Source organism: Schistocerca serialis, chromosome 1 (assembly GCF_023864345.2).
Source record: "Schistocerca serialis cubense isolate TAMUIC-IGC-003099 chromosome 1, iqSchSeri2.2, whole genome shotgun sequence".
Classification (NCBI taxonomy): Eukaryota; Metazoa; Arthropoda; class Insecta; order Orthoptera; family Acrididae; genus Schistocerca; species Schistocerca serialis.
In genome coordinates, this window is record NC_064638.1 from 716,388,810 (window position 1) to 716,532,988 (window position 144,179).

The 144,179-nt window shown below is 43.3% G+C and overlaps 1 protein-coding gene across 2 annotated transcripts; it reads right to left on the bottom strand.

Annotated features, from left to right (window-relative positions):
* Positions 1-452: 452 nt before the first annotated feature.
* LOC126481165 (flightin) lies at positions 453-64,828 on the bottom strand. 2 transcript variants are annotated; one of them, XM_050104735.1, is made up of 4 exons: positions 64,679-64,784; positions 40,597-40,769; positions 26,542-26,809; positions 453-1,779 (listed from the first exon to the last, which is right to left on the bottom strand). In XM_050104735.1, exons 2-4 carry the CDS (start codon positions 40,643-40,645, stop codon positions 1,572-1,574), a joined length of 525 nt encoding a protein of 174 aa, XP_049960692.1. In that variant the 5' UTR covers positions 40,646-40,769; positions 64,679-64,784; the 3' UTR covers positions 453-1,571. The 2 variants fall into 2 exon arrangements, with proteins under 2 accessions (XP_049960692.1, XP_049960699.1); XM_050104742.1 differs by lacking the exon at positions 40,597-40,769 and having other exon boundaries at positions 64,679-64,828.
* Positions 64,829-144,179: the final 79,351 nt, after the last annotated feature.

A 144,179-nucleotide genomic window follows, 5' to 3' on the forward strand; every position in this document is an offset into this window, starting at 1 on the left:
GAATTTCACGATGTTATTATACTATCCTTTAGTACTTGGTTGACATACCTTATAGTGTTTCATGGACTTTGGAAAGCTCTTAAATTATGAACATGAATATATGTGTCGGCAAGCTGTTCTGGAATTTAAATGGTGTTTGGTGGAAACACTGAACTTGCTACTTATTTACTAGTGCCATTTACGAAATTACTATCATAAAATGAAGCGATGATACACTTCGTAGGACGTTGACACAAGCCCTATGGCAACAACTGACATCTCTGTTGTTGTGTATGGCTATACAATTGTATGATACATACAGTTGCTTCAAAAAACCTTTTTATACCCTCCATTATATTACATTCTTTTAACTTTAAGTTTTACTGGGACAGCCTACATGTTGATGTAACATAAAATTAGGCTGTCTTTATGTTACATTGCTTTGTGTTGATAATGGCTCAAAAACAGAAAGGTTTTGATGGAAATGATTGTAGTTTTATTTGAATTTCATGAGAACTGTAAACAATACAGCTATATTGATGTTATGACATGTTCATGTAGTTTGAAAAGCACTGAGAAAATACAGGCCTACATAAAATTTTTACAGCAATATAAATATGAAAATTTTTCAGTAAGATAATAAGACAGAAAATATGAACAATTTATCCAACCACATGAAACACAGTGTGCAAGAGAAACAGTATATTAACCATGTGTGTAAACAGTTTTTGTCATGAAAATCAGGTTAATTTTCAGTTTGTTGCATTAATTTGATTACGGAGATTACCAAGGTTAAACAGATTATTTGATCTCAGTGTAGAGTCAAACTTAATAATTAATGTCTTTTATTGAGTGTCTAATAACAATAATACTAAATGCATCAAATCAGAAAACATTGCCAAAGTGCAGTATTTTAATATGAGATAGCAATATTTTTAATTGGTGTACACACTAAAATTAAGACCCTGCTTCCCCAGAGGAAACAGGTCATTGAGTATTTAATTTTCAAAAATATGTCTTTCCTTATGACATCTACACTTATCTGTCAAAAATTAGCTGTGTCTAAAAAGCAGTACTTAGATTATTTTAAGAACATGCTGCACAAGGAAAAAAAATGTGATTCTTTGCTTCTTACAAAGATATCTTTATTTGTGCTCTTCTTTCTCCCACTTTATATGAGAAAATAGATTCAATATGATTTCTTTGTCTTTCCCTTTTGAAAAGCTTGCTTTATTAGAATACCAAGCATGAAGAAAACAAAGAACTCAGAATACTTATGTGTATTTGGCAGTGTTAAATAGCTATTAGGAATACATATAATACACTTTTTGTAAAGCTTATTGAGCAAAGTATCGCTCCATAATGTCTCTGCAATGGCATTCTTGTGAATATGAAAACAAAAGAAATCTCTTATTTTCTTTTTCAGAATTTACTGTTTTTGTTCTGTGATTTTCTATTTAGTGGTACAAACTCTTTATGTGCTTGTAAAATAATGAGCTGCTATGCATATTTACAATTTTATTTCTAAATCTCCAATTTTTTATTGTATAGTACTGCATCCTTTAAATGAAAAACCTACATGTTGTTTGCATTCAGAGTGTTAGTGCTGGATATTTTCTGTACAGATAGTCCTTGGTGTGATACTGATACAGGAAGTTGCTTGCACGGATGTTATTGAGGAGTTCAACATCCTTCTGGCGCTTAGCTAGAGCTTCACTCTTCTTTGGGTTAGTATAAGTACGCAGAGCACGTTCGGCCCACGTCTGTGGTCTTGGAATATCAGATTTGATACCACGTGACCTGAAATGTAAAAGATTACATTAATATTGACGTATACTTTATGCTGTATAGAGGTATGTTATATATTGCCTTCCTGCAGTGCTATGGAGTTATACAGATATGAAAAATATTTTTAAAAAGCAAATTGAAATAAGTATGTACACATGGCTAAAAAAATTGTATCTGATACCAAAATCATACTGAATTTTTTTTTAAGAATTTGTTTTCCTGAATAATATTGGTTTCATAAGTTGTGTTGTCATTTCTACATTTCATAGGAAGAAGAAGGTACAAGGCCTATAAAATCTGAGAAGGTGAAGAGCCCGCAAAACGTTTGTGATCTTACACTTATAAAGGAACAAAGACTAAAGGAACAACAGGATGTGTCATGGCATTTGTGAAGCCAGAGCAGTGGTGGCTGCTGAGTAAGAGGATGTGAACACCCTAACTTTCGACAACTTGCAGATTTATTTGTAATTACCTTACGTGCCAAATACATACTGAGTTGATAAACAAATTGCTTGGGTTATGCTATGTACATCTAGCTCTTGCCACTCATCTGGAAGTTTATGTCAGTGTCACCAGGAAGTTCCACACTGCAACAGATTTCTGTCCCCATTCACTCTGCATAAATCCTGCTAGATTGTAGCACACTCCTCAGATATGTTACTTCACTCACTATATAGTAACACTATATCAGACTTCAGTACACATTAAATTTGTACTGACAGTCCGCCTGCTTAGTTGGGTGGTAACGTGCTTGCCTGCCATGCAAGTGGTCCTGCGTTCAATTTCCGGCCGGGTTGGAGATTTTTCTCCGCTCGGGGACTGGGCGTTCTGTTGTCCTCATCATTTCATCCTCATCACCAGCATGCAAGTCGCCCAATGTGGTGTCGACTGAAATAAGACTTGCACTTGATGCCGAACTTCCCCGAAGGGGCCTCCCGGCCAACAGTGCCATACGCTCATTTCTTTTTTTTTCCTTTTCCTTTTTTTGTGTGTACTGACAGTAAATCTATTTTGTGGGTTTCTGCATGAGTTATAGTATATTAAGTTATGAATTTTGTCATACAGTAATCTATTTCAGACGTTGTGAATCATAAGGGCCTAAAGCACATCACTATCGATTATGAGATTGTAGCATTTATTCATGCTTCTGAACTCTGTTGATCTTATGGTGAGTCAGGTTTATCTGTGCTGTAGACCCACACTGTGTATATGAAAATTCATGGAAAGCTGTATCATTAGTTTCTCTGATATTCACTTAAAGGTGGGACCTACAGCAGTATGCTTTAGGCTCTTACGGATCTCAGTGCCTCATTTGTATTCTAGTCAAGTGACGATGTTGGTCACTGCTTGAGTTTAATCATTTCCACAAATGGTAGTTTGTGTTTGGAATTTTGTGTGCAGTGTAAACGTGAACTGTGTTGAATCTATTTTAAATGCTAACAGAAAAGTAAAGCAGTGAGGATGGGTCATGAGTTGTGCTTGGGTAGTTCAGTTGGAAGAGCAATTGCCCCTGAAAGGTCCCAAGTCTGAGTCTCATTCCGGCACACAGCTTTAATCTGTCAGGAAGTTTCATATCAGCACACACTCCGCTGCACAGCGAAAGTCTCATTCTGAGAACAAAAAAGTAAATTACCAGGAAAAGTTTGCTGCAAAGAATTAGGGTCTCCAAGAAAGGATCCTTTGATTGAGAGAGTGATGAAATCAAATAAGCATGACTATAAGCTAACATTTGACAAAGAAGTGTACAGTTAGAACAAGTTGTTCTGTGGGTGCAGAACAAGAATATCTGATTTTCAGCCCAGAAGTAAATTTGTGAACTAATTCATCTGTTAGGGGGTCTTGTACATGTATCTGAAAGAGTGGAAAAGCATGAAAACTCTCGTTTATACAAAAATGTGAAACAGAGTTAGGAAATCTTACACATTAATTATGCATAAAACAACGAAAATCCACAAGCAATAATTTCTTTTGTCAGATAAGTTGCACATCTTATTATTATTATTACTGGCAGTGCCTGTAGTTGTATAAACTTGTTGATAAGCATAACTGTTATACAGCAGGTGATATTAATTTCACATTCTCAAATTTATCTGAATCTAAAAATTTGTGGACACCCAGAATGTATAATTGTGAGCCACCACTGAGCCAGAGACAATATTCTTTACTGTAAACTAAAGTAAAATTTATGAAAATCTGAGGAAAGTAAAAATAAGGCACAAAGGTAACAAGAATAAAAATTCAAGGGAGACAAATACTGATATTCAGGTTCACAGACGACATTGTACATCCTGGCTGAAAGCCAGAAAAAATTTTGCATGCACTAAATTCAATGGATATACTCATTGGCATAAAATTCAATTAACGTTAAAGAATAGTGATGTAAAAGTAATGAAAGGTAGAAGAAAAGACAATACTACCTACCTAACTTTAACATTGGGGAAAAATATGCAATAGAAATGAGTGGATTCTATTACTTAGAAAAAATGTTTATACTAAGTGGCAAAAGCTAGGAATATGCAAGAAGTAGTCTTATAAAGGAGAAAAGAGTGCTTGTTAACAAAAGTAGTTTGTTAGTGTCAAATATAATCTAGAGATTGAGGACCAATTAGCAGAACAGGTAGGTATAAGTCTCCTAAGGGATAGAGAATTAGTTTATCTGGTAATGATGTGTGAGGAGAAGTTCATAGGAAGACTTAATTTGATACCTGGCACATTACTTGCAGAACGACTACTTCCATAGACTGTCAGTGGCTGTGTATAGGGCAAGCAAGAAGAAGAATCTACAGTTTGTCTACAACAGTTCAAGAGGAATGGCAGGAAATGGGTATGCTCAAGAAGTACATTTCTGGCTTTAGTCCCTATGTTTTAAGTTGCTACACATGATCACACATGAAGCCTGTAACCATTATATACTAGTCAACTGAGCATACCTTTAACTTTGCTTCAGGTCACTAAATAACAAGAACCCACATGTTACAAAAAGCTTTATTGATGTCTTTCGGATATAGTTCATCATCAGAATATCAGAAACAAACTTGACATGATGCTTTATATCAAATTTATTTCTGACATTCTGATGATTCGCCATGCCTGAAATACACCGATAAAATGTTTATAACAAGTGGAATTTTTTTTATTTAACAACCTGAAGCAGTGTTAAGGAAGTTCTCAGTCGATTTCTACATTCACAGCACCCATATAAAAAGTCTGCTGGGATGTGTTTGAGGGGGCTTTGCCTTCAGTTGATGAAACAGAATGCATATTTGTGTCACTAAGTTATTCCTATTGAAATTCTCAAATGTTGGCTAGAATGTAAAGTGTTTCCACCGGATTCAAAGAGATTAGGAATGATGTTATCATTCGAGATGCAGTTTACGCATTTATTTTGCATAGAAAGATTAGAGCCTTCAGATATGCTGTTACTCTCTACACGGATAACAGTAAGCTCTATATAAAAATGACTTACATTATAATTATATTTATGACAAAAATAGTACAACAGTGAACATAATTATTATAGTAATGCCAGCTGTATTAACATTGCCTGAAGTAGGCTTTGTTTTCCAAAGTTTAACATTCATTACAAATGTTAGTAACACCATACAACCAGGATGACATGATAGCAGTATGGAAAGAATTAACTGTGGGGGATCCACAAGGATGATATCAGGAGAAGAATCAGTCTTCTCTTGAATGCAGCATGGTTTTGGAGCATACACAGCTAACTGAGTAGTTTGTTCCACAAAAGTGTGGCTAAAACGTGGAAAAGATTTACAGTTATGTACACACAGACCTAAGACAGTATCTGTGGTAGATCTCATACTGTATTTGTTGAATGATTGTGGGAATTTTAGATGTGTGGAGTTATTAGGGAATAAATTGGTAATGTAAGCCTAACAGGCCATTTACGTCCTCAGCCACCTGTTCTCACGTTGGTAACAACTAACATGCTGCCTCTTCAAGGACTTACCTCTGTTATTGATGATATACTTCAGTCAGTTACAGTGGTGTCTGGAGATGGATTAGAGGCAGGTTATATGTGTAGACATGTTATGGGTCTTATGCTGTCAGGGATCCCACACCCATGGTGCCCGGTTTTGAAGGGGGAAGTTAACTGTTAGCAGTTTTGAACTGAAAAGAATAACATTGTTTAGAATTACAAGTGTACAATATTTTTAAAGCATCGGGAATACCAGATACCTGCAATAAAACTATGAGTATATTCGAAGATCGGGAGAATATATTCGACATATTTGGCTTTTTTGCATCCGCTTTTTATGTCTTACAAATTGGCAAAAGAGTTTTATTTACATGTTCTGTGGATTACTACAAACACTCGTCGCTGTTTTACTGATAGATTATTTGTTTTACGTGATAAACAAAGCTCACCTAAAAGTTATTGTTTAATGTTCCCTGGTACCAAACGACATGGATCGCACAACAGTGAAACAGACTGACACACAGAATATGTAGTGCCAAAGTCTGATAGCCATTCATCTGAATTAAGGTCAGTGACAATCTAGCTCATTTAGTGCCGCTATTGTGATTTTGTTTTGTGGAACTGTAATATTAAGGGGCAATCAAAAAGTTTCCGTTTGAAGACCGTACTGTCCAGAATCGGTATACCAACCGGGCAAAATAGGCGTGGCAATGGAGCCAGTGGTCCCACTGACGCACCAGTTTGAAGATCCCCATTTGGCAAAACACCGTGTGCTGCTATGTCAAGAAGTCTGTAACTGCTTGCTGCCAGTCCTCATCCGGCAGCCATCGTCAATCCTTCAAGGTACTGAAGGCTTGATAATCACATAGGGAGAGAGCAAGACGGTGGATTTCGGCAGACATGCTGCCCCGTACACATTCTTCATTCTGCAGTCGATGTTATCAGGTGTTTGTCCTTCGGTAGCCAAGAAAAGAGTAAAAGCACGTCGGTCCTGTTTGTAGCATTTGGTAATAACGTCGCCGTAGTTCACGTTTCCACATTTACCGCACGCACGTCGGACAGAGACAAATGCCGCACTAATCCCTTGCCTACATGTCTGTGCTTATAAATCCGCCGTACGTCGCACTTATGCAGCAGCATCGCCTTCAAACGGAAACTTTTTGATCGTCTCTTGTAATTAATGAGTTTTGAGACTAGTCAGCACCTACAACTTCGGGCAACTGTCAGTTGTATTTGCCGTATTGTATTTGTATTGAAAAATCTGCAGCTGTAATCTCTTCACATTCAGTGAAAACAAGAGTAGGAAGGAGCACACTGGTCACTTGGTGAGCTTCAACGTACACAGGACTTGAGTAGATAGTGTTCCAAAAATTTTATTCCACTTTTATAATGAAGAGAGTTATTATTATTATTATTCGTAAATGTTGGCTTTTCCTTTCTACTATATGGATAAAGCGAAGAGGGTCAACGGTGAGGGGTAGTAACTCGAGTAATGTTGATTGTGTTGCTCGGATAATGGCTCAAAAATCGAGGTGCTTAGTATCAGAAAAATAAAATTTTATTAGCGTTACCTCTGGCATGTTATACGGAACTAAAACATTTAAACACGTGTAATAACGTGTACTTATTAGTGAATAAGGGCCCCGTAGTTAATCAGTATTACGTCAGCCACGCGATCTTAAATCAGCTCATATTTTACCATAAACGAAATGCCACGCACTTGGGCTGAGTAGGAACAGATAAGCTATGTGCAGTCCTGTGACAACTGATGGCAGAGTTCTAGCTCACGTCATGTACCCGGAAGTAGAACACCACAGCCTAATTTAAGATATATCTGTGGTTAAGATCGATCTGTTTCGTGTAAAATGTCCAGTGTAAATGAAGGGTGAAGGTTACTGTTTAACGCCACTAACAGTTGGTGTAGTGTGGGCTTGGTCGTTTAGACAACGAACAGTGAACAACAACCCCCGATTCTGTAAAGAATCGAACCCCCATGCATAAAACAACTTCAAACGTCTGATTACAAGTGAGGGTGTTTTGTGATGTTTAGCATGTAAGCAAGAAATAGTTTCAAAAAGGTTTGAAATTGTGTTTGACTTTTTTTTTGAAGTAGCTAAGCACTCTCGTCATAAAATGCTGTATGAGTATTATCTATATAATTTGCACTCTGTTTTAAAGATCATCATCTCATTGTCTATGACGTCATATCTCCTTAACTGTGTGTCGTACAATAAGATAACTTTCCAGGTACATTCAGTGGTATATGTGGGTATTGTCTGCAAAATATTTTGCGAATAGAGCTGTCAGTCAAGAAATAATAAATTAAAACGTCATGTTTGATGCTGAAGTTTTACTGTATGAAAAGCGAAACTGTAGTAGGCGGCTAAGTGATAAACTTTTTCCCTCTCATTATTTCCTGTAGGGGGTGAGCGAGAAAAAGTTTCTGAAAGGTTTGAAATTATGTGTAAAGCTTTTTGGAAGTCTCTCGTGCTCTCGTTTTCAAACAGTGGATGGATATAGTCTGGATAATCTGGACACCGTGAGTTGCGCTGTCTCAAGACCTTCGCACAGTTTCTAACTGTAATACTGTGTTCAACCCTTTAACATAAGATTACACCTCTTAATGACTAGATTGTGACACTGTTTTAAGTTTTTGAATTCAGTCAGTAACTGTATGAAATGCTGAAAGTCAAATTTTTGTTGCTCCTCAAACTTGCAACTTCACCGCGCACTGGGTTAGCCGTTTAGTAAAATAGGTTTCAGCACTCGTCTGTTGTGACACTAGTGATAGGGGAACCACAGAAAACGTAGTTCAGGGTGGCTGGTCGGGGATTTGAGCCACAGGCGTCCCGAAGGAAAGTTGCAACACCTACCGCGACACATCGCCCTGCCCTGCCCTGTCTTTGTACCGCCGAAGAGCACGTATCGTGTAACATGTCAGTTGACTTTTACTGGCTTTAACTGGTGACGTACCGGTAGCACAGTGATTTAGGCATGCTGACTGAGGTTCCAGTCCCTGTCTGCCCATGCAGATTCACAGTTACCTCGGCTTTCCTAAATCAGTGTGGGAGGTTTCTTCGAATATGTTGCAGCTGATGTTATTTGTCGTTGACCTATTGAGTTGTGTAAGTAGCTAAACGTATAGCATAATATGCATTACGAATTTCACTGTACAAATGCGATGCATCGCTGTAAGGCGTTAGCCAAATGGCAATAAAAATAATATTGTAAACGCCACTGCTCCAGTTCTTACACTCCGTTGCGAACAACACGTTTATTGCAGCAGCACAACTTAAACTCTGAGTGCTTGTGCACCCGATCCAGACGTGTAAACATTCAGGAAATGTAGGGCAGTGTAAGCGAAAAAAACTGAAAAGCTATAAAGCACTGAAAATACAGGGATATAAACATATAGCTAATTTCAAAGTTTCCAAAATCCATTTTTTGTATATCTCACAACGTTTGTTGTCTTGGCCACCCGATTGCTCACAGCATGGACATGAGAAGAATTGTCACCACTAAAGTGGACAGAAATAATTGTCGTCGCTGTTTCCCAGAAAAGGTGTGGTGTGACATAATTGATTAACAACTCATTGTCCCAGTTATTATTGACGATTGTTTTAGTGGTGCATGGTATCTGTATTCCCTGAAGAACCCATCGATCGAGTACTGGTTACCCTAACCACGTTCCCCACGATAGATGGCAGCATATCTCAGAAAAACTTATCTTGGTCATTGGGCTGGTCACAGCAACGTTGTTGCATGTCCCCAAAGACAACTCACGAGGTACTTCTTTGCACGTCTGAAGGCCGAAGTCTGTAGGTAAAAGAAATAATCGAGAGAGAAAATGCTTGCTCGTGATTCTAACGCTAGTGCTCAGTTACAAGAGATTGTAGTCACCATCTCTGATTAGGAACTCTATGTCTGACTGACGAGACACAAAATACTATGAAGTCCCTCACGACATTTTCGAATATAGGTTACCAAACTGAGGAACCTTTCCCGGTGTTCTTACAACAAATCAGTGCAAGGAACGGTCTTTTAATTGATCCTCACTGCATTGTTCGCAAACAACGCAGTTACACAGAAGGCAACGTCAGGCCAAATTTATCCAGACACCCCACACAAACGCGCTCTGTGTGGTGTCTAGCTAAGAAGTTTTGTTGTCGCATTGTGGATTTATGGTTTCAAAAGAGGTTTGTTTGTGAATGTTCCACCAGAGAGATTGCACGTGAGATGCGGAGCTGTTGACAATTGGAAACGTCTCGGAAACACTAAATCCCATCATGTTTCTCACGGGTTGAAGAAATTAACCGATGACGACCGTTGAACTCAAGCGTACAGTAAGCCTTCTGGTCGGACATCGGTGCCAGCACAGCTACGGTCGTCAGCGTCAGAACTTTTCGTCCATGATTGGTGGCCCTACGTTTTCATGGCCGTGCTACTGTTGAGGACCAGCTTGTCATTAAATGAATGACGTCATTGATATGCAGAGTAATGGAAGAGGGGTTTGCACAGTGATGTATTATGGTATATTATGCGACACTGGAATGTATAGGTCTGGACAGTGTCCACGGAACGATTATTGACTCAAGTGACTTGTAGCGACCGTGAAATTCTGTATTATTTGGGTCAGACAGCTACTTCAGAAAGGTGTCAAAGTGAAGACAAGTGCTTGTACTCCCCGCATTGTGCGACATGACGACAGACCGGCTGCAGAGCAGGAGGCGGTGGCGAGTGTTGTGACAGTCTGCAGCGAGCGGCCGGCCGTCGGTCGAGTAATGCCAGGAGTGCACGTGGCTGCCCACCGGGACCGGGTTTTGCCGAGACCGGAGCGTGCGCTCTTGGTTGAAGGACGGAGAAAAGACTGTAGCAGCTAAGATGGACGAAATGAAAGACGAATATAATATTTTTCAATGAATAAACGTGAGCCTACACCACAAAAATCGCGAGCACTGCAACTTCAAGCCTGATTCTGGGATTAATATTACGAAAGTTGAAATTGTTTCTAATTATGATAGATCATAAAATTAATAACAACTAAACCAATGAAACTATTTCATAACATGAGATGCCGTACAAAGGCTGAAGACGTCAGTAAACACAAGAGCTGCTTTTGAATATTGCAGCCGGTCGTTGTGGCCGACCGGTTCTAGGCGCTTCAGTCTGGAACCGCGCGACCGCTGGGGTCGCAGGTTCGAATCCTGCCTCGGGCATGGATGTGTGTGATGTCCTTAGGTTAGTTAGGTTTAAGTAGTTCTAAGTTCTAGGGGACTGATGGCCTCAGATGTTAAGTCACATAGTGCTCAGAGCCATTTGAACCCTGTCCATGTTCTCCTTGCTTGCTAAGCTGAGACTCCCAGAGGACGTCTGATGTGCTAGCGCATCCGCACTGAAGAAGGTAGATCCATTGCCCACCTAGGCAAATAAGTTATATGAATGCTTGGTTTCTATTCTTTGGGACATGTCTGAAAGAACAGACACCTTGCATTCATATAATAAACCGATTGTAATAATACCTTGAAAGTATATTTTTTTGTGCAAACATACACTTTTTTGAATGGAACAATGCGTACTGACAGTAAGAAACTAAAATCACGGTACATTAGAATGTCAGCAGTGTTTGTAGTACAGGATGCTGCAAGAATACCATTACTTGTTTTCGGCCGGCAGGCGCAGATGTAAAGGGATTATGATGTACTTGGTGAACAGTACAGTGGTCCTACCTTGTGGTGGTCACACATAGTTGACCGTAATCTCCACGAAGAGTATGCGTGCATTCACGATCCCAAGCGGTTCAAGATCTAGCCGCTGTCACATGCACAAGCCCCACAAATGTCTACTAGGCTTGTTACCACTAGGTTCGAAGAGCACACAAGTATTAAGGAGATTCTTCAGGAACTGAAATGGGAATCCCTAGAGGGAAGGCGGCATTCTTTTCGAGAAACACTGCTGAGATAATTTAGAGAACTGGCATGCGAAGCTGACTGGAGAACGATTGCACTGCCGACAGATGTAGAAATCTGGGTACTGGGGGACTTGACAAGCCAGGCACGTGGAGACCCTCAATGAGGTCCATTTGAAACACTATCAGGTGCTGAGAATGCTGTCTCACACGAGTACGCAGCATCTCTGTGTCCTCCACAGTTATCAGTCAACGTCTGACGCTGTTCAATCACTTTATATACCCCATCAAGCTTAGTAAGAATACTAAACACGTACAACACTAATGCACTCAGGTGGTCGTTCTATCTGTCACGAAGAACTGCAAATTTACAATCAGCGACGGTGTGCTCGAAATTGCTGCAACCGTCTGGGCATATGTGGCATTTACACACAATTCTTTTCCAGTCTAAAAAGAAAAGTGATCGAGATATGAACTAAATTTACTGGACTGCTCTGCTCAAAACCTGACTTGAACAGACTGAACATCTTTAAGATGATCTAGTGTACTAATTGCATGATGGACTGATTATAACAAAATTCCGGCAATTTCTGTTGATCACACTTCGGGAAGAAAGGAGACAAATTCTGCCATCAATGTGTAAGAGCTTAGTGGAAAGACCAGACGTTAAATAAATACTTTGAAAGTCGCAACACGAGGTCCTGGCGTCACTAGTAGCCACACGGCTTTCGATTGGGAAGGGATCACGTAGATCAGTCCCATCTACGTGGTATGGTTCGACTATGGTATCAGGTGGATCACAACTGGAGTAAATAAACTCGTACAAATACATGGATGTAACAATTAGAGGGGATATGAAACTGAGTTTTTAAAAGTGTTATTATACACTCCTGGAAATGGAAAAAAGAACACATTGACACCGGTGTGTCAGACCCACCATACTTGCTCCGGACACTGCGAGAGGGCTGTACAAGCAATGATCACACGCACGGCAGAGCGGACACACCAGGAATCGCGGTGTTGGCCGTCGAATGGCGCTAGCTGCGCAGCATTTGTGCACCGCTGCCGTCAGTGTCAGCCAGTTTGCCGTGGCATACGGAGCTCCATCGCAGTCTTTAACACTGGTAGCATGCCGCGACAGCGTGGACGTGAACCGTATGTGCAGTTGACGGACTTTGAGCGAGGGCGTATAGTGGGCATTCGGGAGGCCGGGTGGACGTACCGCTGAATTGCTCAACACGTGGGGCGTGAGGTCTCCACAGTACATCGATGTTGTCGCCAGTGGTCGGCGGAAGGTGCACGTGCCCGTCGACCTGGGACCGGACCGCAGCGACGCACGGATGCACGCCAAGACCGTAGGATCCTACGCAGTGCCGTAGGGGACCGCACCGCCACTTCCCAGCAAATTAGGGACACTGTTGCTCCTGGGGTATCGGCGAGGACCATTCGCAACCGTCTCCATGAAGCTGGGCTACGGTCCCGCACACCGTTAGGCCGTCTTCCGCTCACGCCCCAACATCGTGCAGCCCGCCTCCAGTGGTGTCGCGACAGGCGTGAATGGAGGGACGAATGGAGACGTGTCGTCTTCAGCGATGAGAGTCGCTTCTGCCTTGGTGCCAATGATGGTCGTATGCGTGTTTGGCGCCGTGCAGGTGAGCGCCACAATCAGGACTGCATACGACCGAGGCACACAGGGCCAACACCCGGCATCATGGTGTGGGGAGCGATCTCCTACACTGGCCGTACACCACTGGTGATCGTCGAGGGGACACTGAATAGTGCACGGTACATCCAAACCGACATCGAACCCATCGTTCTACCATTCCTAGACCGGCAAGGGAACTTGCTGTTCCAACAGGACAATGCACGTCCGCATGTATCCCGTGCCACCCAACGTGCTCTAGAAGCTGTAAGTCAACTACCCTGGCCAGCAAGATCTCCGGATCTGTCCCCCATTGAGCATGTTTGGGACTGGATGAAGCGTCGTCTCACGCGGTCTGCACGTCCAGCACGAACGCTGGTCCAACTGAGGCGCCAGGTGGAAATGGCATGGCAAGCCGTTCCACAGGACTACATCCAGCATCTCTACGATCGTCTCCATGGGAGAATAGCAGCCTGCATTGCTGCGAAAGGTGGATATACACTGTACTAGTGCCGACATTGTGCATGCTCTGTTGCCTGTGTCTATGTGCCTGTGGTTCTGTCAGTGTGATCATGTGATGTATCTGACCCCAGGAATGTGTCAATAAAGTTTCCCCTTCCTGGGACAATGAATTCACGGTGTTCTTATTTCAATTTCCAGGAGTGTACTTACTTTTCTTATTAGTTTTCATTCCATCCTCATATGGTGAAGGTCAGACTGTCTGAAGGTTTATAGAATGATCACATACGTTCAGTCCTAGGTAAAGCAAGTGTCAGACTTCAGTTTATAGGTAGGATACTCGCAAAACGCAGTCCGTGAGATTGCTTACAAAACACCTCTGCGACACATCTTAGAATATTGCTCAGTAATGTGGGATACATATGAAATAGGACAAAAGGACATATGTCAATATGTTCAATTGCTAGAGATAGATACCACCTACCCCTGAAAGATTGCTTCCAAAGTTTCAAGAAGGAGTATTAAGTGAAGAATCTAGGAAAATTAAGTGAAGTATCTGTCAACCCTCTCTCTCCTTTGTATAAATCCCGTAGGGACGGTGAAACCAAGAACAGACCAATTACAGTAAGCAGAGAGGCTTTTAAACAGGCATTGCTCGCGCGCTCCATACGTGATTGGAAAGAAAGCAAACCAAAATACCGGCTAGTTGTAATTAAACTTTCCCTATTTAACACGTTGTAACACAGAATGTAATTACCGTATGAGTACCAAACTTGATATCATTAATGTCCAGAGTATGGGGTGCATGATTCACATGCGTCTCTGCGCCACAGTCCAGTTCCAACTATGGTCACCAGGTGTCGTGATCAGCCACCACTATTCATAGTCTCACACACCCCACCATTCCCAGTGCACGTGTTGACCATTCAATATGAACTTGGACAAAAGGTCCAGGACATTATTGGTGAACTTCTATTATCAAAAAAACAGTAATGCTGGAGCTGCACGTCGATAATATCACCGGCTGAAAGGATTACGAGAGGGTCCTCTTTCTCCACCAGTTGTGCGGAGCATGGTGAAGTTTGAATCAACTGGAGAACTGGGTGTTGCTCCGGCAAGAGGCCGACGACCAGTTTCACCACATGAAGTTGATGAAATCGCTGTTCCTATGGCAGACAATTCCCGATCGTCAGGCAGTGCGCATGCTGTGTCACGACAGTTGAACATCCCATGGTCCACTGTAAGAAAGGTGCTTTGAACCATTCTCAGATGTATCCGTACAAGATCCGTATCGTACAGCAGCTTGCACCACAGGGGCACAACGATGCTCTCCACCTTCTCGCAAGGATTGAAGATGGACCATCCTATGGACAGACGAAGCTCATTTTTCTCCGACGAGTGAGGTGTACATACAGAATTGCCGAGTGTGGGGATCTTCACCTCCAGTCACTGTGCATGAAGTTCCTCTATATGGTGAACATGTCACTGTATGGTGTGCCTTCAGGGCGACGTTCACCACTAGCCCATTATTTTTTGAACAGGTTGGCGCTGAAGGACCAAAAGACGTGCAGTGTGACTGGCCAGCTTTACTGCGATATGCATCGCCAGCATGTCATACACGCCCCACGGGAGAGAGACTCATTGAACTCAACAGTTTTCATGCAAGATGGGACCCCATCGCCCATCGTTCGTGCAATTCACCTGCTTCTCCGCAACACATTTGGAGAAGATCGAATTATCAGCTTGGCTGGCACGATCACCTGATTTCACTCCTTGTGACTTCTGGTTGTGGGGTTACCTGAAGGACATGGTTTACAAGGGGAACATTCACACATACACTGATCTGAAGCGCAGCATATCAAGAGAAGTAGCCAACATTCCTAAGGACGTGCTTGATTCTGCTGTGCAGAATGCAATCCTGTGTTTTCAGAGTCTTCTGGATACTGATGGGCGCCAATTGAGCCCCTTTTGTAGCAGTAATAGTACCGGTATGTAATGGTATGGTGTACCATAGCAGCATATTAAAAGTGTTTGAATTCAATTGATTCTGTACTTTTTTCTCTTCCACATGACCTCGACATTAATGCTACCAAGTTTTGTTCTTTTACAGTAATTAAATTCAGTATTATAACCCTTTAAATAGGGAAAGTTTAATTATAATCACCGGGTGTATGGTACAATGGGAAGTACCCCATTGTATGCACTTCACAGTGGTCTACACGGGAGTATGGATGTATATCTCGATCTGAAAACCCAAAGAGAACAGAAGAAGAAGAGAGAGAAAGCAAAATTAGGGTTTAGCACGTCAATGACAAGGGGAGATTATTACAAACAGAACTCAAGCTCAGGCTGAGCAACCATGATATAGTAATTCGGTAGTGTAAGTTTGACAACGACCATCACAGCATTCGCCTCAATGTATTTATGGGAAACGCATAAGTCTGTATTTGGATGGCCAGATGGGGTTTTGAGTGTGAGCCCAGTGTCTTAACCACTGTGTCATCTTGCAAGATTTTAAGAAATTCCCTTAAGCTTACCAGATGTTCACTCTTAAAATAACCCATATTATTAACATCCTCTGAATGTCAGAGCGGGATTTACAGATGGTGATGCCCTATACCAGAGACTTTGCGTGGTCCTCTCTCGCAACTTGTTTGTTTTCGACTGTCGATGTCTTATTTTTCATAATTGTTTTGTTAGAAACGGAATGTAACTTTACTGGTTGAATGGTTATGTGATTTTAATTTAGTTATTACAGAAATGACTCAGATTCATGATGCCTTTGGAGTATGATCCTACGTGTCAGTATGACGTTGCATCCCTCTGGCCTGGATGGATGCACTTATTCTCTTGGGAAGGATGTCATATAGCCGTTGTATTTCCTCCTGAGACAAGCTGCCCCACAACTGTTGTAACCGTTCCTTTATACCCTGGATATTGGCACTGGGGCGCAGTTAACATCTGGCCTGGTCCTACACATGTTCTACTGGATACTAATCTGGGGACATTGCTGGCCATGGGAGTATCTCAACATCACACAGACACATCAAAAAACGTTTTGCATCACCTCGGTTCCGAGAGTTCCGGTACCTGTACAGAAAATTGGAGTAGAGATCAACATAAACATCATTTCCGCCATTTTTATAGCTCATGGCACCTTCCATGACCACCAGCAGCGTAAGTCAGCCCCACACAATGCTGCACCAAAACAACTCCACCTTGCTGCACTCGCTGGACAGTGTGTCTAAGGCGTTCAGCCTGACTGGGTTGCCTCCAAACATATCTCTGACGATTGTCTGGCTGAAGGCATATGCGACACTCATCCGTGAAGAGAACGTGATGCCAATCCTGAGCAGTCCATTTGGCATGTAGATGGCCCCATCTTGCAGTCATGGACTGTGCGGCTGGTCCCGGCGGAGGTTCGAGTCCTCCCTCGGGCATGGGTGTATGTGTTTGTCCTTAGGATAATTTAGGTTAAGTAGTGTGTAAGCTTAGGGGCTGATGACTTTAGCAGTTAAGTACCATAAGATTTCACATACATTTGCACATTTGACCCCATCTGTACTGTGCTGCATGGTGTCGTGGTTGCAAAGATGGACCTCGCTATGGACGTTGGGAGTGAAGTGCAGCCTACTGCGCACAGTTTGACTCTTAACACGACGTTCTGTGACTGCACGAAAAGCATTATTCAAAATAGTGGCGCTGCTGTCAGGGTTCCTCCGAGCCGTAATCCATAGGCAGCGGTCATCCACTGGATTAGTAGCCCTTGGGCGTCCTGAGCGAGGCATGTCATCGACAGTACCTGTCTCTCTGTATCTCCTCCGTCTCCGAACAACATCGCTTTGGTTCACTCCGAGATCCTGGACACTTCCTTTGTTGAGAGCCCTTCCTGGCAAAAATCATCAATGCGAACCGCGGTCTTGACCGTCTAGGCATGGTTGAACTACAGACCACACGAGCCGTGTACCTCCTTCCTGCTGGAATGACTGGAACTGATCGGCTGTCGGAACCCCTCCGCCTAATAGGCGCTGCTCATGCATGGTTGTTTATATTTTTGGGCATGTTTAGTGACATCTCTGAACAGTCAAAGGGACTGTGTCTGTGACACAATATTCACAGTCAACGTCTGTCTTCAGAAGTTCTGGGAACCGGGGTGATGCAAAACTTTTTTTGATGTGTGTATAATGGAAGATACTTAAAAGTTACCACGTCGTTCATGGCCTTGCATAGAATACCTTTTAAAAAAGAATAACAGCTAAAATGCGCAGTGATGATAAGTGACGATCAAAGCAATGCCAACTTGCACACAGGTATATGAGAACCGCAATCAGGACGAGGAAATCTTATCTGGCGGTCGGTTCAAATGTTCAAATGTGTATGAATTCCTATGGGACCAAACTGCTGAGGTCATCGGTCCCTAAACTTACACAATACTCAAACTAACTTACGCTAAGAACGACACACACATCCATGCCCGAGGGAGGACTCGAGCCTTCGGCGGGAGGGACCGCGCAATCAGAGACATGGTGCCTCTAATGCCTTCTTTGCATTGCTCAAGTGGAACCACCGTTTTATCATTGTTAGTAGATTCTAGCGAATGTGAAAAGACAGCGCACGGTATTGCAGCAGTAATTTCACTTAGTTTGTGAGTAAATTTATGCTTTATGTTTTTTCTTAAGTATATATTGATGTAAAGAGAATCGGTCAAGTATATTTCATTCTCAAAATGTTACTGAAACTTGTGCGAAGTGTATTTTTCTGCTTGCTTTATTGTTACTCTTCGTATTGGATGAGGATTTTTGTAAAAAAAATAAGGTGTCTCGAACACGTTTAATAAGTGACCGTACACGCATAAAGGCAAAAAATTATAATGTATATTGAAATTGTTACCTATAATTACCAAAGCTTTTACCTGTTGGTGTATGCATAGAACTAAGCTTTGTTAGTAAAAATATTTTCATTCAGGCTATCAGAAAATGAGGTAGTACTACCAACTTAGGTATGAGTGATTTTGCTTTAAGGTGGAAACAATGAACAGTAATCGTACAAATACGCTATCGTCTCTACAGCTATTGTGGAATGCTAAAGGCAGCAAGAATGGTTTAGCAAAATCTTATTAGCATTTACAACGGTGCAAAAAAGAATGGAGTCCATGGAGCTCTTTAAAAAGGTTCCGGATAGAAAATCAAGATGCTGGTGGGCCTACCGGTCTGAAGAAACGGGGTCGCCCATTCACCTTAGAGTCAGAATTAGAACAGAAATTACTGAAGAACATAATTACAATTCAAGAGATGGGATTTGAACATACTGACAAATAAGTGAGGGTGGTTGTATATGAACCGGCAGGTGCAACTCATTGTGAGAAGTTTTTTAACTACGAAAAGCAAATTGCAAGCAAGAGGTAATGGTTCAGTTATAAATATCGATATGGTCACTTTGTGCGTGCCGGATAATTTGTTTGCATACTGGGCTTCCATGTCTAATACTGTTATGATAGACAATATTTTGACAAACTTTCAGATGCCTTTAAGTAACTAGGCTTGTCTCTTCTAAGCAAGATGGAAGATCATTTGTGGAATACAATTGAAACTGGGTTGATGTTTGTCGTCAAGTCCAATAAGGTTGTAACTGCGGTTGGAAAGAAGTTCGTATACAGACTATACAGACATACCTACGCAGAACAGGTAGAAGTTATGACTTCGGTAAGCTGTGTTTCTGCTAATGGGAGTTGCATGTCACTATTTATAATTTTCAAAGGTTCTCCGTGGAATAAAGGTTACATGAAGGACTGTCTACCGATCACGCAGGTTGGTCCATCTGAAAACTCGCGGACTACTAAAGAATTGTTTTTAGACTGGTTTCAACACGACATATGCTATTGCTGATGTATTCGCATGGAGCACATATTTCTCCATAACTGCTTGAGCTTGTTACTCAGAATGAAATCTATTTACTTACATTCCATTCTCACACTACGCACATGCTCCAACCTCTGGACGTCGGCATTTACAAGGCCCTTAAGAGTACTTGGAAAGATGAACTGGACCATTATATGGGGGGAAAAACCAGCAGAGAAACCAAATAAAAGAAACTCCCACACCATCTTCAAGATGCCTTTTCTCAAAGCTTTGTCTGGAGAAAACAAAAAATACTTTCATGTCCTGTGGGATAATACCCTTGGATCGAAATGCCATTCCCCGAGAAAAGCTGGCTTTATCTAAGCCACTGAACGTCCTGATACACAGGTAGGTGTAGTAATTCTTGATGCAAATCATCAAGTGGGAGTTCGCAGGCAGATGTTACTGAAAGGGCACTAACTCCAGCAACCTCATTATCTCCAGTGGATAGTATACTAAGAACACGAGCAGAAGACGTACGAAGGAAGATCACAAGAGCAAGGATTGTTGACCCAATTGCTAGGCTCATAAGTGGATATGAACCGAGAGCTCTGGCACTGAGTAGTCCATGAACTAACAAATGGAAAGGAAGCACTTTTTCGGATTCAGCTAGATCTTCCGGAATGAGGCAAACAAAAGGTAGAATTGTTAAAAAAATTTCAATGATTATGACTGTACTTACGGCACATGTGGACGCCAGTATTCAAAATACAGTCGAAAGAAAAAAAATGGTAAGAAATGGGTGCAATGCTCATTCTGCCTCTCTCCTTACCAAGAACTTTACCAAAGCGAATCTGCAATGGGGCAAATTTACATGTGTGATCTCTGAGGTTTCACCAATGAGTGAGGTGACATTGCTTGGACAGGAATAAGTACTCTTTCAATATATGGTGTTAAATTAACGGTGCTCAACTTTGAACCTGAACAATTTACTTGCTATTTGAATTAAAGTTACACTCCTGGAAATGGAAAAAAGAACATATTGACACCGGTGTGTCAGACCCACCATACTTGCTCCGGACACTGCGAGAGGGCTGTACAAGCAATGATCACACGCACGGCACAGCGGACACACCAGGAACCGCGGTGTTGGCCGTCGAATGGCGCTAGCTGCGCAGCATTTGTGCACCGCCGCCGTCAGTGTCAGCCAGTTTGCCGTGGCATACGGAGCTCCATCGCAGTCTTTAACACTGGTAGCATGCCGCGACAGCGTGGACGTGAACCGTATGTGCAGTTGACGGACTTTGAGCGAGGGCGTATAGTGGGCATGCGGGAGGCCGGGTGGACGTACCGCCGAATTGCTCAACACGTGGGGCGTGAGGTCTCCACAGTACATCGATGTTGTCGCCAGTGGTCGGCGGAAGGTGCACGTGCCCGTCGACCTGGGACCGGACCGCAGCGACGCACGGATGCACGCCAAGACCGTAGGATCCTACGCAGTGCCGTAGGGGACCGCACCGCCACTTCCCAGCAAATTAGGGACACTGTTGCTCCTGGGGTATCGGCGAGGACCATTCGCAACCGTCTCCATGAAGCTGGCCTATGGTCCCGCACACCGTTAGGCCGTCTTCCGCTCACGCCCCAACATCGTGCAGCCCGCCTCCAGTGGTGTCGCGACAGGCGTGAATGGAGGGACGAATGGAGACGTGTCGTCTTCAGCGATGAGAGTCGCTTCTGCCTTGGTGCCAATGATGGTCGTATGCGTGTTTGGCGCCGTGCAGGTGAGCGCCACAATCAGGACTGCATACGACCGAGGCACACAGGGCCAACACCCGGCATCATGGTGTGGGGAGCGATCTCCTACACTGGCCGTACACCACTGGTGATCGTCGAGGGGACACTGAATAGTGCACGGTACATCCAAACCGTCATCGAACCCATCGTTCTACCATTCCTAGACCGGCAAGGGAACTTGCTGTTCCAACAGGACAATGCACGTCCGCATGTATCCCGTGCCACCCAATGTGCTCTAGAAGCTGTAAGTCAACTACCCTGGCCAGCAAGATCTCCGGATCTGTCCCCCATTGAGCATGTTTGGGACTGGATGAAGCGTCGTCTCACGCGGTCTGCACGTCCAGCTCGAACGCTGGTCCAACTGAGGCGCCAGGTGGAAATGGCATGGCAAGCCGTTCCACAGGACTACATCCAGCATCTCTACGATCGTCTCCATGGGAGAATAGCAGCCTGCATTGCTGCGAAAGGTGGATATACACTGTACTAGTGCCGACATTGTGCATGCTCTGTTGCCTGTGTCTATGTGCCTGTGGTTCTGTCAGTGTGATCATGTGATGTATCTGACCCCAGGAATGTGTCAATAAAGTTTCCCCTTCCTGGGACAATGAATTCACGGTGTTCTTATTTCAATTTCCAGGAGTGTATTTTTATTATAAATATGTAATTTTTGATAATTTTCTTGATCCTTATGTCCCGTGTGTAATATAAATGTTCAAAGATACATAAATAATTTCGTCGTAGGCGTATTTATAACTTACGTTAATGTATCACCAAATTAAGAATCCGTATCACAAAATTAGCTACCCTTGTCAACAACACGAGACGTTAATTCCCTCGTCTAGCTGGTGCTAGTCTCTGAACAAGGGTGCGTGATGGCACAGAATGTTGCAGGGAGTCGAATCCTTGTTCTCATACAGCAGGAGCAGGCGTGAAGGCGTCAAAGCATGCTTTGTGCACAGTGCGAAGGTCTTCCCTTGTGGTGGTCGGACGTGGTGGACTGGAACGACGGCGCTCCCGTGCAGCTCAGCACTGGGCCAGTGTTGTATCCGAATGTCCCACAAACCTGGATACTTCACGATTTGATCAGTCTGCCAAACGGAGACCAGGTGCTGATACCGTTGTCTCACAAGGGCACGCAGTGTAGCTAGTCCTTCATAGCGATCACTCAACATCCGACACTATTCACGCCCCTGCCAAGCCTGGGAACAAAGTTAAATACAAGGAATACTATTGCACTCTGGTGGCCTTTCTACTCCTCACAGAGAACTGCCACTCCCTAATCATTTACATACCCACTGATGGTGTTTATGTGTACGAAGTTACATTGACGTCCGAACATGTCTTCTGGGTACTTCGCTTCTTCCGTCAGGCAGTGCATATTTATTTATTTACTTGCTGTCGTTTCTCTAGTTTCATACCTAGAAACAAAAAGCAACTGTACAGGTTTTTTTTGTGAATCATCAGTCTTCTGACTGGTTTGATACGCCCCGCCACGAATTCCTCTCCTGTGATAACCTCTTCATCTCAGAGTAGCACTTGCAACCTACGTCCTCAATTATTTGCTGGATGTATTCCAATCTCAGTCTTCCTCTACAGTTTTTCCCCTCTACAGCTCCCTCTACTACCATGGAAGTCATTCCCTCAAGCCGGCCGCTCTGGCCGAGCGGTTCTAGCGCTTCAGTCCGGAAGCGCGCTGCTGCTACAGTCGCAAGTTCGAATCCTGCTTAGAGCCATCTGAACCATTTTCATTCCCTCGTGTCTTAACAGATGGCCTATCATCCTGTGCCTTTCCTTATCAGTGTTTTTCGCATATTCCTTTCCTCTCCTATTCTGCGCAGACCCTCCTCATCACTTAACTTATCAGTCCACCTAATCAACATTCGTGTGTAGCACCACATCTCAAATGCTTCGACTCTCTTCTGTTCCGGTTTTCCCACAGTCCATGTTTCACTACCATACAATACTGTACTCCAGACGTACGTTCTCAGAAATTTCTTACTCGAATTAATGCAAGTATTTGATATTAGTAGACTTCTCTTGGCCAGAAATGTCCTTTTTGCCATCACTAGTCTGCTTTTGATGTCCTCCTTGCTCCGTCCGTCATTGGTTATTTTACTGTCTTGGTAGCAGAATTCCTTAACTTCATCTACTTCGTGACCATCAATGCTGATGTTAAGTTTCTCGCTCTTCTCATTTCCACTACTTTTCATTACCTTCGTCTTACTTCGATTTATTCTCAATCCATACTCTATACTCATTAGACTGTTCATTCCGTTCAGCAGATCATGTAATTCTTCTTCACTTTCACTCAGGATAGCAATGTCATCAGCGAATCCTGTCATTGATATCCATTCACCTTGAATTTTAATTCCACTCCTGAACCTTTCTTTTATTTCCATCATTGCTTCCTCGATGTACAGATTGCACAGTAGGGGCGAGAGGCTACATCCTTGTCTTACGCCAATACAAGCACTTCGTTCTTGGTCGTCCATCTTATTAATCCCTCTTGGCTGTTGTACATATTGTATATGACCCGTCTCTCCCTGTAGCTTACCCCTAGCTTTTTTCAGAATTTCGAATATGTTGCACCACTTTCGATTGTCGAACGCTTTTTCCAGGTAGACAAATTCTATGAACGCGTCTTCATTTTTCTTTAATCTTGCTTCCATTATAAAGCCAACGTCTCGTGCCTTTACCTTTCCTAAAGCTAAACTGATCGTCATCTAGCGCATCCTCAGTTTTCTTGTCCCTTCTTCTGTATATTATTCTTATAAGCAGCTTCGATGCATGAGCTGTTAAGCTGATTGTGTGGTAATTCTTGCACTTGCCAGCTCTTGCCGTCTTCGAAATTGTGTGGATGATGCTTTTCCGAAAGTCAGATGGTATTCTACACACCAACTTGAATAGTCGTTTTGTTGCCACTTCGCCCAATGATTTTAGAAATTCCAATAGAGTGTTATCTGTCCCTTCTGCCTTATTTGATCTTGATATAAATGAGAATAACAAAAAAATATAAATGAGAACAGAAAATATAAATGAGAATAACAGAAGAAAAAATTACATAACGGAATGAATTGTATCAGTAGAAACTGATTATCTACAACAGTCTCAAATTAGTCTACTTCTAAATGAAAACTATCCTTTGATCTGGATATCAACCAGCAGAATGTTCGTTTTATCAAAGCATAGTGTGATTCTCTGTTTCTACATGAGGCATGCTACTAGTTTCCAGATACGCTATCTGTCATTATGTGACACATAATATACTCTTGCTCTACAATACTCACTTCCTTGCATTTAGTTACATTGGTACGTAACGTATCACAGTGATTGTTTTACACATTATGTGGACTATCACAGCTTGGTACCAGCTCGCATGCTGCGTCGACCAAACGGCACCTCGCGTGGATGTCCGTTTCCCGCAACTCCTGTAGGCTGTTTCCAGAACGAGGCGTTGCTCTCATGCTTCCCACTTGTACCCGAAACGCGCAAGTTAGCAGCGACTTGGAGTGGGCGGTGATGGGTTCTTCGTTGATTCGCACCCGTATGCGTTCCCAATATTATGCCACCTGTTGCACGTTAATGCTTATGTACTACTTTGAATTAATGATAGAGATATTTGAATGTGCCGTGTGCCGTTTATTACCAACAGCTGATATATTACATTGAACTGAGAATTACACATACAATATCATATTTAACTTCTTATGATGTGTTATTTAGTATGTTTCTCGTGCCACCGCGTGTAACTTACAGGCAACGTCTGTGGTTTTAGATATTTATTTCTTGCTACTTCTCTTGGATGGTACTGAGGTCGTTCCTAAGTACCGCTGATGCTCTTCCTCCTAGCTTAGGGTCGATGCCAGTCTCATTTGTGCTGCCTACAATGTCTAGTATCTTCTTGTGACTGGATCTTATCTTCCCACATACTATTCCAGTTCACGTTGCGATGTGTTTTAGGATAAACTGTGTCATACCTCATATAATCTCCAGTCCATAATTGTATTATAAACACTATTATTTCTCAACAGTTCTCTCTTTCGCTGCAGTATATATCTTGACATCACCTGCACGACCTGCTTGTGCAGGATATTTTCGGAGGAAACGGATTTTCGTGAAATAAGACGTTCTTGGTAGCGAGTGAGGCAGAATGGGCATTGCACCCATTTATTACAACTGTCACGTAGTGTCTCATTCATTATTGAGTTCAGTTGGAGGTTTTCTCTGCCTCGTGATGACTGGGTGTTGTGTGCTGTCCTTAGGTTAGTTAGGTTTAAGTAGTTCTAAGTTCTAGGGGACTGATGACCATAGATGTTAAGTCCCATAGTGCTCAGAGCCATTTTTCAGTTGGAGGACGATTGTTAATGTCGCTGGCGACAGATGCTATATAGGGTAAAGTAATCTAATTTGGGGATAAACCCTGTAATTCTATAAATAATTAGGTGATTGGCCATATACTACCGCGGAAAATGATTATGCGACTTAGGTTTGTATGTGCACGAAGTAATAACAGCAGTATCATAGTATTAAGTTTTGTTTTAGTGGAGTTGCATTTTTAGTGGTACCGTGAATGGGAAACATGGACTGCTGATCAATGGCGTTATATCGTATTTAGCGACTAATAGCGATTTTGCAGTACGCCGGATGACCATCGTGAGTGGATATGGCTACGATCTGTTGTCTAGCGTCATGGTATAGTCGGCCATCGAGTATGAACTCAGTTCACGGCTGGTAGTAACTGGGAGAACCCTGATGGAACGACGGTAAATCACAGAGGTCCCACGTCCTCATGTGTTACACTATCGTGGTACCATTTTTCAATAGGAAAATACTCTGCCACACGTGGCACCTGTCTTTAGGTACTCCTGAGGAGAGCAATATCCTGGGATCTGCCCCCTATAGAACACGTATTGGAACGATTCGGACGTCAAATCTGTTCTGTGGCAGTATCCGAGATATCGAGGAGCAGTTAGGACAGTCGTGTGCCAGCTTTATGACACTCTTCCCAAATGGATGTGTGCACGCATCCAGGCCAGAGGGCCGCGGGGAAGAGGCTCAGTGTGATAAGGGAGCTCATACTGCCATGTTCTTTGTACATTGGCGCTTTACTTTGTTTGCCTTTCCTTTCTGGATGCTTTACTTTTTTTGTCAGGCAGTGATGTATTGTAATAGTGTTGTGTGCAAGGAGGCAGCGCACCTGTTGTCTAGATAGTCGATGACGTCGGAGTAGTAGTTGTGACGGTAGTCGTAGAGATACTTGTACTGGAGGTTGGTGGGGCGGCTCCAGTAGCGGAACTTGAGCGGGCGGTCGGGATCCCTGCTGGGCCGGTACTTGGGCTTGGATTCCTCCGTGTCTTCCGGCGCAGGCGGCTGCTCCCCACCCTCCATCGGCGGCGGCTCAGACGCCGGCTCAGACCCCGGCTCCGCGGCCGCAGCCGGAACTTCTTCTTCCGACATCTCCCTGGCTGCGGAAAGAGCGCCAATCAGCTACACATCCAAATGTCAAGTGCAAGGTGCATATTAGACTTCGTTAATTGGTATCGTAAAACAAGGAATACAAAAATTTAAAAAAGTAAGCCCTGAACCCCCTCAAACTGATCACGATACAGTTTACCCAGTATTAAGAGAGCCACTGGATGCATTAGCTAAATCATTTCATTTGATTTTACACGTCTTTTAATGCTCGATATGTGTGCAACCTGACGTGTCGTTCAAGGACGACGAGAGGGTGGAGCCTCGACATCAGAGGTCGTCAAAATGCGGTCCGCGGTCCGCAGTTCTTACCTGCATTATTCAGGACGGTTCAAAGATTACTGCACGCACTTCATAGGTGTAATGTATGGATGAAAATAAGAGTAAAACGTTTAATAAAGTTTTCTCTGAAATTGCTTTATTTCAAAGTTATGCGGTAGGATAGGGGTCACAAGTGCAACATAAACAACACGAAATTAATTCTTCTCAGAAAAAAGAGACGAAGGGACCCGAAATTCAACTCAGCTGCGTACTGCACTTTTAACCAAGTTCATGTTCAATATGATGTCCGTGTCGACGAAGACAGCGACGTGATCGACTTCTTACCGCTCTCGGAAAGTTAGACTCCATTCATCTCATCTGCACAGCCACTTTCAGTTCGCTGCTGTAGTTGTGCTACGTTCTCAATTGAAACACCATAAACTGGTTCTCTGAGACGGCCCCAAAACACTCCGGTGTTTATGGTTCGGAAGATCTGGCCCGCCAAGCAACTGGTCCTGCACGACCTGTCCACTTACCGGGGTCAGTGCTGGACCATCAGCAAGTGTCAGCGTCCGAAACATTCAACAAAACATCATCGATTTGGGCTTTCAGAGCCGAAAGCCCACTCATGTACCCTTGATGACTGCACGACACAAAGCCTTACACCTTGTCTGGTCCCGTCAGCACTGACATTGGACTGTAGATGACTGGAAACATGTTACCTGGTCGGACAAGTCTCGTTTCAAATTGTATCGAGCGGATGGACGTATACGGGTATGGAGACAACTTCATGAATCCATGGACCCTGCATGTCAGCAGGGGACTTTCAAGTTGTGGAGTCTCCTTAATGGTGTGGGACGTGTGCAGTTGGAGTGATATAGGACCTCTGATACGTCTAGATATGACTCTGACGTAAACATCCTGTCTGATCACCTCCATCCATTCACATCCATTAAGCATTCCGACGAACTTGGGCGATTCCAGCAGGACCGTGTGACACCCCACATGTGCAGAACTGAACTGCTACAGAGTGGCGTGGCTCCAGAAACATTCTTCTGAGATTAAACACTTCCGCTGGCCACCAAACTTCCCAGACATGAACATTACTGAGCATATCTGGGATGCCTTACAACGTGCTTTTCTCCAGCCCCCCCCCCTCCCCATATTCTTACGGATTTATGAACAGTCCTGCAGGATTCTTGGTGTCAGTTCCCTCCAGCACTACTTCATACATTAGTCAAGTCCAAGCCACGTCGTGTTGCGGCACTTCTGAGTGCTCGCGGGGGCCCTTCACGATATTAGGCAGATGTACGAGTTACTCTGCCTCTTCAGTGTAATTTATGTACGTAAACAGTTAATAATAAGATCGGTACACATGCGGCCCAAGGTGCCACCCCCGCAACGTCAGTATTGACTCCTGAATAAAAACGTTTGACGGTCACTGCCTAGACACAGAGATTACGGTGGGTGTTCGACTACAGTACCCGACGTTTACAAAAGTAAACCACACCACTCGAAAGATTAGTTCTCCCCCCCCCCCCCCCCCCAGGAGACTTCACGTTGATACCATGTAACATCGACCCTAACCACGATAACGCCCTCAGTTCGGCGAGGAAGAGAATTCACAAGTTTCTTCAGGTCCATCTGAAGCCATTAACTGAGAATTACTCGTACATACCGTAGAGCTACCAGACTGCGGGGATATGGAGGCTGCGTTTCACCGCTGTTCCAAATATGACTACAGAGCTTTATAATCAGATGCTCACACAAATATTGTTTCATGGAGACGGTAAGCAACTACGGAGTGTTGGTAAACATATAAAATATTGGGAATATTGTTTATTGGCTAAACTCGTTCCGGCAGTTTAGTCAGTCTCAGTAGCCGTTCGAAACAACAAACAATAAACAAAAACACATTTGTTTACATTACATCGATAAATTCAACGAACATCTGACTACATTACATAAATTAAAAATGATATATTTCGAAGGTACAAGTATATCGAATAGGTTCACAGATATGCGAATGGCTCAAAGACTTATTAAGTGCCGGCCGGGATGGCCGAGCGGTTATAGGCGCTACAGTCTGGAACCGCACGATCGCTACGGTCGCAGGTTCGAATCCTGCCTCGGGCATGGATGTGTGTGATGTCCTTAGGTTAGTTAGGTTTAAGTAGTTCTAAGTTCTAGGGGACTCGTGACCTCAGAAGTTAAGTCCCATAGTGCTCAGAGCCATTTGAACCATTTGAACTTATTAAGTAATAGACCCCATTAGGGAGTCCTCGACGGCGAGAGTACGTTAGAGACAAGGGTTTCGTCAGGAGTGCCTAAGGGGAGTGTGAAAGAACCGCTATATTTTCTACATACATAAATGATCTGGCGGACAGGGTGAACAGCAATCTGCGTTCGGGAAGGTGTCGAAGTTGAATGGCTATACGAGGATACAAGATGACTTAGACGAACTTTCTGGCTCTAAATGTAGAAAAACAAATCTGTAATGTCCCGATACAGCATTAGTGGTGTCCTGCTTGACGAAGTCAGATTGTTTAAAAATCTGGGCGTAATGGTGGGAAGCAATATGAAATGGAATGAGCATGTGAGGATTGTGGTAGGAAAGGCGAATAGTCGACTTCGATTTACTGGTAGAATTTTGGGGAAGTGTGGATTATTTGTAACGAAGAACGCATATAGGACACTAGTGCGATCTGTTCTTGAGTAATGCTAGAGCGTTTGTGATCAGCGCAGGTCTGATTGAAGGAAGACATCGAAGCAATTCAAAGGTAGGCTGCTAGATTTGTTACTGGTAGATTGGAACAAGACCCTAGTATTACGGAGATGCTTTGGGAACTCGAATGTGAATACCTGGAGGGAACACGACGTCCTTTTCGAGGAACACTATTTAGAGAACCAGCATCTGAAGCTGACTACAGAAAGAGTCGACTCTCAGCAACATACAGTTCGTGTAACGACCGCGAAGACGAGATACGAGAAATTGTAACTCATATGAAGGTATATAGAAAGTCGTTTTCGTTCGCTCTGTTTGGGAGTAGGAAAGGAAAGCAAATCACTATTAGTGGTACTGGGACCTTCCGCCACACACAGTATGGTGGCTCGAGGAGTATATACGTAGATATAGATGGCTGTGTCAGAACGTAACAGGTATCAGCATCTCCTCAAAACTCCTACTAGATGAGCTACAGGCATTTTCTGCGAGATTAAGATCGGGTGACTTGCGGGCCAGTCGAGTTACGGTAGGGTGCCTGAGTATCGGCCAAATGTGTAAGGTATGTGTGCCCTGCGAATGTGGCTGTTGTCATCTTAGAAAATGGGAGTGTCCACAGAACGAAGACATAGAAGACAGGGCACTATTTGTTCACCGAAAGTGTGGAAATAATCATCCTGGTTCACTTTCACTGTAATCTGAGTAAGTGGACCCAAGTCGTAGTACGAAAAATGCCACCAAAACAAAAGAAAATCACTTCCGACCTGAAGTTCACTTTCCAGGCACTGATGAGTAAATGCTTCATAGCACCGTCGGTGCCCACGGCGCCTTGTGCCATCGAAAAGACACGAAGCTGTGATTCGTCGGCCCACACTACAAGCCACCTGTTAGCTGCCACGCAGTTTCTGTGTTGTTTGGCCGCTTGAACATATGCGGCTTTCTGTGCCGCTGCGAGCAATGGTTTTATTCATGATACTCGATTCCATACGTGCGTTCTATCCGCAACGTTCGCTCGGCAACTGGTTGAAATGGACCTGCATTAAGTGACAGCAGCAATTTTCACTGAATTTGAAAGCGATTGTTACTGACAAGCCGGCCGCGGTGGCCGTGCGGTTCTAGGCGCTGCAGTCCGGAACCGCGGGACTGCTACGGTCGCAGGTTCGAATCCTGCCTCGGGCATGGATGTGTGTGATGTCCTTAGGTTAGTTAGGTTTAAGTAGTTCTAAGTTCTAGGGGACTGGTGACCTAAGATGTTAAGTCCCATAGTGCTCAGAGCCATTTGAACCATTTTGTTATTGACAAGGTGTGACACAAGTCTCGGATCCCTTTCGGTTGGGATCTGCTTGCAAGCACCGCTCTGACGCCGAGTTACGTGTCTGTGAGTGTACACCATTTCTTGTAGACACGTTGGACAGTCCGCCTTGATACACCAGCAAATCGGGCAACTTCATTCTCGGTGTGGTCTTGGACACAACCAAACATGACAGCTCCTTTCTGCCATTCTGTCACATCTCTACATAGATTCATCTTACTGCATTAATTACAAACAATTGACTGGCTCGTACACACCACACCACATTGTGTATTGCGTATGGAGCCGGGGACCTAGAAACGACGGAGAGGCTTCGACCCGCCATAGCGTCAGTGGTCCACACCCCCACAATAGGCCACAGCAGTCCACTCACCTCGCCGCCGCCGCACACCGAACACTGGGTTATTGTACGATTCGGCCCCCAGTGGACCCCATCCAGGAACGTCCTATACCAGACAAATGTAACCCCAAATGTTTGCTTGATAGAGTAATTAAGGTGTACGCGTAAGTGGAGACAGTGTTTGTGCAGCAGTCCCTGACATACTGTAACTGAGGCGTGATAAGGGTAAATCCCTGACATACTGTAACTGAGGCGGAATAAGGGTAACCAGCCCGCATTCGCCGAGGCAGATGGGAAACCGCCTTAAAAACCATTCACAGGCTGGCCGGCACACTGGACCTCGACACAAATCGTGCCCGGGACTGGCACGCCTTCCCGCTCGGGAAGCAGCGCGTTAGACCGCGCGGCTAGTTGGGCGGGCCCACACCACATTACTGACATAACTTACGTAAGCGGTAAAAGGTCGAATGACCCACTGCTACATTATCTACAGTGGTCCAAAGTCACTCGTGTTTTGTTGTAAGAGGGTGAGTACTGTTTTGACTGCTGAGCTTACTTGTGAATGTGGATCATAGTGGGTGAGCTGGTGGCTTGTATCGTGAGATAGACGCCACTTTCCAGTCCTATAGTCCTATTTCACTCTGACGTAACCCGCAAGGTGTCTGACAGAGGCTGTTTCTAACCCATCTCATAATACTTAACTTTGATAGTTTGATATTCAAGAATAATAACCAAAAATTTTCTTTTGATCAACCAGTTGCTGTCGAAAACATCGCTCAACGATGCCATTATCTTGCACTGTCAGCGGTGATTGTACATTCAAAGCTGGAAAAACAACAACAACGACGCACAGCTCCTAGTTGTCAAGCCTTATGGTGGGTGACAATCAGGTTGGTATCCTGCCGCTGTCCAGGGCGTCTCCAGACACGTCTTTTCTGGTCATCAGGGCTCAGTTCCAATCGGGACTCATCACCGAAGACAACTCTACTCCAGTCAATGAGATTCCAGGCCGAAGACATGTCTGGAGACGCCCTGGACAGCGGTGGGACACCAACCTGATTGTCACCCACCATAAAGCTCGACAACTAGGAGTAATGGTCTGGGGTGCCATTTCTTATCATAGTAGAAACCTTTGGTTGTCATTCACTGTACCCCTACAGCACAGCGGTACGTCGACGATATTCTACTCCCTGTTTTGTAGCCCTTCATGGCAAGTCGTCCTTGACTTACATTTCAGGAAGATAATGCTCGCCCGACAATGACGAGAGTGTCTACTGCTTGTCTTCTTGCTTGCCGAACCCTGCCAGCAAGGTCGCCAGATCTCTCCCAGATTGAGAATGCTAGGAGCATTATGGGCAGGGCCTTCCAACCATCTCGGGATTTTGACTATCCTACTCGCCAATTGGGCAGAATTTGGCGCAATGTTTCTCAGGCGGACATCCAACAAATCTATCAGTCAATGCCAAGCCGAATAACTGCTTGCATAAGAGCCAGAGGTTGACCAACGCCTCCTTCACTTGCTCAATTTGTGAAGCTCTTTCTCTGGAATAAATCATCCAATTTTTCTGAAATTACTCATTTGTTTGTCTGTACATGTACTTCACATCTATCGATTTCAGTCCCATTCAGATAATTCTGCGTCTGTCCCTCGTCGTTTTTTTTTCTTGCCTTAGAGTATATTAAGGTCTTAGGAGTTTCAATAAATACCATTCCATTAATGGTGGTGTGAACTCTGTATCACACCCGTACCATCCATCCACACCCCCTGAGGTGATGGTTTGCATAAAGGACGGATTTCGGTAGGTGACCTCGATCAGTCAAATCTCCAGCAGTTTCCATCTATCTTGTCATTTGCTCGTCAGTCATCTTGGGCAGCACAGTTAATCCATTGGCTTGCAAACGGGAGTAGTAAGGTTAAAATTCTAGTCCAGTGACTCAAATTTAAATTTTCTTTTTTCCCCTACATCGATTAATATGACATCTGGGATGGTTCCATTGAAAGGTCACAGCAGATTTCCTTCCTTGTCCTTACCCAATCCGAACGTGAAGTCTGTCTCATATGACCTTATCGCCACGAGACGCTAAACTGTAATATTCCCTCCCTCCCTTCTTCCTTCATTCCTTCCTTAGGTGGCAAAAGTCGGAGGAGATCTTCTACTTGCCAAAGCCTTTGTCTGTGAGGAAGTTAATATTGTCATTGCTAATTTCTAGTTGCTAATATCAGTCTAAGTGACAGTCGCCCTGTTTGTGCCAGTATCTATCGCTCTTGGTTGAAGTTTTTGATATTTGTGATTTGAGAGTGCGTGAACAGCGAATCTGCGTCATTACTTTGGTGGTTACATTTACTGCCAGTACTTTAGAGTAAAAGATTTGAATTCACTTAGGCGATTTCAAGACATTTGGTCGCAATGATATCACTAGCACTCTATGCATGGGATCTTTATGTCCTAAGGGGGGCAGACTCTATGCTTTTGACGTGGCGACAACTGATGAACGTATTGCGAATACCTCGAGTCGGAAAAACTTTTGCTGCCACGGTCAAGTGGCTTTGAAATGTGTCCTGACGGGGGAAATCGTCGACTATCGCGGGTTTCAACTGCAGGTAAAACGGATGCAGTGCAGCAAGTTGTGTGTCAGTTCAATACTGGAATACAACAATCAGTGGGCAGCCATTCCAACCAGAATTGCTCCTTACTATGCGGTGCAGAAGCTACAGCCCATATGTGTTTGACGAAACCGATCTCTCAGTGGTCACAGACGACTTCCTGAAACCCACGGGTCCATGTAATCAGGTAGATACAGTATTTCTTGACTTCCGAAAAACATTTGATACAGTATCACATCAACGCTTAGAAAGGAAAGTACGATCATATGGGGTATCAAGCGGAATTTGCGACTGGATACAGGACTTCTTGGTAGGGAGGAGACAGCTTATTATCTTGCACGGGGAGTCATTGAGAGATGCAGAAACGTATTCACGTGTACATCAGGAAGTGGGTTGGGACCCTTGCCATTCATGCTGTACATTAATGACCTTGCAGACAATGTTAATAGTAATCTCAAACTTTCCGTTGATGATGCATTTATACTATTCATGCTGTACATTAATGACCTTCCAGACAATGTTAATAGCAATCTCAAACTTTCCGTTGACGACGCATTTATCATAATGTAGTACTGTCTGAAAAAAAAGCAACACAGATATTCAAAGTGGTGTAAAGATTTTATCACCGAGTCATAACTGGAATCGGTCAACTCATACAAATATCTGAGTGTTAGAATTTCAAAGAATGGGTAACACACTAGTAGCGTAGGGCCAGTCGTACGTAAACCAGGTGGAAGGCTTTGTTTCATTGGTAGGATACTGGCAAAACGTAATCACTCAGCAAAGCCATCCTAGGATATTGAAGAAGAGTGTGGGACTCATTCAAAATAAAATTAACCGGGGATAATGAACATATCCAAAGAAAGGAAGATTGGTACGGGTTTGTTGCTGGCGAAATTCTGAAGAGCCTGAAATGATAAAAGGTTAAAACAGTCGTCAACTAAGCCTCCTTACAGTGTTTGAAGAAACTCAGTGTAGTGAGAGATCTAGGAATGTACTATAGTCCTCTATGTACCAGGTGATCAAAAAGTCAGTATAAATTTGAAAACTGAATAAATCACGGAGTAATGTAGATAGAGAGGTACAAATTGAAACACATGCTTGGAATGACATGGGGGTTTATTAGAAAAAAAAAAAATACAAAAGTTCAAAAAATGTCCGACAGATAGCGCTTCATCTGATCAGAATAGCAATATTTAGCATAACAAAGTAAGACAAGCAAAGATGATGTTCTTTACAGGAAATGCTCAATATGTCCACCATCATTCCTCAACAATAGCTGTAGTCGAGGAATAAAGTTGTGAACAGCACTGTAAAGCATGTCCGGAGTTATGGTGAGGCATTTGCGTCGGATGTTGTCTTTCAGCATCCCTAGAGATGTCTGTCGATCACGATACACTTGCGACTCTAGGTACCCCCAAAGCCAATAATCACACGGAGTGAGGTATGGGGACCTGGGAGGCCAAGAATGACGAAAGTGGCGGCTGAGCACACGATCATCACCAAACGACGCGCGCAAGAGATCTTTCACGCGTCTAGCAATATGATGTGGTTCTAATAAAACCCCATGTCATTCCAAGCATGTGTGTCAATTTTTACCTCTCTATCTACATTATTCCGTGGTTTATTAAGTTTTCAAATTTATACTGACTTTTTCACCTGGTATTTTCCCGTAGGAACCGAGAAGACATAACGGTAATTATATTGCTCACAGAGGTCTTTAAGCATTCATATTGCGCTTCGTGCGTGAATGGATTGGAAACATATCCTAGCACTTATATGGACTCAGTAAATGTGTTATACATCCATTTTTATCTCTGTAAGAAGTTATCATTTCCTAACTGTCGGAGTTGGCGGTCGTGTGTGTGTGTGTGTGTGTGTGTGTGCGTGTGTGCGATGTGCTTTCTTGTGTGAGTGAAAGTGTGTGTGTTTTCTTTTCTGACGAAGGTTGTGTCCGAAAGCTAATGTGGAAGTGTCTTTTAGTTGTGCCTGTCTCAGTCTGTCTTTTCCTTATATAATTGATGTTCGAACCTGGATTTTCTAATGTTTGATTATATATGCGTAGCTTATACATTGGTGGCCTAAAGACAACCTTGGGTGACATCATTTTGGTTTCGTTTATGCTCATTGATTACAAACCCGGACTAAATCTGAAAGTACTGCCGTCTACCTGCCCATGTCAGAGCTGCATATCTGCATTACGCTCGTGGCTCCTGTTAGCTGTATTGTTAACAAGCGCCACAGCGTGGCGACCCACAACTAAGCAAGTAGAGTGGGCTAACATTAATGGTAGTTGTCTGCCCCGATAAGAGGTAGCGGTACTGTTTCACAACTTTTCCGTCATCGAAAATTTGTGTACCAGCAGTGCCCACGTGTGTCTCAGTTCCTTTCCTTGAACGAGGATCACTAAGTGACTGGATTACCGCAATGAACGAATTTTGTGTCTATGGCGATCATTTTGTGATGACCCATACAGATCGGAAAGTGTGCCCATACCCTGGGGCAAGGGGGGAAGAGGGCGCCCCCCTCCCCATCTCTAGCTCTCAGGGAAATGAAAAAATAAAATATAGGCATTTGCTTTTCTTACAAAAACGGTTTAAAAGTCGGTATTATGTAGGTTTTTAACAGGGTTGGAGCTGGATGTTTATTATGGCTACGTACCAGTCGCCTTCCGGCTTCAAAATAATTAAAAATACTTCATAACCCCCCCACAGGTTTGCCGCCCCTATATCCCTCTACAAACTGTCGTTTGGGGGTTCTTGCAGATCGTATACTTTCCGTGAGTCTAAATGAATGGATTACCAAGTATCAAAAATTTGTTACACTTTGCCAAAGATGAGGTAATTAACTGTATTGCAGGAGGGAGTTGAGACCATGTTACGAAAAACATGACTGGATTAGAAACCATAGTTCTTATTACAAGGAATTTAGCATACCTAATTCCATTATTCAGGTAGGAGGATTGGTATTGATTGCTAACGATATTAGGAGATATGCAACAGCTGAATGTCCTACAGACCAAATAGTACCAGAATGGTGAACATTCTTACCTTGCAAATGGCCTGCATTAAACATTCAACAATAAATATCTCGAATTATAGGTAGCTAACTGAGCGCAGTTCTAGGGCTTTAAGGCATTTTCTAAAATAATGCTGTTTTCAACATAACCGGCTCCCAATTAAACTTTTAGGATGTTGAAGATAGAAATCATACTTCTATCGAAGTTTTTTGTCACGCTGAACCAAAATCTTACTTTAGTCCAACCCTGGCCAAAGACGAGAAATGTTAGTAATAGAAGTAAAGTGAGATTATTTACAAAGCAACAATTTCAGTCTATTACCACAGTCTTTTCTGAGAGAGAAGAGAACCGAGTCGTTACAGGTGGGAATAGGCGTTTTTCTTTTGGAACTGCTGTGAACTAGCTTCATGGTTGGCTGGGTTACAGTGCTTCTTTTTCAAGGCAGTTGATGTGTGACTTCGGAATGCAAAGACGTAACCGAGGAAATACGTGTAGTATTAGTAACCATCTTTGCAAAAAAGTGGTGGGCACGTTAACTGAAACGGAAAGACATCTAACTGTGAAAATGTTCAAATATCAGCAGGTTGACCATTGCTAACTACGATAGTCCTTTGTAACTACAATATGCTGTTGATAACATTTTTCAGATTACGTGAGGTGGTGATGATCTCTGATACGAATTCGTAGCATGATGAAAAAGTATACTCTGCAGCGATTTTTCAAGTGCATTTCCTCCAGAACGCAGCTAGAGACAGAGCAGTTAAAACTGGCGTCACACAAAAGATCTATGTGAAGTATTTGACTCATTAGGTGATGAATTCTAATTTTGAAAAAAAAAGAAGGAAACCGGAAGCTTTGTACTGGAATGCGGTGGAATTGAAACGCCCGTCCGGTTACCCTGATTTCATTTTACTGAAATCACTGCAGGCAAATCCAACTTCGATTCTCCCACTCAACTATTACTCCGATGTAATGACCTTAAAATATAATCTATCTCCATTTGTTTTTTTAACAGTATTATTAATAAAGACAGGGATATCTTTTAGGATATCTGCTTTTTCCAATGGGAATCTGTTCATCACCTGCCTTTGTTGAGATACTTCTTGTTGTTTTACTGTCGTGGAATTTTAATTTGATTCTGAAGTGTAGCACTCAACATTTCTATATAATATAAATTGTTGTGCTTTTATGTTTTGTTCTTGCACATTGCTTTTCAATTGTTGTTGCTGTGGTCTTCAGTCCGAAGACTGGTTTGATGCAGCTCTCTATGTTACTCTATCGTGAGCAAGCCTCTTCATCTCCAAACAACTACTGCAATCTACATCCTTCTGAACCTGCTTTCTGTAGTCATCTCTTGGTCTCCCTCTACTATTTTTACTCCCCAAACTTCCCTTCAGTACTAAATTTTTCATTCTGTTCAGTAACTCCTCATTACTTAACGTTATCTACTCATCTAATCTCCGACATTCTTCTGTAGCACCAAATTTATAAACTTCTATTGTCTTCTTGTCTAAACTATTCATCGTTCATGTTTCACTTCCACACATGGCTACACTCCATACAAATACTTTCAGAAAAGACTTCCTGACTCTTAAATCTATACTCGATGTTAACAAATTGCTCTTCTTCAGAAATGCTTACGTTTCCATTGACAGTCTACATTTTACATCCTCTCTACTTTGACCATCATAAGTTATTTTGCTCCCCAAATAGCAAAACTCATCCACTGCTTTAAGTGTCTCATTTCCTAACCTAATTCCCTCAGTGTCACCTGATTTAATTCGACTACATTCCATTATTCTCGTTTTGCTTTTGTTGATGTTCACCTTATATCCTCGTTTCAAGATAGTGTCCATTCCATTGAACTGTTCTTTTAAGTCCTTTACTGTCTCTGACAGAATTATAATGACGTCAGAAAACCTCGATTTTTTTTTTACTTTTCTCTGAACTTTAATGCCTGTTCCAAATTTGTCTTTTGGTTATTTCAATGCTTGCTCAATATGCAGATTAAATAACATCGGGGATAGGTTACAACCCTGTCTCACTCCCTTCTCAACCACGACTTACCTTCCGTGCACTTCGACTCTTATAATTGCCGTTCGCTTTCTGTACAAGTTGTAAATAGCCTTTCGCTCTCTGTATTTAACCCCTGCCACCTTCAGAATTTCAAAGAGAATATTCCAGTCAACACTGTCAAAATCTTTCGTCTGTAAATGCTATGACGTAGGTTTGCCTTTCCTTAACTTATCTTCTAAGATAACACGTAGGGTCAGTATTGCCTCGTGTGTTCCTGCATTTCTCCGAAATTCGATTACAAATCAAATGATATCTATTATAATGCAAGATACGTATAAAAACGTCAGATTGAGCTCCTTAATGACTGGTTGCGGCTAATAGTGTATCTGCTCCAATAAAAGATGGAAAATGCTTTAACTATATTTTAGAACTACTCAAAATCATATCATAATTCTAAATTCTTTTCGAGTGTTCGTTACATCACTCGCATGTCTGTAACGAATAGGCGGCAAAGAGATTTTACGGTACGTATGTGTAAGGTACGCATGTATCAGACATGTTAGCTACTTATACAGATGAAAATGGATGTATAACACACTTTATGAGCCCATAGTAATATTCCCTCGTTTCATGTTTGAGATTTCTTACTTCACGTTCCGGAAAAAAATGAGCTGTTTTTTGTTGTACCTCAGAACGATTGTAGGACATAGTTCTAAGAGGCCGCATTACCTGTGGATTCTTTACTCAAAACATTTCAAAACCACAATTGACTTGACAATGCAATAACCAACCGATTAACAAAATATACAAACAAGACGAAAAGCATTTGATATTTTGTCGTTCTTTACTGTGCGCCTTCTTCGTTGATTAACGCTGTACCATGAAATCTCTGACGCTTCTCCGCCACGAGTCCTGTCTTAAATTTTATAATCCATGTTAGAATATTCTCTCTGCAAGTGTTTTTTTACCCTTGTGTTTGAGAATTCAACTATAAAAGCGTTTTGCTCCTACTGTGACTGCATTATTTGAATCAAAATAAAGACAGCTCTGGAGTTTTATGTTCCAAACGGCTCTTCATTTCTTTATCTACGGTCTAACAAGGGTGATCTTCCTTTCCTATTTTATCTTTTCGAATAATCAGCGATTACAGTTGCTGATGTTATGACTTTCGCAACGTCTACATCACATGAAAAATTTAAATTAAATTATGAATAGGAGAATAATTAGTTAAATGTATGACAATAAATTTGCAATAAAAATAAATTAGTACAAAAAATATTAATTACAGTTACAATATCTACCTTTATATTACAAAATGAAATAAACCAGTAAAAGGAAACTGTTCGCTTGCACACAAAAGCAAGAGGGTTAGACACAGAGTCCTGTACACCGTTAAGTGAGTGAAAAAAAAAAGGACATTCGGTAAATTCATTAAGAACACATTGTGTTGATGTTAAGTTTTTATATTAACATGCCAATCATACACTTACGCATTCTCAACTCACCGTTGTAAATATTTGTACTGTAACCGCTGCAAACGCATGCGTATTCCATGGCAAATTTTGTTAATCCAAGGTAGTGCTATAAAATTGTATCTTGCTGTGTCCATTCATGAAGTGCACAGGTTACACATGGGAGTGGGATCCATGCTATGTAAGGTATAATTTTAACTACTCATCTGTAACATGGCAGGTTTAAATAAAATAAAATATTAGACACTGTCATAAAATGAAAACAAGTAAAGAGCACTTTCTACTCTAATTTTTGATAGAAGGTATCAGGTATCGGATTACTATCTACGCTAATAAAAAGTTAATGATTGAAAGGTTAATATCAGTACTCAGGTATAACACAAGATAATATTTTGTCCATTAAAATCAAAATGTAGTGAGATTGGGTTTATTTGAAGTAAATTGGCAAGAGGATGTAAATTAAAAAGTTCAACTGTTACAGGTAGCGATTAAGAGAACAGTGAATAGCTTTTTAGTTCGACTTGATATGGTTCTGAGCGCAAAGTGGTCCCGTATGGGCACTGTTCACTTCTCTCATTAACATTCTTTCAACCTCATCGATATAGAAACTGCGGAAGTTTATATATACAGGTATGCTCTGCATCCCAATTAGCGATGTGTGGTGGAACGTACATCCTTTATCTGTTGTGGTGTACCACTGCCATTCCCCCTGTGAGATATATGTAGGAAGAAGTAAGATTTTGACGGACTCTTCTGGGAAGGCACACTCTCGAAAATTTAGCAGTCAGCTTCTCCGCAATATACGAAAACCGTAGTAATTCCTACAAAGGAGTGTATTGATGTCCACCAGTCATTACACGCGTGCAGGCATGTGATTTATTATTCTACAACATGTTAACATTAGCGACCTAGAACTACAGTTACGTAGCTGTCGAAGACAGTAACGATCTGTGCCTTATTCCACCGTTTCAAACTCTTTGTTGCTCTAGTAACAGGCGATAAATCGCTGCTAGAAGGGAAAAAAGTTCTTTCCTTTAATTAATATAGCATCGAAGAGATATTCCTTGGGGTCCAGTGATTTTTTTCTCTTTCATACTATTTTAATATTTATTTTTCCTGCAAGTGCGAGATATCTTATTTTCTTGTTATTGTGCGTCAGTTGAAGGGAAGAACGTTTCCCTCCGTACTTGATATTCTAGAACGGCTGCGACTGCATCGTTCTGTGTTCAAAGCAAGAGAAATTGCCACAGAAATTACGGTTCTCAACAAAGATGACGCGTTTTAGCAACTTTGACATCTACATTTACAGCAATGTAATTTTGGATACCTGATCTACATTTTAGTGGTAGTGTCATTCGTAATATTAATTATGTATATTATCTAGCACAAAAGAAATTTATTTGTGACTTACCGCCTATATGACTGAGTTCCCGAACAGGAATAAATCGTAAAAGCATGCGCATAACGTTCTAGGTTGCTGAAATGCTGAAGATCAAGTGTGCAGACATCATATTCACTACGATGAGCATGCCACAGCAGTTGAAATTGTAAAAAATGGGCATCTCTTCTGTGATGTATTTATTGTTTTTATTATTTGCTTGGGAGTGTCAGTGCACGCGCAGTGTGTGCACAGAACGGATAAAGTTTTTGAGAGCAGAGTTGAGGATATTCGTGTTTCCCGCCGCTCTGAGCGAGCCCTGTGTTTATGTGCATGTAGCCGGTTGAAATTAACCGCTTGTCATGATTTTTCGGTAACATCCTTTCGTGTCACGTTTTGGATTAGTCGTAGGCTATTACTCTACTGCAAATGTTAGCCTTTAGTACTCACAGTTATCGAGAATGCGTATGCGACCACATACATTATGATCACAGATTCTAATAGAGTTTGTTAAAGATGTTGGATGTTGGACATTTTATAACGATGGCTGTCGTGTCTTTTATTCGAATATTCATTATGTTTGATGCAGAATTGTTGATGGAAGCAGCTAGTCTTCGTTTTTCACTCCCGAAACAAGACGTTGCAACATAGTTGCAACTGCAGTAACAAGCGAAGATCTTATGTTCACAAGAAATAAACTATTTCGTTCAGAGGTGTTCAGAGACCATCAGTCGATACCTTACATTAAATATCTTTGGCATTCAAAACTAACACTTATGGGTTTCAATATCTGTGACCTTACATGCTTTCTTGTTAACTAAGAAATTCAAAGGGGAGCATACAGCGACTGTCTTTTCTGCATTTAGTTCATCACAAAATTTTTTCTGCATTTAGTTACGTATCTGAAATGTAATTATATAAGAGAATGAGCTCTTTGTACTTACTCCTGTATATGGGAAATGTATTTATTGGTAAAAACAGGAAGAACTGAAGTTCTGTCATATCCTAGTTACGAATCGTGAGATGTAAATTATGTGTGTTTCGTTTGTGCATTCGGTATTCTATAAAGTAACGTTATTCTAGATATACTGGCACAGCATATTTAATGAGGGAATTCACATTCACAATAATTAGCGACGAAAAGATATCGCTAATGTGCTATGCTGAAGTCTTTGTCCGAGAATTTATAAACAAACACCATCGAAATTATCACGAGTTGAATCAGTTTAATTCGAGCTGGGAATGATTTAAATCTATGAAATCTGAAAACACAGATTAAATGCGAGACCTAAGCGCTTTCAACCAACTGTCACACAGGTTTATTTGTTGACGAGTAAAAGATATGGTATTGATACTTCATCCACGTTGTCATTTAAATATAAACACAGACAACTTTTATGGAAGAGATTATGAGAGGAAATACATGATATAAACATTTCGTACGTTGTGTTGATTGCGTAAGTAAAAATCTGTACTGATCACGCTTTCCTGTTTTTATGTCTTGTGCCACGTGCCGTTGTCTCAGTTCTACAAGATTTTTTAAAGGATTCAAGTACATCCATCGAGTAGCAGAAAACGGCTCGAATAGTATTGTAAATATAGATGTATGGGCAAATTTTCCCGATATAGCTTTTATAAATGATGTCACAACGCTTTAGGGTCAAAATTACGCATACAGTAAGAGAATGCTGAACTGAATATTTTAATGTAAGGGCTCAACGTTTGGAAATGAATATTCAGGCCATACGAGACATGTGTTTACAAACTGCTTGTATTTCATAACCAAAACCTGTTTGCCATGTTAATGTTGGTGTGCCTCTTTGAAAAACGATGCACAGTCCTCTGAGATGTGACCATGGCGGAGTTTACCACTGTTCACAGTTTATGACTCGTTGTCACAGATAGAGGGTTATTTGTTACAAGCACCTGCAAATGTGCCTTTAAGGTATGGAGAAGGAGGATGTAGTACTCTAGAAGCTCATCGAACGCAGAGGAAAATTTCACAGCAGCCGTCGTGGAACTCGCAAGGAATTCATCGCCGTGGATGGAGACTTACGAGAAACTAGTTCAAGTCATAGATGGGTTTCCGAAGTTCTCGATAAAGAATTGTTCGCGCAATAGAATATGATGAGATGGTCCTAAACCCTATGGCGTTGTAGATAACATAAATGGAATAGTAATCTCACACCTATAATAAAGAAAGTGTCCAAGCTATGGGTCCAGATCATTTTGATCCCAGTATTCAATTCTGTCAGCAAATTACCCGGTGAAATATTGCGTTGGCAGACTTCCTGCAGAACGAGCGAGGTGGCGCAGTTATTAGCACACTGGACTCGCGTTTGGTAGGACTACGGCTCAAACCCGTCTCCAGCCATCCTGATTTAGGTTTTCCGTTCAAAAAATGGCTCTGAGCACTATGGGACTCAACTGCTGAGGTCATTAGTCCCCTAGAACTTAGAACTAGTTAAACCTAACTAACCTAAGGACATCACAAACATCCATGCCCGAGGCAGGATTCGAACCTGCGACCGTAGCGGTCTTGCGGTTCCAGGCTGCAGCGCCTTTAACCGCACGGCCACTTCGGCCGGCTAGGTTTTCCGTGATTTCCCTAAATCGCATCAGGCAAATGCCGGGATGGTTCCTTTGAAAGTGCACGGCTGAATCCCTTCCCTTTCCTTCTTCCTACGCCCGGGTTCCCGGGTTCGATTCCCGGCGGGGTCACGGATTTTCTCTGCCTCGTGATGGCTGGGTGTTGTGTGATGTCCTTAGGTTAGTTAGGTTTAAGTAGTTCTAAGTTCTAGGGGACTGATGACCGTAGATGTTAAGTCCCATAGTGCTCAGAGCCATTTGAACCATTTGAACCCTTTCCTTCCCTAATCCGATGGGACCGATGCCTCGCTGTTTGGTCCTTTCTTCCCCAAATTAACTAGCCAACCCTTGCAGTTCGCATCCTTCACAGTGAGACCTCTTTCAACCATGATAGTACACAGTGATTATAATTGAGCTTTCGCTGCTTTAGCCAGTTTAGACGGCAAACTACCGTATGGTTCCCCCGCTTTATAAGCATGGTGTTCAGACTGCGCTGCACGATTTGCGTTGTCGGTAGTGTTAGTGTCATGACTTGCTGTTAGGCGCAGGTACCGATAGGCCGACGTAGGGTTGAAAAACAAGCACCAATGCATTACAGCTGCAGACAGTCAACATGCGTCTGGACAAGATGAGTAGGGCATTACTCGTAAAGCTGTTCTATAAAAACAACAGCAATAGCGTTTCTGCTCTTTGCGAATATTGACACACTAAAGGAACACGGAGAAAATGGTTCAAATGGTTCTGAGCACTATGGGACTCAACTGCTGAGGTCATTAGTCCCCTAGAACTTAGAATTAGTTAAACCTAACTAACCTAAGGACATCACAAACATCCATGCCCGAGGCAGGATTCGAACCTGCGACCGTAGCGGTCTTGCGGTTCCAGACTGCAGCGCCTTTAACCGCACGGCCACTTCGGCCGGCGAACACGGAGAGGTCCTCTTTCTCCACCGGAGTTGAAGAAAATGATTCAGAAGTTCGAATTAAATGGTGACTTGAGAATTGCTCCTGCTGGGAGAGGCCGACGACCATTTGCGCTACAAATTGTTGAAAAAGTTACTGTTGCCATGGACGCAATCTGCCATCTTCAAGCAGTGCTCGAGCTGTGTCACTGCAGCTGAACATTCGACGGTCCACTGTTGGAAAAGTGCTGCGAACGATTGTGAAACTGCTTCTAGTGCGCCGGCCGGTGTGGCCGTGCGGTTCTAGGCGCTTCAGTCTGGAACCGCGTGACCGCTACAGTCGCAGGTTCGAATTCTGCCTCGGGCATGGATGTGTGTGATGTCCTTAGGTTAGTTAGGTTTAAGTAGTTCTAAGTGCTAGGGGACTGATGACCTCAGATGTTAAGTCACATAGTGCTCAGAGCCATTTGAACCATTTTTTTTTTTTTTTTGGTCTCTAGTGCGGTTCCAGGCTGTCGTGTATGCAGATGGTCGTCATACTGAACAACGTTTGTAACGTGGAACGTAAACAAGATACGCAATTAAAAAATGTTACCCTTTTATATGGAAATTAAAATCTGTCTCTTTCAGTCTTTGATTCGTTATTTCTCTTCCGAATGCCCTTATAAATCTTTTCGCAAAGTTTCATTATCCTACGATCACTCGTTTTTAATGGAGCCCTCTCAAGTAAAGAAAGTTTAGTTATAACCACACTGTATTCCATCCAACGTAAAAGCCTTGTCGGGAATAATGAGACTTGCCTTAAACCACTGAATGTGATTCTGTATCGACATGTGGGCTGAAATTCCAAGAGATCAAGTATTTGTTGCTGCCCTGTTTGAAAGGTGCAAGTTACCCAGTAAATGGAAATGCCGTGTGGCTAGGGCCTCCCGTCGGGTAGACCGTTCGCCTGGTGCAAGTCTTTCGAGTTGACGCCACTTCGGCGACTTGCGTGTCGATGAGGATGAAATGATGATGATAAGGACAACACAACACCCAGTCGCTGAGCGGAGAAAATCTCCGACCCAGCCGGGAATCGAACAAGGGCCCTTTGGCATGACATTTCGTCACGCTAACCACTCAGCTACCAGGGGCGGACAGTTACCCGGTGTTCAGTCGAGATGCTCTGTTACAGTAGATAGTGATTGTACCGCTGGTTATATGCGAGAGCTCGTGGTTTCGACACATCGGTGTACCATTATACCACAAATTATTGTACATGAGTACCTGAACAGCAGATAAGGAAAATCCTATCCCGTAGTAAGTGCGATCGACGGGACTCACACCTATAGATTTATTTCCTGTGGGATTTCACGAAATCTTTGCCACGCAAAACTGCAGTAGAAACTGAAGGTGAGCTGGTTAACAGAATCCTACCTGCTTCTCTCACTGTACAACAGATAACAAGCATATTTGAGAGAGTGAAAGGTACATAGTCTGAGAATGCCCGTCATCATTCTCAAGAGTTCCTATAAAATGTACATTGGTAAGTCAACAAAAATTAAATATTTATTTCTGACCACCACTCCCTTACCTTAAGGTTGACAGTTTAGGACCTGCTGCCCTAAGAATTTGGGGCAGGTTACATAGGACGCCAGATCTCTGCGAGTAACTCTCTCTCTCTCTCTTTTTACACACTCTCTCTCTCTCTCGTCTACTTACTCGCTCATTTATTTTTTAATGAAGGAGCTCATGTCTTACAGTGAATCATACACTCCTGGAAATTGAAATAAGAACACCGTGAATTCATTGTCCCAGGAAGGGGAAACTTTATTTACACATTCCTGGGGTCAGATACATCACATGATCACACTGACAGAACCACAGGCACATAGACACAGGCAACAGAGCATGCACAATGTCGGCACTAGTACAGTGTATATCCACCTTTCGCAGCAATGCAGGCTGCTATTCTCCCATGGAGACGATCGTAGAGATGCTGGATGTAGTCCTGTGGAACGGCTTGCCGTGCCATTTCCACCTGGCGCCTCAGTTGGACCAGCGTTCGTGCTGGACGTGCAGACCGCGTGAGACGACGCTTCATCCAGTCCCAAACATGCTCAATGGGGGACAGATCCGGAGATCTTGCTGGCCAGGGTAGTTGACTTACACCTTCTAGAGCACGTTGGGTGGCACGGGATACATGCGGACGTGCATTGTCCTGTTGGAACAGCAAGTTCCCTTGCCGGTCTAGGAATGGTAGAACGATGGGTTCGATGACGGTTTGGATGTACCGTGCACTATTCAGTGTCCCCTCGACGATCACCAGTGGTGTACGGCCAGTGTAGGAGATCGCTCCCCACACCGTGATGCCGGGTGTTGGCCCTGTGTGCCTCGGTCGTATGCAGTCCTGATTGTGGCGCTCACCTGCACGGCGCCAAACACGCATACGACCATCATTGGCACCAAGGCAGAAGCGACTCTCATCGCTGAAGACGACACGTCTCCATTCGTCCCTCCATTCACGCCTGTCGCGACACCACTGGAGGCGGGCTGCACGATGTTGGGGCGTGAGCGGACGACGGCCTAACGGTGTGCAGGACCGTAGCCCAGCTTCATGGAGACGGTTGCGAATGGTCCTCGCCGATACCCCAGGAGCAACAGTGTCCCTAATTTGCTGGGAAGTGGCGGTGCGGTCCCCTACGGCACTGCGTAGGATCCTACGGTCTTGGCGTGCATCCGTGCGTCGCTGCGGTCCGGTCCCAGGTCGACGGGCACGTGCACCTTCCGCCGACCACTGGCGACAACATCGATGTACTGTGGAGACCTCACGCCCCACGTGTTGAGCAATTCGGCGGTACGTCCACCCGGCCTCCCGCATGCCCACTATACGCCCTCGCTCAAAGTCCGTCAACTGCACATACGGTTCACGTCCACGCTGTCGCGGCATGCTACCAGTGTTAAAGACTGCGATGGAGCTCCGTATGCCACGGCAAACTGGCTGACACTGACGGCGGCGGTGCACAAATGCTGCGCAGCTAGCGCCATTCGACGGCCAACACCGCGGTTCCTGGTGTGTCCGCTGTGCCGTGCGTGTGATCATTGCTTGTACAGCCCTCTCGCAGTATCCGGAGCAAGTATGGTGGGTCTGACACACCGGTGTCCATGTGTTCTTTTTTCCATTTCCAGGAGTGTATTTCAAAGTGGGTAGATTAAATTCTACTGGGTTCATATAAAGATAGCTAGAATCAGTACACCGGTAATATGTTCATTGGATTTTATGGTTTCGTTGATAACGTTACGAGAATAAGGTTATCGGTAGGCGAGTCTACTGTGTCAACAGAATATCGCTTTCCTTCGTCGGGTCTTTTTGGCACGGTTCGCAGAGGGTGCCTGTGCTGTCAGTCCTAGACTTGATTTCACTTTTGTGGTAGTGATTATCGCACTCTTTCTAATGTTCAAGTGTTGTGTATTTCTTGAAGATAAGCAAATATCCAAACAGTAAGTTTCTGTTTGGCGTCAAGTGGAGTCTTAGACACGACATTCTTTAGATATTCTTACGCGAAAGAATGTGAGAAGTTAAGTAGGATCATAAAACTCTTACACAGTGGCCATTTTTTTTAACTTTGTATCCGTAAACGTACATTTGAAGTTTAATGGCTGCCATCTCATACGATTACACCTCCGTTGCCTTGCACATTTCAGACGTGCAAAACTCCAGAACAAAGTACGTAGCATATGAATTGGTTACTTATTCTTTGCCTATGGTAAGTCCTTTTAATTTTATTGTGGAGGTTTTGAACATCCTGCAGGCACGTGAATGTGCTGTTTGAAACAGAGCGTGGTCAGTAGGCCACCATTTACCAAGTGGGCATGGAAACTTTTCATAACACAGGTCTCGGCTCCAACCGGCCTTCGTGGTCTATCGTTACGCCGCTGCCTCATTTCTCGACGGTCGCGCATTCGATTTCCATTCCTGGGAATATAATGGTTTTTTAAGTATGCCATTATTGTTTGAATCGTACAGAAGTGAAGAATTAGAGGATACAAAAACGAACGTTTGTATGCTAGGTGCGTAATAATGAAAACTGTTCCTAAAACATACGTTCTGGCGTTCATGTAGAATCATAAGATGTTAGCCGCGCGGGGTAGCCGCGGGGTCTGCGCGGCTCCCCCCGTCGGAGGTTCGAGTCCTCCCTCGGGCATGGGTGTGTGTGTCGTCCTTAGCGTAAGTTAGCTTAAATACTATGTTAGCTTAGGGACCGATGACCTCAGCAGTTTGGTCCCATAAGACCTTTCCACAAATTTTTCCGTAAGATGTTGCACTACAGATTTTATTTATACATGACAGGCTTAATATTTCGGTCATTTCATCTTTCACACTCTCTCCCCTATTACGTGATAATACAAAACGAGCTGCCCTCTTTTGCACCCTTTCAATGTCCTCCGTCAATCCCACCTGGTAAGGATCCCACATCGCGCAGCAATATTCTAACAGAGGACGAACGAGTGTAGTGTAAGCTGTCTCTTTAGTAGACTTGTTGCATCTTATAAGTGTCCTGCCAATGAAACGCATCCTTTGGCTCGCCTTCCCCACAATATTATCTATGTGGTCTTTCCAGCTGAAGTTGTTCGTAATTTTAACACCTAGGTACTTAGTTGAATTGACAGCCCTGAGAATTGTACTATTTATAGAGTAATCGAATTCCAACGGATTTCTTTTGGAACTCATGTGGATCACCTCACACTTTTCGTTATTTAGCGTCAACTGCCACCTGCCATACCATACAGCAATCTTTTCTAAATCGCTTTGCAACTGATACTGGTCTTCGGATGACCTTACTAGACGGTAAATTACAGCATCATCTGCGAACAACCTAAGAGAACTGCTCAGATTGTCACCCAGGTCATTTATATAGATCAGGAACAGCAGAGGTCCCAGGACGCTTCCCTGGGGAACACCTGATATCACTTCAATTTTACTCGATGATTTGCCGTCTATTACTACGAACTGAGACCTTCCTGACAGGAAATCATGAATCCAGTCGCACAACTGAGACTATACCCCATAACCCTGTGTCAAAAGCTTTCCGGAAATCTAGAAATACAGAATCAACTTGAGATCCCCTGTCGATAGTGGCCATTATTTCGTGCGAATAAAGAGCTAGCTGCGTTGCACAAGAACGGTGTTTTCTGAAACCATGCTGATTACGTATCAATAGATCGTTCCCTTCGAGGTGATTCATAATGTCTGAATACAATATATGCTCCAAAGCCCTACTGCAAACCGACGTCAATGATATAGGTCTGTAGTTCGATGGATTACTCCTACTATCCTTCTTAAACACTGGTGCGACCTGCGCATGATGCGCAACTTCACTCCCAACGTCCATAGCGAGGTCCATCTTTGCAACAACGACACCATGCAGCACAGTACAGTTGGGGCCAAATGTTCAAATGTGTGTGAAATCTTATGGGACTTAACTGCTAAGGTCATCAGTCCCTAAGCTTACACACTACTTAACCTAAATTATCCTAAGGACAATCACACACACCCATGCCCGAGGGAGGACTCGAACCTCCGCCGGGACCAGCCGCACAGTCCGTGACTGCAGCGCCTCAGACCGCTCGGCTAACCCGCGCGGCGCAATTTTCCAATCTGTAGGTACAGATCTATCAGTGAGCGAGCGGTTGTATATGATTGCTAAGTAGGGAGCTATTGTATCAGCGTAATCTGAAAGGAACCTAATCGGTATACAATCTGTACCTGAAGACTTGCCCGTATCAAGCGATTTGAGTTGCTTCACAAACCCTAACGTATCTACTTCTAAGAAACTCATGCTAGCAGCTGTTCGTTTCAAATTCTGGAATATTCCATTCGTCTTCCCTGGTGAAGGAATTTCGGAAAACTGCGTTCAATAACTCCGCTTTAGCGGCACAGTCTTCGGTAACAGTACCATCGGCACTGCGCAGCGAAGGTATTGACTGCGTCTTGCCGCTTGTGTACTTTACATACGACCAGAATTTCGAGACAATGTTTCGTTGTGGAACCTATTAAAGGCATCTCGCATTGAAGTCCGTGCCACATTTCGCGCGTCTGTAAATTTTAGCCGATCTTCGGGATTTCGCGTTCTTCTGAACTTCGCTTGCTTTTTCCGTTGCCTCTGCAACAGCGTTCGGACCTGTTTTGTGTACCATGGTGGATCAGTTCCATCTCTTACCAATTTATGAGGTATGAATCTCTCAATTGCTGTTGCTACTATATCTTTGAATTTGAGCCACATCTCGTCTGCATTTGCATAGTCAGTTCGGAAGGAATGGAGATTGTCTCTTAGGAAGGCTTCTTGTGACACTTTATGCGCTTTTTTAAATAAAATTATTTTGCGTTTGTTTCTGGTGGATTTGGAAGAAACGGTATTGAGCCTAGCTACAATGACCTTGTGATCACTAATCCCTGTATCAGTCATGATGCTCTCTATTAGCTCTGGATTGTTTGTGGCTAAGAGGTCAAGTGTGTTTTCGTAACCGTTTACAATTCGCGTTGGTTCGTGGACTAACTGCTCGAAATAATTTTCGGAGAAAGCATTTAGGACAATCTCGGAAGATGTTTTCTGCTTACCACCGGTTTTGAACAAGTATTTTTGCCAACATGTCGAGGGAAGGTTGAAGTCCCCACCAACTATAACCATATGAGTGGGGTATTTGTTTGTTACGTGACTCAAATTTTCTCTGAACTGTTCAGCAACTATATCATCGGACTCTGGGGGTCGGTAGAAGGAACCAATTATTAACTTACTTCGGCTGTTAAGTATAACCTCCACCCATACCAATTCCCACGGAGTATCTGCTTCGACTTCACTACAAGATAAACCACTAATGACAGACACAAACACTCCACCACCAATTCCGCCTAATCTATCTTTCCTGAACACCGTCTGAGACTTCGTAAAAATTTCTGCAGAACTTATTTCAGGCTTTAGCCAGCTTTATGTACCTATAACGATTTCAGCTTCTGTGCTTTCTATTAGCGCTTGAAGCTCAGGGGCTTTCCCAGCACAACTACAACAATTTGCAATTACAATTCCGACTGTTCCTTGATCCAAGTACGTCCTGTATTTGCCATGCACCCTTTGAGATTGCAGCGCACTCCGTACTTTCCCCAGGCCTTCTAACCTAAAAAACCGCCCAGTCCACGCCACACAGCCTCCGCTACCCGTGTAGCCGCCAGCTGAGTGTAGTGAACTCCTGACCAATTCAGCGGAACCCGAAACCCCACCACCCTATGGCGCAAGTCAAGGAATCTGCAGCCAACACGGTCACAAAACCGCCTTAGCCTCTGAACCACGCGACCGCTAAGGTCGCAGGTTCGAATCCTACCTCGGACATGGATGTGTGTGATGTCTTTAGGTTAGTTAGGTTTAAGTAGTTCTAAGTTCTAGGGGATTGATGACCTCAGCAATTAAGTCCCATAGTGCTCAGAGCCATTTGAACCATTTTTTGAATTTTAATCCCATTCTTGAACCTTTCTTTTATTTCCGTTATTGCTTCTTCGTCATATAGACTGAAGAGCAGGGGCAAAATACGAGGGCGGTTCAGAAAGTAACCTCCGATTGGTCACAGTGCGGGTTGTGGGGGGAGTAGCGATGCCATCTGTGCGTTCACGCACTCAACAGGTCAGTCGGCATCAAGCCGTGGTCGAGTGAACGTCGTACCTGCGCTAGTATAGTTTTTGTGGCAGTTTGAAATGTGTGCTGCAATAGAAAACCCCGCCAAATGTGAAGTGTGTGCTGTCATAAGGTTTTTTACAGCCAAAGGATATTCTGCAGCAGCTATTCATCGTGAACTTTGTGTCGTGTACAGACCAAGAGTTATGAGTGAAGGAGTAGTCCGTGAATGGGTACGTTTATTTAAAAGTGGACGAGAAAACGTTCATGATGAAGAGAGGAGTGGTAGACCATCATTGGTGACTGACGAACTCGTTCAGACAGTTGATGCAAAAGTTCGTGAAAATCGACGTTTCTCAATGTCGGAGTTGTCTACTGGTTTTCCACAGATTTCTAAGACTCTCTTGTACGAGATAGTGACAGCAAGATTGGGTTACCATAAGTTCTGTGCACGATGGGTGCCCAAAATTCTTACCGAACACCACAAAACTCAAAGAATGGCCTCTGCATTAGACTTTCTGTCACGTTATGAGGACGAAGGAGAACCATTGTTAAACAGAATCGTGACCGGTGACGAAACCTGGATTAAGTACGTGAACCCTGAGACAAAAGAACAATCAAAGATGTGGGCACATTCAAATTCGCCTACCAAACCAAGAAAAGCCTCGCAAGATTTTTCTGCCAGAAAACTGATGGCAACGGTGTTTTGGGATGCCAAAGGGGTGTTGGGTACGACCATTAATCAAGACGTGTACTGTGAAACAATAAAAAAGTTACGACGGGCTATACAGAACAAACGCCGTGGTATGCTGACTTCCGGTATCGTTTTTCCGCACGATAACGCCCGTCCTCACTCTGCTCGCAGAACAACGGCCCTTCTTGAGTCCTTCGAGTGGGACGTTATCAACCATCCACCTTACAGCCCAGACCTGGCGCCAAGTGATTATCATCTCTTCATGCATTTGAAGAAATGGCTCGGGTCACAGTGGTTTGATGACGACGAAGAGCTCAAAGATGCGGTCACAGGCTGGCTCCAGGCACAAGCGGGTGATTTTTATGCAGAAGGAATTTCAAAGCTTGTGAAGAGATACGATAAGTGCCTCAATCGCTATGGAGACTATGTAGAAAAATAGTGCAAAGATGTAGTTGTAAGATGTATATATTAAAATATTTTTATTTAACTTGGTGTATTTTTTTAAATCAACCGGAGGTTACTTTCTGAACGGCCCTCGTATTACATCCCCGTCTTACATCCTTTTTAATCGGGGTACTTCTTGCTTGGTCTTCCATTCTTACTTTTTCCCTCTTGGTTCTCGTACATGTTGTGTACTACCCACTTTCCGTGTAGCTTACCCTTATTTTGCCGGCCGGTGTGGCCGAGCGGTTCTAGGCGCTCCAGTCTGGAACCGCGTGACCGCTACGGTCGCAGGTTCGAATCCTGCCTCGGGCATGGATGTGTGTGATGTCCTTAGGTTAGTTAGGCTGAAGTAGTTTTAAGTTCTAAGGGACTGATGACCTCAGATGTTAAGTCTCATGGTGCTCAGAGCCATTTGAACCACTTTATTTACCCTTATTTTTCTCAAAAGTCGAATATTTTGCACTTATTTACGTTGTCGAACACTTTTTCCAGGTCGACAAATTCTATGAATGTGTCTTGATTCACCATACAGTACATAAATGATTATCTGGATGTTCGACATGTTTTGTTACATTGTTTGTCACATTCTGCTGAAGTTATGTCTATATCAACATATAACTTCTGAAAACCACTATACTATGCATAGCGGAGGGTACTTTGTACCACTGCTAGTCATTCCATTCCCTGTTATACTCGCAAATGGAGCGGGAGAGAATGATTGCCTTTATACCCCTGTTTTACTTTGCCCTTATACTCCTTACACGAGATATACATTGGAAGCAGAAAAAGTTCTGATGGGAGAGTAGCTTTTAAGGCCCCACCGACATGGAGGTCACAAGAGACGCAGTAATAACAAGCAAGTGCGAGGAGGGAAATTGGCTGAGGTCTCGTTTAATTGACAGCTCGCCATCCGCCTCAGCTGATTTGAGGAAACAAAGACCATCGAAATCAGGCTGATTGAGTCATAATGTCAAAAATAATCTTCATTCACTTATGTCGAATGTCATCATATTTTGGAGTAACTGGTCATCGGGGAAAATAGTGTTTTTTGCGCATAAGCATGTAATAAGGATAACATGTGTGTCCACTCTAGAACCTCTTGTAGGCTGTCCTGTAAACAATTGGTAATATTTAAAACAGTCTCATAGCATGTTTACTCCCTATGAAGTTTGTTGCTAATAATCAATCACAGTTTGACAATATCAGTGAGAGTCAAAAAAATAATAATAATACATGGGGAAACGTTTTACACTGTCCACCGTGAGGTATTGTGCGGCACCTAACATATGAACTGAAAAGCAAGTGACATACTAATAAGAATCATCAGTCCAATGGTCACCGGGAAGTGTGCCATAAGCAGGCATTCATCGATCACTACACGTTCAGTATATAGGAATAAAACTGGTAGGAATTTTACCTGGTGAAGAGCGCTGAGTTAACGGGTCATAACAGGGATATGCCATGGCTTCAGTACCGCAGTGCTTACTTAGGCATGCTTTCTTTGCCAATGATTACGTCGATGGCTTCTTCCGACTTCTGAACTGACTTACGCAGCCAGTTACAGGGAAGCCGACAGTTTAACGTGAACTGCGAACCATGGTGGAGCTCCGCATGGTTCTTATCAGCAAATCATTGCTAGAGGTGAAAAAAGGGATAAGTGACCGAAAAACTCCGGGTGTACTGAGCCCCAGACCTCTGGATTGCTTGACTGACATTTACCCACTGAACCACAAGGGTACCATAAAAATATACATTTATTGAGGATGTCACATTAGAAGAACGGAAGTACGAACATGTAATATTTTTAATAGGTATAGATTGGCAGTGTGTGTTCTGGATACAGTCTCAGTAATCACATCTTCTTTTCACTCATATCAATTAAACGTGTCCACTCGCCAAGGACAGTCATTGCCACTGCCTTAATCATGACACACAATATGCTTTTCGTACGTCAGTCGCGTTGTTGATAACAGTACCGGTAATGCTAGTTATTGAGAACGAGGCAACTCATACTTCTGTTATTTCGGATCAGTTGCGTTTCGGCCAGTCGGTCACGTGGGTACTATTCAAATGCAACAGAGTAGCAAGTAAGCGACGCAGTGTTATAGTGGAATCGTCTACAGGATGAGTGGGTCTCAAATTCCCGTCTGTCCATCGCGATTTAGTATCAAGTTGGTTTCTTGATCAAGGCCATGAACAATCCCTTCTCTTACCCTCGTTCAGTCCGATCTACTACTTTACTACCCTGATTCTGATGACACAAACGTCGACGTGACGTTAATTTACATTTTTTTCTCGCTATCAGAATTTCATAGCGTTTTATAAGTCTAGGTATTTTACATGTTTATTATAAGAGGACAGATGTAAGAAAGGGGAATAGGTGTAAGACGGACACCCTGCTGAGTTCCTCTTATCGTAATGAAAATGAGAAGTTGGCGTGGTAGGGAGAGGAAGAGGGGGAGGGGTGGAAGAGGAGAACATACTTGCCAATCATACGCATTACAGAAGGAAACAGTAAAAAGAGTAAGTCGAGTATTCCCGGGAGCGTCCTATAATAGCAAGGGTCAATAGCGTTCAGAATCCATTTATATCGACATCGGAGTGGGTTGCTGTATATCTTAAATCCCCTAAATTTTTTACTCGGGACGTACGCATACTCCTCTCAAATACGACTGCGGATCTGACTGATGCTGCGGTAAAAGCGCTCAAATCTCATATAGGACTGGAGTCCAGTTACACAAAATACATCGTGACAATCAGCGTTATCGGTGCTCTGCCCAAATGTTATGGTCAGAGTTCTAACTGATATGTTATTTTGTATTTGAGGCCTCAGTTCTGAGATAACAAATGCAACAAAAATAAAGCAAAGTCGAATATACATCCTTTATTCGGCAGAACAAAAATAAAGTACATGCCCTAGCGCTTGTCGTGCCTTGCACTGCTGAAGTGTCTTCATTGCATTTCGGGCACAGTAGGCGTCACTGACATTTGCAAGCGACCTGTGAGGTATGCCTGTTGCTATTATCGACACGAATCGCTAGAGTGACAAGCTTCAGCGCCACTCTTCTTTGCCCTAAGGAATTTGCATCTCCCACTGTGTTCAGTGCTTCTCCCGCAATCACGAAATGTTTTGTTCTTAACTGATTTTTAGCCAATACTTAACATTAAACTAAACAATAAGTTAAATGATTAAAATTTCTATAGAAATGAAAGCCGACATACGCTTCGGCCGTTTAACTCTACGGGCAGTGGAAATACGAATGATAGATCCGTTGATGGAGGAGACGGGAAGAATAAAGTTCTCAAGAATAAAGAAGGTCATATTCTGCACTGAACTGACTGTGGTATTAGCAATACAAGCGTAGTTATTTTCTGGAGAAAACTATTGTATCGAAAATCACTAATGGCAGAACAAACATGCTTATTACATTGATTTCAGATAATACCCGTTGACAAAGGACTCTGTTTCTAGTAACAGGTATGGGTTTAGTAAAACTGACACCATGAAACAAAAATAACACAATTTTGCAACATAGTGTGGACCAGATTAGAAATTACAATGGCTGATAAAATATCAGCAGGGTGTTTGGCGGAAGTTCAGACAAGTGTGTGACTCACATGATGAACCAATTAAATAGGTGGATTTTACTTGAAATCATAAGTATGATCCCTTTTCTAGAGACACTCTTTCTCTCAGTATCCTGTCATTCCTTCTAACTCAAAAGTTGTTACTCATTTCAAACGGTGATAGCGGAACGTGCTAAAACGCTAAGATAGGGTACCTTTACTTTCCTCTTTGTACCTCTGTCGGAGGAAAGGAAGTGATGATTATTCCCGAGTAGTGTCTTGGGCTTATCATGCTATAGGTTCAAATGGTGCAAATGGCTCTGGGCATTATGGGACTTAACAAAAATGGTTCAAATGGCTCTAAGCACTATGGGACTTAACATCTTAGGTCATTAGTCCCCTAGAACATAGAACTACTTAAACCTAACTAACCTAAGGACATCACACACATCCATGCCCGAGGCAGGATTCGAACCTGCGACCGTAGCAGTCGCGCGGTTCCGGACTGAAGCGCCTAGAACCGCTCGTCCACCGCGGCTCATGCTATCGGTGATTAGGACGAAAGGAAGAAAGAACGAGGATGACTGGTGCCACCACGTGGCTTAAATCTCACGAATGTGACCTAGATGGCAGTCGAGCTTGACACTCGATCAAACGAACAGATTTCCATCAGAAGTCACGAGTCCGCACTTCGTGACACCTCTCGGAGAGGACTGGGATTCTGTCCGGGACAGTGGTGAACAGGAACTGTCGTTTCTCATTCTCTTGCCGAACAAAACGTGGTGATTAAAATCTCTTTCAACACTAGTAGTCTTACTAGATACCTCTTGGTTGATTGCTGTTGCACTAGTGTACGTTACGTATCTCAACAACTAAGATGTGTTATTCCACTAGTGATAAACTACTTTACTGCTATTAGCTTGCCAAAAATGCACAACACTGAATTCATGCTTCATTATTTGCGACATTTAAGGAAATGATAATAAAAATTTCTCTCTACATGGAGAATGCGAAGAAACTCCACAAGGTTCATCGTTCTGCGTATGACCCATTGTCATGTTCTTTGGTCTTTTAGAGTGGAAACGTGGAGGAAGACATAGCGTAGCTCGATACTGATTGTCTTCAGAAGTTGCGTTATCTTGATCCACTGACACTTGTGCCTACAGCGGAAGATTGTAGCGTTCATACGCCCCTTAGACATGCCTTTTACTAGTATTGCTCGGGAAAGAGAACTTTAGCGATTTAAGAAAGACCCGCTCATTAAGTCAGTGCCTACCAAATTGTGGTCCAAAAACTTCCTGGCAGATTAAAACTGTGTGCCGGACGAGACGCGGGCAAGTGCTAGTTCTGCAAGGTTCGCAGGAGAGCTTCTGTAAAGTTTGGAAGGTAGGAGACGAGGTACTGGCAGAAGTAAAGCTGTGAGGACGGGGCGTGAGTCGTGCTTGGGTAACTCAGATGGTAGAGCACTTTCACGCGAAGTTCGAGTCTCGATGTGGCACACAGTTTTAATCTGCCAGGAAGTTTCATACCAGCGCACACTCCGCTGCAGAGTGAAAATCCCATTTTGAGATTGTGGTCCAACTTGACTGTTTCTGTGGTCAACACTTTCACGTTCTGGTGGCTGACGCGTGGGTTCCGCGTCTACACTACAGTGTACACCATGTTGCGGTAAGGTGTGAAACGAAATCCAGTAAGATGCAAGAGGCCAAATGAGAAACAATTAAACAAATCAGCAGTGAATCTGAAACACAAGCAGTCGAAGTAGTGAGAAATAAAAAGGTATGCATCACACGAGGATGGAAACGGCGTGAATATTATCTACGCAACCGTGATCGCTGACGCTTGAGGTGGTGGTCGAGTCGAACGGCTTCTGCCAACGTCCCGAGTTAAATTATAAGCTTTAAGCAGGTCTGATGGTATGGGGGCATGTGACAGGATACTGATCCGTCTATCGAATGGGAACATCTGTCTCTGTGGCCCCACTGGTGCTGTTCGAGAGGCGTAGGCTATTTGCATGCGCAGGGTTTCATCTTTCGCTTTCTCTTGCAACGTTAACAACAACATAACGAAAACATTACACTCTACATGCAATCATCACAACTACCAATACTAGGGATTTACTCATCATGAAGGGTGACGTAGAGGTAAGGCACTGGACTTGCATTCTGGAGGACAGGGGCTCAAATCCTCATTCGGCCATCCAGATTTAGGTATCACATGGTTTCGCTAAGACGCTTAAGGCAAATGCTACGAGGGTTCCTTTGAAAGGAAAATTTCCCACCCTGTCCTTCCCGTTCCGAGCTTTTGCTCCGTCTCTGATGACATCGTTGTCGAGGGGAAACTAAACGCTAATATTCCTTGTTCCTTTTAAATGATTCCCAAACCAAAAGGAACGAGGCTGTTGTTATTGTTGTTGCTATGGTCTTCATTCTGAAGACAGATTTGATGCCATTCCCCAATCTAATCTATCCTGTGAAGGCCGCATCAAAGTGTGTCAGCATAACTACTGCAACTCATATCTACTTGAACCTGCATACCGTAGTCACGTCCTGGTCGCGTTCTGTACTTCTTACACCCGTCACTTAACTTGGTATTAAGTGAACTATGCCTGATGCCTCAGAGTGTGCCCTGTCAAAGCAGCCCTTCTTTTAGTCAAATTGTACCATAAAGTTCTTTTCTCCCCATTTCGATGTCCTACCTCTTCATTAGTCTTCTGTAACACAACACTTTAAAATCAGCTGTTTTCCTCTTGTCTGTACTGATGTTCGTCCTCGTTTACTTCTAATAAAGCTATACTCCTGAAAAATGCCTTCAGAAAAGACTTCTTACATTTCTATTCGAGGTTAATAATTTTCTCTTTTTAAGAAACGCTTCTTTTTTTGGTATTGCGAGTGTGTATTTGATTTCTTGTGTACTTCGGACGTCGCCAGTTATTTTACATCCCAAATAAGAAAGCTAATCTAGTACTTCTAGCACCTGATTTCCTAATCTAATTCCCTTAGCACTGCCTGATTTAACTTGACCGCGCTTCATTAACTTTGTTTTACTTTCGTTGATGTTCACGTTAAAATATGTTTTCAACACACTATTCAGCTGACCTGACAGAATTACGTCATCGTCAAACTTTAAAACTATTATTTGTTCTTCTTGAACTGTAATTCCTGGCTAACACCAGATAATGATCCCCACGCAAAGCAAACTGGGTTAACGTCAAAATTTATTCCTGCTGCTCGTTACGGGTGTAGAAAATTTTTCGAACAAAGTGTCTTTTCCTGCCTTCACTGATTACAATATCTTATTAAAATTCTGCGCTGTCATTTGTGTTGCTGTTTCTCGCGTTTATACAGCCAATTGAGAAGGTGTACGTTCTGATAATTTTATTCTTACTGCCGCCACTCATCTGATCACAATGGCTTGATCGTCGAAAATACTACTTAAAATGTTAATTATAACGGTTGTTTGGGTTTGATTCTGCTCAGAAATTATAATGGAAAGCTAGCTTTGAAGCGGGTCGACACAGTACAGCTTACGCAGGTAGTGATAGGGGAGCGGAATTTTTGTGAAAAACTCAATCCCTTTGTTCAGTGTTATTTTATTTGAAATACACAGGGCCAGATACATATAGCTAACTAATTTTTACAGTATATGGCAAGAGTTATTTGTAAACTGTCTTGACATAGAGTGGCACTAACAGTGACCGCTGGGAGCAAACTGAGAGTTTTTCGAAAAGAGTGCCTTAAGAAGCACGAGCTACTCGTACAGCACAACTAGCTCATCAGTATGGGAGACACAAGCACTGCATTGGGAAGGGAGAGAGAGGTGAAAGATTAAAATACCGCCTAGTTGGAGGTCATTTTTAATGGAGCGTCAACTCATTTGTACTTGGATATGGCCGAGACGACGTCATGTTTTTCGATGGGCCGTTCAGGCAGTCGCTTGAATTGACGACGATAAATGCATAGTTTAATACACGAGAATATAGGGCTTGTTTCCTATTGGCGAGGTAGATGCACAACGCATAAACGGTGAGGTTACGAAATGCACGGAACAGAGTTTACACGGCAAAGAGATACACGGCGGCCATAAGTTATTGTGACGTTGGGGAGGCGAGAGAGCACCTGGTCGCAGAAACAAATGCCAGTTGCACGCTGGGCTAACACTCGCCGCAGCAGCGGCGGGAAGGGCGCCAGGGCAGAGGAACAACTCATTACCGCTATAGCTGTGTGCGCGCGGCTGCCAGTACTTCACACTGTTGCACCGCCGCGGCGGCCAAACTTCGAGTGGTTGCAACAGCTTGAAGCTGGAAACTGCGCTGCTTGACGCGAGGATCATGGTTTCTTAGCATATACATATTATTGCCCCAAAAGCTCCATAACTTTTAGTACACTCCGTAATTGCTTATACCAATGATCAGCAAGGATTGTGACGCATTAGTTACTTTACTGCCCCCCATCCACCCCCCCCCCCCCCCCCCCCCCACACCGCACACCAACCATGTCCAGGCGATAGGTCAGCACACTACTAACGATACTACGATCTGTAGATAATTACAGACACAGAATGACAACAACCAAGATTAACTTTATGCTTAAAAAGCTCGTACAAAGGTAACTGGACGGGTATGTAAATGTAACACAGAAGATGTTGTCTCGCTATAGCAGCTAACAGGTGTTGTAACACGCTGTCAGAGATACTTATCGTTGGGGGAGTAACTGGAAAAAAAAGACGGCTGACAATCGTAAACACCCCGCATATCCACTTTGAAAATGCGACAGTTTCTTCTGTCGAATGAACCGAGCATTTGCTTCAAGTATCTGATTCCGTTGAAAATCGTAACTGTCAAGAATATTCTTAACAAAAGAAAGAAGGAAGGGAGATGTTTAACATTCCATCTGCGACGATGTCTTTAGAGATGGAACACGAGGTCGGGATGGAGAAGGCAATCGCCCGTGTACTTTTCGAAGGAAGCACTCGGGAAGCATAAAGGAAGATTAGGATTTAACGTCCCGTCGACATCGAGATCATTAGAGACGGAGCAAAATGTTGGATTGTTTCAAGGATGGGGAAGGAAGTCGGTTGTGCTCTTTCAAAGAAACTATTCCAGCTCTTGCCTGGGGCGGTTAACGGAAATCGCGGAAAATCTGTTCCTGAACGGTCGGAAGCAGATATGATCTGTCGTTCTCCCGAACGCGAGTCCAGTGTGTAACTATTCGGGAAATTGCCTAAAACGCTTTAGGGAAACCACGTGGAGATCTGAACCGCCCTCCCCCAAATGAAAGTCCAGTGTCTTACTCTTCCGTCACTCAGTGGAAATCTTAACAATGGAAATGTTTTATTTTAATGTAAGTCTGTATGTAGAGTACAGGTGAGACTTTTAGTACAGCCATCAAGAAAGAGTACAGCCTAATGTTATGTTTTGATTTAATAACGTGAATAATTAATTTTCTCCAATTGTCTGTTTCGATACACACTGATTTTGAGCTCTTCGGAGTCTTATAATAAATGTCACTGTGTATGATAGAACATACATTTCTCTGTTAGGTTTAAACATAAAAAACAACTCTAAAACGTTAAAAGGAGAATGCTTGATGCTGGTGAAGGTAATCTTTACCTCGAATGCTACTATCGTTACATCTTAAAGACAAACATTTGACAGAACCCACTTCAGTGAAACTGAGATCAAATACTGTATCCAAACGTACAAGTAGATAAAAATGTACCGGATTGCATGATATCCTTTCCATACACTGCAACGTCAAGAACACTTACTACTCTATCATAATATTTTGTATGTATGCTACAAGCACAACGATTTCGAGATCGAGAAAAAGTTGGCAATATTAAAATCATCAAAGATATTAGACTAGTTATGCCACTGATTTTGTTAATCGTTTGCTTCGTAACACATACGTTTCTTTAAACGTAGTCTGTGAAAAGTAACAGGAGATCTTCTCCACAGTACTACAGACAAAGCGTTCGTATTTCTGCAAGATATTCCATCATCTTATCGGGATATGGTTGATCAATGAAAACTCCAAATACTGGTATCTCTTCATCTACATTTACAATTATACTCTCTGAACCACTCTGAAGTGCATGGCAGAGGGTACGTCCACGGTACCAGTTATTAGGGCTTTTTACTGTTCCATTTACTTACGGAGCACGGGAAAAATAATTGTTTAAGTGCTTCTGTGCGCGCTGTAATTAATATAATCTTGTCCTCACGACCCTATGGCAGCGATATGTGTTAATGAAGTGCAGAGCCTTACGATTAGCAAAGGAATAGTTCAAACTTAAGTTAACTGATGACTTTTAGTGGCAGTTAAAAGAATTATGTGAGGAAATGGCTGCGTAGGTAAGTGGCAGAATGCAGATTCAAAGGTGCAAGGATCGATTTGCAATCGGGTCTGCGGTTTGTTTCGGACAATCGCCGTTGTTTTCACTGCTGATAATGGTCTGAACATATGAAATAATCAAGGCGCATCATTATTAGGGTTTCATGTCAAACAACGCGCCCCTTGACAACTGGCTAGCCCGGAAGAAGACGAGGACGTAATGCTGTATCTTCGATACGATTATGCACAGTAAAGTAATGTGGAGTTAAAAACAATCTCGAGGTTGACAACTGTTTGAACTGTCCGTCAGTACCCCTAAAGTCTCACGGGAAGTCCATTGGTTGTGGCCTACAAAGCCTTCACCCGAAATTTCTCTTAATGTGCGCGTACGATGCGTAGCGCAGCAAGCAAGAGGCTATCACTGATATCACGTGCAAAAAATCTGTCACCGATCCCATTTTAAACTTTTGAGCGTCATGAATAGTAAAAAAAAAAAATCAAAAGCTAGGGCGTGGGGCGACGTTGTAAGAGTTGAGCAGGCAGCGGGGCGCAGACGCGGGTTACCTGTGGCGGTGAAGTCGAGCGTGCGAGTCTCGTGGGCGCTGCGCGGCGCTGCTGGACTGGCGGCGACTGCGGCGGCGGAGCGCTGCCTCCTGGCCCCGGCTCACCCCCACCCCCGACGCAAATACACGGCGGCGCGGCCTTGCGACCCGCGGCACGCCAAACGCGCCCAGCCACACTTGGCCCTAACGCCGCTTGGCACCTTTGTGCTTCGTCATACCTTTCTGGAAGGCGGTCTATCTAAGCTCTCGAGAACTCACCACGCCGGGTTTCTCGAGTGCTTTAACTCACCCAAAAGAAAGGACGAGTGCCCGTGTCCGAAAAGCTATCATAATACTCCTACTGATATGACTCATCGTAGGCTTTTCAGTTTCCCGTAGTGGTTCAGAGCAGTAGTACCCAACCTAGCTATAGCGACAACTGGCCCTTCGGAGGTAAAATGAAATTTTCCGACACCTAAAACAAAAGATTCTTTTAACATTAATTTGCGGAATTAAATTACACAGCCTGACGACAAAAGTGAATCATCCAGGAGGAGACTAGCATACGAAGTTGAGAGGGGTGTGATGTTATTTAAGTGATTTCCATATCGAGTCAAATTCGCAAAGAACTTGGCAGTATGAGCTCACTTATCCCGACACGATGACAACCCTTCTGGTACACGCACTTATTTGGTTGAGAACTGTGTTATAAAATCTCTGTATCCTCTCACAATTGTTGCCACTGGTTCTTTATATTCTAGATACAAGCTTTGGAGCGGAGATGCCTTCCGACCTGGTCCCACGCATTTTCTATCGTGGGCAGATCTCTGGATATTGCTGGCCCCGGGAGCATCTCAACATAACTCAGACAGTTCATGAATACATCTACATCTACATCTACGTGATTACTCTGCTATTCACAATTAAGTGCCTGGCAGAGGGTTCAATGCACCACCTTCAAGCTGTCTCTATACGGTTCCATTCTCGAACAGTGCGCGGGAAAAACGAGCACTTAAATTTTTCTGTACGAGCCCTGATTTCTCTTATTTTATCGTTGTGATCATTTCTCCCTATGTAGGTGGGTGCCAACAGAATGTTTCCGCAGTCGAAGGAGAAAACTCGTGATTGAAATTTCATGAGAAGATCCCGTCGCAACGAAAAACGCCTTTATTTTAATGACTACCACTCCAATTCACGTATCATGCCTGTGGCGCTATCTCCCCTATTTCGCGATAATACAAAACAAGCCACCCTTCTTTGAACTTTTTCAATATCATCCGTCAGTACCACCTGATACGGATCCCACACCACACAGCAATACTCCAGAATAGGGCGGACAAGTATAGTGTAAATAGTCTCCTTAGTAGATCTGTCGCACCTTCTAAGTGTTCTGCCATTGAATCTCTGTCTTTGGCTGGCTCTACCCACAACATTATCTATGTGATCGTTCCAATTTAGGTTATTTGTAATTGTAATCCCTAAGTATTTAGTTGAATTTACAGCCTTCAGATTTGTGTGACTTATCGCGTAATCCAAATTAAGCGGATTTCTTTTAATGCTCATGTGAATAACGTCACACTTTTCTTTATTCAGGGTCAATTTACCACTTTTCGCACCTCACGGATATATTTTCTAAATCATTTTGCAATTCGTTTTAGTCATCTGATGACTTTCCAAGACGGTAAATGACAGCATCATCTGCAAAAACAATCTAACACGGCTACTCAGATTGTCTCCTATGTCGCTAATATAGATCAGGAACAATAGAGGGCCTATAACACTTCCTTGGGGAACGCCGGATATTACTTCTGTACTATGTGTGGTGGAGCATTGTCTTGTTGAAAAATGGCACCCGATACTGTCACACGAGAGGTAACACAGGAGGCCACAGAATGTCCGTGACATTCATTGTGCTGTCAGAGTCCCTCAATCTATACCAGCCGTGACCAGAGTTCAGAACTAAGTACTCCCTAGATCATGCTGCCAGGAGTAACGGCGCTGTGACTCACCAAAACACTGGAAGAATGGCACCTCTTCTTACGTCGCTTCCATACTCGCTGGCGATAATCATCCGGAGTAGTGCAGAGCCACTATTATTCGCTGAACACAGTGCAACGGGATTCGTCAGCAGTCCTTGGTCACAATACCACGCCAAAGGCAATCATTTTTTTGTGTTGTGGTGCTAACAGCAGCCTACGTATAACAGTAATTCCTTGGCCCGGCTGCTGCTAGCCTTTGACGAATTGTGAGGGATACACAGTGTCATGGAGTCCATTACTTGTTCTCTGATGGCATGCACAGATGTGTGGGGGTTACAATGTGTTTGATACACAATATGGCGATCCTCCCTTCTGGTGGTCAGATGTAGTCTATCAGGACCTTGACAAGTATACCTGCCCTCCAGTTCCCATGCATTCCAACTTCGGGAATACCTGAAATCCCTAGAAATGTAGATGTTGCACGATTCCACCAACTGGTCAAATGGAGACCCGCAATGAGGCCCTTTTCAAACTCTATGGTGCTGATAACGCTGTTTCATAAGAGTACGTGGCATCTCCATGTCTTCCTCAGTGATTACTCAACTTCTGGCGCTGTTCACGCCCCGTATATACTGTACCAGTCCTGATGCCAGTGCTAAACACGAACAACGCGAATGCCCTCTGATAGGCGTCCTAAATGTAAGAGAGAGCTCAATCCCAATATTCACATAACGGCCGATTGTGTATAAGTGTACCAAGTTACATTGACATCCGACCAAGTTTTCTGGGTGATGCAGTTTTTTCTCAGCAGTTTTTTTAAGTCATCTTATTTATCTATATTTCGTTTGACTGTTATGTTTAATACACTGCTGGCCATTAAAACTAGAACACTAGGAAACATAGCACATAACGAAATTTTGCTTTTTGTGTGTATGCAGAACAGTAGGAAGAAAAGAAATATGTGCGTGGCATCATTGGCCGGGAGACCCCAGTGTTTACTGAAAAGTCGAAATAGGGCACGGCCACCGGTCTTGCCACATCAGAAAGGTAACGGCTGTTGTCCAAATTACCGGTTATAGGAACGAAGGTTATTGTGTTATGTACCAAGTGGCACCCGATATCTTAATCGATGGGCTAGGCCTGTATGAAGACTACGAATTCAATCTGAAAACATTCGTTTCCATCAAAGCGTACACAAGGATACGTCTATTATTATGTTGTACGCAGAACCGATCCTCGTCTTGAAGACGTGGTAGACACGTCAAAGGAAACAGCAACAATGGTCGCCTTGCAGATAGTCGACCTGGTGCAAGCAACACCGTCTCCTAACTGAATGTACGTCACATGGATGTACGAACCTGCATGACCGACGAACAATCTGCCCTGTCGGACGCAGGTCTTAACGAGGACGCTGAAATCAGATATGTCGGTGAGTATGGCCCGCTTGAATCCTTCGATTCCATATCTGTATGAGAGTCGTGGGATTCCGACGAACACGGGCAGCAATATAGCGAAACGATGAACTGCAGTCGCAGAATAGATAGTCTCTATTCTGTGCCGCAGTGTCAGTAGACCATTTCCAATTCTGATACAAGCTGGCAGACGTTTCTCCTTCTTACACGAGGTATGACACGATATTCTCACAAACAACAAACATTCAAACGCGATTTGTGGATGAGTAAACCGGTGCGTTATTTTTCCTCGTGTACAGGATGTAGGTGGCGTTATTACTTCCTACTTTGTGCAGTTGTGTTGAAATGTTAAACAGTTGCATATTTAAACACGTGGTGTCCACGCCAAATTAATATTTGTTGCAGTCAACCTACATGTAGTTGCAGTTTTAATGACCAACAGTGTAACTAAGTAACCAATAATTATATAAAATTTTTAATGTCGAGCATTAGTGCGTGGCTTGAAATGTTGAAGGTTGCATATTCTGAAACGATTTTACAGGGTGGTTATAATTAAACTTTCGCTACTTGAGCCTCTATAGACGAAAAGCTATTTACCGTATGGGTACGCAGCTTTGCAGGCATGATGTTCAGACAGTGCGCTGTGGGATTTGCGTTGTTAGTTGTGTTGGTGTCATGACTTGCCCTTAGCTACCGGTACTGGTACGGCGACGTAGGGTTGAAACGCAAAACTTGGGTGTAGCACAGTTGCAGACAGTCAACAGGGGTCCGTACAGGGTGAGCACATTTTACTAGTAAAACTGTCCTGTCAAAACAACAGCAATAGTGCTGCTGCTCTTAGCGAACACCAACGCACTATGGAGATACTGGGTCGAAGGACATGATTTGGAAGTCCGAATTAACTGTCGACGTGGAATTGCTCTGGGAGAGGCCGATGACCAGTTGCGCCACAAACTGTTGGAGAGGTTACTGTTGTCATGGCTGAGAATCCTGGATTCAATGTGCCATCTTCAAGCAGTGCCCACGCTGTGGTCACGACAGGTGAACATTCCATGGTCCACCGTTCAAAAAGTGCTGTGAGCAACTGAAAATGTGTAGGCTGTTGGTCGTGCTGTTTTGAATACCCCTATGATGCTAAAGTACTCTCTTTGGTGATCTACCGAGAAGGTGAGCACGCGCTATGGCAATCAAAATTAATTTAAAAAATAATAATGTTACACAGTGGAAAAGTCATATTGAAGGATAATTAAAGGTGGTATCCCGAGCAAACACGACATAGCTAGCACACCACACACATAAACATATTAATGAGAGCTGGGATCAACTATTTATAGCAGAAATTATAACAATTAAATTTATTATCGCAAAGTGAAACACATAAGTTACCCACTGAGATAAACGACTGATCATTAAATATTTGGACAAGAGGTTGTAATGGTTAATTGTAACCTTGGCACAGCTGGGTGGTACGACAAATGGAAAGTTATGCAAATAATACACGAATATGACCGGTGACTGCAAGCATGGTTAGTAAATTACTGAAAGAAGACGGAAAAACAGGATCAACCACTAGTGAGATCGCAAGGCAATCTAGGTGCCTGAGAAGTATTACAATGGAGTAATTGGCTCCTGAAGGGAGTGAATTAATATCACGTCCGTATGGAATAGCGTAATGCAGAAGGCAGTGGCTGGATACGTTGAGTTCAGCTCTCTTTCTGTGCTCAGAACTCGAGTGGAAACATCCTTCTCTATGACCGCAAAGTTCACCTCATCAGCCATCCTAATTCTACGGCTGTGTAGCCGTCTGTACACTCCTCAACCTCCTAACGTGAAGTGTACTCTTCAGTCGTCTAACATCAAGTGTTTTCTTTCTGGACACTCTATAACTTACTGCTCTTTACCAGAGAAGGTAGAATCGTGGTAGAAATTGTGAATTCCATCTAGTTCCAACCAATAGTCCTCTGAGGTGGGGAGGAAGGCACAAAATCTCTCGCACTACATGGCAAAATTTTGAAACAGACCTATGAGATGACTGAAACAGCTGAGAAACTGTGTGCTGTGTGGACAGTAACGATAAGAACCAAACAGGACGCTGGATTCTGAAAATTTAAACCGAATGGTATTTCTTGGCGTCACTCCGGAGCTAACGAAGATTCATAGGCAAACTTCTGAGCAGCGACACCTAGCTAGATATCTCTTATCTTGCTAAAAGGCTTCTAAGAAAAACACTGGTTTTTGTTTTCATAGAAAGCAGCCGCCCCATGTCCCGCCAGGGGAGTGCAGGTTGAGGGAACTGAACACTTGTCTGTCTACCTGAGGCTGAGACTTCTTGTTGGATTCTGAACATTTCTATGGTGGCCGACTCCTCTTCGATAGATTCTTATCTTTTGTTAGCCAGCTTGTAGGTTCCCAACCATGCAGTCACTTCACTGCACTAAAAAGAGTGGTAAACAGTCAGCAATAAAAAGAAACAGACACAGGAGGCATTGAATCTCGATTGTAATTATTATGCACCGTCAGAGATCGACTATTTTATGAAGAGAAATGAAGGTAAAATATTCTTAAATACGTTGGGTGACAGTTTTAGAGATAACTGGACACCTAACAAGTGATATCCGTATAAACTTCCAAGCTGTCGCGGATGCAGATGGTCGTTACAGTAAGTAACATTTGTAACCTGAAACGTAAGCACGGTACACAATTAACAAATGTTACCCTCTCATGTGGAAATTAAAATGTGTTTCTTTCAATGGTTTGTTCATTATTTCTCTTTCATGTGTCCTTAAAAATGTTTCCACGAACTGTAATTGTCCTACGCTCACTCATTTTTCGTGGCAACCCTCTCACGTAGCGCAAGTTTAATTATAACCACACTGTACAATTATTACAACTCCGCGTCGCTCAGCAGCTGAAAGCTGGACGTCCCTTCGAGACTTGACTGTCCCTAACCTACCCCACTAAGCCTAGCCGTGAAAGGGGACCTACAGTTTAAGTATGATCTAAACGATGTTGTATCTGACAAACCTTCGCATCGTTAATAGGTGTAGGGTATTTTTAACGCAGACTGAAATATTTCGTGGCTGGCCTGGGGCTCAATCCCACGACCTTTAGGTTTCCAGGCACACGCTTTACCACTAGACCATAAGGCAAGACGACGAATGTATATGTATGAACAATGTTATATGAAATTCGCCTTCTTACACCAAAGAGCTACAAGCTGGGCGCGACCTCTCCTATGGTTCGAGCAACTAGTTCCTGGAGATAGAGCTATCGATTCGCTCATCGTCCATTTTACCTTGATTTGGAGTAAGTGGTGGTATGACGCGAAGAATCCTCTTCTGGTTTTTATGTTGAGGACTTGTTTGGTTTTCCTCCTGAATAGTGATGTGGTCAGTCTAAATTCTCAGATTGTTTTGTTGGGGATTTCCATGTACTTAATTTCTGTGTGAGCTTCTGGAGTTGTGTTGACACAATTTTGGAGTTATGTTTTGACAGCAGCTTATGAGATGTCCGCCATTTTTACTGGGCGTGTTGTGAGCGGTATATGGTCCTGTGATTCTCCTGCGTTTTCTTAACTAAACATTAAAATAAGTTAGTAGAATATTGATGTATTGCATGGGAATTTTGTTTGTGATTTCTTCCAGCAGTTCCCAGAAGTCTTCTATCACCTGTGGATCCTTTTTGTTGCAGTCATTTGTTGGGCCGTGCACTTTAATCTGTGTGTACATCCCATTTCCTGATTTTATTGTCTGTGTTGAGAGTTGAGAGTTTTTCTGAAAGTGAGGTAAAGTCACTTACTGAATCTTTGACGGTCTACTGAAACCTGTGCCAAATTGATTCGATGCTGCGTTGATCTCGACTAAAGGCTTTTCTTTATAGAACTTGTTATTCTCACAGTCCAAGTGATTTTCATCTGTAAATCGGGTTTCCTACAACGCCAGAGTTTTGATGCTGAATCTGTCAAGTGTATTCGTTTGGTGTTTCAGTTTTCCTGATTTCAGCAAAATATTTACGTAAAGTGTACCTATGAAACCTCTCTACATGGCATGTCTCGTCCCCCAGAATTCCATTACCAGAACGGGAATCCAATCTATTGATTGGGGCCTAAGGAAGCGGAATTCTTACTTATTTTTCTACTATGTTTATTTCTAGTTGAGTATTGCTTTTTGCGGTTCTCCGATAGAGATCACGGCATTTTAAGACTTGATTGTTGAGATCAAACCGTATGCCCAACAGTCACACCAGTTAGGCGAACAATCATCGACCAACAGCCGCTGAATACCAAATCAGTTGCTGATGGGTTTTATGATAGTATCTCGTCCGCCCTTAGTATTTCATTTCCCCAATACTAACGATATGTGGGAGGCTTCTCCCTATTCGCCACCTGGAGAGGTGCAACAACCCCACTCGGGCATATGAGAGAGAGAGAGAGAGAGAGAGAGAGAGAGAGAGAGAGAGAATTATTCTGTTATGAATTATTACTCAGTTTTGTAGCTCAGTTACTGTGGAGATGCATAAACCAGTTATTATCGTGATTTATAACCCAAGATGGCTATTTCCCTCAAAATAGTCTGTGTCAGACAAGTCCAATTGACCTATCAACACACGTGTGTCTTTTGTCGGCAAGGAAGCCTTGGATCCAAATGCACCAAAAATGTCATAATACATGATTATAAAACATGTTCCATAACTATTCAATAGTTCGACGTCAGCAATATCAGCCTATAATTATGTGCATCCTTCCTACGACCCTTCTTGAAACAGGGAATGACCTGGGCTTTTTTCCAGTCGCTAGGTATCCTTCGTTGCTCCAGCGACCTACCATGAGCTACTGCTGGAGGAGAGGAAGTTCTTTTTCATAATCTCTGTTGAATCCCACAGGTATCTCATCTGCTCCAGATGCTTTTCCACTATTAAGCGATTGTAGTTGCTCCTCTATTCCGCAATCATTTATCTCAATATCCTTTTTACTATTAAGCGGCTGCAGTTGCTTTTCTGTTCCACAATCATTATCTCAATATCGTATACACTATTAATCGAGTGTGGTTTCTTTTCTATTCCGCAATAACTTACCTTTCGGCGTTCGTGCCATGACTGAAGGGAGGAATTTGACACATAATGACTTGCAGAAAGTCTTGGTTACAAATTAATTTATTGACGAATGTCGATACGTCATCAGGCATTGCTATGGTAAGAACAAAGAGACACAAATGTAAAATGTAAAAGATGCCTCAGAAAAAAATATGTGAAATAGGGAAGACCAGTTTTCACTAATACTTACAAGGAAGCACAGAAACAAACCACACCAAAGTGGGGTACTGCAAATATAGCCCTATCTGTGGTACCAGGTGCCAGACTGAGAGTACATCGAAAGACGTAGTGGCAAGGAAAACAATTGCCATCAACAGATGGCGTTAGTAACCATACAGACAATAATTGGCTGTCAAAGAACTTAACCAATGTGAAGCATCCAATGAATATATGGATTATGTAGTATATGAGACGGAAAGCCATGCAGGTGTATTTAGAAAAACGCGATTTATGTAATGAATAGATTGAAAATAAATATAACAAAATATGTACAATGTTAGCTCTTAATACTATGAAAGATAGAGAAATTATTAAAACAAACATAAATCAAAAGAAATTGCTATAAATAAATATAGTAACATTATGACATAGTTATAAACAATTACAAAAGAGACATAGATATGACATTGTTGCGTAAACATTTACAATATAAGCTTTGGTAATTAAAAGTGCTAGTATTTATTTCTTTCCCAAGGATATACAACAGGAAAGAGGAAATCAAATATGTGTACATCATAAAAGCACGTAGCGTGTCGTACGTTAAAGCATACAAAGGCAGACAATAAACTGATAGCATAGCTTATTAATTGCTAAAAATGTTGCTACTGCATTGAAAAACGGTAGTTTCAGTTGTCGCTAACCATTGTGTTGTTTTGTCAGTACAGAGAGTTGTACATTACGGAAATTAGTAATTTTTCCTTATAGTTTGACCTGCACCCTCTTATAATCCTCTGCCTATTGACATTAGCCCTTTAATTTATACTGCAGCGTAAATGTATATTCATGGACACGGAGTTCCTAAGATACTTTGGTTTTTACTTTTGCGACACTCACATAACTTTACTTCCTGTTTTGATACTGTCTCATGGTTACCTAACATTAATACTGTGTTAAGTTCGTTTTATGTTTTCCGTGAATTTATGGTTGACATGATATGCATGTAATTTTATGGCAGGATGAATTTGACGGACTATACTTGGCTATGATACACAATGCTTTCTTACATTGGGTGTGTAGGTGCGTGATGAAAGATCCCCAGGATATCGTACAGTTAATACTTATTAAAAAACAAAAAATGAAACACCGATCGACCAGAAGAGTTGGCAAAGACGTTAATTATGAATGCGCGGTAAGGCGCAGACAAACGAAAAAACATTCATTCAATTTTTTGTACAGTTTTTTTGTTTTTTACACACTCTCTCTCGTATGTAGAAGGACGATGAAGATGTGCGATTTTAAATATGAAGTATTACGAGTTCTATGTATCGTGTGTGCACGAATAATAGTATTTTTTATTTATTGAAGTGAAATTAAAACCATATAAGGAGGATTTTCGTGATTATGACAAGCGCCGGTGTTCTCGGAGTCCACTGCCTTCAACTACAATTGAAATGTAAGCGAAGTCCGTTAGCCAAGAAAAAATTCAAATAAGCACAGAACATTTCTAATAATGCGATCGTATTATATCCTACAAAAATGTGTTTTCATATGTATATTCAACAATATTTAGTAATATTTTATTTATGTATTCCTTTTTTATTGTTACAACACATGTTTTTAATAAGCTGTATTATCGGTTAATTGTTTCTGATTTTACGTTTTAACGAATGATATGCCACATGCTTCTATGATGTAGACATACTGGATTTTCATTTTACTATTGTATATCCTTGGGTGAAAAAATAAAGAAAAACCCTTTTTGTGTTACCAATGGCTATACTGTAAATGTTTATGTAATTGTGTCATATCCGTGTCTATGTTATAATTCCTTGGGACTAAGAGCATGTTATAATTTTCTACATTTGTTTACTGGAAGTTGATTTAATTTATGTTTCTTTGAATAATTCTACTACCTTTTACAAATTTAACAGCTAACATTCTTCATGTGGTCTGCGCATTTTGTTATATTTCTTTTCAATCTGCTTATTATATAATTTACTTTTTTAAAAGTATGTACGTATGGTTTTTTCTATGTCTTTCAGACTCATACAGTATGTACTCGATATATTCATTGTATCTTCTCAATCGTTAAATTCTTTGACAGCCAACTATTGTCTGTATGAGTACTAACACCAATTATTGATGGAAATTGTTTTCCTTACTAATACATTTCTCGATATATGCGCAGTTTGGCACCTGGCCCCATATATACGACAGCTATATTTTCAGTACTCTATGTGCCCACTTTGTTGTAGTTTGTTTTTATACTTCATTGCAAGTACTGATGGAGCATGGAAGCTGTTGTCCTTTGTTTTTTATATTTTTTCTGAGGCATCTCTTATAATTATTTCTTTGTCCTTACCACAGTTATATCTAATGATGACGACGTGTCGAAACGCCATAATAAATTAATTTGCGACCGAGACCACTAACAATTCATTGTATGTCAAGCTTATGAATGTATGTAAGACCAAAACTTCTTTGGGTTTTTGCCTTGTCTGTTGGCAAATTTCTACTTTCAGATTCACTGAATGTTCCTGTCATTGCTCTCCTTTCTCTGACATCCACTTGCTTCAGCTTTTGTTTGTTACCTAGGCTTTCGATTCCTTTAAATCAGTGATGAAACTCTTTTTGGTTTTGTAGCAACTTTCTAACGTGTCTATTAAACCACAGTTGTGTTCCCCATTCCTTAGGACCTTACTCAGTCTGCACTTGTCCAAGGCGTAGTGAACAGTGCTTTTGTATTTGAATCATTTGCGTTCCATATCTTCGACCTAAGCATAGAATATCTGATGTTCGCTATTCATATGCTCTGCAGTTTGTATCTTTTCACTCTTGCGAAGCAAAACTATTTTCCCTCTTTTCTTAACATTCCTTGTAACAACCACAGTCGTTGATGCTGTCACAGGCTAACGATCTCAACATAGTTTGTGTTGTATCCACAGACCCAACCAACCAACTCGCGCACGCGCGCCCTGACCGTGACATCGCTGGCCACAGTTCCTGTCGCGGCCGTCGGAGTCTCAGGGCGTTACCGCTGACGGAAGAGGTCGCGCCATGGCTGAGCTCGGGTCCGCAACGCCCTCCGCCTTTTGCATATAAGGAGGAGCGCTGGCCCCGAGACGGACAGTCTATTGTCGATTGTCTAACGCTAGCCTTTCGTGGAGTTTATAGCGGAGCTATTGCAGTGTGGTATTTGCTATTGTATTCGACTAGGCTCAGTACACGGATTACTCTTGGATAATACTTGGACTTGTATTGTTGGTGCACGTTTCGCCAGAAATAAAGATAAGTTATCTCTTCATTCCAGCTGGCGCAATTCTTGTCATTAATTATTTTTCGGCCAACAGACATAGTTACATCCTGGTCACTACCCACGCTTTATACAATTTGTGGTGGCTGCCCCAAAAGTACCGCCGAGGATCTTGGGTTAGGGAGCCGTCACAGAAGTTTGGATGGTTTAATGAGAAACGGAATCAACGAATGAAATATTTTTCAACTGGGGTTCAAAGTATCGCATTAGAAATTGATAATTTGGAACATTTACTTTCATTCATCGTTGGATATAAATGGGTGAAGAGATGAGTACTGTGGCTGTGCGGTTCCTGGCTCTATGTTATGCAGTTAGCCTACCTCAGGGGCAGCTCCCTGGCCCACTCTGCATGGCTGCCATTTCTGCTTTCCTCCATACCTCCCCTCCCCTCACCATTCGACCCCTCCCCTTCTCTCTCTAAGCCAGCTGTGTGAGTCTCATCACTCGTGTTCTGTAAAAGTTCTGAAAGGATCACAAACTGCCAAAGTTCTGCCAGACAGAAAAAAATAAATTGTTGCGTTATCCTACTAGTTCTCACCCAATTATCTGATATAATTTATTTCCAAATTTATTACTCAATTACTGTGGAGATGCGTAGCCGGCCGGTGTGGCCGAGCGGTTCTAGACGCTTCAATCTGGAACCGCGCGACCTTTATGGTCACAGTTCGAATCCTGCCTCGGGCATGGATGTGTGTGATGTCCTTAGGTTTGTTAGGTTTAAGTAGTTCTATGTTCTAGGGGACTGATGACCTCAGATGTTAAGTCGCATAGTGTTCAGAGCCATTTGAACCATTTTTCTGGAAATTCGTAAGCAGATATTTATTATAATTTCTAACCTAAAATGGGTGTCCCCTTCCTAAATAGTCAGTACTAGATTAGCCCGACTGATCTACCAAGTCAGTTAGATTGTACCCAAGTTCAGAATTTATGATTTGCATACACAGTTGCACTGGTTCTAGGAAGAAAGCAGGCCCAGATTAACCTATCTGACCCAGACACACGTGGCTTGTGACACTACATATCATATCAAGTACACTCTTTCCACTGAACAATCACATGATGTGTGTACAAGTACCACGTTAAAAACACGCTACAGATCGCACAGATATCATTGCTAAGTAATTTATAATCCAAAAAATTGAAAAAGGGTGGAAATTTAAAAAAATGCATTATATTTTTATTGCTATAACTGTTACAGCTGATCACTGTCATAGCGGACATAGAACTGGTGTAAAAACAGCTGATATTTCCATTATCGCCCAAAGCCTGTGTGACTTATACTAAGTACGCTACTGCCAGGGAACAGATATGCCATAGGTCATACACAATACATCACTGATAGCCTCTAGCTCCGTGTTTAACAATTACTACTGATTGTTTCTATTATCCACTCATACACAAATACAACCAGCGATTGCAAATCTCCCCATTGTAGCCACCAGTGCTAGCCGAATTCTTGTCTGTGCAAGCCAGTATGTGGCACTGTTTGGCAGTGCATCACTGACAGCATGCATCGCTGCATATATGGCCTGCAGCGTAAAGGAAATCCCGGTAGCACCACAGCACCCCCCCCCCCCCCCCCTCAACTTCGTGTAATCTGTGATCTCCCCGTACCACACTCTAGAGATACTGAACTTCAGCTTACGTTTATTGCAGCAACAGCTACTTCTTGTAGATATTTAGTTGAGATTTCAGTAAAACCTGGTGAGAGCTTTTTCCCAACCGTAGGCGTAGCTGGGTTAGGGTCATCAGTAGACTCGGTTTTCATTAATCGACAGACTAACTGTATTGCGATATATGCTGAAAAGCCAAAGAAACTGGGACACCTACCTAATATCGTGTAGGGTCCCCGTGGGCACGCAAAAGTGCCGCAACACGACGTGACATGGACTCGACTAATGTCCGAAGTAGTGCTGGAGGGAACTGACACCACGAATCCTACAGGGCTGTCAATAAATCCATAAGAGTACGAGAGGGTGGAGATCTCTTCTGAACAGCCCGTCGCAAGGCATCTCAGAAATGCCCAATAATGTTCATGTCCGGAGAGTTTGGTGGCCACAGCAAGTGTTTAAACTCGGAAGAGTGTTCCTGGAGCCTCTTTGTTGCAGCTCTGGACGTGTGGGGTGTCGCATTGTCCTGCTGGAACTGTCCAACTCCGTCGGAATGCACAGTGGTCATGAATGGATGCAGGTGACAAGACAGGATGCTTGCGTACGTGTCACCTGTCAGAGTCGTATCTAGACGTGTCAGGGGTCCCATATCACTCCAGCAGCACACGCCCACAGCATTACAGAACTTCCACCAGCTTGAACAGTCCCCTGATATCATGCAGGGTCCATGGATTCATGAAGTTGTCTCCATAGCCGTACACGTCCATCCACTCGATACAATTTGAAACGACACTCGTCCGACCAGGCAACGTGTTTCCAGTCATCAACAGTTCAGTCAAGACGTAAAGCTTTGTGTCGTGCAGTCATCAAGGGTACATGAATGAGTCTTCGGTTCCGTAAGCCCATATCGATGCTGTTTCGTTGAATGGTTTGCATGCTGACACTTGTTGATGGCCCAGCACTGAAATCTGCAGCAATTTGCGGAAGGGTCCCACGTCTGTCGCGTTGAATGATTCTGTTTAGTCATAGTTGGTCCGGTTCTTGCAGGATCTTTCTCCGGCCGCAGCGACATCAGGGATTTGATGTTTTACAGAATCCCTGATATTCACGGTACATTCGTGAAATGGTCGTACGGGAAAATCCCCACTTCATCGCTACCTCGGAGATGCTGTGTCCCATCGCTCGTGCGCCGACTATAAAGCCATGTTCAAACTCACTTTAATCTTTATAACCTGCCATCGTAGTAGCAGTAACCGATCTAACAACTGCCCAGGCACTTGTTGCATGATATAGGCGTTGCCAAGCGCAGCTGTTTCCTGCCTGTTTACATATCTCTGTATTTGGATACGCATGCCTGTCCCAGTTTCTAGGGCGCTCCAATGTATATTCGATATTTATTAGTGGTGTTTGTCAGTGAAGAGTCCACAATTACTTCTTTTATTGGTTTGTTATGCGACTCTTTTGTTGTTACGTCTGTGTTCACCATTTTTTTTTTTTTTTTTTTTTTACAATTTCAATGAAAACACAAAATCAGGAACTTCATGTGGCATTGGTATGCTGCTACACTGTTATAGTTTGTAACAAAGTGTACCAAGTTGTCAATATGTCATTCATTTATCTACAGTTATGGATGGATTCCGGAAAGTGAGTGGTCTACATGTTGATTTTTGATGTCATATATTTTCAGTGTTCTTGTGTAGCCCTCCATGCTTGCGTGTTAATCCTGTAACACTATTAGCACTTGACATTTGCTCATCACAGGTATACATATTGATCAGAAAGTTTTGAAACTTCTTTGTGTAAAGCTGTACAACATTTATGTCTACTGAGATGTACTTTTTTGTAATTTCATTGTAACACAGGTTATTTTGTTTCCAAATTTTACTGAAACATAGCGTCCTTTATTACAATTTAGATGGCAGGTTGTTACAGTTTGGTGTCAGTTTGATACAGTTTTAAAGCAATTTCTTACAAATTTTTGCTGAAATATGGTGCACATTGTCACCGTTTTTGCTGTAATGTAGGGCCAATTTGTTAAAGTTTATGGGTGATTTACCACATTTTTCGGATAATTTGTAAAAGTTTTTATGGTTCTGTACCTCAGTCTATAAAAATGGAACGCTTACACGATCACTCAGTTGTCCATCTGTCCGTCTGACCGTTTGTTAAGTACCCCTTTTCTCAGCAATGGGTAGACGCCTCAAGTTCAACTTTTGTCATATATTAAGGTCGATGATTCCTTGGGCTGTAAAAATTTTAAGTTTCTGAGTCAATTCAATCGAAAGATACAGCCATTTATATCACATATTTTGATACTAGAAAACTCACTCACCAAAATACCTAGGGTACTTCCAGTTGGCCTAGACTCATGAAATTTGTCAAAAAGCAAGGCTTTATAGTAAAAATAAAGGAAAAAATCAGAAAATTGGTAATTTGTAATTATATAACACGAAAAAGAATTTCTGTCTTATTTATTGGTCTATTTGTTTGTCTGTCCGTCTGTTAAGACTGTTTTTCTCTGCAACATTTTGGTGTAACAAGTCCAAATTTATGACACATACTAAGATGTATGTTCCCTTGGCAGTGTAAAAAATTTAAACTTTTGAGTCAATGCAGTCAAAAGATATGGCCATTTATGTCACATGGTTTGATACTTGCAAACATACTCTCAAAACGTGTGGGATACTTCCCTTTGACCTAGAATCATGAAATGAAATTTGGCAAAAAGCAAGGTTACACAGTGCAGATAAAAGAAAAACCGAAAATTGTTTAATTATATCACACGAACAAACTTTTTTAGTCATTTTTTACCGTCTTTCTGTCTATCCTCTTGTAAGATCCCTTTTTCTCTGGAACAGTTTGGCATATCAAGTTCAGATTTATCTCCTTGGTGGTGTGAAAAATTTAAGCTTCTGTGTCAATGCAATCAAAAGATTCTGTCATTCACATCGCATATTTTGATGTTCACAAACTCACTCATCAAAACCTATATCGTACTTCTCGCTGACCTAGAATCATCAAATTCGGCAAGAAGCAAGGTTCCACAGTACAAGTAAATTAAATATTAACTTATTAAATTGTAATTAATCATATAAAAATATCTTTTTTCCTTTTTAACATATATTGCATTCGTCATTTGTCAGAAGCATAACAGACGAACATATCTGCATGCATACATAAAATGTAAGTTGTGGTCATATTTTAGTAAGTAAATTTGTTACAGTTTCAGGGCAGTTTGTTACAGTCCCGGGGCAATTTGCTACACTTTGGAGCGTTTTTCACTTTAACATCGAATATTTTTTACAAGTTTTGCTGGAACCTGTAGATGGATTGGGTGAAGTGTTACGTACTCTCGACTGATCAATTTCCCGCCGCATTCCCACTTCATATAAAATATTCAGAGTCCAAACTTCTTCCGAAATATACTGTGGTGAGAAAGTTTTACGGGATAGCGATATGTCCATGTACAGATGGCGGCAGTATCGCATACACAAGGTGTAAAAGGGCAGTGCACTGCCGGAACTGTCATTTGCACTTAGGTGATTCACGTGAAAAATGTTTCACACGTGTTTATGGTCGCACGACGGGGAATCAATAGATCTTGAACGCAGAATGGTAGTTGAAGGTAGACGCATGGTACATTACATTTCAGGAATTCAATAATCTGAGGTCCACAGCGTCAAGACTGTGCCGAGAATACCATATTTCGGGTATTACCTATCACCACAGACAACGCAGTGGTCGATTCTTTACTTATCGATCAAGAACAGTGGCGGTTGCGTAGAATTATGAGTGTTAACAGACAAGCAACACTGACTGAAATAACTGCAGACGTCAATGAGTGACACATTATGAACGTATCAGTCAGGAAAGTGTGGTGAAATTTGTCGGTAATGGGCTATGGTAGTAGACGACCGACAGGAGTACCGTTGCTAACAGCACGAGATCGCTCGTGACCATATCAATTGGACCCCAGATGGCTGGGAAACCGTGGCCTGGTCAGATGAATCCTGATTTCAGTTGATAAGAGCTGATGGTAAGGTTAGAGAGTGTGGCACAAATCCCACAAAGCCGTGGACCCAAGTTGTCAACAATGCACTGTGCAAGATGGTGGTGGCTCAGTAATGATGTGGACTGTGTTTACACGGAATGGGATGTGTCCTCTGATCAAACTAAACCGATGATTGGATGGAAATAGTTAACTTTGGCTACTTGGAGATCATTTGCAGCCATTAATGCACCTCATGTCCAAAAGCAATGATGGAATTTTTGCGTATGACAATGTGCCATGTCACCGGGCTACAATTGTTCAGGATTGGTTTGAAGAACATTGTGGACAGTTTGAGCGAATGAGTTGACCACCCATCGAACATTTATCGCACATAATGGAGAGGTCAGTTCGTGCACAAAATCCTGCGCTGGTTACACTTTCGCACTTGTGGACGACGCTGAAGGGAGCATGGCGAGCCTGGCACGATATTTCTGCAGGGGTGTTCTACGAATTGTTGAGTCGATGCCACGTCCAGCCGTTGCTCTACGCCGGACAAAAGATGGTCCGACACGACATTAGAAGATATCCGATTACTTTTGTCACCTCGGTGTTTTCAGGGCTGAAGCTGTTCAGCTGTTGAAAATATTTCGATGTCCCAAAACCTAACAACGAAATTTTGCCACGGACTCAAGTAACAGCTAATCAGAAGCATGCTTTCACTGTGGGCTGATGTGTAACGTAAGCCTAAGGACATATGTGTACCCAGCAGACCAATACATGTAACACCAGTGTTTGCCAGAAATGAATTAAAAATTCTGTGGAAACGCTTTTGACTACCTAAGTCGTTTATGTATATTGAGATGTAAGACATTTGCAGTCCAGTAAACGAACTACGTTCTGTCTTCCATCGGGATGGGTGTTTGTGGTGGAAGGTGTAAATAGTTTACTTTAATGACAATCTGATACATACAGTCACGGCACCCCACTTCCCTGCTACTGTTGTCTATAAGGTGCAGTGTGTTGCAGTTATGTGTTGCTGAACTGCAGGGAATACCCTATTGTGAAAAGTTGTATCAAACTCCTAAAGGATATTCCCATCACATCTGGTATACTTGTAGGCAGTTTGGACAAATACTGATTTGTACAGTGACTTGAATTCGTGGGATTGTGTCACCACTATGAATACATTTCTCTTGCCACTTGCCTGACATTTACTGTAGGAGAGAGATCAGTGTGAGCTAGTGTTCTGCTCTGTTCACAATGTTAATAGAATGTCAACAGTGTATTGCAATAGAATGAAGGCTTTCACGTCAGGTGTTGTCATCACTTTAAATCCGCAAAAGATAAGCGACATCCTCTAGCTACACCAGGTGTCTATAAAATTTCGTGCAGTTGTGGAAAGGTCTATATAGGCACAACAAAAAGAAGCGTCAACACCCGTCTGGGTGAACATAAGAAGAACTGCCGCCTCGGACATATTGATAAATAGGCTGTAGCGGAACATGTGTTTCAGGGAGGTTTTGTGAGACGACCTTTATAGCAAAGACGTCACATTGTTACGCGCGAATGTACAGAGAGGCCATTGAGATTGCCAAACACTGCAATAATTTTAATAGAAAAGGTGAAGGCATTTAGCAGGTTAAGATATGGTTGTCAACATTGCAGTAACAGCGCGACAATCGATTAGTTTCAATTGAGAAAGTTGGCAATATCAGAGATCATAGCACAGCCAAAGTCACGTGATTCACAGCAGCGCTCTCTGGATGGCCTATACATACGGCGCTCACTAGTGCTCCGTTGCAGTTCGCCGATTGTCCTCGGAGGACGCCTTCCGCAGTCGAAGGCGAAACGTCAGGGGAGAGTCTTATATATGGACTACGGCGTCTCAGCTCGGAAATGTGATGAGTGTACTGCAAGTTCATACCTGACAAGTCACGGGGCTGGCGCCAGTAGCCCTTCTTTGTAGTGTTATCTTTGCTAGTGATTTCGCTTTGGCCAGCCACGAGTCAGTTGCTCATGGCGGATTCGGCGGTTTAAGTCTGCAGTGTCGAGGCAGCTGGCTTCACGGTGTGGTCTGACAAATTGCCGTTACGACGGGGTCGGGAGGTTGGCCTTTACTTGGTGCGCGTGCTCATTGCGCGTGGTATTACTGGAGTGTTGCAGCCGGAGACAGCAGAAAGGTTTGGGTTCCGGCACGAGGCGTGGTGTTCGGCTTCTCTCGCCACGCAGTGCATGTTGAGAAGAAGAGCTTGCCGGAGCGTCGCCTAGCATTAAGCGTTCGCTGGGTCATATGGTGTGTGTCTGATTTAAACTGGTGCAACTGTGTGCTTAAATATATTTATTAATGGTTAGCTAATGTTGTCTTTAGTGTGAATTTGATGGCGAGTCTGATATGTCAAAGTTATGTCACACGTGGCATGCTAACGGGGTTTGGGTTTTCCATCTTAGTTTCCTACCACTTGATGAAAGATCTACAGCTAAATGTAAGGAAGCCAGTGAGCTGCTCATTATTGAGTGATTGTATATCTAAAGTTGTTGTAACCTTGATGATTCAGTACCAAAATTTCCACCTTAGTTTACATGTAACTAAATACTATGCTGACTCGTAAAACTACATCAGATTCCACGAAAGTGTAGTTCTGGTGGGCTCTTGCCTTTTTAAGGTAATACTCAGCTGTTACTATCACGTTTCAAGGAACACTCTTATCTACGCGTGTATTGTAGTGTTTAAATGAATTCTTTAGTGTTGAGTTTAAAAAATTTTTTAGGGAGCTTTCCTGTTTTAATGTTATTTTTTTTCCTTTTATGTGATATGAATGTGCAATTGCAAGCGTGCAGTTGGAGTTGGTTTATGTTTCAGTCGTTCAGAGCGCAGAGTGTTTCGTCCGGTACAGTGGGACGTGGCACCGGAGCTTGACGACTTGGCCGTTGCCAGTAGAACTGTGATCCGTTAGACCGGGGGCCTTCTGTCTCGATCTCGTCCTTAGGTTGAGTATTGCTGTTCTCTTTGTTCCTGGCTCTGCCAGGTCGTTAAGCTTTGTAGGGCGCTCTTCCGCCAGTTTGACGAATGCACCTTTCGCTCGAAATATGAATTAATTAGTGTCCGATCAGATTGCTGGAGGCTCCACCTCATTAATGCTGTATTCCCTTATCAGCCATTTGTTTACTATATGGGTACCTTGTATGCTGGTTGTGAAGTTTCATTTTTATACAGAAGATTTCATGTGCGTATGTTCTGGGGAATGCTGAGGCACTGTTTTTTATTAATTTTTTGTTGTTAAATTAGTGCCTTCCTGTACTGGCATCAACTGGATTGTTCCTTAGTCACAAGTTAGTGTGCAACATGTCTATTTCCGAGCGCTGAAGTTTTAGAAGTTGCTGTTCTTATTACTTGTGTGCCTTATGTTATGCCTTAGCGCTATACCTTGGTATGAATTTATGTCGCAAAAGAGAAGTCATTGTACAGGATAGTCTTGCGGGTGCAGAGTTTGGCAAGTTTTATTTTATTAAGTAATTACACCAACAGAATGTTTGTTAATGTTTTATGCATTTGTTATGCAGATTTTAAAAGGGGTTTAAGAAAAATCTTTATTGTGCTCCTATGAGGTTGTTAAATTTATGTTTTATTGTATTTAAATGCTGTTAGGTAATAAATATTGTTTAACACAAGATGTCTATGTTTGTTAATTATGGACCTGCTGCTTCCTGTCGTATTATTGGACGCAAATAGCACGTTCCAATACCTAAAAACTGTGATGCCCTATCTATTGATAACAACCTGTTTTTGAGAGTTCTCTTGGTAAAGTATACACTACCACTGCTGTTATATAGGAAAATCAACCAAAATTCTCTGTATGTAGCATTACACTTATAGCAGGATGGGTGTCTGTGGTATAAGGCACGCATAGTTAGAAAGGCTATTAATTCACTGCAATGACAGTCATGACAGTTCTGATAGCCACTAAGTCAACTGTGTGCTACACCTGCATTTACATCTACATACATCTCTATAGATTTTCCGCAAGCCACCGTACGTTGTTTGGCGGAGGGTACCCTGAACCACTACCATTCATTGCCTTTCCTGCTCTACTCGCAAGTAGAGGGGAAAACGACTGTCTCTGAGCCTGAGCCTAATTTCTCGTGTCTTACCTTCGTGGTCCTTACGCGCATTGTATTTTGGCGACAGTTGAATCGTTTGACAGTCAGCTACAAATATTGTTTCTCTAAATTTTACCAACAGTGTTTCTCGAAATGAACGTCCAGGGATTCCCATTTGAGTTCCCGAAGCATCTTCGTAACACTTACGTGTTGTTGGAATCGGTAACAAATATAGCAGCCCCTTCTTCAGGTGGACCGCTCTTTCCTCAAATTCTCCCAATAAACCGAAGTTGAACATTCGCCTCCCCTAACACAGTTTTCACATGCTCGCTCCATTTCACATCGCTTTGCAACGTTACGCCCAGATATTTAAACCACATGACTTTGTCAAACACGACACTAGTAAAACTGTATCCGAACATTACAGGTTTGTTCTTCATACTCATCCATATTAATATACATTTTTAAACATTTCAAGTTCGCTGCCACACATCACCCCAACTGCAAATTTTGTCTAAGTCGTCTTGCATCTTCCTCCAGTCACTCAACTTCAACAACTCACCCTTCACCACAGCAACATTAGCAAACAACCGCAGAGAACAACAGCAATTCTATCGCACTTCCCTGGTGCACTCCTGATGACACCCTTGTCTCTGATGAACACTCGCCATCGAGGACAACACACTGATTTCTATTACTGAAGAAGTCTTCGAGCAACTCAAATATCGACGAATTTATTCCGTATGCTCGTACCTTCGTGAACAGCCTGTAATGCGACACCATGTCAAGTGCTTTCCGGAAATCCAGAAATAAGGAATTTGACTGTTGCCCTTCATTCATTCACGTGAGAAAATGGCAAGCTGAGTTTCGGACGAGCGATGCTTTCTAAAACCATGCTGATTCGTGTACATGAGCTTCTCAGCCTCAAGAAAGTTTATTATATTCGAACTCAGAACATGTTCAAGTATTTTGCAGCAAACCGAAGTTAACGATATTGACCTGTAATTTTTCGGGTCCGATCTTTTACCCTTCTTATGTAGTGGAGTCACTTGTGCTTTTTTTCAGTCACTTTGGACTTTGCGCTGGGCGAGAAAGTCACTATAAATGCAGGCTGGGTAAGGGGCCAATGCCGTAGACTACTTTTTGTGCTATTAGATGTAAGAGTGCTTCATTTATGTATAGATGAATCGTGAGGCATGCACTAATGTAAAAGCTGTATTAAACTCTGTTGTTCCTTTCTGCACTTTCTCGAGACCATCTAACCTAACAATCAACCCATTCCCTTCCACACAGCCCCCGCTATCCGTGTAGCCGCCTTCCTGTGTGTAGTGTACTCCTGGCTATTTAGCGGAATCCACGGAATCGGCGAGGAGAGAAATACGTGGAAAACATTGACAAGAATAAGACAGGATATCTGTTGAGTCATCAAGAAATAACTCCCTTGGTACTGGAGGGAACTTAGGCGGTAAAAGACGCTAGAGAAGACAGACTCTGGAAAATATCCAGTAAACATAAATTTATCCATGTTATATGGAGATGTTTGAGATCTGCGATAAAATAATTATAAAATAATGTCTACTGCTTCAGTCATCTACTACCAATATATATTTGCACGGAGCGTTTCGGCAGCATCCTGCCATCATTAGGTGCATTACAGTTATACCTGAAGTGAGATGGGGTTCATTTGCTGGCTGTGCCAGGAAAGTTACGCAACGAAATATAACTATTTTTTATTTGGCTGGCACATAGATCACAGAAATATACCCAACATTACTTAAAACACTTTCACATACAGATGTTTAAATCTCTAACAATGATATAAATATCTGTATGTGAAAGTGTCCAGTGGTGGTATATTTGTTGCTGCGCCGCATGTGTCACATAAGTAAATTTCCAGTAAAAATTGTTATATTTCATTATATAACCTAACTGGCACTCAAGAAGTGAGCCTCGGCACACTTCAGAACTTCAGATTAAAATTATGTACTTGGTATTAATGCAAATGATGATGGCAGCATGTTACCGAAACTCGTCGTAAAACGTTACTGAAGGAACATAAATTATTTCATAAACGTCCAGTAAATAATCGAGGACGTTAGGTGCAAGTACTGCCCTGAGATGAAGAGATGGCACAGGAGAGGAAAGCGTGGCGGACTGTATCAAACCAGAGGACTGATAACCGAATAAAAAGTCTGATTCATGAAACCTATGTTCCTTAGTTTGCGACTCTTCGCGTTACATAAACTACAATTTCTTAAAACTATCGCAGTTGAATAGATTGTTTGGATAACTGCTACTATAACCTCAGTTAAACATTAACAATAAACATAAACAGCTTCAAAAGTTACTAATTTATAAGAAGTAAAACCTGAAAATATCACAGCAAAACATTATGACCATCTGCTTAATACCATGTTAGGCCACCTTTGGAACACAATACAGAAGCCATTCTGCGAGGCATGATTCGACATGCGCTTCGTAGGTTTCCGGAAGTATGTGGCATCAGATGTCTACGCAAGGTCACGCAGTGCCCATAACTAAAGGGCCGATGGTTCATGAGTGCTGAACTGGTGCTCAATAGTGTCCCAGATGTCAACCATCGGGCTCATACATAGCGAATTTAGTAGTAAGGACATCAACGTGGGTTTACTTTCATGCTCCTCAAACCACTGTAGCGTGATTTTGGCCTTGTGGCACGGACAGTCGTCATCCTGGAAGATGTCATCACCGTCGAGGACTACGTCAATAATGACGGGCTGCAGGCCATTTGCAGTAATGTTCACGTGGCACACAGCTGCCAGAGTACCTTCGATTACTGTCACGGTTCATATGGACGTCCAATACTGCCCCCTCCGTTGTGCGTTCGTTACTCATACAAGTTTCCCGCAGCTGTTCTCTTGGATGTTAACAACAGGACAATCGACCGGCTGCAGCATGAAATGTGATTCATCCGTGACCCAAGGTCGAAAATTTGATATTCCGTAGCCATAGCAATTCTAATTGCAATGCTGCGGAACCCCGTGTCTAACAAAGTGCTCCGAAACACTCGTATCTGTACCGGCCTTGTACTCTGTCTACAAATCTGACGCATATCGCCGCATAATTTGCTTTACCTAGCGAGCAAGCCTCGGACCTCCATGTTTTGTGATGAGGCGGGAACGTCCAATACCTTGTCGCCTACTTGTGGCTTGACCGTCCTTCGACTTTTACCATCGATGCTGACAACAGCAGCACGCGAACTGCCAGTCAGCTTCACCATTTCGAGACGCTTAATACCAAGCGCCAGGCCATAAAAATGTGTCTGCATGTCAGTGCCAGTGGAAACGAAAGCCAGATTATGAGCAATCAAGTGTTGATAGGAGGGTCAAGGGTCGGGCTTGGAGTCTATCACTAGTTATTTATGAGAAGCAGAAAAGCGCTTCTGAATGAGCATAGGCGGCTGTGAAAGCCGAGCGCAAGGCGAAATGTGTAAATTATACACAAACGTTATCGAAAATAAAAAACTAATCTACTGATGATTGAATGCTGGTAGTGATAGGGATATTTCTGTAGTTTAATTTAATGTGAGAATCAGCTGACGAAGGTTGTCGATGAATACGTCATTGAAAGTTGCTTGAAGTCCTATGTTAAAACATTAATTTTTGACACATCAGACTCGAACATGGGCGCTGTTAGAAGGCTTCTGGAGTAAACAACAGTCCCTCATGATTATTGACACCCCTGGAGGAGCCAGCCAAGACAAAACTATTCCAGCTGGTGTAGTAGGTGAGACAGGAGAAATAATTCCAGTTCCAAATAAGGCGTGTGGTGATATGGGTGAATACTACCGTACCATCAGTTTACTATGACATAGAAGCAAAAAACTGACACGAATTATTTACAGAAGTTTCGGATTCAGGAGGAATATAAGAACAATGCTAACCTACTTCTTATCTTGGAATACAGGTTGAAGAGGGGCAAACCTATATCCATAGCATTTTAGATTTAAAGGAAGTTTTGGTTTGTTGCTCTGATTATACTCTTTGAAATTTTGAAGGCCATAGTGATAAAATACAGGGCCGAAAGGCTATGTAGGACTTGTGCAGAAACCAGACTGCAATTGTAAGAGCCGGAGGACATGAAACGGAAGCAGTGGTCGAGAAGAGATAGAGACAGGGTTGTAGCCTATCCCCAATGTTATCCAATCTGTACACTGAGCTCCTTTCGTCAGAATTCTAATAGTGAAAGACAGATCAGACGCGTGTTGAGTTATCGACCGACCATGGATCGGATGAGTGATGTAAATAACAAAGTGTAATCTAAAAAATGGTTCAAATGGCTCTAAGCACTATGGGACTTAACATCTGAGGTCATCAGTCTCCTGGACTTAGAACTACTTAAACCTAACTAACCTAAGGACATCACACACATCCATGCCCGAGGCAGGATTCGAACCTGCGACCGTAGCAGCAGCACGGTTCCGGACTGAAGCGCCTAGAACCGCTAGGCCACAGCGGCCGGCGAAGTGTAATCTAAGATTTTTTTTTTTTTTTTTTTTTTTTTTTTTGCCTTACACAGGGATTATTTCCAACGTAATTGGTCATACTGGGGAAACACTGCGTGAAGTATGTTTTTCGACCATACAAGTTTAGGGCCAGTTCAGGGTCTCTGTAAAGGATGGTTTCAGTTAGTGTTAGGCAGATGTCAACCGTATCCCGTCGTGGCAAGCGTCACACATACTTACAGCAGCCTAGTAAATCTGCTACTATAGAATATTGCCTTGGTACCGATAATCCTATGGAAGATAACTACACAGAAATACTAGTGTGCCCTTCCAAATACTGGGACATTGATATTAAGGAAGCACTTGAGATTAAATCAGCAAGTAAGCCTGTATATAGAGACGGAAGATTTTGTTCAAATCCCGCTTGGAATTCTACTCTCACCCTGGTCAAACAATAAGGCGCAGAGTTAATGCCACTTGCTCATCTCGTTCGTACTCGCTATCTGCAACTTCTGACGCTGATGATCTTTGAGTATGTCGTGACGCTAGTTGTTTACGGTGAGTGTTGTGTCTTTCTGTATATCGCCTTTTATGGTTCTTGGTTGGCCTAGCACCGCCAACCGGGGGTTTAAATATCCTTGCTCACAACTCTCTAATTCCATTTGGGCCTTGAAAATGACGGGTTATTCAACTGTCCAGAAATCGGAAATCGTCGAAGACGTCATCCGGCTGCATTCATCTACACCTACATCTGCACTCTGCAAACCGCTGTGAAGTGCATGGAAGAGAGTTCGTCCCATAGTACCAATTATTATGGCTTTCTCGCGATCCATTCACGTATGGGTTGCGGGAAGAATTGCGTAAATGCCTCTGTGGTGTTGTAATTAGCCTCATCTTGGTTTTGCGATTCCTATGGTAGAAATACAGGAGGCAGCAATATATTCCTAAATTCATCGCTTTAAGTTGGTTCTAGAAACTTTCTAAGAAGGTTTTTTCGGGATAGTTCGCGTGTATCCTCAAGCGTCTGCCGTTTCAGTTCTTTCATTATCTTCGTGACACTCTGCCGTGGGTCGAACAAACCTGTGACGATTCGTGCTGCTCTGTATACATTCAATATCCGCTGTTAGTCCTATTTGGCACAGGTCCCACATTCTTGAACAATGTTCTCGGATGGGTCGTACTAGTGTTTCAAATGCAGTCCCCTTTGTAGACTGATTACTTTTCTCTAGTATTCTAACAATAAACTGAAATCTGAGCCCCACTAAATACATGCGTGAACTATGTGATAGTTCCATTTCGTATTCCTACCAATTGTTACACTCAGGTATTTTGACGAGTTGGCCGAATATAACTGTGAGTCACTGATATTATAGTTTTACGATAGTACCTTCTTTTGTTTTGTGAAGTGCACAATTTTATATTTCTGTAGATACAAAGAAAGTTGTTAATCTTTGCGCCATTTTGAAATCTTATCAGGATCTCACTGAATATTTGTGATGCTTCTTTCAGACAATGTTTCATTATAGGTAACTACATCATCTGTGGAGAGTCTGAGGTTACTATTAATATTTTGCGCAAGGTCATTAATACACAACATGAACAGCAAAGGTACTAACACACGTCCCTGGAGCACACACGAAGTTACTTCAACATCTGTCGATGTCTCACAAATTTCGCTTGATATCCCATAAGATCGTACTTTTCATAACAAGCGTAGATGTGGTGCTGAATCAAATGCTTTTTGAAAATCGAAGAACAGCGCATTGACCTGACTGCCTTAATCCATGACTTCAGTATGTCATGTGAGAAAAGTACGAGTTGGGTTTCACATGATCGGTAATTTCGGAATCCGTGCTGTTTGGCATGGAGGAGATCATTCTGTCCGGGATATCTCGTTACGTTTGAGCTCAGAATATGTTCTAAGACTGTACAATAAGCGGATGTCAAGGATATTGGACGCAGTTTTGTTTTCTTGTAGACGGGTGTGACTTAGGCTTTCTTCCAATTACTGGGCATGATTTTTTGTTCGAGGGATCTACGGTAGATCGTAATTAGAATAGGGGATAACTCAGCTCTAAATCCAGTATATAATCTGACAGGGATTTCATCGGACACCGGAACCGGAGCCTTGCTCAGTTTTAACGATTTCAGCTGTTGCTAAAAACCACTGATACTAATATCTATTTCACTGAGCCATTTAGTTCATTTTGCTTTGCTACCTCCAGTTTCAGTTCCTGTCTCATCTGCGAATGACTGGACACTGACACTGATGCCACTAACAGCCTTTTACCAAAACTTTTTTGGGTTTAGTGAGAGGTATTTTGGTAATATTGTGCTACGGCAGTCACTGAAGGCTTCAAGCTTTGCGCACGTTGTCTGGACTGCTTTAGTAATTACCCGATCTCCAACTTCTTCGTTATGCTGTGTCTCATACTAATAAAAGGACAATCGAATACCCTGTTCTTGTGACATTTGTCTGCCCAAAATTTATAATTTTCGACGCTGTTGGGCGTGTAGATACCTCGGTTCTCTTTTATCTATCTTTTAACGACGTAGTTTGACATCTGTATGACTAGTTCGTTTGTAGTATGGCTCTGCGCACTATGGGGCTTAACATCTGAGGTCATCAGTCCCCTGGAATTTAGAACTACTTAAACCTCCTAGTAATAAACGGCAAATCATCGAGTAAAACTGAAGTGATGTCAGATGTTCCCCACGGAAGCGTCCTGGGACCTCTGCTGTTCCTGATCTATATAAATGACCTGGGTGACAATCAGAGCAGTTCTCTTAGGTTGTTCGCAGATGATGCTGAAATTTACCGTCTAGTAAGGTCTTCCGAAGACCAGTATCAGTTGCAAAGCGATTTAGAAAAGATTTCTGTATGGTGTGGCAGGTGGCAGTTGACGCTAAATAACGAAAAGTGTGAGGTGATCCACATGAGTTCCAAAAGAAATCCGTTGGAATTCGATTACTCGATAAATAGTACAATTCTCAAGGCTGTCAATTCAACTAAGTACCTGGGTGTTAAAATTACGAACAACTTCAGTTGGAAAGACCACATAGATAATATTGTGAGGAAGGCGAGCCAAAGGTTGCGTTTCATTGGCAGGACACTTAGAAGATGCAACAAGTCCACTAAAGAGACAGCTTACACTACACTCGTTCGTCCTCTGTTAGAATATTGCTGCGCGGTGTGGGATCCTTACCAGGTGGGATTGACGGAGGACATCGAAAGGGTGCAAAAAAGGGCAGCTCGTTTTGTATTATCACGTAATAGGGGAGAGAGTGTGGCAGATATGATACACGAGTTGGGATGGAAGTCATTAAAGCAAAGACGTTTTTCGTCGCGGCGAGATCTATTTACGATATTTCAGTCACCAACTTTTTCTTCCGAATGCGAAAATATTTTGTTGAGCCCAACCTACATAGGTAAGAATGATCATCAAAATAAAATAAGAGAAATCAGAGCTCGAACAGAAAGGTTTAGGTGTTTGTTTTTCCCGTGCGCTGCTCGGGAGTGGAATGGTAGAGAGATAGTATGATTGTGGTTCGATGAACCCTCTGCCAAGCACTTAAATGTGAATTGCAGAGTAATGATGTAGATGTAGAACCTAAGGACATCACACACACCCATGCCCGACGTAGGATTCGAACCTGCGACCGTAGCGGTCGCGCGGTTCCAGACTGTAGCGCCTAGAACCGCTTGGCCACCCCGGCCGGCCAAGCTACTTCCCCGGGTATCCATGATCTGTAGGGAGAACCACAACTTCTCCCACAAACTTCCAGATGTTGTTCAGGGATACCTTATGAATATTTTGGTGCCAGGGACCCAAGGTCTTCGGTGTTACATTGTACTAATGTAATAATGATTGATTTGGTTTGTTACCGCAATCGCCCTTATTTCTGTGAAAATACCTCCACAACAATGAAAAAGTCTATAATTATGCAATAACCAAAACGTTAAACGTACAACAGCATAATGCAACGAGCCTCGGACGGATGTGGTTGCCGTTGGTGGGAGCACAACCCAGCGTAGCGTCGTTGTGCTGCTGTTCCATTGCATTCAGTGAGCCGATACGTGATATTCATATTGCCAACTGTTCATCAGTAAACCTGTCTATAGTACTGCTGTGTATCACTGTTAACGCGCAAATAATGTTACCGGAAAACAAAACCCTAGACAGAACCGAGCAGTGCTGAATGCAAACTTGGGGGCAACGGTATAAAGAGATCATTACTGTTGCTAACAGCAGGTACGTTGAGTGAATGGGAAGAGGACACACGGCGTATACCGTCGGCATTTGCACTGTTGTCCACTATTTTCAGTGCAAAACAGATACAGAGCTAACGGGGCAAGAAACTAAAGGAAATGGACTAACTCTGTAACGAACTGCCAGAGATCGTGGGTCCTTATACCAAAATGGTATCCCTGAAGAAGCTTTAAAAATTCGTCAGTGGTGTTCTGGTTCACTTTGTATATCTCCTTAGGCTTGGAGGAAAGAATTCCCAAAATTAACCTTCGGAAGATCAACACGAAATTTGACAGTCAGCGCAGACAGTGAGTATGCAGATTTCAAAGAAGTAGACTCATAAGACCTAAAGCGAACTGTGCTGCCTCTGGGTCATCTCAGGTACCGTTATGTGATGGTCTTGCAGAGCAGATCTGTCGAAGGTAAATTTTGTTGATTCTGTCCCCGAAGCCTAAGGAAATTTTGGAAATTTGTGGTAAGACCTTATGGGACCAAACAGCGGAGATCATCGGTCCCTAAGCTTATGCACTACTTAATCTGACTTAAACTAACTTACGCTAAGGACAACACACACACACACACACACACACACACACACACACACACACACACATGCCCGAGTGAGGACTCGAACCTCAGATGGGGGGAGCCGCGCGGGCCGTGACAAGTGCCTAAGACCGCGCAGCGAAGCCTAAGGAGAAGGCGGCCATGGCCTCACGGGGAGTCAGTTAGGGGTGAACTGGCAACGAAGCGGAACGCTGCGAGGAGTCAAGGTGTGAATAGAGACTCCTGGTTCTGTGCCAGATGTACGTCTTATCATCAGATCGCCTCACAGCACAATGTGGACTGGCTCCAATGGTTAGAGACAGAGGAGACTAGTGTTTAACGTCCCGTCGACAACGAGGTCATTTAGCGCAAGCTCGGGTGAGGGAAGGATGGGGAAGGAAATCGGCCATGCCCTTTCAAAGGAACCATCCCGGCATTTGCCTGAAGCGATTTAGGGAAATCACGGAAAACCTAAATCAGGACGGCCGGAGACGGGATTGAACCGTCGTCCTCCCGGTCAGAGACAGAGACCACGTCACTCGACTAGGAGCTGAAAGTAAATGAGAGGAGAGAGCATCTGCAAACTTTTTTACGCATCTCGCCTGCAAGGAGGAATGCGTGGCTGTATATACACAGAAATTTGGTTCAATAGTATTAGAAAATAAATTGTGAATTATTCTCTACTGTCATAAACGTATATAACCAAGCATAAGTAATTTTATTATATTGACGTAGGTTCAACTTATACTATATTTTTTACTTCGATATAACATACTAACACTCTAACATATTGCCATAAGAAACCTACTTGTAATTTACTAGCAGAATAACATAACATAGCTGGATAGTATCCTTGTTTTGTTGAGCGGAGTAAATATGCAGTCAATTAAAAATTTACAATAACAGATGTAACACGATCCGCAGTAGTAGCTATGCAGTAGGTCAAAATTCAATGGCAGCACATAAATAAATAAGCAATAAATAAATAAATAAAAATTAAGCAGATTGCAAGGGACTGTGAAGTGAACAGCACAAAGTCTTTGTGTTTCTCCACCTTTCAATCGCGTACGGAATATGCGAAGAAAGAGTGATTACATGCCTCAATGCGCCCGGTACTTAGTTTAATCTCATCTTCTACGTGCCTACGAGAGTGATAAGCAAGGTCCTGAAGCGTATTCGTAGGTTCTTACTGCTTCTTAAGACTTTGCAACCAGATTTTCATGACGTAATTGGTGTCTGTTTCAAAGTGTCTGCCAATACAAGGTTTTCAGAATCTCGGTGACGTTTTCTTGTTAGTCAACAAAATTGTGACCATTCGTGCCACCATCCTTTGCATAAGTACAATATCCCCTTTTAGTTCTAACGTATTTGCTATTGCTCCCATACACTTGATCAATATCCTAGCAGGCGAGAGTGATCTGTGATTTCTTTTAGCCACTGGGAAGACTTCCTTGTTCGAGGCATCACAGTATGTTATTGAAATATGAAAATTCTGACAGGGGTGTCGTCGGGCCCTGGAGCTTTTTTAATTTTAGACAGCACATGTGTTTCCCAACACCATATCTACATCTAATTCCATACTCCGCAAGCCACCTGACGGTGTGTGGCGGAGGGTAGTTTGAGTACCTCTATCGGTTCTCCCTTCTACTCCAGTCTCATATTGTTCGTGTGAAGAAAGATTGTCGGTATGCCTCTGTGTGGGCTCTAATCTCTCTGATTTTTTCCTCATGGTCTCTTCGCGAGATGTACGTACGAGGGAGCAATATACTGCTTGACTCCTCGGTGAAGGTATGTTCTCGAAACTTCAACAAAAGCCCGTACCGAGCTACTGAGCGTCTCTCCTGCAAAGTCTTCCACTGGAGTTTATCTATCATCTACGTAACGCTTTCGCGATTACTAAATGATCCTGTAACGAAGCGCGCTGCTCTCCGTTGGATCTTCTCTCTCTATTCTATCAACCCTATCTGGTACGGATCCCACACTGATGAGCAATATTCAAGCAGTGGGCGACCAAGTGTACTGTAACCTACTCCCTTTGTTTTCGGATTGCATTTCCTTAGGATTCTTCCAATAAAACTCAGTCTGGCATCTGCTTTACCGACGATCAACTTTATATGATCATTCCATTTAAAATCACTCCTAATGCCTACTCCCAGATAATTTATGAAATTAACTGCTTCCAGTTGCTGACCTGCTATATTGTAGCTAAATGATAAAGCATCTTTCTTTCTATGTATCGGCAGCACATTACACTTGTCTACATTGAGATTCAATTGCCATTCCCTGCACCATGCGTCAATTCGTTGCAGATCCTCCTGCATTTCAGTATAATTTTCCATTGTTACAACCTCTCGATAGACCACAGCATCATCCCCAAAAAGCCTCAGTGAACTTCCGATGTTATCCACTAGGTCATTTATGTATACTGTGAATAGCAACGGCGGTAACGTTCTCGCTTTCCGCGCCCGGGTTCCCGGGTTCGATTCCCGGCGGGGTCAGGGATTTTCTCTGCCTCGTGATGACTGGGTGTTGTGTGATGTCCTTAGGTTAGTTAGGTTTAAGTAGTTCTAAGTTCTAGGGGACTGATGACCACAGATGTTAAGTCCCATAGTGCTCAGAACCATTTTTTTTAATAGCAATGGTCCTACGACACTCCCCTGCGGCACACCTGAAATCACTCTTACTTCGGAAAACTTCTCTGCATTGAGAATGACATGCTGCGTTCTGTTATCTAGGAACTCTTCAATCCAATCACACAATTGGTCTGATAGTCCATATGCTCTTACTTTGTTCACTAAATGACTGTGGGGAACTGTATCGAACGCCTTATGGAAGTCAAGAAACACGGCATCTACCTGGGAACCCGTGTCTATGACCCTCTGAGTCTCGTGGACGAATAGCGTGAGGTGGGTTTCATACGATCCTCTTTCTCGAAACCCATGCCGGTTCCTACAGAGTAGTTTTCTAGTCTCCAAGAAAAGTCATTATACTCGAACATAATACGTGTTCCAAAATTCTACAATTGATCGACGTTAGAGATATAGGTCTATAGTTCTGCACATCTGTTCGACGTCCCTTCTTGAAAACGGGGTGACCTGTGCCCTTTTCCAATCCTTTGGAACGCTACGCTCTTCTAGAGACCTACGGTATACGGCTGCAAGAAGGGGGGCAAGTTTCTTCGCGTACTCTGCGTAAAATCGAACTGGTATCCCATCAGGTCCAGCGGCCTTTCTTCTTTTGAGCGATTTTAATTGTTTCTCTATCCCTCTGTCGTCTATTTCGATATCTACCATTTTGTCATCTGTGCGACAATCTAGAGAAGGAACTACAGTGCAGTCTTCCTCTGTGAAACAGCTTTGGAAAAAGACAATTGGTATTTCGGCCTTTAGTCTGTCATCCTCTGTCCAGACACTCAGTGACCGAAATGGTACTGACACATTTTGTTTTGATCCACCTACCCCTTTGACATAAGACCAGAATTTCTTAGGATTTTCTGCCAAGTCAGTACATAGAACTTTACTTTCGAATTCATTGAACGCCTCTCGCATAGCCCTCCTCACACTACATTTCGCTTCGCGTAATTTTTGTTTGTCTGAAAGGCTTTGGCTATGTTTATGTTTGCTGTGAAGTTCCCTTTTCTTCTGCAGCAGTTTTCTAACTCGGTTGTTGTTCCACGGTGGTTCTTTTCCATCTCTTACGATCTTGCTTGGCACATACTCATCTAATGCGTAGTGTTCGATGGTTTTGAACTTTGTCCACTGATCCTCAACACTATCTGTACTTGAGACAAAACTTTTGTGTTGAGCCGTAGACACTTGTGTTGAGCCATAGACACTATTATCTATAGTAGTGATCCGCACTGAAGGAGTTCTTCTGTATCTTCCTTTGTAGACCATTTGGAGAACAAACAAAAGTCCTTTCTGCCCAATATCATATGCACCTATAACGTAAAGGGAAAACAAGGGGAAAACGGAAGACTGAGAGGTTTCTACGAGAGAACACAGCGCTCTCACACTATGTTCACCTGAAGGTGGTAGAGCGATTCCGAAAAGCGTCGCGGCTGCTCTTTTCATCAGTATAGATTACTGAAGATGAAATCGAGTGACTTTTGGAAATTAATTTTAACTTTATAAATAACTGTAATGAGTGAATATTGGAAGTGGTCCGTGTTTGTAGTCTTGTTGGTTGTGAATGGAGGTAAAATTCGGTATCGAGGGAGCCTGCTGTTGGTAATTTCATATGACGGATATGTTGCCTCCAGTGTTCTTAAACTACACCCACTACGACTCTACCGACATTTGATGTATAATCCGCGACACAGGTGCACAGGACAAGGAGCAGAAAATGAACAGCGCCATCACCCGCTCCCTCGTCGGCAAAATACTGAGGATGAAAATATCTTGCACTACCAGGATCGGAAAGGACTGTCTCAATTTTGAGCGTTTACGCGCTAGCGTGCATTAGCCGTCTCGGTCACAAGGGGGAGTGATTTACTGCACGCTCAACGTGAGACGGTTAAGAGACTAATCCTGCAAAGCGATGCTGTGCTCTAGCTACTAAACTCTTACACGATGCATGTGTATTCAAGTGAGAATGCTGCAGGAATAACACTGTAAGTGTTGAGCGAATCATTAACATGGCAATTTTAGTTTTCAGCGGTAATACAAACACAGACTTAAACGTCTCTCCATCTATAAAAATATGGCCTTCGATGTAACCACAAAAAACAACGAGAAGGGAGTGTGTCAGAATGGTATAACCTCGAGATGTTCTCCTTAAGGTCTCTTTGGATCTAAATATACACAACAAAAGCACGGTGGCATCCACAAGAAGCTTTGAGATCCCGAGGCGGTGGCCCGTGCCAAGAACATTTCTCGTTGTGTCAGCGGCAGGTACTGTGTACTTCGGACGGAGAACTTGTCCTCATTCTTCTCGCTGACAAACCAACCTTGATAGTCTTAGCTAGGTGTCATTTCGGATGTGGTCGTTATAGGAAGAGTCAGTCGCCAACATATGGCCAGAAACTGCATTACGCGCGAAGGTTACGAGTTTTGTGATACGTATGCTATTAAAATTTCATCAAGTCTTAATAAAGTATTCTAAATTTTGCTTCATATTTTTCATACAGATACTCACCTGGGAAAATGATAGTTACGAGACAGACATTTCCAGCGTTGACATACGACTTCACTCTTCCCGGCTCATTCCATTTCTCGCCGTCTCGCGTGGCTGATCATCGAATATTGGTCAATTAACGAAACGAGGTGAGACTGACTGTTAGGAATGCAGTCTATCGTTCTTCTTGACTGATATGTGCATTAGTACATTAGTCAGTGAGGTGGTAATGAGGTGACGTCTAGGAAAGTAGTTACAAAAATAGAACAGTCATCAATTCGAAGGTTGGTTTGCGCGCTACAGGCTTTACTAGGCATTGTCCTACTGGAGGCGGCATGCCCTTGCCTTCCTCCGATCTATTAACATGATTGCGCCGTCAATTACAGGAGGACCTACACTTTAACCTAGAGCGCAAAGTATACTGCATCTTGGCGTTTTCATATCAACAAAATATTGCCAGAGACGTAAGAAGCAATAAATGGCAGAAAAATCCTACGTTTGTCTTAGCGCCGAACACCAGATCTACAGATTTATTTTCTAACAGCTGCCTACGCAACCATAGAGCTACACACAGAAGTGACGAAAAAAATATCAATAATATTTTGCGTACAAGGGGACAATATATGCGGGAGTGCAGTTCCTGACCACCAGACGGCTTGCCAGTATCCTGGAGACGTTACGTGTCCCCTACTCCACTGTCAGCCATCTTTCTGTCAACGTAGGCGCTGAACTCAATCATCATTATGCCTGACATAAGTAACTAGGGTCTGGCTTTCCAGATTTTAGAGTTTTTGCAGTTCTTCTAAACATATCGGGAGAACGCTGAGATCGTTGCTTAAATAAGTTCTATTTACTGCTTCATCTTTAACGACCACACCGTGGACGATACGTTAAACCTAAACCTTACTTACTGAGCGAGATGGCGCATTGGTAATACACTGATCTCGCGTTCGAGAAGACGGTTGTTCAAATTTACTTCCGGCCATCCAAATTTCTGTGATTGATCTAAATCACTTAGGGCTAATGGCTGGATGGTTGAAGTCTACCTGAGTGATTATCCTCCCTATTCTTTCCCAATACGAGTTTGTGCTCCGTCTCTATTAACGTCGTCGTAGAAGGACGTTTCTTTCTCCTTTTTAGGGTTTCATACCTCAATCGGTAAAAACGGAATCCATATACCATCACTTTGTTGTCCGTTTGTCTGTCTGTATGACTATTAAGATCCTTCTTCTCAGAAACGGGTGCAGGCGTCAAGTCGACATTTATCTCAAATACTAAGAGTATGGTCCCTAGGCGGTGTAAAAAATTGAAGCTTCTAAGACAATATAAGCAAAAGATGTAGCCTTCTGTAAGGACCCCGAACAGTTATAGGTATCAGTCTCAACTTTACGTCAAATGCCAAGCTCTGCGGTCCCTTGTTGATGTAAATGATTTAAGCTTCTAAGTCAAAGCAGTCAAAAGATTATGCCATGCATGTCAAATACTTTGGTACTCGCAAAATCACTCATCAAAGCCGACAGATGAACTATCTGCATTATTATTAACTAGGGGACCTGAGCGAAACTTTCGCACTTTTATAGTATAAAATAATGACATTATTTGGAATAAGTATAGTCGTTGGGATAAGGGTAGCTGTGAAATTGAAGAGAAAAGATCGTTAAAAATAAACCGAACGACGTGAAATAATAACCACGAATTTATGACACATCCGCGTAAATGCATTTCCTTGCATTATGCCCGCATCTCATGGTCGTGCGGTAGCGTTCTCGCTTCCCACGCCCGGGTTCCCGGGTTCGATTCCCGGCGGGGTCAGGGATTTTCTCTGCCTCGTGATGGCTGGGTGTTGTGTGCTGTCCTTAGGTTAGTTAGGTTTAAGTAGTTCTAAGTTCTAGGGGACTGATGACCATAGATGTTAAGTCCCATAGTGCTCAGAGCCATTTTTTTTAACCTTGCATTATTGCTTGCAATTTCTACCTATTTACGTTTGCCTGTTGCTGAAGAGAACTTTAATGAGGAATACGGTTAGAACGTAATGTTCACTTCTTACCTGGTACATCATTAAAGCCACAATAACCTCTAACTCTATTTTGAGATTTTAATTGCCCTTAGTACTTTATGTAAGCAGATTTGGTCGTAGTAGCAATAGGTAAATTACGGTTCACGGGGACAATGACAAATATGTTTGTCATTTCGGAAAACGTATTCGTTTAGAAAATTCAGCTTGTACGACGGGCAGAGATAATGGACTACCGCAGTGGTCACGGTTATTATCTATGACAGTGCTGTATACGAGTCATCCAGTTAATAAGTACCTCGAAACAATGTGGTAGTTGGTGAATGACGTGGAGTTCACAAGATCCAACATGTATAAAATAGCAAAAAATGGTCTTTGTATCAAGATGACATGATAACTGAATCTCTTATTCCTGACTAATAAGTTAGCTTCGTAATTTATAGGTATGAAAATGGGCATCCATGATGCCCTATTGCCTGCGACACTTAAGTCTCTTTTACGTTAAAATTTTCCGCAGATAGTAAGTTTTAGCGCAAAAATCGTTATGTAGTGTCAGAAGCCGGTTAAACCTTTCTAACCATACCTCGTTCACCCCTGTACGATTAGCGTGTGCAGAGACAAAGGCATGTTGACTTGACCAAAAATAATTTATATGATGATAATTATTATAAATTTTTGTCCTTAAAACAGTGTTTAACTTGAATGTTACATCATTATTTCCTTCTTTTTTTCTCTTCTCAAAACCTCTTCATTCTTCCCTGTTTTAACTTGTTTAAGTTTGCTTAGCTTCATCAGTGTATTTGTGTTTAGTATGCCAATATAGTGTTCGCGAAGAGGTTTCGAGAAGTTCCGACTCCTCGCCTTCTCGTGCAAGGTCACCTTGTAGGTATGTTAACGAAGATTTCAACACTGCACGAGGATTATATTCACTGAGATATAGCCATGTATACTGCTGAAGTAACCACTTTGAGTGACGTAGTGCTTCTACGTGAGCAAGGTGAGTAAGCAGGAGAGGCATAATAGGTGTCACCTTATTGCAGAAACGGCTTTATGTCCGAGATGGGGCCCGAAGCTACACCACTGTCCATTAAAATTCCTACACCAAGAAGAAATGCAGGTTATAAACGGGTAGTCATTGGACAAATATATTTTACTAGAACTGACATGTGATTACATTTTCATGAAATTTGGGTGCATAGATCCTGAGAAATCAGTACCCAGAATAACCACCTCTGGCCGTAATAACGGCCTTGATACGCCTGGACATTGAGTCAAACAGAGCTTGGATGGCGTGTGCCCATGCAGCTTCAACATGATACCACAGTTCATCAAGAGTGGTGACTGGCGTATTGTGACGAGCCAGTTGCTCGGCCACCATTGACCAGACGTTTTCAATTGGTGAGAGATCTGGAGAATGTGCTGGCCAGGGCAGCAGTCGAACATTTTCTGTATCCAGAAAGGCCCGTACAGGACCTGCAACATGCGGTCGCAGATTATCCTATTGAAATGTAGGGTTTCGCAGGGATCGAATGAAGGGTAGAGCCACGGGTCGTAACACATCTGAAATGTAACGTTCACTGTTCAAAGTACCGTCAATGCGAACAAGAGGTGACCGAGGCGTGTAACCAATGGCACCCCATACCATCACGCCGGGTGATACGCCAGTATGGCGATGACGAATACACGCTTCCAATGTGCGTTCATCGCGATGTCGCCAAACACGGATGCGACCATCATGATGCTGTAAACAGAACCTGGATTCATCCGAAAAAATGACGTTTTGCCATTCGTGCACCAAGGTTCGTCGTTGAGTACACCATCGCGGACGCCCCTGTCTGTGATGCAGCGTCAAGGGTTACCGCAGGCATGGTCTCCGAGCTGATAGTCCATGCTGCTGCAAACGTCGTCGAACTGTTCGTGCAGATGGTTGTTGTCTTGCAAACGTCCCCATCTGTTGACTCAGGGATCGAGACGTGGCTGCACGATCCGTTACAGCCATCCGGATAAGATGTCATCTCGACTGCTAGTGAAACGAGGCCGTTGGGATCCAGCACGGCTTTCCGTATTACCCTCCTGAACCCACCGATTCCATATTCTGCTAACAGTCATTGGATGTCGACCAACGCGAGCAGCAATGTCGCGATACAATAAACCGCAATCGCGATAGGCTACAATCCGACCTTTGTCAAAGTGAGAAACGTGATGGTACGCATTTCTCCTCCTTACACGAGGCATCACAACAACGTTTCACCAGGCAATGCCGGTCAATTGCTGTTTGTGTATGAGAAATCGGTTGGAAACTTTCTCATGTCAGCACGTTGTAGGTGTCGCCACCGGCGCCAACCTTGTGTGAATGCTCTGAAAAGCTAATCATTTGCATGTCACAGCATCTTCTTCCTGTCGGTTAAATTTTGCGTGTGTAGCACGACATCTTCGTGGTGTAGCAATTTTAATGGCCAGTAGCGTATATTTAAATAAAGGGTCGAGGGTAATTTCCTAATGAATGTGTCGTACAAGGGGTCAGTGAGCAATTGCAGAAGACGTGTTTCTCGAATAGCAGTCGCATGTCTGTTTGGTACTTGACTCGTGTTTGCGTAGTACAAGAAATAGCAGTTTTCTTTATTTAACCATTACTGACTTGGCTAGACTAAGAGGTCGGTGGTAATAAACATTTCCTTTTCGACAGCATTGAGGAAACAAGGTCTGAAAAAAGAAACATCGATACACCCTTCGTAGTTAATATAGCTTATTCACATACTGTAAACGCTGATGGTCGACGTACAACCCGGAAACTACTACCAATAATAAACAGCTGCTCGCGGTCGACGAGTTCAGTCGCAGAATACGAGGATACGGTATTTGACAATCATGACATATCTCTTACTCAAAACCTGCAAAACTAAAAACTGGTGGTGCTGTAAAAAAATAATAATAAAAAGTCAGCGTTACCAGTGATTAGACTGAACTGTGCAAATCCTCAAATGTATCGGCGAAGGGCAATTGCTCCTGCCACAAGAGTAATAATGCTCTAGGTGAATACGATGTAGTACCGTTCTAGTATATGTACCACTGACCACAGACTGTGCAATGGAAGTGTGCCCACTGACCTGGACTCATGACAGAACTGCGCACCGCGTTCTACTCTCCCCTCGGCCGTCCTCAAACTCCCACCGACAGCCGATGGCATCCAGAGGAATGGCTAGGAAACTCCCACTTAATGGGGCCCGCTGGCTGCCCCTACTGTTGGGAAACGGGTACTTTCTAATATTACACAGGATTGGGTTCAGCACACTCGACACGATCGACGAGATCAGAAATTAGCGTTTCTCTGTAAATAGATTCTCACCCTCTACAGAACCAGACTGGCGTTACGGTTCTGCGGAGCGCTTACAAGGGGACATGTGCGTCACAGTCTCTCCACCGAAGTTAAGGCGCTGACGTCGCTTTCACGCCAGCAATAAAATTAGTCTCTGACCTTTTAGGACGGACGGTGTACTACTCTCACTCTACGCACAGCTGGCTTTGCTGCACCTCCAGGAATCCTACTGAGAGTTGCGAGGTGCCCTCTGAAGCTCATTGAAGCTAGTGTTCACATGAAATCACCACTCCAACTTCGCCGAGAGGCGGGTAAACTTCTTTCACAAATTCTCCCAGATACGCTCCATTTCCCTAATATGTGTCATAGTAACTGTCCGTTCACCTAGTAGACATATATATATATATATATATATATATATATATATATATATATATATATATATCAGGAATGATGCAACATCAGAAAATTAAAGTGAAATGCAAGATTTGCAGAGATCAGTGTTTGGCATATTTGATCCTCAACATATACCTATAAATGTAACATATTGTATTTAAATAGGCTGCAAGACTCATTACAATTCGATTGTGCTAACGGCAACAAATCAGTGGAACATAAACAGCCGTAAAAATCTGGGAGTAACAACCTGGAGCGATCCTAAAGTCGAACGACCACATAATGCTAGTTGAAGGAAATTCAGATAGCAAACACTCGTTCGAGCGATTCTTAAGTATTATTCATGAGCCTAAGGCATTTATCGTGTGGGATTAATAGAGGAGATAGGAAACATCGAAAGAAGAGGGACGCGTTTCGTCATGGGTTAGCGAAAACATCACGGGGATGCTCATCCCACTCTTGTGACGACCCTAAAATAGGGACGTTGTGCAGCATGAAGAGGTTTACTCTTAAAACTTCGAGACCGAACATTCCACGTGGAACCAGAGAGCATATTACTTTCTACCACGAACGTCTTGCGAAATGACGATGACGGGAAGATGAGTGACATTCGAGCTGATACGGAGAACTACCACAGTCGTGATTCTCGCTCCATCCGCAACTGGAACAGGAAAGGGTGTAAATCATCACTCACTGAGAGAGGTTGAAACGTCCCCTTAGAAAAATTAATGAATTACTGTGCTGATAAACCTCTTACGTTATTTGATTTTCAAACAGCTGAGCAGAACTGAACGTACTCAGACATTTCTTTCTTTACTTATTCTGATCAACACTAAACTGACACACAATATTTTTTAGCGCAACGCAATCTGACTTTCAACAATCCCTACAAAAGAATGGCCCTGACTAACAATAACCTATAACTTTCATGAGTCACCTACCTCACAAAAATCTTCGTTACTCGAACTACTGCAATACAGCGAGCGCCAATAGCCTAAATAAAACATTCTAACTACTGAAGGCACTAACTACTGATAGGCATAGTTAGCAAATGAAAGATTTTGATGGAGAACAAACAATGTATTTACCTTAATGTTCAAAAGTCATCATAGTTCAAGATATCCAATATTACAAATTTACTCTTTCTGATGGACACACGTCCAGATCGCTATCAAAATTCTGCCATCTCTATCCCCACATCCACCACTGCTGGCGGCTCACCTCCAACTGCGCAACTCTACGAGGTGTTTACATACAACTGTCCAACTCTACAATAGGAAATATTCCAACAATGCAAACCAGCCACAGACTTCACACAGCACAGTCAATGATTTTCATATAGAGCGCTACGTGGTGTTACCAACATAAAAAACTAAACAGCCTACTTACAAGGTTTGCGGAAAATATATATAGATGTAAATGTACAGTGCTAAAAAAAGCCGATTTAAAACAGTGCAAAGATATGCGGTGGATACTCAACTTCGATAAGAAATTATCAAAAAGAAGAGTTGGCAGAAGTCTAAACGTTCTCCTCTTATATCCAGTGTTTTTACCCCTGAGGCTATAAGCGAGCGAGGAGACGCATTGGTAACAAGACACTCGCATTCAGAAGGATGGCGGTTCAAATACCTGGATGGTGCCCCTGAAAGTGTGACTGCTGATTTTCTTCCCCAGTCTTTCCTAATCCGAGTGCACGTTCCTTCTCTGATTAACTTGTTGCTCACGTGACGTTAAACCTCAACCTTTTTTTCTTCGGCGAAGCGACAGGCTAAGGTTATGTAACAGGGAAGGTGGAGATCAAAGTTAACAAACAAAAGAGAGAATATACTTCAGTATTAAGATGATATCGCCAAACCTATGGAGATGAAAGAAGATCTAGAGAAGATCCTCAACACGGTGGATAAGATTTCTGTAAACAGTAGGTTATGGGAATAGTCAAGTGGAAAAGTAGAATAAAGAAATGCATCGCAGAAGAATAAGATTAACTTTTATGAAAGAGTATTGAAAGAGCTGTATCACAAGAGTATACCAATTTGAGAAGTAAGATCGTAAGAGACTTGAGGAGCCGGAAAGTAATTATGAGCTGTATACAGTACAATGGTCAACGTTGCAGTCAATTCCAGAAAGAATTTACTAGAAAGAACCTCAGTCGCGAAAAAGCTAACAGAGTTAGAGCTTTGTCTCCGAAGATCTCGCTGCCAATAAGAAAATGGTTCAAATGGCTCTGAGCACTATGGGACTTAACATCTATGGTCATCAGTCCCCTAGAACTTACAACTAGTTAAACCTAACTAACCTAAGGACAGCACACAGCACTCAGTCATCACGAGGCAGAGAAAATCCTTGACCCCGCCGGGAATCGAACCCGAGATCCCGGGCGCGAGAAGCGAGAACGCTACCGCACAACCACGAGCTGCGGACTGGCAATAAGACGTTACACTTTCAGATAAAAATGAAACCTCGGAATGAATGAATAGCTTGACCAAAAGTGGTTCTATCATGTTGTGCATTACCAAGAAAAGCATAGAATTTCGATGAAATTTATTCAGGATGTGAACGAATCAGTGCCCTGGCGAATCCAACTTATAATAAAGATGTCCCAACAACTTATTGCTGAAGTAATACACATAGCATTCAGATGCTCCCATACTTTTTCCACTTTCCATTACAGAGTAGAAGATATGGAGACTGTCCTTGGGCTGTAGCTAACCATTCTCCGTTAGTTTGTGCAGCACAGTATGCAGGACTGCCCCAGTCAAGGGTAGAAAAGAAGGACATAGTAAGGAAGAGCAGACCAAAGTTCTAGTTCCAGCTGTAAGGCGTACTCAGAATGCTAAGTTTCCAAGGGTGTTTTACACACGAAAATGGGATGTCTGAGTTCGAATTCCAATCTAACCTACAGTTTCATTCCACAAGGAAAAAAAGTGGCTCTGAGCACTATGCGACTCAACTTCTGAGGCCATCAGTCGCCTAGAACTTAGAACTAATTAAACCTAACTAACCTAAGGAAATCACACACATCCATGCCCGAGGCAGGATTCGAACCTGCGACCGTAGCGGTCACGCGGTTCCAGACTGAAGCGCCTTTAACCGCACGGCCACACCGGCCGGCATTCCATAAGGAAGTTTCGAATTCAGTTTATCTATGGACAAAAGCTGACCACACAGTGTGCAGAGTGGAGACCGGCTCAGCATTTTTCTAGACCAGTGGTCCCCAACTACACTGTTGCCATTACGCCAGGATGAGGTCAATTGTCAGCCAATACCCCCAACAAAATTCGGCATTCGTTTAAGACTGATGAAAATATTACGAAAGCTAGTAGTTGCAATACGGACAGAAGCTATTAATAAAAGAGTAATATTTAGTTAACCATGAAACTGATAAAACTGACAAATTTCAGCTGATGTTTTATCAGAGCAGAAAATAAACTCGATTGATGCTACTTATTTCCAACAACCTGTTTTTCATTGCTGGCTGCTGTAACACCACAAAGACAGTATCCAACAAGTAACAACGTGGCCAGGAATTATACTGCGTATTTCCATATGCAAATGAACAACTTTTTCGCGCAGCAGCTCAAACGACATATTTTTTGTGGATGTAAGCAAAGATTACACAGCGTATTTCTCATTGAGAAATCGCATTTGAATGATGGTTGTTTGTGAGAGTGCCGTGTATTGCCTCGTATTAGAAAATGACACGCTACGACAGCGTCAGGATCGTGGTCTACCGAGGCTGCAGTTTTTTGTAACGTGATATTGCTGGCGTTGATTGGAATCCCACGATTGTCATACCAATATGAAATCAATGTGTTCAGGAAGGCCATACTCCAGCCATGCAGGGGAGTCAGTTCTGACGGCAGTTGTAGTGGAGCGTCAGGATGGTACTTAACTCTTATGCCCCACTACAGGTTGTGATGATGGTGTGAGTTGATTAGCTGGGCAGTGGGTGAATGGAGACTGTTGGATGTCCGATGGTAGGTCATAGAAACGGCAGTGTCACAGCTTCATGTATTCTGTGCCACAATCCATCAATCGCACTGTTGCTAAGCGGCACGGAGCGCAGCGAGCAAGAGACCTCCTGTCACGGTCCTCGTCCATCAGGCGGCAGCTGAAGTGGGATTACCTAGTCTGCATTCTGGCCACGTAGCGCTGCGTCAGCTCCCAGGCAGTCGGTCGGCACGCTATACTTACCGACTCCACAGAGTCGGTCACATTACTCTTACTTATACTCTCCTGGCCCCACAAACCGTAGTCGGTTTTTGGCCTCGTCAAGTAGCCTCTCCCACAGTATTCTGTCTTCGACATTTTCTTTCCTTGCTCTCAGTACCTGGAGATCCTTGGCAACCTGGTCTCTCCATCTCATTTTCGGCCTGCCTAGAGGTCTTCGTACTCCCAGTTTATATTCTGAGACTTCTAGGAGTAAAGATCCCTGCTCTCTTCTATACAAGCGGCCGGCCCATCTTAGTGTTCTTGTCTTGGCTTGTGCAACTATATCTGGTTCATTGTATAGCTCCCTGAGCTCCCTGTTCTTTCTTCTTCGCCATTCTCCTCCCTCATAGATTGGTCCAAATATCTTTCGCAGGATTTTATTTTCAAAAACTTTTTTCTTTCTCTCCGTGTGTTTATCTGTTCTCCATATTTCCGCCCCAAATAGTAATACTGGTCTGATAATGGTTTTATATATTCTTTCTTTGGTTCCACCTGAAAAATTTTTAGATGATAGTAGTTTGTTGAAGGAGTATGATGCTCTGGATGCAGCTTTGATCCTCGCCTCTATTTCTTGCTTCTCGTCGTTTTTGTTGTTTACTACTACCCCCAGATATTTAAACTTATATACTTCTTCAAACATATAGTTATCGATCTGCACAGTTTCCGGCTTTTTGTTCTTTCTACCCTCATGAATTTGGTTTTCTCATCATTTACTTCTAATCAAACTTCCTTTCCTTTTTGAAAGAGCCTTTTTTACCAGCATTTTAAGGTCATCCATATTTTCAGCAATTAGTGCGATGTCATCTGTAAAGGCCAGTACATTTATTTTTTTTCCCTGCTCTGCTTCATTTGCAGCGTCCAGCGCTTCCTGTATAACATGTTGAACAAGAGGGGTGATATTCCATCACCTTGCCTGACTCCTGCATTTATGTCAAATGCCTTGAAATATTCTCCATCTATTTTCACTATCTCTCTCGAGCCTTTCAGTGTCACTTTGGCAGGATTTATAATCTTCTTCGGTATTCCAAATCTCTACATTTTCTCCCAAGACTTATCTCTGGATATACTGTCATAAGCTTTCTTAAAAGCAACAAATATTTCCACTGTTTTGTTATACTCCCAATATTTGGATATGGGTTCTTTCAGTATGAATACCTGGTCAGTAGTTGAACGATTCTTCATAAATCCTGCGCGTTCCTCATTTATTACCTCCTTTAAATATAGTTTTAATTTTTTCTGGAGAATCTTGGAGAACACTTTACAGGTGGTGCTAATTAATGAGATGTCTCTGTAGTTCCTGTATTGTTGTTTGTCGTCCTTTCTATGAATTGATATTATTATCGCTTCTGTCCACACCTCTAGCATTCTTTCATCATTCCAGATGTTCGTAAGATGTTTGTGTATTTTCTTTGCAATTTTTATTCCTCCCTTCTTAAACAATTCAGCTGTCCCTATCTCTCCCTGGAGCTTTGTTGTTTTTTTACTATTTTGATGGAGTCCATTGTTATTTCATTGTTGGCGGTTCCATGAAGGAATCTACAGTCTGATAATCATGTTGTTGCTCCATTTCTGCACTTCTATCTTCAATATTTAGAAGCTCCTTAAAATATTCCCTCCAAATTCCCATCCTTTGGATGTAATGTATTGCGAATACATAGAAAGAAGGATCCTTTATTGTATGATTATATGATAGCGGAACAAACACTGGTAGCAGTTACTTCTGTAAAATATCTGGGAGTATGCGTACGGAACGATTTGAAGTGGAATGATCATATAAAACTAATTGTTGGTAAGGCGGGTACCAGGTTGAGATTCATTGGGAGAGTGCTTAGAAAATGTAGTCCATCAACAAAGGAGGTGGCTTACAAAACACTCGTTCGACCTACACTTGAGTATTGCTCATCAGTGTGGGATCCGTACCAGGTCGGGTTGACGGAGGAGATAGAGAAGATCCAAAGAAGAGCAGCGCGTTTCGTCACTGGGTTATTTGGTAACCGTGATAGCGTTACGGAGATATTTAATAAACTCAAGTGGCAGACTCTGCAAGAGAGGCGCTCTGCATCGCGGTGTAGCTTGCTCGCCAGGTTTCGAGAGGGTGCGTTTCTGGATGAGGTATCGAATATATTGCTTCCCCCTACTTATACTTCCCGAGGAGATCACGAATGTAAAATTAGAGAGATTAGAGCGCGCACGGAGGCTTTCAGACAGTCGTTCTTCCCGCGAACCATACGCGACTGGAACAGGAAAGGGAGGTAATGACAGTGGCACGTAAAGTGCCCTCCGCCACACACCGTTGGGTGGCTTGCGGAGTATCAATGTAGATGTAGATGTAGATGTAGATCTTTTCAGAACTGTAATGCCACTCTTATCTTTAATGCCATACATCTGTGGTATACATCTTTTTCTAAAAAAATTGACTGATTTTTAAACGTCTCTTGCATCCCTTGCACTTTTATCCTCCTCTGCTCTTTTGATTAAACTATCCACATGTTCTATCTTTTTTCCTTCTGAGGAGATTTTTAATTTCTCTATTAACATTTTCATATGCTTCTTTACTTTCGTTGGAATCCTCTTGTAGATATTTTTCCTTCACTGTTCTTCTTCCTTTCACTTTTTGCTCACATTCTTCTGAAAACCACAGCTTTTCTTCCTTCTTTTCTTTTTCCGCATACTTCTAGTGCAGCTTCTTCCACATTTGTTTTTATCCTTTCCCAGTGGTCTTCAATGTAAAGGTTGTCTTCCATTGTTAGATCATCAAATTTGTTTTGTAGGTTGATGGCAAGCTCATGTGCTTTGCCGTTATCCTTCAATCTGTCTAAGTCAATGTTATGGACTTTTATGCATCTCCCCACTCCGCCTCCCCCTCTTCGCTTTTCTATGGCTATTGTTTGGCGTACCTCTGCTACGACTAGATAATGGTCTGTGCCTTCCTCGGCTCCCTTTAAGGTTTTCACATTCATTATGCTGCTTTTATGTCTTTGATCTATCAAGGCATGGTTTGTTTGATTTTTTGTTCTTTCGCCTGGTAACACCCAAGTTACCTTGTGAACGTCCTTCCGAGGAAAGTGTGTGCTTATAACCCTTAGGTTGGCTGCACCTGCACAACTTAGTAGCCTCACTCCATTATCATTAGTTTCAACATGTAGGCTTTCAGTCCCAGCTATTTCTTTCCAGATGATCTCCCTTCCAACTTTAGCATTGGCATCGCTCACAATGAGCTTCATATCATATCCTGGAGTCTTACTAACTCCCTCTTTGAGGATTTCATAAAAACTCTTTTCGTCCACCGCTTTCTCGAACGGATCATATAGTGTACCCGTTGTTATATTTGTGAACATACCTTTTAGTCTCATGGCAACTGTTCTATCATCAGTGTTTCTGTTTCTGAATATCTAAGTTGTTCCAGTGCTACAAAATCCATTTTATATCTGTCGAGTTGTTCTGACAGAATATTGAGAGCTCCAGGTGTTGCCAAAGTCCTAATGTTCCACGTTCCAAATCGTAAGTCCTTCTTCGTAAGCCGTTTTCTGTATTCCTTGTTTGTTTTCCTCTGAGACGTTTTCTTTAGGTCTCGTAACAAGCTCTTTTTGATGGGACGGTTTGTTAGCCCAGTACCCAAGCCCCAACCCGGGGACCAGTCCAGTTACTTTTTTGACGGTGAGTATTTTGTTTCCTCACTACCCTCCGACTCCGCTGGCGGCAGAGCCAGCGAGCTTGCCCCAATTCCAATGGGGACGCGCTCGATGGAGGTAACTGACAAATCCCCACACAGGGTCGGTCACATTAGCTGGACAAATACGAGACTCAGTGCAGGAGGCATTCGAGCACGCAGAGTTGAAGCAAGGACCCTGTCATAGCAGTGGCAGTGGCAGTGGCAGTGGCACAAGGCGACCCAATAACAGTACAGTGTGCCCACACAAGGCAGACGGGCAGTAGTAGTGTACGCCCGCACACGGCAGCTGGTCATGCTTAGGTGTGAACAATGGACCCCCAAGTAGGAGACCTGCAGTCGTTGGAAGTCAGCCGGCAGGCGACCCTCTGGCTAGAAGGCCCCACTTAGCCACAGCACGTAGACCTGCAGTTTAGTGAGAACAGTGTATAGTAGTGGCAGCTAGATGAACCACTTCTGGTAGCTGGCTGGAGGCGGAGACTGACACTAGATGGCTAAAGTGGCCAGATTTTATGCGACTTGGCCTAACGCTGTTTTGAAAGGGTATCGTTTTCTATCACACGAGACAACAAAGGCAGGGCACAAGGCTCAATAGTGTGGCAATCAGTTTACCATTGCTGCGCCGCCGGGGATAGAAGGTGTGGTAACTTTACATACTACAAGGACTGAGCGCGATTCTTATGATGTCAGCATAATCCCCAAGTAGTTTCTTATACAAGAACAGCTAGCCGACTTCCCTCTATCCTGCTTCCATGTTGCTTCCTGCATCAACCCACGGTGACGTCTTTTCTTTAACTCAGCCTCACAAAGTAAAGAGGCTGTGGTGGAACACTACTTTATTTTACTCTGATAACATGTTCCCCATATGCCTCTAAGAAGATCTATACGGTATGGCGATCAGGAAACAAGTATACGTGATATTTCATAAAGATTCGTCCAATTTCGCAGGACTATATCTCCTACATAAACACTTCGGGTGGATTTTAACTTACTTATCGAAACTAAACAATTACCTTCGCGCCAGTTTAAGCAACTTGTTGGTATAATTTCCAGTAAGGATCACCCGTGTACAGGCACCACGCTCTGTCGCTTGTTACGCAGTCTAAGTGGAGTCAATATAGCAACAATACAGCATCAAAAGGCATTTTATCTGCTCCATTTCAACAGATGCAGTTCAGGTACAACTGCAGGGCATGGTTTTGTAGAGTATGAAATTTCAACTCCTACAAGTCAAACAATTCGACGATGGCGCCAGCAGTTTTAAGATACTAGTTGTTTATGGAATCCGAGATCCACAGATCTACATCTACATCCATACTCCGCAAGCCACCTGACGGTGTGTGGCGGAGGGTACCTTGAGTACCTCTATCGGTCTCCCTTCTATTCCAATCTCGTATTGTTCGTGGAAGGAAGGATTGTCGGTATGCCTCTGTGTGGGCACTAATCTCTCTGATTTTATCCTCATGGTCTCTTTGCAAGGTATACGTAGGAGGGAGCAATATACTACTTGACTTCTCGGTGAAGGTATGTTCTCGAAACTTCAACAAAAGCCCGTACCGAGCTACTGAGCGTCTCTCCAGCAGAGTCTTCCACCGGAGTTTATCTATCATCTCCGTAACGCTTTCGCGATTACTAAATGATCCTGTAACGAAGCGCGCTGCTCTCCTTTGGATCTTCTCTATCTCTTCTATCAACCCTATCTGGTACGGATCCCACACTGGTGAGCAGTATTCAAGCAGTGGGCGAACAAGTGACTGTAACCTACTTCCTTTGTTTTCGGACTGCATTTCTTTAGGATTCTTCCAATGAATCTGTCTGGCATCTGCCTTACCGACGATCAACTTTATATGATCATTCCATTTTAAACCCCCCAGGGGCTCAGCATTCGTTTGCTGGGTACGGACTTGGCGACCCCGGGGTTCCTGAGCTGGGGACTGGTAAGCGCCGCCAGTCCCCTGTCACCGTAACCTCTAAGCATACTTCAACGACCACCGTGCGGCGCGGCGGTGGAATGTTGTGTGTCTCAGGGAATGGGGATCTTGGCTTGACCGCCCGGATCGCGAGGATGGAATAAACCTCTATAAAAAAACCCTCAATCTCAAGGTGTGCTGCGCGCTGATGAGATGCATGGCTGTTGAGGTGGAACAGTCGATAGCGGGCAACCTCTGGGGAACCTGCCGCACCTCAGTTGTATAAGGCTTACCTAGGCACGCGGGGCTCTGTCTAGGTGGACTTCTAGTTCCCTAGCTGCTCGTGGGACCGAGATGGATCCTTCGAAATTCTCTTTTCTTCCTCCCAGCGGAAAGGGTGGGCCGCTGGAAGGTTCTAACACCCAGTCTCTTAAGAGGGCCCGTGCAGTCAGTCCCCCTGACTCCGGCGCTTCTTTGAAAAGTCCAGTCTTAGGTAACAGAATGCATTCTGGTAATCCGAATGTGTTTCTCATTGTGAAACGGAAGGAGGGTAGTTTCGAGAAGGTTTCGCCCTTCTATATACAAAAGGGATTGGAGGGAATCTGTGGCTCCTTAAAATCGGTGAAGCGCTTACGTAATGGGACCTTGCTAGTGGAAACTTCCACTTCCCAGCAAGCAACTAACCTCCAATCTGCTAAATGCCTTGGAGAGTATGCCATAGACACCGAACTGCACAGCACCTTGAACTATAGCAAAGGTGTTGTGACATGCCGGGATCTAGCTGATATTCCCAAGGAAGAACTGCAACGTGAGTGGGCTCCGGAAGGTATCGTTGATGTCCAACACATCATGAAGAGGGTTGATTGCACTCTTGTCAAATCCGACTCCTTTATTCTGACCTTCAGTAGCACAACACTTCCTGAACATGTTAAAGCTGGCTTCCTTCGCCTTAGTGTGAGGCCTTATTTCCCGGCCCCAATGCGCTGTTTCAAATGCCAGCGTTTTGGGCATACCACCTTAGGCTGTAAAGGCGAAGCGACTTGTGGAAACTGTGGTCAGGCTGCTCATGAAGGAGTTGGTTGCTCGTCTCCGGCTAAATGTATTAATTGCTCTGGGAACCACCCTGTTTGGAGTAGGGACTGCCGCATATTTTTAGAGGAACGCAAGGTCCAGGAAATAAAAACAACCAAGCGTATCCCCTATGGTGAGGCCAAGAAGATTTATAAGTCGATGCAACCTCCCACATTTGCTACATCTTTTGCTTCCCTGGTACAGAAGCCTACTCCAAAAGTCGATGCCTCAACGCAGACTGAGGTGGTGAGTGTTGGCACTAACACCTGTAGCTGTCAGTGCACTTGCAACGCAGCCAGTGTTCCAGAGCCAGTAGCCCCTACTCGAACGGCAGACAAAAGTACAGTGGCGGACTTGGTCCAACCCCTCGCGCCTCCAACAGCTGAGGTTGTCCCCAAGCCCAGTGCGCCACTTACCACTCCCACATCCGCTCCCCCAAAGTCCACCAAGCCACAGAAAGCTACTGTGCAGCAGCAACAGCGGGTCAAATCCCGTGGTAAACCATCTGACCATGCGGATGTTGTTTTACGCGAGGCTTCATCTGACTCTTCCCCAGAGTTGATGGAGTACGATGTATGTGTGGGGCAATCATCTCGTCCCACGCCTGCCCCTCCACCTGCTGCGGTCTCCCCACCCCTTCGGAGAGACAGGATGAAGGTGCTACCCCCAACATAGATGGCTCCCATACTCCAGTGGAACTTGCAAGGGTTCAGGACGCATGTGGAGGAACTTCGTCTACTTTCTCAGGGTCGACCATTGTGTCTCTGTCTCCAGGAGACGTATTTCCATCCATCATACTCCCCTGAGATACGAGGCTATACACTCCACAAAAAGGACGACCTGTGTGGAGAGAGAGCTAGAGGAGGCGTAGGTATTTTCGTCAGGACGGACTACCATTCCTCGCCTCTCTCACTTACGACGACTCTACAGGCCGTCGCTGTGTCCGTGCACGTGCGTCATCCATTGACTGTATGTTCACTTTACTTGCCCCCACATGATGCTCTTGATGAAGCGGCCCTCACCGACCTTCTTACACAGCTGCCCCAGCCATTCATTATTTGTGGTGATTTTAATGCCCACAATGTGCTTTGGGGCTCTGCAATTACCTGCCCCAGGGGTAGAGCAATTGAGAGGCTTCTCCTGTCATCCTGTGCCTACTTGCTCAATGGAGGACAGAGTACTCATTTCTGCACGGCGACTGGGTCGTTCTCTGCCATTGATCTCTCGCTTTGCTCTCCAGCTCTTGCCGCTAGTGCTCACTGGGAAGTGGTCGCTGACTTGCACGGCAGTGATCATTTCCCAATCTGGATTCACCTGCCAGATGGCGTGGGCCCCGACAGGAGACCACCACGATGGGTGCTCAGTGGAGCTGACTGGACACTTTATAGCCAGTTGGCCCAATTTGAACACTGTGCGAATGTTGAGATGTGGGTGGATCATATTACCAAAACGGTCCACCACGCCGCTGCGGCATCCATTCCACAGTCCACAGGTCACCGGAAAAGGCCACCTGGGCCTTGGTGGAGTGACGAATGCCGCTCTGCAATCAGGACCAGGCGTGCGGCTCTGCGGCGGTTCAAGTGTCGGCCGACTGCTGAGAATCTTGCAGCCTTTCGGGTGGCGAGGGCGAGATGTCGCCGCATTATTCGTGAGAGCAAGGAGAGGTCGTGGCAAAAGTTCCTGAACACCGTTAATCGTTCCACCAAAAGTTCCATTGTATGGGAGACCATTAGGAGAATTTCTGGCAGAGGAACGAGGTGCCCCATAGCTGCTGTACTGAATAACGGCACTCTCCACACAGATCCGCGAGACATTGCCCAGACTATGGCAGCATATTTTGCGACAGTTACTGTCACAACCAGTCAGGATCCAGGTTTCCAGCGCCATAGAGCGGCTGCTGAGAGGTGTAGTCTGAACTTCCAGCCCACCTCTCATGAAGTTTACAACTGCCCTTTTTCTATGTGGGAGCTGGATTCTGCATTGTCTGGAGCTCGTGACACTTCCCCTGGTCACGACAGGATCCATTACAGTATGCTATGGCACCTCACAATGCGCAACAAAGAAATCCTCCTCGCACTTTTTAATGCCATTTGGGCGTCGGGTCACTTTCCTGACGCGTGGCGTGAGGCAGTTTTAATCCCTTTTTTAAAACCTGGGAAAGACCGCTCGAGCCCAAGTAGCTACCGTAGTATTGCCCTCACTAGTTGCATAGGGAAGACCTTGGAGCGGATGGTCAACCGCCGCCTTGTCTGGATGTTAGAATCCCGGCAACTACTTAGTCGCTTTCAGTGTGGGTTCAGGAGGTTTCGTTCCACCTTCGATAACCTTGCCCTCCTGGAGGCGGCTATCCAACAAGCTTTCCTACGCCGTCATCACCTTATAGGTGTATTTTTCGACATCGAGAAGGCCTACGATACCACTTGGCGGCGTCTCATCCTGGAGCAGCTTCACGAATGGGGTTTTCGTGGTTGTCTTCCTCTTTTTATTCAGTCTTTCCTCTCGCCACGATATTTTAGATACCGAATTGGTGACGTCCTGTCTGATCGCTTTGAGCAGGAGAATGGTGTCTCTCAGGGTAGCGTTTTAAGTGTGACTCTGTTTGCCATCGCTATTAATAGCATTACGTCCATGGTGAAAAGTCCTGTCCAGTGTTCTTTGTTTGTGGATGATTTCTCTTTGTTCTGCTCTTCTTCAAGCCTTGCAACGACAACTCGTCAGTTGCAACTTACGATTAGGCGTTTGGATGACTGGGCGCTGAAGAGTGGATTTAAGTTTTCCACCGAGAAGTCTGTATGTGTTCTTTTTAACCGTTCTCGTTCGATTTTCACCTTTCCTGAGTTGCGCTTGAGGGACACTATTCTTCCTTTTAAAGACACGGTGAGACTTCTGGGTCTCATTTTTGACTCGAGGCTCACGTGGTTACCTCATCTTAAAGACCTGAAACGGCGGTCGCTTCAGGCTTTAAGCATTTTAAAATGTCTTAGCCACAGTACATGGGGAGCTGACAGGACTTGTCTGCTCCAGTTTTACAGGGCGTTTGTGCGATCTCGGCTTGATTATGGGTGCACGGTGTATGGGTCTGCGAGGCCTTCGTACTTAAAGATTTTGGACGTTGTCCACCATGAAGGGCTGCGGTTGGCCACTGGGGCATTCCGAACTAGCCCCATACCAAGCCTCTGTGCAGAGGCTGGTGAACCGCCACTTCATATGCGGCGACGGCTACTTACGGTACGCCAGGCGTATAAAACTCTGTCCACACCGTACACACCTGCATACCATACCGTTGCTCAGCCTCCTCTGGCACGGTTATTTCATAACCGGCAACGTGCGACGCAGCCCTATGGGATTCGCGCACAGGATTGCCTCGCTGCAATGTCTATGGCTGGTCTTCGTGTTTTACGTCGCGGTTGGAGCAGATCTCCACCTTCGCTCCTCCGGAGACCCAAACTTATTTTAGATTTGACTCGTTTTAAGAAGGATGGCACGCCAGATTTTACATTCCAGTCACTTTTTTTTAACATTTTAGATGTGCATCCCGGTTTCACTGTCGTTTACACTGATGGCTCCAAACAGGAGAATTTCCTTGGCTGTTCTGTGGTGTTCCCTGACCATGTTACCCGGATTCGCCTCCCTGCTGAATATACCGTTTTCGCAGCGGAGCTCCACGCGATCCTGGCGGCACTGGAGCAGATGCATCGAGTTCGGGGCGATCGCTTTCTTCTCTGCTCCGATTCTCTTAGTGCCTTACAATCGCTGCAGAACCTGTACCCGACTGAAGAGATGGTCCAGCTGATACATAGCCAACTGTACTTGCTCCAACAGCGGGGTCAAGAGGTATCCTTCTGCTGGGTGCCTGGTCATGTCGGCATCTGGGGCAATGAACAGGCTGATCGGGCTGCCAAGGAGGCCTGCAGAGAGCAGGATGTGGTCCAGTGTCCTATCCCCTTGCAGTCAGTCATCGCTGCACTCCACAGGAAGTGCATGGAGTTGTGGGAGGACGAATGGCTGGCGGTGACGGCCAATAAACTGCGGTCGGTAAAGTCAACCACTCGGCCGTGGCGTTCCTCCTGTCGGTTGCTCAGGCGGGAAGAGGTGGCCCTCACACGTCTTCGGATCAGGCACTGTCCTCTGACGCATAGCTATTTATTACGGCGGGAGGATCCTCCGTTTTGTGATGCTTGTGGTGTGCACATCTCTGTCCGCCACATTTTAACAGACTGCATTTTATACCGTGATGCAAGGGCAGAAGCACAAGTTGATGGTGATCTGCCCTGTGTTTTAGCTAATGATGAGACGTGTGTGTCTAGGGCTTTTAAGTTTTGTGATGTGTCTGGACTCTGGCCTAAACTTTTAGGCTGGAGGTTTTAGTGTATTGTAGAGTGGCTGACACCTCCCTTTTTTTCCTTGCGGTCAGCCGGCCACTTCCATCTGCTACATTGTTTTAGCCCCCTCTCTCGTTTTCTTCCTGTGTTGTCCATGTTTTACTGCTGACGCCCTGCTTCATCCCACGCTTCGGTGTGGGTGAGCACATCTTTTGCGATGATTGTTTCCCGTGTTTTATGTTCCGTTTTATGTAAATATTCTGAGGTTTTTTTTTTTTTTTTTTTTTTTTTTTTTGACACCCGTCTCACTATGATACTGAACGGGCGCTGAAGACCTTGTTGTCGTGCGCCCACAAAACCCCTCTACTACTACTACATTTTAAATCACTCCTAATGCGTACTCCCAGATAATTTATGGAACTAACTGCTTCCAGTTGCTGACCTGCTATACTGTAGCTAAATGATAAGGGATCTTTCTTTCTATGTATTCGCAGCACATTACACTTGTCTACATTGAGATTCAATTGCCATTCCCTGCACCATGCGTCAATTCGTTGCAGATCCTCCTGTATTTCAGTACAATTTTCCATTGTTACAACCTCTCGATATACCACAGCATCATCTGAAAAAAGCCTCAGTGAACTTCCGATGTCATCCACAAGGTCATTTATGTATATTGTGAATAGCAACGGTCCTACGACAGTCCCCTGCGGCACACCTGAAATCACTCTTACTTCGGAAGACTTCTCTCCATTGAGAATGACACGCTGCGTTCTGTTATCTAGGAACTCTTCAATCCAATCACACAATTGGTCTGATAGTCCACATGCTCTTACTTTGTTCATTAAACAACTGTGGGAAACTGTATCGAACGCCTTGCGGAAGTCAAGAAACACGGCATCTACCTGGGAACCCGTGTCTATGGCCCTCTGAGTCTCGTGGACGAATAGCGGGAGCTGGGTTTCACACGATCGTCTTTTTCGAAACCCATTGTGATTCCTACAGAAAAGTCGTTATACTCGAACATAATACGTGTTCCAAAATTCTAAAACTGATGGACGTTAGAGATATAGGTCTATAGTTTGCACATCTGTTCGACGTCCCTCCTTGAAAACGGGGATGACCTGTACCCTTTTCCAATCCTTTGGAACGCTACGCTCTTCTAGAGACCTACGGTACACCGCTACAAGAAGGAGGGCAAGTTCCTTTGCGTACTCTGTGTAAAATCGAACTGGTATCCCCTCAGGTACAGCGGCCTTTCCTCTTTTGAGAGTGATTTTGATTGTTTCTCTATCCCTCTGTCGTCTATTTCGATACCTACCATTTTGTCATCTGTGCGACAATCTAGAGTAGGAACTACAGTGCAGTCTACCTCTGTGAAACAGCTTTGGAAAAAGACATTTAGTATTTCGGCCTTTAGTCTGTCATCCTCTGTTTCAGTACCATTTTGGTCACAGCGTGTCTGGACATTTTGTTTTGATCCACCTGCCGCTTTGACATAAGACCAAAATTTCTTACGATTTTCTACCAAGTCAGTACACAGAACTTTACTTTCGAATTCATTGAACGCCTCTCGCATAGCCCTCCTCACACTACATTTCCCTTCGCGTAGTTTTTGTTTGTCTGCAAAGCTTTGGCTATATTTATGTTTGCTGTGAAGTTGCCTTTGCTTCCGCAGCAGTTTTCTAACTCGGTTGTTGTACCACGGTGGCTCTTTTCCATCTCTTACGATCTTGCTTGGCACATACTCATCTAATGCATATTGTACGATGGTTTTGAACTTTGTCCACTGATCCTCAACACGATCTGTGCTTGAGACAAAACTTTTGTGTTGAGCCATCAAGTAATCTGAAATCTGCTTTTTGTCACTTTTGCTAAACAGAAAAATCTTCCTACCATTTTTAATATTTCTATTTACGGCTGAAATCGTCGATGCTGTAACCGCTTTATGATCGCTGATTCCCTGTTCGGCGTTAACTGTTTCAAATAGTTTGGGTCTGTTTGTCACCAGAAGGTCTAATATGTTATCGCCACGAGTCGGTTCTCTGTTCAACTGCTCAAGGTAGTTTTCAGATAAAGCACTTTAAAAAATTTCACTGGATTCTTTGTCCCTGCCACCCGTTATGAACGTTTGAGTCTCCCAGTCTATATCCGGCAAATTAAAATCTCCACACAGAACTATAACATGGTGGGGAAATCTGCTCGAAATATTTTCCAAATTATCCTCTAGGTGCTCAGCCATAACAGCTGCTGAGCCAGGGGGCCTATCGAGACATCTAATTACCATGTCTGAGACTGCTTTAACCGTGACCTTCACCCAAATTATTTCACGTTTCGGATCTCCGTCAATTTCCTTCGATACTATTGCACTTCTTATCGCTATAAGCACGCCTCCCCCTTCACTGTCCAGCCTGTCTCTGCGGAGTTAATAATTTCTTTACTGTTTACACCTGATTTCAGCCAACTTTCTGTCCCTAGTGGGCATTGTGACCGTTTATTAATGAGAGCAGTTCTGGGACCTTCCTATAGACGGTCCTGCAGTTTACTATTAGAAAATTAATATTGTTATTCCCTGTTGCATTTTGCCTACTCCTACCTCGCCGCGTCTCAGGAGGCGTCTTGTCTGGCCTAGGGAGGGAATTCTCTAACCTAAAAAACCCACATGTGCACTCCACACGTACTCCGCTACCCTTGTAGCCGCTTCCTGCGTGTAGTGCAAGCCTGACCTACTCAGGGGAACCCTACATTTCTCCACCCGATAGCGGAGGTCGAGAAATTTGCACCCCAGATCTCCGCAGAATCGTCTGAGCCTCTGGTTTAAGCCTTCCACTCGGCTCCAAACCAGAGGACCGCGATCGGTTCTGGGAAAGATACTACAAATAGTTAGCTCAGATTCCACCCTGCGAGCGAGGATTTCCGCCTTCACCAACTCCACCAACCGCCTGTATGAACTGGGAATGATCTCTGAATCCAGACGGCAGGAGTCATTGGTGCCGACATGAGCAACAATTTGCAGTCGGGTGCACCCAATGCTCTCTATCGCCGCCGGCAGGGGTTCCTCCACATCTCGGATGAAACCCCCCGGCAAGCAGACAGAGTGAACACTGTCCTTCTTCCCTTTCCGCTATATCACCCATATGTGGTCGTTCAAGACGTAGAGTTCATGCTACAGCGTTTCCATCACATTCCACAGAAACGAACTAGCAATGCCAGTCGCGACATAGACATTCCTCATGTGTCTGTCTGGCTTGTTGTACGGTGACGTTCGTATTTCTAACCATACAGGATTCATTTGCTACAAGCCCTTCATGATAATAATAAACGTATAGAGATTCAAAAATTCATTCTCGGCTTGCAGCTGGAAGATAACAATATCCTTTTCAAATTTAGTGTTCAGTGTGAGCGTCGTTCAGTTTAAGTGAAAAAGTTAACTGTACGAATATGGGGAACTCAGTCACCACTCACCACGGTCAAGAGAGTCCGCCAAGTTTCATGTATTTTGCGCCGTTCCCCGAGTAACGGTTAATGGCCGTTTTTTATGGAAATAGCGGCTAAACATGTCACGTACCTGGATATATAAGATATCTAGCTTTTTCCATAATTACGAGAATATGACGAAAATTTCATTTTTCAGCAGGGTAGAGCATCACCGCAATGACACCTGCGCGTAAGAGTACTTCTTAACTCTGAGCTGCTTCAGTGATGTGTCAGTCGTAAGGGATGGATCGATCTCGAATTTCAGCGTTGGGCTCCAAGGTCACCTGACCTCATGGACGTGATTTGTGTGTGTGTGTGTGTGTGTGTGTGTGTGTGTGTGTGTGTGTGTGGAGGGGATGGAAGGATATATGAAAAATTTCATTTATATGCCTTTCCTGCAAACTTATCTTCTGTTAACTGCAACGCCATACAGGTATAGCAATAAATGCGGTAACTCCAGGCATCCTTGCAATAGTATGGGATGAGTCTGATTACACTCTGGTTGAAATTTCCTGGCAGATTGAAACTGTGTGTCGGACCAAGATTCGAACTCGGGACCTTTACCTTTTGCGGGCAAGTGCTCTAACGAAATTACAGCAATAAACAGCCCTTGGTCGCAAAATGAAGTCTTTTTGACCTAGGTTTCGGCCACTTCTAAGAGTGCCTTCATCAGAAATAAAACATTTAAACTGACCTATTACATAAGTACAGAGCTTTAGGAATTTTTTTTATAAGTACTGACTTAGCTACTCAAGTACGAGTCGGGCATGGGTAGCTCTGTGAGTAGAGCATTTGCCCCTGAAAGGCAAAGGTCCTGAGTTCGTGTCTCAATCCGGCACACAGTTTTGATCTGCCAGGAAGTTTCGTATCAGCCCACACTCCGCTGAAGAGTGAAAATTTCATTCAGGATACACTGTGGTTGTTTTTGGTGGATCCCGTAGAGTGCACGTTAAACAATAGTAAAAGGTAAATGTGTGAAATCGAACCAAAAGCCTTGTAGTGCTATGTGTAAGTTAAAATCCATCCCATGTTTCTGTTTTCTTTCATGCAAGAAATGTAAACTTCTGAAGTCGGATGATTCTTTTAAATCCTTTTACCATTTGTTATTTAGGGATGTATTTCTTCCTCATTTTCCATCTTTGTCCTTTTGATAAACAAATCAAAGAAAACACTAACATAATCGCCCTTCTACCCATTTGTCAAATGATCAAGAAATTTCTCTAAGTGAAAACTTAGTACCGTGGCTGTGCAGTTCCTGATCGAGTGTCGTGCAGTTTCTCTCTCTCAGGGGCAGCATCCTGGCCCGCTCGGCATTGTTAACAGCTCTCCACTGCTCCGCGGCTCATTCTGCGTGGTTGCCAGATCTTCCCTCCCTCCCCTCCCGTCGCCCGGCCCCTATCCCTTTCTCTCTCCAAGCCAACTGTGTGTGTCTCGTCACTTGTTGTGTATCATTACTGAAAGGATCAAGAGTCACCAGAGATCTACGAGGCAGACTAAGAATAAAATGGGCTGAGATATTATCCCATTAGTTTTTGCGCAATATTCTGCCAAAATTTACTATCCAATTTATTACTAAGTTATTCTGGAGATATATGAACTAATAATTACAGTAGTTTATAACCCAAAAATGGTTTTTTTCCTCCAAAAGAGTCAGTGCCAGGCTAGTCAAACTGACCTACCAAGTTCGAGATTTATACGCACAATTACACCGGTTCTGATGGGAAAGCTGGGCCAGACTAGTGCTGCTGACCTACCTACATAAGACTTGTGACCCTACATAGGATATCTTCCCACTGAACAATCACACTATGTGCATATCGGTATCGTGTTGAACAACCACATTGGAAGATAATGTATAACTATACGCAGCATATCAAGTATACTCTCGCCACTGAACAAGCACACTATGTATAAACCAGTAGCACGTTAAAAACACACTAAAGATCACACACGGATCATCGCTAAATAATTTATAACCCAAAAAATTGCAAAAAGGCCAGAAATTCAAAAAACCTGATAGCTGGTTGCTAAAACAATTAGTGCCGTCTTATCGACACAGTGGACACAGAACTAATGTAAAAGCTACTAGAACTTCGCTAGCACACAAACACTGCGTACCGAATATCAAGTACACTATTGTCACAGAACAGATAGTCTACAGGTTATACAAAGTACGTCACTGATACCTGCTAGTCCCACGTTAAACAATTACAATAGGTGTCTTTTTATCCGCTCATGCTGCACCGCCACATGTGGTGGGAAGGAGGGGGCCAACGACGATACTTTCATTAATAACAGATGCTGTAACCAGCGAGAGGAACTTTTCGTGCTCAAACCACCACCACTGGCCGTAACTTTGGGCGCAAAGGGCAGGGCGTACCGCAGTCTGGCAGTACATTGCTCACAGCAAGAATTGCTTCGTGTCTGACCACCAGAGGAAAGGAAATCTTGGCAGCGCCACAGCCCTCCCCCACCTCAGTACTCACGGAGGCTGTGATCCCTAATGCCACTCTCCATATCAAAGGATGTGTTCCTTTTTTTTGCCAGGTTGCGTCTTAGAGATGACATTACAGTACAGAACATCACAAACATACTTCTCCCTCCAACCACAGCCACAGTTCACTTGTCCACCACCGTTCCGTAAAAATATGTCACGCCGACAGCAGACTGTGCAGAAATTTATTGGTTTACGTCATTTCTTCCCATTATGCGCTAATGATCCATATACATTATTTCTGAAATATCTCTATAATTCTTCAACGCAGGTTAATTACAGCAGTCCTTCCCAAGAACACGCTATAAATATATTTGGCTAAAAAAGCACACCACTCTGCACGATAGTAAAAAAAAAAAAAATGGCGGGGAAAGGTATCCAGGACGCTGGCAGCGAGGAGGGCCTCTGCAGAGGCACACGGAACAGTGCCAGGCCTCCCTAGCATAGCTGCAGTTGTTCATCTGTGGACAGCTTCCACCAGATGTATACAGAGAGAGCTCGATTCAAAGTGCTTCCGCTAGATGCTGGCAAATCGCAGAGAGAAGAAGGCACAAAGCTCTTTCCCTGGTGTGTCGGTCCAGACTAACACTGCTCACCATGTCCTCACCGACTTCGATACCGTTTTTTTCAGCTAGGGACTATCCTTGGTTACAGCAGGTAACTCTCCAACAGATATAGGAAGACAACATTCCCCCGACACCGACAGCAAACACTTCTGCATCCACTCCTGTGTTAACGTATTTAAGGCAAGTCCACAGCAGTATGTCAGAATCTTTTTTCGACAGCATTCTGCGAGTCGCCTTGTCTTGTCATACTATGCATGAATGTAAAAGAAAAAAAGTCCGCCCCTATAGCACAGTGGCCAGCGCGAGGGAATGTCGTGCTAAGGCGCCCGGGTTCGATTCCCGGCTGGGTCGGAGATTTTATCCGCTCAGGGACTGGGTGTTGTATTGTCTTCATCATCATCATCATCACCTCATCCCCATCGACACGCAAGTTGCCAATGTGGCGTCAACTCAAAAAGACTTGCACCAGGCGACTGGTCTACCCGACAGAAGGCCCTAGCCACAGGGCATTTCATTTCAATGTAAAAGAAAAATGGTGTTATGTTTACAGATTATTGAAATATATAATCTGCAGCTCGTCATGACTTCTCACATATTAATAATACACATGGCGACAAGCAACTGATCCACAAAATGGCATTAGGAACAACTTATAATCTTATTAGTTCATCAGATTTTCGACATCCTTCTACAACATATCTGTCATTTCGATTCTCTTATTTTCCGATTTTCCCACAGTCCATCGTTCATTTGTAGACAATGACTTGGTCCAAAAGGACATTCTAAAAAAATCCTGCTGTTTTGAAGGTTACGTTTACTCTTCTTTGGTAAATATAAGTTTACTCTACATTTTGTTCCATGGTCGTGGAACCTCCAATCGTATTTTTGAAGTGCGTAACTGATGGATAAGTGCACTCACATCGTATTGTTAAAATCATCAAATCTTTACAATGAGTTCGATTACCTATTTTGGTAACTCTCTTTTGGTCTTTTTCTGTAGTTTGAAAACTGTGTTCATATTTTGTGTATTTGTTCCCCTGGATATAATTACATAACTAAGAACTGAGTATACATACGAACAGTGTATAGCCGAAAGACACAGCCTGTTGGACACTGAAGATAGGACTATAAGGGCACACACACTTATGAGATGCTGCTTGCAGTTATCTTTGTGTGTTCACCCGACATTTATATTCATCTCTACAAATTTTGTGTTTGTTATGCAGTGTATACAAGTACTATCTGTGTTTAATTTAACAGTATCATTATCTCTCTTGAAACCTAAATTTATGGCATTGATTTTTTACGTTCAATATCACTTTATTGTTTACTGACCGACTGTTCACTTGCTTGAGTGTTTCATTTGCTTTATCTGCAAGGAGTACTCTTATTTTCTCTGAGATTACGATATTGCTTTCCACCGCAAAAATAATTTTTCTCCATGACTAACACTATTGGTAAAGTCATTGATGTATATCGGAAACAAAATTGGACCTAATGTGCTACCCTAAGGACAATCTACGTTAATGTATTTTGGTTCCGATACGTCTTTCGCTGAAAGTACAGACTTACCTGAGGTTTGTGATATCTCTGCTCTCTATATCCTGCGTGCTAGGTACGATCAGAACTAGTCATTAGCTACACCTTTTATTCATAATGATTCTACTTTATTTAGTCGAACCTTAAGGTAAACAGTATCAAAAGCCATAGAAGGATGTAAAAGTTTGCCTGTGACACATTCACTCTTGTCAAGAGCATCAAGTGTCACTTTTGCGAATCGTTCTATGGCTTATTCTGTACTTCTACCACTTTGGAACTCAAACTGTGATTCACTAGGAAAGTTGTATTTATTCAAGTAATTCATTAATCTGTCTTTCATTACTGATTCTATTATTTTTGAGAATGATGATAGCAGGAAAGTGCATCGGTAATTTTCTATGTGTTCCGTACTAACTTTCCTTAGCGGAAACATAATTCTTGTCTATTTTAAACACTCTGGAAAGTTCTCTGATGCGAATTACACATTTATTATGTTTCTTAAAGCAGCTGGTGTACTCTGTATCTCTATTTGGACTGTTTCAGCACACATATTGGTGTTCATCTAAGACTACTGATTCTTTATTTTTTGGGTTTTGTGCAGTTCTGAGGTCGGCAATAACACAATTGTACTTAGTGCTTAGTTATTTACAGTTGTTATATTTGGTGTTGACAATTATTGTAATTTCTCTGCAAAATTTTAAAAATGCTCATTCACATAATTTGCTAGGTAGTGCAGATCATTTGTTACTTCACCTCCCTCCCTTACCAGTATGTAATTATACTTTTGTTTGTCTCTCTCTATTTTCTTTTTAGTGACTTTCCAGACTGCTTTGCTTTTATTCTCTGAATTTTATGTTATTTTGTAATTCATGTTTTGTGTTCGTAATTATTTTGTGTTTATATTTTTTAATTTGTCATCGAATTACTTTTTTGCAGTAGTCAGCACCCTCGTGTAAACCTTTTTGTTCCTGTATCATAAATTTAAGAACTCAGGCTCATTACGACTCTTTTTCATGAAATGAGGTGCGTAAGCGACTGGGAGTACTCCCTAATACCTGCCGTTACCCATTTGTTTTTGTGAGATAATGTTAGTGATCAGGATACTGCGGTGCACAGAAAACTGATGGAAAAATGATTAACCGAAAGCGAAACAGCCTGGGAAGAAAATACCATTGCTGCAAGGGAGTATTATGAGAGGTTCAGAATCCTTTTGTATAAGGCACAATTAGATGTAAGATAACAGGTGTTACTTACTTTTAAAGTGAAACGATGGTCTCAGTCGATTGAAATATATAAATTGCGTGCTTGTATGGATTTTAGGTAACAGGGTCCGATAGTGATGGAATATATAGTAAGTTTTTTCCTGGAGACAAATATACTACAGTTCTTTTTGTTAGGTGTCCGCTCGTTGAAAATCCAATATCTACTGTACAACAAGGAGCTGTATTGTGTGCAGAATCGACCAAGGCAACTATTAACTTTTCCCCTGTTTTAGATAGCGTTGCACTGAAAGTTAGTTCGTAATTAAATCAACCTTGATCAGTATTCCAAATACTGTGTGGCTGTATGTGGCCAGCTGCAGTTTTCTGGTTTACTTCTTCGACAAAAAGGGCTCCACACTGGTCTTCCTGTACATCTCTGACTGTCATGAAAGCAGCGATGTATCTACGCCACATTCTGTGTTCTTTCTTGAGAAGTGCTATGAAAGCTGAAAAAGATTTAAACTTTGTGTGCCCTATTTTTTTCTGTTTTTTGCATTTCCCAAAATTTCAGGTGCCAATAATGTCACGTTTTCCTTGTTCTTTGCTATGTCAAATTAGGATAGAATGTGTTGTTCTTTGATTGTCTTGTGTTAATTACGTCTTTTTTTCTCCACATAATCAATCAAATATTACTTCGATATTCAGTGTGCTTTTTTATAAATGTATGTCTTTTCAGTAACGAGCTGTAGGTAGAAACTTTACGCAGAGATGTATGGAAATCATCGTAAATACGTTAAAGACGTTCATCTAAAAATTTGGTTAAAATACCAAAAGCATTGGATTCCTTTTTTGGCGGATGTTCGGTCACCAGAACTGTTAGCTTCTCTTTGAGGAGTACTGTTTCCTTTAGTGCCACTAGCACCACAACCTTGAACACTATTAATCGCGCTATCGTCTGTAAAGTCGTTCTCTTCATCCATAAAGTCGTTTTCTTCGTCCACTATCCTCTCCAATGCAAAATTCAGTTGCAGTCAAATGAATTTTCATGCTGTTGAATAATCATATCTACCAAAAACACAGCGAAAATGTTATCGTACTGTCCTAAACCATCTTCCGTTGGATAACACCTTCTCAACTAGGACACCACAATATTTAATACGTTCCAAACATTAATGGTTTCCCAAATTTTGGTGCGTATGTATGACAATACTGATACACGTATACTAAACACAGAAACTACTTACTGAGGTTACTGACTGCCTGGCGTGTTAACCATCTCCACATCCTCCATGAGTGCAAGCGCTGTTGTGTACAAACGAAGAACAGCAGAATCACACGCCATCGCAGGCGTGGTTAGAAATATGAGATGGGTATGTGTACAAAGGTTTAAATACAAAGTCCCGTTCGAGTCAAGAGATGTCCCTTGTCTGGATATTAAGAGTAGTATTAGGCATGGGCAACAGTGATAGAGAGAAAATGTAATTTTTGTAGGTATCATACCCACATCGCTCCAGGACTGTGGATAACAAGGCGAGAAAATAGACTGTTCTACAGCAAAGCCTTTTGCTGTTATTGTAATGTGTGATATGGCCTGCGATAGAAAGTCAAGGTGTTGTAATGCGGTATAAGGAGTGATAGATATATAGTTGCAGAGTCCCATAAAATAAATAAATAACAACATAAAATCGAAAAATGGAAATAGGGTTCTGATGAAATGAAAAACAGGAAACTGAAACGTCACTGGCAGAAATCAGTTTTCATAAATAATTAACTACACTAGAATTAAAATCAGTCTCTTAAATTCTGCAACGAGAATTTTATTGTTAGGTTTTTTGTCTCCAATTTTCTGGAGTGAAAGAACAAATAACTTCCTGGAACCCAATCACTTGCATGAAGTGGTTTATGAAGTCAATGGAGACGCATGTCAGCCTGTGAGCACGCGGATTTTAACAGTGATCCTCTCAACACGAGTGTAACGTATCGTGCTTCGTGACGTTGCTCGTTATAGCGTCGGGTAGGTGGCCGCGGCCGTCACACGTGATCCGTTCTCCTTGGCCTCCAAATCTACATCTACATCTACCTGATTACTCTGCTATCCATAGTAAAGTGCCTGGCAGAGGGTTCGATGAAGCACCTTCATGCTGTCTCTACCGTTCCACTCTCGAACGGCATGTGGGAAAAACGAGCACTTAAATTTTTCTGTGCGAGCCCTGATTTCTCTTATTTCATCGTGATGATCATTTCTCCCTATGTAGGTGGGTGCCAACAGAATGTTTTCGCAATCGGAGGAGAAAACTGGTGATTGAAATTTCATAAGAAGATCCCGTCACAACGAAAAACGCCTTTGTTTTAATGTCCGCCACTGCAATTCAAGTATCATGTCTGTGACACTATGTATCCTATTTCGCTATAATACAAAACGAGCTGCCCTTCTTTGTACTTTTTCGATGTCGTCCGTTAGTCCCACCTGATGCGGATCCCACACCGCACACAAGTACTCCAGAATAGGGCGGACAAGCGTAGTGTAAGCAGTCTCTTTGGTAGACCTGTTGCACCTTCTAGGTGTTCTGGCAATGAATCGCAGTCTTTGGTTTGCTCTACCCATAATATTATCTATGTGATCGTTCCAATTTAGGTTATTTGTAATTATAATCCCTAAGTATGTAATTGAATTTACAGCCCTTAGATTTGTGTGACTTATCGCGTAATCGATATTTAGCTCATTTCTTTTAGTACTCATGTGAATAACTTCACACTTTTCTTTATTCAGGGTCAATTGCCACATTTCGCATCATAGAGATATCTTATCTAAATCGTTTTGCAAGTCGTTTTGATCATCTGATGACTTTACAAGACGGTAAATGACGGCATCATCTGCAAACAATCTAAGGCGGTTACTCAGATTGTCTCCTACGTCGTTAAAATAGATCAGGAACAATAGAGGGCCTATGATACTTCCTTGGGGAACGTCGGATATTACTTCTATTTTACTCGATGACTTTCCGTCTATTACTACGAACTGTGACCTTTCTGACAGGAAATCACGAATCCAGTCGCACAACCGAGGCAATACTCCGTAGGCACGCAGTTTGGTTAGAAGAAGCTTGTGAGGAACGGTGTCGAAAGCCTCATGGAAATCTAAAAACATGGAATTAATTTGACATTCCCTGTCGATAGCGCTTATCACCTGATGAGTATATGGAGCTAGTTGTGTTTCACAAGAACGATATTTACTGAAGACTATGTCAATAAATCGTTTTCTTCGAGATAGTCCATAATGTTCGAATACAGTATATGTTCTAAAACCCTACTGCAAATCGACGTTAGTGACACAGGCCTGTAATTCAGCGGATTACTCCCACTTCCTTTTTTGGGTATAAGTGTGACTTGAGCAATTTTCCAGTCTTTAGGTACGGGTCTTTCTGTGAGCGAGTGGTTGTATATAATTGCTAAATATGGAGCTATTTTATCAGCATACTCGGAGAGGAACCTGACTGGTATACAATCTGGACCGGAGGCCTCGCCTTTATCAAGTGATTTAAGATGCTTTGTTACTCCGAGGACATCTACTTCTATGTTTCTCATCTTGGCAGGTGTTCTTGGTTGGAATTCAGGAATATTTACTTCGTCCTTTTTGGTGAAGGAGTTTCGGAAAACCGTGTTTAATAACGCTGCTTTAGTGGGACTGTCATCAGTGACTTCACCGTTGTTATCGCGCAGTGAAGGTATTGATTGCGTCTTGTCACTGGTGTGCCTTATGTATGACCAGAATCTCTTTGGGTTTTCTCCCAGATTTCGAGACAGAATTTCGTCGTGGAAATTATAAAAAGCATCTCGCATTGAGGTTCTCTGCGTTCGGAGCTGGATTCCTTGCTCACCCAACGCCAACTCAAGTTTGTCCTGCTTAGTCCTGTGGCCTCTTAGTGATGAGTGGCCGTAAACGAGAGAGAAGGTGAAGACGTTAGAGGATGTCGGAGGCCGGGACGACTCTAGTTTCTCGTTCTTAAAGGAGACAGTTGGCAGCGGGAGGAAGCGGGCAGAATAAGCCGGGCTGGCCGGCGGCCACGGGCCATGGGCCACGGGCCACGGGCGGGTGCGGCGCGCGCGCGCGAGCAGCCGCGAATGTCAAGGCAAGCCCGCTGCCCGCTGCCCGCTGACCGGTGCCTGCCGACACACGTGTCATCCGACAGCTGGCGCGCCTCCAGCGGCCCAATCGTGCACGCTGTGCTCCCATATCGGATATTCAATTCGAGCTGCGACTCAACGGAGACTGTTTAACTAACAGAACGCCTCGAAAGTGTGACATCCACAGAAAGCCAAATACACCGAGGTGACAAAAGTTGTGGTACTCAAGAAATCGTTGTAAGTCCCCTGCAGTAATACTGAGCCGTGCTGCCTTTATAGCAGTCCGTGATTGAGGAAGTGTTGCCAGTGCGGGATGTTTGATCGAACTGACTTCTCGATTATGTCCCATAATTTGCGTGGGTTCATGTCGGGCGACATAGGTGGCCGAATCATTCGGTCGAATTGTCCAGAATGTTCTTCAGACCTGTGACACGGCGTATTGTCATCCATAAGAATTCCATAATTGTCAGGGAACATGAAGTCCAGTGATGGCTGCAAATGGCCCCCAAGTAGCCGAACGTAGTCATTTTCTGTCAATTATCGGATCAGTTGGACCAGAGGACCCTGTCCATTCCATGTAAATACAGCCCACATTATTACGGACACATCACCAGCTTGCACAGTGCCTTGTTGACAACATTGTGAGCGTGGAGTTGGTCTGAGATTCTGTTATTCTGCGCAACGGATTAATCTGAGATCCACCCTTTACCCTGTGGCTCCTGCAAGATGCAATTTCCACCCCCACACCACTACAGAAGTCAGACAGACGCCCCTAACGTTCTAAAGAGAAATGGCTGGAAAACTTTCAGCAATAAATATTTTCTGGCGTCGTCTGCAGTAAAGAAATGACACAAAAACTCACAATTTCTTACTTAAATAGTGGGGTACTTGGGTACTGGAGTAGTGCTAGTTAGTGTAAGAAAAACGTGAAACTAACGACAGTTATTATTTATTTTGCAAAAATTCTGAGAAGTCACAATGGCACTTTTAGTTATGAATTGAACAAGTTATATCCTGGTTCTTTTCGGAATGTGAAGTTACCCCTCAAGGATAGGATTCGCTAATGAAATTTCTATACAAAATTTAAGATGGTTGTTGACTTAGCAGAATGGCTGAGAGGCGCACCTACTCAACTTGAATAATTATCCTTTAGAATGTTGCTTGGTACGGTCGAGGCTGTCGCGTGCGAAATGCAGTGAAGTGTACTGTTGTGGAGGAAACATAGGGCTCGCAATAGCTGTAACGCACAATACCGTAAGCTGCGATAACTGCTGTCTGCGCCGCTCGCTGCTGACAAATAAGATAACTCTCGTTCTATCTGGATTGACCTTCGCCAATCAAACTCTCCCTACGCCTTGATGAAGTCAAGGATTCTATTCGCCCCTAGTCTAACTATTGGCGTGGTACACCAGTCAGATAACCAGTCCGCCACGATGGCACTCAAAAATTCGCTCGCAGGCGTTTAACTATCACTCTGTCCATTCACACCGCACAATAAGTGTGTCGACCAACACAGTGAACAACACTTAATCGCAAGGACTCAATATAGAGTCGCCCTTCGATGCGCTTTCAACAGAGGTGCTCTCCCAGTGAAGTACTGAGGAGAGACTTGTTCCTCATTCCACGAGCGACAACGGAACAGTGCCTCTCCATGCCAGACATGAAGGGGTATATCTTTCGGTCTCTTCCATTACTCCTTCAGCTCAAGACATCAGAAATATCGTCTGTCAATCAGCATTGCTCTTCTAAAATGGGAGAATGACCTTTCGTTTAAGGCGACCAATCTGGAAATCCGGAGCATTGTCGTTTGGCGTTTGCTGTCTCCCTGTGAAAATCTCTGAAACTGTGTGCTATCTGTAAAGAATGCATAGACTGGCCGCTCCCACACGATGTAGCGGAATTTGCTTTTAAGCCGAACACGGGGTCGTTCCCCCTTTCACTCGGGTCCACGCTGTCAGCTCCATGGGCGGTCACCGGCCGACATAGGCTGGGTCGTCCTCTGAAGGGACCAGCCTCCTGGTGTGTGGTCTATCTCTCTCGAACTAAAAGCTCCTGTGACTGTCGTGTCTGGAATGTATGTGTGTACGCCAGCCTCGAGTATTTCAACCACGGTGCGCTTACTTATTTGCATATCGTTTACATGAATTCATACAACATTGACTTTATCTTATGGAGTTTGGGTTCGAATGAAGCGTCTTGATGTGTGGAATATGATTGTGAGGGCGGAATATGTAAGCAATGAAGGTCAGGAGACCATGACATGTTACAACATGTTCCATGGCTTCATGTGGTCTGCGCCACACTCGAAGCCTACCAACTGAAATCGAGACTCATCTGACTAGACAACGATTTCCAATCGTCTAGGGTCTGACCGAGATGATCGAGATTCAAATGGCTCTCTGCACTATGGGACTTAACATCTGAGGTCATCAGTCCCCTAGACATACAACTACTCAAACCTAACTAACCTAAGGACAACACACACATCCATGCCCGAGGCAGGATTCGAACCTGCGATCGTAGCAGCAACGCGGTTCCGGACTGAAGCGCCTAGAACCGCTCGGCCACAGCGGCCGGCCATGATCAAGAGCTCAGGAGAAGCGCTGCAGACGATTTCGTGCTGTTAGTAAAGGCACTCGCGTCGGTCGTCTCCTGCCTTAGCCCATTAACGCCAGATTTCGCCGTACTGTCCTAGTGGACACGTCAGTCGTACATAACTCGCTAGGATAACACCATCACAGTCGTACACGAGAATCACCATAACTTTAGACCACTCCATTCGCACCATCAACAGAACAGGCTCTGCTAACGGTATACTACGCCTTCCACATCGCTGGGAACGGGTTCTGCACAACGCTTGAAACGTCCCCTTAGAAAAATTTTAAATGGCTGTTCTGGAAAAACTCTTACGTTATTTGATACAGAAACAGCTGAGGAAAACTCAACGTACTCAAACAGTTTTCTCTTTACTTATTCTGATCATCACTAAACTGACACACAATACTTTTAGCGCAACACAATCTTACTTTTCAATAATCCCTACAAAAGAATGGCCGTGACTAACAATAACCTGTAACTTTCATGAATCACTTACCTCACAAAAATCTTCGTTACTCGAACTACTGCAATACAGCGAGCGCCAATACTGCCAGCTAAATAAAAAATTCTAAGTACTGAAGGCACTAACTACTGATAGGCATAGTTAGCAAATGAAAGATTTTGATAGAGAACAAACAATGTATTTACCTTAAATAGTGTCAAAAGTCATAATATAATTTTGTGACATCCAGTTAAACAAATTTTCTTTTTCTGACGGACACACGTCCAGATCGTCCGCTCAAAACTCTGGCATCTTTCTCCCCTCATCCACCACTGCTGGCGGCTCACCTCCAACTCCGCAACGCTACCCATTGTTGCCATCCAAATGCCCAACACTACAATAGCGAATATTCCAACAATGCCAAGCAGCCACAGACTGCACGCAGCACAGCCAGTGGTTTTCATACAGAGCGCTACGTGATGTTACCAACGTAGAAACCTAAACAGCCTACTTACATGCTGGTGACTACTTCGGAGGATAATAATAGGAGCAAACATGTAACTCTTTTGTATCGGTTGTGAATAAATAGTTGCCACTATTTAAGTTCCAACCCTCGTATTTCGGCGCAAGCGCACAAAGTACATTCTGTATAAAATGAATCCTAATTCAGAACTTGCATTTGAATAATGAGCGTTTATAAGAAACTGTGTTATGCCTCGTGTAAGAAAGAGAAACGTCTACCAACTGTTGTCGTAACTCGACAGCAGTAGGATAGTGGCTTATCGAGATTGCGCTCTACAATTCCGTAGTACTAATGCTCGAATTGGTGAGGATCCCACGATTCTCATGCTACTATGGAATTGATAGGTTCACGAACTATATTCTAAACGCTACGGAGGATCTCTACTGCCCCATGTGGCATGCGCACGAGAGAACGGACATATTGTTTGCTCGGCCGCACAGGATCGTACAGCCATGTCTCCTACCCTGAGTTATGAAATGACGTTGTTTGTAGTAGCACAAGTACAGGGGATAGGCAAAATAATGTGAACTCCTATATTTACTTGGGAATGGTTTATTAATAAGGGGCTGGACCCCCCCCCCCCCCATTTGCCTATAATACAGCTGCGATTCTTCTTGGAATGATGGCATATAATGATTGTGTAGTCTCCAGTGGAATGTTGTGCCACTCTCCGATCAGAACCTCTTCTAACTCCTGTAGTGACGAGGGAGGCAGGAATCTGCTGCGGAGTCTGCTCTCCAATACCGCCCACAAGGATTCGATATTGTTCAAGTCCTGGGATTGTGCTGGCCAGGGAAGACGCTGCTGTTAAGTTGCATGCTCTTCATACCACGACTGTACTCTCCTGGCTGTGTGAAAGGCTGCATTATCGTAATGAAATATGGCATCATTGTTGGGGAACAACGCTTGAATCATGGGGTGCACTGATCACCTAAAATGTTAGAATAATCTTTGGCTGTAACATGACCTTTGAGATTAATGATGGGACCAGCAGAATACCATGATATGGCTGCCCGCACCATCACACTTCCACCTCCATCCTCAATCGCTGGAATGAAGCAATTAGGGTTGTGGCCTTGTTTTGGCGTTCTCCAGACTTAACCCCAGTCCTATGTTGGAAGTAACGAAAATGTTGACTCGTCGGACTATATGGCGTGTTTCCACTGATCAGCCGTCCAGGATTTATGCTCCTGACACCATGTTTTACGCTTCTTTGCGTTGGTTGTCGTCACTCAAGATTTCGTTATAGCAACTCGGCCACGAACATTCAAAAAAATGTTCAAATGTGTGTGAAATCTTATGGGACTTAAATACTAAGGTCATCAGTCCCCAAGCTTACACACTAGTTAACCTAAATCATCCTAAGGAAAAAAACACACACACCCATGCCCGAGGGAGGACTCGAACCTCCGCCGGGACCAGCCGCACAACATGAACATTCGCTTTATGGATTTCTCGGCGTACAGTGTCGATAGATACGGGGTCTCGAAGATGGCTATTGAGCTCTGCAGTCACTTTAGCCACCGCAGTTTTGTGTTGTTTGCTGGCCGGTGTGCCCGAGCGGTTCTAGGTGCTTTAGTCTGGAACCATGTGACCGCTACGGTCGCAGGTTTGAATCCTGCCTCGGGCATGGATGTGGGTGATGTCCTTAGGTTAGTCAGGTTTAAATCGTTCAAAGTTCTAGGGGACTGATGACCTCAGATGTTAAGTCCCATAGAGCCCAGAGCCATTTGAACCATTTTTTGTGTTATTTTGACACAATTCGTGTTAGCGTACAACGATCTCTGTCATTTAGTTTTGATTTGCGCCCGCTATTACATTTACATGATGATGTGTGGCCATGTTTTGTGAAGGCTGTCATGACTGTTGGAACAGTTGCTCTTGAAACATTCTTTAAGTTGGCTGTCTTGATTACAGATGTTGCACCCAATCGGGCCCACACAATCTGCCCTCTTTAGAACTCTGTTAGGTCTTTCACTGCACATCGATATCGGCCTCCGAATGCAAGTACGAAGCGTGCACCATTCGTAAACATCCTGCTCTGACGCCTAGTCCGTACTCAACACGCACAGTCCTGCGCGACACGTGACTTACCCGCGTTGTTGACTGTCTAACACAACCATCTCATTACTACCACCGTTCACATTAATTTGTCTGTCCTCTGTATCTACCTAGACAGTGTGATGACACTTGGAGCATCATGGACTGATTGTCAGCGCGGCGACCGTTGTTGCGGCTTCTCTCGACACGGCAGCAGAGAGAGGCGCGCCGACTGTGATGCGCCCAACGACGACATTGCTCACAGGTGTGACACCACATCGTGTTTACAGATGGGTCCTGATTATGCCTACAGCATCATGATAGGCGAATGTTGCCAGGTTGCATTCGCGATCGTCGTACGCGCCCAGCACCAGGCGTGGCTGTGTGGCGTGCCACTGGGTACAGAACACGATCGCCTCTGTTCCGCATAGCAAGCAACGTAGCCAACAGGCATTGCGTTTCTGATGTGTTAACGCCGGTTGCTGTGCTATATCTCCGAGATTTGCGTGCCGGTGTCTTTCAGCTGGATGATGCAAGACCGCAGGTTGCTTGTACTGTCCTTACCGACGTAGACACAGTGTGTTTTCGATGCTTACCCTTGCCAGCGATTTCACCAGATGTCTCTCTGATTAAAAACACCCGTTCAGGCGTTGCTGAGAGCTTGGCACGATACCGCTCACCACCCTTTACGATTGATTGCCTTTGGCGTAGAAGTGAAGCGGCATGGGCCTTTCGTCCAGACCAAGTTCAACTGAATACCCACCTGGGTCTTTGTTGCTGCCACAGGTGGCGGCTCTCAGTACTAAGTCACCTACAGGGGTGGAAAAAAACATGGAAACACCACAAACACATTACCATGCTTCCTACAAAATACACTACTGGCCATTAAAATTGCTACACCAAGAAGAAATGCAGATGATAAACGGGTATTCATTGGACAAATATATTATACTAGAACTGACATGTGATTACATTCTCACGCAATTTGGGTGCATAGATCCTGGCAAATCAGTACCCAGAACAACCACCTCTGGCCGCAATAACGGCCTTCATACGCATGGGCATTGAGTCAAACAGAGCTTGGATGGCATGTACAGGTACAGCTCCTCATGCAGCTTCAACACGATACCACAGTTCATCAAGAGTAGTGACTGGCGTATTATGACGAGCCAGTTGCTCGGCCGCCATTGACCAGACGTTTTCAGTTGGTGAGAGATCTGGAGAATGTGCTGGCCAGGGCAGCAGTCGAACATTTTCTGTATCAGAAAAAACCCGTACAGGACCTGCATTATCCTGCTGAAATGTAGGGTTTCGCAGGGATCGAATGAGGGATACAGCCACGGGTCGTAACACATCTGAAATGTAACGTCCACTGTTCAAATTGCCGTCAATGCGAACAAGAGGTGACCGAGACGTGTAACCAATGGCACCCCATACCATCACGCCGGGTGATACGCCAGTATGGCGATGACGAATACACGCTTCCAATGTGCGTCACAGCGATGTCGCCAAACATGGATGGGACCATCATGATGCTGTAAACAGAACCTGCATTTATCCGACAAAATGACATTTTGCCATTCGTGCACCCAGGTTCGTCGTTGAGTACACCATCGCAGGCGCTCCTGTCTGTGATGCAACGTCAAGGGTAACCGCAGCCATGGTCTCCGAGCTGATAGTCCATGCTGCTGCAAACGTCGTCGAACTGTTCGTGCAGATGGTTGTTGTCTTGCAAACGTCCCCATCTGTTGACTCAGTGATCGAGACGTGGCTGCACGATCCGTTACAGCCATGCGGATAAGATACCTGTCATCTCGACTGCTAGTGATACGAGGTGGTTGGGATCCATCACGGTATTCCGTATTACCCTCCTGAACCCACCGATTCCATATTCTGCTAACAGTCATTGGATCTCGACCAACGCGAGCAGCAATGTCGCGATACGATAAACCGCAATCGCGATAGGCTACAATCCGACCTTTATCAAAGTCGAAAACGTGATGGTACGCATTTCTCCTCCTTACACGAGGCATCTCAACAACGTTTCACCAGGTAACGCCGGTCAACTGCTGTTTGCGTGTGAGAAATCGGTTGGAAACTTTCCTCACGTCAGCACGTTGTAGGTGTCGCCACCGACGCCAACCTTGTGTGAATGCTCTGACAAGCTAATCATTTGCATATCACAGCATCTTCTTCCTGTCGGTTAAACTTCGCGTCTGTAGCACGTCATATTCGTGGTGTAGCAGTTTTAATAGCGCGCTCAGTCCGGAACCGCGCGACTGCTACGGTCGCAGGTTCAAATCCTGCCTCGGGCATGGATGTTTGTGCTATCCTTAGGTTAGTTAGGTTTAAGTAGTTCTAAGTTCTAGGGGACTGATGATGACAGATGTTAAGTCCCATAGTGCTCAGAGCCATTTTTTTTAGTTTTAATAGCCAGTAGCGTAGTTCTTCGATACGGTGCCTCTTGAAACACCAAATGCCTGGGCTACGTTGGTGACGGAGCGCCCTCCATACGAGCACCAAGACGTTTCTCACAATCGAATTCATTTGGTTCTGACGTGATGCACTCACAACTACGCAGAACAATGTTCTGACCATGACTGACACTTACAACGTATTGAGGACATTGCACAAATGTCGTTCGTGGTCGGATACAACAGCGCAACGTGCAGGCTTGCTTATCATCTACATTGAAGTTCAGTCATGCATTTCTCGGGGTGTTTCCATATTATTGTCCATCCTTGCATATATTTCATCAAGAAATTCTCATACTGTATTGCAAATGCACATTACGTAACTCCATTCGCTATCCCTGCTGGTGTTACAGTTTAAATAGCCAGCATTGTAGCTAGGAGTGTTGGTGATTACTCACCATTCGCAGGCTCCCTGTTTGTACCCAGCTTGTTAAAATTGCTGCATGGCTTCGACATTCGTGCTTTACATGTACCTCCCTGTCACCCCCACCCCTGTGGGTCAACTGTCATTAAGACTGTCACCAACCAGTCGTACAAGTCAGACAATTATGGCTTCGATATCCATGTGCGTCGTTTTCGGTTATGTTTGCATCCCTCCTCCTCAATCATACTTTGACCAAGATGTCACGAATCAGCCTAGTGAACCTGAAAATTATGCATTTGAGTCAGTTCTTTTCGATTCTTTTTGCACGCCACCTCCACTTTTGGCGGGGCTAAGGATGTCTTACGGCCAAAGAATTTTTCATCCTGTTGTGAATGGTACACACACCAATTTTGGTTGCAATTATTCCAGGCGTTCCAGAGTTATGTCATAATGTCATCCCCGCTTTCCTTCCCTCTCCCATACGCAACCCCAAATCCATCCTTAGGGGTGCTGTTGGTAGTCTAGTAACACAACATTTTTTCCAGATACTGATTCATATTTGTACTAAGTTTCGTTGAAATGCTCCGTGGTTCCCATAATTACTCATTACGTACTACTCCTCTCCACCTCCAACCCTATCATTACCTTTAAATGTTAGCAGCCTTGTTGCGCATCACCCTAGCAACCCAGCAAACTAAGATATCAGTGTATGTCTAGAATT

Excerpts from the sequence above, each read along its gene's own strand:
- LOC126481165 (XM_050104735.1), bottom strand. The coding sequence starts at position 40,645 with ATGGAATACGCATGCGTTTGCAGCGGTTACAGTACAAATATTTACAAC. Across the intron at positions 26,810-40,596 it reads CAGTACAAATATTTACAACG|CCAGGGAGATGTCGGAAGAA; the intron begins GTGAGTTGAGAA and ends CTCTTTCCGCAG. Across the intron at positions 1,780-26,541 it reads ATCGACTATCTAGACAACAG|GTCACGTGGTATCAAATCTG; the intron begins GTGCGCTGCCTC and ends TTTACATTTCAG.